Source organism: Bos indicus x Bos taurus, chromosome 28 (genome assembly GCF_003369695.1).
Source record: "Bos indicus x Bos taurus breed Angus x Brahman F1 hybrid chromosome 28, Bos_hybrid_MaternalHap_v2.0, whole genome shotgun sequence".
NCBI lineage: Eukaryota > Metazoa > Chordata > Mammalia > Artiodactyla > Bovidae > Bos > Bos indicus x Bos taurus.
In genome coordinates, this window is record NC_040103.1 from 32,293,006 (window position 1) to 32,437,184 (window position 144,179).

A 144,179-nucleotide genomic window follows, 5' to 3' on the forward strand; every position below is an offset into this window, starting at 1 on the left:
GTGAGTGGAAATTCTTTCCTTGGGTGTTTGGAGGTCCAGCAGAGCTCCCTTTTATGTATTATGGGAAAATGGGCTGGATGGGTTTCAAGAGCTGACTTGGTCCAAATCAAATTTTGATTAACTAACCGTTGGCTCTGTCTCCTACATCAGGCAGTGTGGTACCTGGCATCCTTATCTTCATAAGGGAAACATTCAGAAATGCTGAATCATCTATTTCACAAGCAAGGTGGAACTCTGGGATATCTGGCCCCTTGCCTTCATCTTACAAGTGGGAAAACCAGCCCAGTGAGGGAACATATGTGGGTATGTGTCCTCAGCTGTTAGGGGCCAAACTGGCTTTAAATACAGGTCTTTCCCCACCTCCCCTTACTAAATAGATGGTAAGACAAGGCCATATGGGATGTCAGCAAGTCCTGGGGTGTTTGCTGGCCTCTGCAAGGGTATCCAAAGCTGTCCTTTCCAGGACACTTAGAGTTTTCCTCAGTCCTATCTGACCATGGCCACACTGGTGCAGCCAAGAAAAGATGCTGAATCCCAACCCCCAGGCAGCCCCAAGGTCATAACCTAACCTGCATAATTAGAACACCCATCCCAGTGTGGGGGTGGGGGACATTTTAAAGATAAAGGACCTCTTTAAAATAGATTTCCCCTGACATATTGTTTCCAGAGCTAAAGTTTTAAGAGCTTACAGTGATGGCAGAGCTGGCTACTTAAGAAAAATCAGATTGTCCCATTTGGTAGGAGAAGATTCCCAAGGGGACAGGGCACTGTCAGGGCTCCCCAAAAGAAACCCCCATGCAGACTACACGTCAGCCTGATTCGCAGCGAGCCTGCTTCACTTATTATGGGCAAAGCCAGATATTTTAATTAAAAACACTGCATACACCATTAAATGTGTTGTTCCCCATCTAGTCCCAAGACATTTAGAGTTTGAAGAGATACAAACAAGTGAATGCATTGCAGATGTACACAGAGACCACCGCCTGCCGAGTCACCACCAGCGGGTTCCCGAATTCCAACCTCGGAGCGCCTCCCCATCAAAGCGTTCTTTCCAAGCAAACTGTTTCCTCCACAGTTTTCACAGTTTATGGCAGTTGCCATTGATGGAAAAGGAAGGCTGGGGGAGAACAAGAGAGAGGAAAACACACCGTCACCGTGTCCCTTCATTTATGAACAGATCCTATTAGGTCACAAATAACCTTCATGACAAATGAAGTCTTAGGGCTGGCTTCCCGCCCCCCGCTCCATGTTAATGCTATTTACTTATTTATTTATTAAGCATGAAAGTCCTCTTTGGGGGCAGGGTTATCCATTCCCAGCTGTGAGCTCAGGTCAGCGGAGGCTACCACTTGGTCAATTTAAGCAGTCGTTGGCGGTTCAAGTTCAGAAATCTCATCTGACTTTAACTGTCGCTAGCTGCACCACCTTTCTCCCCAGGGGAGCAGCAGCAGCTGGATTTCATTGTCGGGCTGCCAGGCTGTCCCTGCGCCTTCCTGGAGGAGCCCGCAGACTGAAGGCCTTCCTTTCCAGATTTTATTCAAGGTGACAGCTCCTCGCACCTTGGCGCTCTGACCACCTCAAGTAGCCAGGATATCAGGGGGTATGAGTGTGGTCCTCCTGCAGAGTCCAAATTTAGATTGACTGAGGTCATCCTCGGGCCTCATGACCCCAGTGCTCTAATGGAACAGGGCTGCTAGGAACTTGGCCGTGGTAGCAAGTTTCGTAATGATGTCTGGGGAGAAACGCTGTGCAGGAGCAGGCGAAGAAGACCCCAAGTGCTGGAGAGTGATGTCAGCTTTTGTTAGAGCAGCAGACAGTGTTAGAATATCCTTGGCATAATATGGCTCTGGTATCTCTGTCAGCATCTCTGTTTTCTGTCACCGCACACAATCCTGGGCCTGTCTCGAGCCCTGACAGTGTCTTTTCAGATCAGGTTATGCCAGCCCGGAGACTGGCTCTGCTCCCCACCACACAGCCCCTTTGTTTGAAGTCGGCCCTCTTGTCATTAATGCACTTGATGTCTATTTAAATCTGAGGGTGAGCGCGGTATCTGTTTTCCCGTCAAGAGATCATTGACAATATTAATACCTCATGTCCTTGCCTCATTTTCCAAGCTCTGACACTTTGCCACAGTCTCCTGCATTCATCAAACAGCCCTTTCTCACTGGGGTGTCTATAAACCTTCTCACTTTCAGGCCCACAGGAACAGGGCAGGCCTTAAAAAGGACTTTTATCAGTGCCGACCAGAATAGAAGGGCAGGGTTGCACATGCCTCAGAACACACTCCCTCCCTCCACATTACAGCCCACGTTCAGGAATATCCAGCCTGTTTCTAGAAGGGCAGTTGCTATCCAGGTTCTCTATAGGCAAGGTCTGCAGTTGAAGTTTGCCATGGAGAGAGTGCAGAGAGAAGAAATTCAATCCCCAATGTGCTGGAGAGTTTCCTGCAGTAAATGCACCCACTGATGGTGTGTGTGTGTGTGTGTGTGTGTGTTCACGTGTATATGTGTGTGTCTGTATCTGCCTTTCGTTCCTTCACTCAAGAGAAAGACTATGTTCTTTATAACATCTGACAGCCCTATTCATTTCTTTTTATAAAAATTCTTGCTGTCCTGGTGCTGTAGAGAGAAATTAACATCCTGTAGCCTCATCCTTCCACATTCTTGAGGATTCCTTGGAATCAGTTATGTTTAAGGAAGCCCCTTGTGGATTTTCAAAGACTTTTGAGACACTCCCAACCCAGGCCTGTAGTGGGTGCTGTTCCAGGACTGCAGCCTCAAGAGCTATATGCCCACAGACCTGTCCTGGCTCTGATGACCATGTTAGCACAATTCCAAGTGTTGTGTAATTCAGCACACTAAAGGGAACAGCTCAGTGTCAACAGCCGAAAGAATAATTTAGGCCCCAAGAAGGGTCTCAGGGAGGTTTCATCCAACCTCAGTGTTTCCAGGGACCAGACCAATACTGGAAAGCAGAACTTGGGGCCTGGGGGCCAAGGAGAAACAAAGCATGGCCAAGGTGAGGAGTGGTCCACAGTGGGCTTTCTCAGGGGACCCTGGCAGGAAACAGAGGTGATGACAGCCAGCCCAAGGCCCATTCTGAGGCCATGAAATGATGTCATCCTCTCTCGATTGCAAACTTGCAGAGATTCTGTGACCCCAGCAGTTCTCCATGTTATCCCAAGTCATCCAAACCAAGGAACATCTGCCTTGTCTTTAAAAGTTTCTAAGTCATTTTTAATCCATGTTGAAGAATACGGTCTATAGTTCTGTAGTGGAGAAATATCTCCTGTACAGTGACCCAAGTATTCACCACGTAGGACTTCTGATGTGAAGAACCTGCTTGATTTTCAAGTGCTAATTTATCCATGATGAATAGTAGATGGTGATTGTTAGTTTTACACTATCAAAATAATAGGGAAAAACATGTATATAGGTAACTGTTTTTACAGACAGATTTGTATTTCATGAATTTATGTGTTATGGACACATTTTTTTTTCTGGTTATGCACATTTCAGAGACTCAAGTACTATTAGTAATAAGATAACTCCATGAAACTGAGTTTTAATTTAGTTTTTCTAAAATTAGAAGGAAAGAAACCAAAGGTGGCAAAAATCAAATTGTTGTTATGAATACTTTCACACAAAAAACTTGTGTTTTCTTAATAATCCTTCAAAGCTTTCAAAAGAACTATGGCAAGTGATTTCTTATGGGTATTTAGGGTAAACGATGAGTTGATTGAAAGGTTTGACCTTATTCTAGGGGCATCATTTAAAGTCCTCTTATAATCTCTGTGAAAGACAGAAAAGCTGTATATGGAGCCAGAAAATTATTTAAAATAAAACTGAAGATGAAAATCAAGTGCATTCCAACCTGAGAGTATAGTTCAGGACCCCTGTAAGAAGAAACCATTTACTGGCAGAGACACTGTTACTTTCCATGGGGCGTTTGCGAATGCCATCCTTCCTTAATCATCCATTATGTACTTGATGTCTGCTGCGATTTGGAAGGTTCTGCCTGGATATTAACAAAATTGATTCATGATAAAGGATTTGAAATTCCACATTCTGGAAGGATTGTTTTATATCTTTTGTTTGGGCTGAGCCCATCTTTTAATTCTTAATTTTCCATTTTTAGAAAGTCTACTAAAGGAACTTGGAGAGAGAATGAGGGTTTTGCTTTGTTTTGAGAAGTAATTGGCCAAACTAGAAAATTCTTTAAAATGTGAGCGACAAATCATTCAGGAAAAATATTCTTCCTAGGAGCCTGTGCTCTGCTGACATTTCATTTGAATGTCAACTCTGAGGACGAGGAAGTAGGGTCCTTCCCTTTGGGGGCTTAATCCGTTTGCCACCGCCCATGGGCTTTGTGATTATATTTGTGCCACGCAGCACCAGTGTTTTCTTGCTATAATACTTGTGCCGCCAGGAATAATTGTGTATCTTTTAATTTGCAGGTGTCCTGGGGAAGTGCCGCTATGTTTACTACGGGAAAAACTCAGAGGGCAACAGGTTCATCCGTGACGACCAGCTCTGAAAGGCAAGTTCTCTGTGCCTTAGCCAGTGACATGAGAGTGAGAAAAAAAAAGGAAAAATAAAGGAAAAGCTAAATGAAAAGATAATGGCCTACAACCCTTCTCTGTAGGAAAGCTATGACTTCAGCTTTTGGTACCTTCTGCTGACTTGGCCAGGCCTGTCAGGATCATCCTTCTGCCTTAGACTGAGTGGTCACAGAGAGATTGACATGATTGCCCTTAAGCAGGTCTCATCCACTAGGGTGACAGACAGTGGTGGCGAAGCACCAGGGCTGACAGGATGAACACCATGATAGATTGCCTGGCCCCTCCACTACTCACAGGGGAGCAGAGGTCACACCTGGGGCCTCCCTGAGCATGCTCAGTGGTTGTCGTCAAGTGCGAGAGACTGTGTCTTCAGCTTGCCTATTGAGCAGAGATCCTTCTGATACCATTGTGCTGTGGGTTAATTTTTAGTGACAGAGTCAGTTTAGAGGAAGCCTCCTTTCTGTTATTTCCCTTAAATCTTAATCTTTGGTATTCTGCATAGTCCCCTCCCACCCCATCCTCATCATCCTTTAGCATATTTATCACGGGCAATTCATTTCAGTTTGCAGTTTTTTGGAGAACAGAAGAGGTGAGTTCTTAGCCATGTTGTATTTTTATGATGAGCTTTGTGCTCTTACAATTTGTTGTTTGGAGTAAATTGCTGTCACTAAACCTTGACTTTGAAAGCATGGATTTTACCATGTTTTGTTCATTTCTAAATCCTCTTCTTCCCCTGAATACTAGGCAGTGTCAGGCATCTTTCCCAACACTGGGTTCTATCCGGGGACTCTTATTTATTTATTTTTAACCACATACCCTCCCAGCTACGTCTATGGCCATATGTGTATTTGGAGCTGGCTTACTCCTTTGGGTGCTATATAAAGGTAGTGAAGTGATAAAAGATAGAGCAATAGGTCAGGAAGTTAAAAAGGAAAGTGGAGACTGTAGAAAACACTCACGAGACCAAACAGTTTAATAAAAGGCACAAACCCTTTGAATTTAATTTCTCAGAATCTCTCAGAAATGAAATCCCACAGCTTGTGAGATGGTCTTTGTATATCTTTGTTTATATTCCAGTCCTAATGTTACAAGGAAAATGAGCATGATCATGCTGGTTGGATGGCTGTAATTCCATGTAATATACTGGTACACCAGTAAAGGATGTTTGAAAGGCTATTTGCTCTTGACACAGTAGCATTTATGTTTATTTTGATTTAGACCAAGTGTTCATTGTCCAGGGTCTCCCAGTATTCGGTTAGTTTAAGGACAACAAAACATAAATAAGACTTATTCCTAGTTATGGATACCAAAAGACTAGAGAGCTGCTATGGTAAAAGTCTTTAAGTCTCAGAACCCCTGAGACACCCAAGAAGAGCCCGCTTTCTCTGTTCAAGTCCATTTCCATGGCCTCTGGCCTACTGAGTGAACACAGTCCCTGAATGACTTGCGCTGGGGTTGGCAGGAGTCCCTCTTGTAGATTACACACAACATTCGGTAATCAGTTATTGAGACAAATTTAGATCAAAATCCTTAGGGCCATTAATAATTAGAGAATATTAAATGTTTGGCTTTATCTTTCAAATCCATTAATAACCAGCGTCAAGTATCTTTACTCTTTTTGAAACAGCATTGAAATAATGCTTTAAGTGAGCTGTATTCAGCCCCACCCTGGTTCTTTGTTTAAAAGCACCAGCACGTGTTTCGTCCATGGCATATTACGGGCAGCCGGAGTCCTGTGCAAGGGCAGCTAGACTAGTCCAATGTCACATCCAATCTTGTGGCACATATATCCTTGTCTTTATAAAAGGCTTTAACCCTGCCTCAAACAATAAAAAAGCACTTGTGAACTGACCACAGAATTTTTCCATCTTTATTTTTCTTACTTGTTTACTTTTCTTAATGTCAGAACCATTTGTATCATGCGCAGGAATGTCTCCCTCAATGCGAGCTTTGGAGGCAAAAAATATTTTTGGAGCGAGTTATGGACCACATTGTTTCCCTCTCTTTGGGTTGTTTATTTTCTTCCAAAATGGTGTAATAACTTTCATTGAGATTAGCTTTAATTATAATTTACGTAAAGGCCTTAAAACAGTATATTCATCTTAATGATAGAATTATAGTGAGTTCTGTTTCTCTTAAAGAGGGATAATGATAACGAATTAGTGTTGGGTTGTTTACAGTTCCACTGTTTGTTAAGGAAGATTTGCTGTGCTTGAGCGAGATTTTGGTCTGAATTGGCAGAGAGGAGAGCGATGCGGCATGCTTAGCTTAAATCCCTAGGAATTTCCCAAACCTTGTTTTTCAAAGTAGAGAATTAGAAGGTAATAAATTTAGTCCAAGCTCAGACATACTTTATACCCCCTTTCGCCGCTTGGTCTTTCTACTTTTGACCCTGTTCCACTGAGTTTCTTCTTCGGGATTGTGGAGCCGGGTAGCCCTGTGTCCTTCCAGAACACCCATCTGACTTGAGAGTCCCTGCAGTAAAGGCCATCCTGGAGTCCTCTGTCGCCTCAGCAAAGGCAGGGCGGACTGTCTCTTTCCTAAGTAATGTAATTTTATAGAACAATTTGTTCCTTGGGGAATAATGTTTTTGATTGCAGGGAATCCTATTAAAAGTACAACTATTACAATCATTTGCTTTTACTTTTACCAGCCTTGCTCATAAACCCTCCATCTGTTCGTTGCTTTAAATAGAGGAACATTATAAGAGATTATCACTCGATCAAGCTGCACGTCTGAATGCTGTGCATTTTCACATATTCATGTGTGCTGAGGAATACAAGAAAGCAAACCACAGATTCGGGATAAAAGGATTTTCATTTTCTGTTTGTTTGTTTTGTGTGTGTGTGTGTGTTTTCCAGCAGGGATGTATCTTGCACATTTTCAAGGGAAAATGTCTTTCTTGTTGCTTCTAAGAAGTAACCTGGCTGTCTTTTCTTGTCTTTGTTAATAGGCAGATCAAAAGCAATCCACAGGGCTCTTTACATCAAAACAATGAGTGTTTGGTAGTTGTTCGTCATAAGAGCAGCCTAAGTCAGATGTGCATTGCTGTCTAATGCCCAGGGTGGACAACACAGAGTCCACTGAGACCCCTCTCTGCTGCCCATACAGCACAGCTGATCCAATGTGACATTCACCATCTGCTTTTCCTAATTCTCTTTCCAAGAAGAAGCCTTTGCTGCAGAAGGCTGTGAGTATGACTTGACTCTGGCCTCTATAACTTGTCTAAATACCATGCTGTAAACTACCATGGCTAAGACCTAGAAAGGGGAAGAACACTGGAGGGGCCCGAGACATGCTGGTTACTTGTTTGTGTGACGGACCATCAGCCTTTGATGAAGCAGTGTGTTATTTCTAGTACATCAGCAAATACTTAGAGGATCTGAAGAACATCCAAAGACAGTCACCTCTCTGAAATGATTATCTTGCTACAAATTTACCTGAAAATTTCTAGCAGTTGTAGTTCTCCTTTGGGTAATTATAATCCTGAATGTTAAGTTGCCACTTTATGAGTGAAGTAGGTAGTGTTATTTGTACATATTAATGTGTTAGCACATGCTGTTTTTTTCTAGAGTAGCATGGAATGTGGCAGTCTAGGACAAGGGAGTTTTCCTAAGAAAGAAGAGAAGATTCTAAGTTTGGAATATGTCTAGGGATGAGTGGCTAAAGTAAGAATGATGTAAGTGGTAATACATGGGATCATGCCAAAGGAGAGCTTGAAGCAGAGCCTGGTGCAGAATTAACGTGTGAACTCTTAGTGGATATGGATATAGGGTGCTGAGGGAATAAGGAAAAGAAAGGGAAAAGACAGTTGATGCCAATTAGAAAATTTGCTGATGTTCAGCACTAAAGTGGTGTTGAGCAGTTTTTTCTCATCAAAATGTAATCATCTTTGATCTGAGACATTTATATATGTTGGATCAGTTCAATTCAGTTCAGTTGCTCAGTCGTGTCTGACTCTTTGCTACCCCATGAACCGCAGCACGCCAGGCCTTCCTGTCCATCACCAACTCCCAGAGTTCACCCAAACTCATGTCCATTGAGTTGGTGATGCCATCCAACCATCTCATCCTCAGTCGTCCCCTTTTCCTCCTGCCCTCAATCTTTCCCAGCATCAAGGTCTTTTCAGATGAGTCAGCTCTTTGCATCAGGTGGCCAAAGTATTGGAGTTTCAGCTTCAACATCAGTCCTTCCAATGAACAACCAGGACTGATATCCTTTAGGATGGACTGGTTGGATCTCCTTGCAGTCCCAGGGACTCTCAAAAGTCTTCTCCAACACTGCAGTTCAAAAGCATCAATTCTTTGGCCTTCAGCTTTCTTTATAGTCCAACTCTCACATCCATACATGACTACTGGGAAAACATTGGATACTAATCCTTTATTGGTTATATCATTTGTAAATACATTCTTCCATTCAGTGTATTGTCTTTTCATTCTGTCAATGGTTTCCTCTGCTGTGCAAAAGCTTTTAAGTTTCATTAGGCCCTATTTGTTTATTTTTGCTTTTGTTTCCTCCACTTTAGGAGACAGATTCAAAAAATAGTTCTCTGATTTATGTCAAAGAATGTTCTGCCCAGGTTTTCCTCTAGGAGATTTATAGTATCTGGTCTTAGATTTTGAGTTTACTTTTGTGTATGGTATTAAAGAATGTTCTAATATAATTCTTTTCCATGCAGTTGTCTAGTTTTCTCAGCACTATTTATTAAACAGACTGTCTTTTCTCCATTGTGTGTTCTTGCCTCCTTTGCTGTAAATTAGTTGACCATAAATGCATGGGTTTATTTCTGGGCTGTCTATTTTGTTCCATTGATCTGTGTCTGTTTTTATGCCAGTACCATACTATTTTGATTCCTGTAGCCTTGTAGTATAGTCTGAAATCAGAGAGCATGATTCCTTCAGCTCCATTCTTCTTTCTCAAGGTTGTTTTGGCTATTTGAGATGTTTTGTGTTTCCATACAAATTTTAAAATTGTTCTAATTTTGTAAAAAAAAATTCATTTGGGATTTTGATAGGGATTGCATTAAATATGTAAATTGCCTTGGTAGTATGGTCATTTTAACAGTATTAATTCTTCTAGTTCATGAACGCAGCATATCTTTCCATCCGTTTGCATCATCTTCAATTTCTTTCATCAGTGTCTTAATATTTTTCCATACATAGGTCTATTACCTCTTTAGGTAGATTTATTCCTAGATATTTTATTCTTTAGATACAATTGTAAATGGGGTTGTTTCCTTAATTTCTCTTTCTGATGATTAATTCTTAGTGTGTAGAAATGCAACAGATTTCTATACATTAACTTTGTATCCTGCAACGTTACTGAATTCATTAATGAGCTCTAGTAGTTTTCTGGTGGTGGCATGTTCAGGGTTTTCTATCTATAGTATGATGTCATCTATGAACAATTGTAGTTTTACTTCCTCCTTTCCAACTTGGGTTCCTCTTCTTTCTTTTTAGTACTTTGATTTTTAATATTTCTGCTACTTCCCTGGTGACTCAGATGGTAAAGTATCTTCCTGCAATGCAGGAGACCCAGGTTCGATCCCTGGGTTGGGCAGATCCCCTGGAGAAGAAAATGGCAACTCACTCCAGTATTGTTGCCTGGAAAATTCTCTGACAGGAGCCTGGCATGGGGTTGTAGTCCATGGAGTTGCAAAGAGTCAGACACGACAGCAGCTAACACAACACAATACACTATTTAACTCAGTCTTTCATTAAAAAAAAAAAATGTACTCTAACTTTTACCCTATATTTAAAGTTTCTCAGACTATCTATTATAGCATAATTGCTAGAAAAAAATTGTCCTGGGCTTGCAATAACTTATTTAAAACAATAACAACATTTCTAAAATATTTTAACTAATTAATTGGCTTATCAAAAAGAGTTGTCAAAAGTCATCCTAAATAGCCTGTAAAGTGTGTATGTGTGAGAGAGAGAGAAAGAGAGAAAGAGACTTTAGAATCTGTGTAGAGAACTCCTATACTAACATTGTAAATAGCTTTCTCACTTGCCTGTGAGCTCCACCATAAGTCAGCTTTTACTCACATTACAGTGCTACATAGAAAAATGTATCTGTATCATACCTAATTAATTAATATCTACTTTGTGCCTTCTTTCTTTTCTTACAAAACAGTTACCTACTTTCTGTGACTTGCTTAGGCTGTGGTGTCACAGAATCATGATGTTTTTGGTTTTCCCCCATCTATAACCTTTGAGACCTAATTTGAACTAGCAAGATCGTTGTTTAAAGTATAAAGTATAGAGCAGTTTTGTTTCAATTAGGTGATACCATTTTTGCTAAGTGAAAAATAATACATGAGTTATTTCAGAAAGTTAATAGATAAAACTAAGTTTCACCAATAGACTATCCATATTTACCTGTTTACAAACTTTCATTCCCAACTTCCATATTTGCCTATTTGTATATAAAGACAGTCTTCCAAAAAACTCCATTATCTGCAGAGCCATAGTATATAATCCACTTTCTGTAGCCACATTAACTTTCTCTATGTTGCTCAAACATAATAAATGTAGGAGCATGCCTCCAAATGAAATACTCTCCTCTCCCTCCTTTAAAACTTTACTTGATATACCCAACTGAGAATGATACATTGTCAAAGAATTGCTACCCTGTGAAAGGTTTGCACTTAAATAGTCCATGCATTCCTTGAAGTTTAAAGAGGTTAGGATGGTGGTGGAGGTTACTATCATGAGAGTCAGTGTAGATATCTTCACAAATCAGGCTTAACTACTGCCTAACAAATTAAATGTAACTGAAAAACAAATTAGAATCTTGACACCAATTTATTAGCCAGGCTTATAGGTTTACACTACAAATATTTTATGTGTCATATAGGATATTGACTTATCATATATTAAAATGGATTTTGCAACCCTGTTTCGGCAGTTTGGTTAGTGGACCACTTAGTGGGCAATATTATATTCCTGGGTTCTTTCATACATGTTTTATTCATACACATGTGCATAAACACATATGCATATTATAAACATATAGATGTTTTTCCTAGAATTATTTTATGATATAACATTTAATCAAGCACAACACCTATTTTATTAAAGTACCGTAGTCAAGAAACTAGGCACACATATGGAGGACATTTGTGAGTGAAAACTGGGCTTAATTATTGAATTTAAAAACCCTAACATTTGCATGTACTTATTTCCTCCCACCCCTACTGGATCACTGATTTCTCTAGAAATATTTTCTGAGTTATTCCATAGTTCAGGTTGCCCTCTCTGGTTTTGAAACTGACTTCAAAACCTATGCTTATCCCTGTGGCGGATTCGTGTTGATATATGGCAGAACCAATACTATATTGTAAAGTTAAAAAACAAAATAAAATATTAAAAAATAAAAAATAAAACCTATGCTAATCCATATCCAGAAGGACACACTTGGGGATGCACTCACTCCAAAGATGTTTGTTGGGCACCTTCAAAATCCTAGAGATTAGAAATATAAAAGTAGTAAGAGTTTGGCTTGCTTCTGGATAACTTTTATCTGGAGGAGACTGATATCAGTTCAGTTCAGTCACTCAGTTGTGTCCAACTCTTTGTGACCCCATGGACTGCAGCACACCAGGCCTCCCTGTCCATCACCAACTCCTGGAGACTGATATACACATAAATAATCATGATATGCTCTGATGGGCACAAAGTTAAAGATTGCACCAAAGAACTACATGAATTAAGGCCCAGAAATGACAGTGAGAAATTAATTCCAAATGTAACCATATTCCAACCACGTCTACAGTTAACATCTTGATCCCAACTGCTGTCATTTCTTACCTGCATCATTCATCCCGACTCCACTGCTCACCAGTCTCCTAATTCCACTCTTGCCTTTCTACAATCTATTCTTAACAGAAAGTCAGTGCAATCCTTTAAAAAATGTGAAATCATAATCTGTATCTCCCCTACCCATGGTTTCCCATCTCATTTAGAGTAAGAGCCACAGTCCTTACAAGACCCTATATGGCCTGGTATGATCTGTTCTAGAGAAATCAATGTCCCAATAGCTTTGAGAATGAAGTAGAAATAAATGCAAATATCATTCCCTGTCACTCCCCATGCATTCTCTTTACTTCAACCGTGCTGGCCAGTACTGGACTTTGTACTTGCCATTCAGGTCTTTTCTCAAATGTCACCTCCTTAGAGAGGCCTTCTGAGACCACTCTATCTGAAGTAGCATTCCCGCCCCCATCTCACTCCACTTACCCTGCTTAGTTTTCCTCTGCTGCACTTGTCACCACTTGACATATTATATATTTATGGAAGCGGGTATTTTTCGTCCAAACAAAGGGAAGGACTTGTTTTGTTCTGGGCTAAAAGATACCTTGCATAATTGTTTTATGAATGAATGAAAGAATGCTTCCAATTCACAGAAGTCTGTTAGGCTGTGTTTACAGACATATTGTTGCAAATTAAACAGGATGAGTCTCTTTCATCAAAGAGATTTTCACTTGAAAAATCCACCCTCCCCCTTTCTTTATCCTGGATGAAGCAAACAAACTACTTCATTCTGTTTTAGAACAATGTAGATTGTGGAAACATGAAAAATGGGCAGTGGAAATGGGTTAACAAGCAAATGGGAAGGGAAGGTTCTTGTCAGGAAGCAGAGTGACAAGATGATGTGCAACTTGACCTTGGATGGATTTGAGAAGGTCTGCGTGATAGCGGCTTCTCTAGTTACACCTCAAGCAACCAGCAGGCTGTATGAATTTGGTTGTGGACACTGGCTGTCTCTATCAGAGGCTGTATACCTGGAGATAGAAAAACTTGTCATTCACTCAGCTAAAATTTTCAAACAGAATCTAATCTTTATTCTCAGTGTATAATTCTTATATATTTTTTTTTTTGTTATTCAGTCCCTAAGTCATGTCTGACTCTTTGCAACCCCATGGACTGCATGCAGCATGCCAGGCTTCCCTGTCCTTCACTCTCTCCCAGAGTTTGTTCAAACTCATGTCCATTGATTCAGTTCTGATATATACTCACATATGTATATATATATATGTGTGTGTGTGTATATATATATGTTCTTAAATATACGTATGCTGCTACAGTTAAGTCGCTTCAGTCATGTCTGACTCTGTGCGACCCCAGAGATGGCAGCCCACCAGGCTCCCCCGTCCCTGGGATTCTCCAGGCGAGAACACTGGAGTGGGTTGCCATTGCCTTCTCCAATTCATGAAAGTGAAAAGTGAAAGTGAAGTCGTGTCTGACTCTTAGCGACCCCATGGACTGCAGCTTACCAGGCTCCTCTGTCCGTGGGATTTGCCACGCAAGAGTACTGGAATGGGTTGCCATTGTGTATATATATATATGTTATATATACTTATATAATTCCTACATATTATATATACATATTATATTCTTAGTATATAGTTCTTATATATGAAATGAGATTTAAAGATAAATTCAAAGGGAGAGTAATATTATTTATAAAACAAACTCTTGTCAGACATAATTAAATTATTATTTATCCACCATGAATAGAACTAACTTACTTTAACTTTGTAGCTTTGCATCACAATCTTCTCAAAACTTCAGATAGGTGACTGTAAATTAATGAGGTATTTTTCCTGTCAGGAATGAAGTTTAGAATTTTATGAATCTAATTCAGTTCAGTTCAGTTCAGTTTAGTCGCTCAGTCGTGTCTGACTCTTTGCAACCCCATGAATCACAGCACACCAGGCCTCCCTGTCCATCACCAACTCCTGGAGTTCACTCAGACTCATGTCCATCGAGTCAGTGATGCCATCCAGCCATCTCATCCTCTGTCGTCCCCTTCTCCTCCTGCCCCCAATCCCTCCCAGCATCAGAGTCTTTTCCAATGAGTCAACTCTTCCCATGAGGTGGCCAAAGTACTGGAGTTTCAGCTGTAGCATCAATCCTTCCAAAGAACACCCAGGGCTGATCTCCTTTAGAATGGACTGGTTGGATCTCCTTGCAGTCCAAGGGACTCTCAAGAGTCTTCTCCAACACCACAGTTCAGAAGCATCAATTCTTCGGCGCTCAGCTTTCTTCACAGTCCAACTCTCACATCCATACATGACCACAGGAAAAACCATAGCCTTGACTAGACGAACCTTTGTTGGCAAGGTAATGTCTCTGCTTTTCAATATGCTATCTAGGTTGGTCATAACTTTCCTTCCAAGGAGGAAGCATCTTTTAATTTCATGGCTGCAGTCACCATCTGCAGTGATTTTGGAGCCCCCCAAAAATAAAGTCTGACACTGTTTCCACTGTTTCCCCATCTATTTCCCATGAAGTGATGGGACCAGATGCCATGATCTTCGTTTTCTGAATGTTGAGCTTTAAGCCAACTTTTTCACTCTAATTAGGTAATGATAATTATCACTTATGCAAATACTATAAAAACATTTTATAGCTATCAATTAATTTAATCATGCAACAACTCCATCAGGTCAGTGCTCTCATCCCCATTTTAAAAATAAGGAAAGTAAGGCCCTGAAAGGCTCAGTCACGAGACTGGGTCACACACAGGTGAAAGTAGTAGTCGCTCAGTCATAGCCCACTCTTTGCGACCCCATGGACTACATGTAGCCTACTAGGCTCCTTTATCCTTGGAATTCTCCAGGCAAGAATACTTGGAGTGGGTAGCCATTCCCTTCTTGCCTAGAGAATTCCATGGACAGAGGAGTCTGGCAGGCTACAGTCCATGGGGTCACAAAGAGTCAGACACAACTGAGTTACTAACAGTTTCACATACAGGTAGTAGCTGTGAATTCCATGATGTTAATTCAAGCTCTCTAGGCCCAAAGTCCATGCTCTTCTTCACTGCAATATCTCAGTGGAAGACATTCTCTTACTTTGTAAAATTCACATTTTTCTGATGATGGAGATGCTGCTCAAAACATGTTTGAAAGTCCTCTTTTGGAACAAATCTTAAAAGTCTCTTACAAATCATTCATAAAATGAGGCTTAGGGTGAGCAAAAAGAAAAAAAAATATAGCATTCCGTAACTCTGTGACCCAATTCATTCCCTGAAATAAGTTTTTAAAAAGTACACTATAAATAAACCCAAGATACCTTCAAATGAAAAACATTTTCTATGATTTAAGATTTTTTTGAAGCCCTTCTATGAACACTTAGCATAGTGACTTTAAAGAATTAATTGCCTGGAAAGCTCACATCCTGGTTTCTGCTTTCAGTCAGGAAATCATTAGTTATGTTGAAAATCTGGGAAAATTCCATCTTAGTGGATGGTTATGAATGGTGCCCCAGAACCTAGAGGCCAGCTTCTCCTTCTGTTCTGCTCCCTGCTTTGCTCCTTTGTCTGGCTTTCACTTCCCTGCCAGGTAGGGGAGGAAATGAAACTGTCCAAAGGCAGCTGAAGTGGATCACCACTGAAGGTAAAGGGGACTACAGCGTTTCTTCAGACGTGAAATTTAGTGACTTTGTGAGATACGATGCATATGAAAGTGCTTTGCAAAATACAGTGATACCTAAGTATAAATAACTATATGGTAAACTTAAAAACTCTGAAGGCATTTTCAAAAAGGAAGTCTTGGAAATGTTTTAGGTGATCGATTTCATTCCTGGAGTCAGAGCAGTCTCTCAAGTTGGATACTTTGAAACAGACCAAAGCACAATATCTGCATCATTCCTAGAGTGGGGACTCTAAAGTTGGTCACCTTTTTATAGCTGAGTCTGGTATACTCAGTTATCTACTGCTTGTTAGCTAGACCAATGTGTTTTTCTAGGTAATCACTCAGAAATCTGTCTTTCCCCTCTTGCTTCCAACATATTTCATCTGTTGTTATCTCTCTGACCCCTAGACTCCTTGTATGTCTGACATCAATGCCACTTCTAATTTTGATCGTTCATTCTCCTTTAGTTTTACTAATTTCCCAGACATTCCTTCTGGCTTGAGTCGTCTACCTTGGGCTTTGACACTTCTACCCAGACCTTTACTTTCTTTAAACCTTTGATGTCCCCAGTTACCTTGGGTAAGAAATTTCATTTTAGACTCCTGTAATCCCAACCCTGACTAGGTCATACCCCTTGGGGAAGATCGGAGGGAATTTGGACATCACTTATTTGATGTATATTTAAAAATCCTTAATCTTGTCAACACTCAATACTGGCTTACTTTACAACTAAAAATCCTAAACTGTGGCTTGAAGCTAGCCTCATTATTTCAGGCTAAGTTTTATCTCTGATGGTTTCTCTTATCTTTACATTTCCCCCATTTAGCTATTAAAGCAATTCCCAGTGGTTTTTAGTTCTCTCTAAAATTGTTTTCCTCTTCTACGCTGTTTGGCAGAAACTGGGAAAGACTATGGCCTTTTGTTCATCAGTGCCTGTATTTGCTTCTAATTATAAAGCGCTATTTCTCACCACCTAAGGAGGACTGAGAACTTGTGCTTGTATATATGTATGCACATACATGTGTATTTATATACTTAATCTCTTCTTTTTATACAAATAGTTTCACATGCAATGTCCTGCACTTTCTTTTTTTTTTTCACCTAACATCCCTAAAGAACAAAATGGGTGATAGTCAGTTTTATGTGACAACTCGACGGGCTGAAAGTGCCCATGTTAAATGCTATTTCTGGATGTCTCTTTGAGGGTGTTTCTGGATAAGATTAGCGTTTGAGTTGGTGGACTCTGAAAGTAGATTTCCCTTCCCAATGTGGGTGGGCATACTCCGATCTATTGAGAACCTAAATAACACAAAAGGCAGAAGGAGGAATTTGCCTCTTTTATTTCTGCCTCACTACTTAAGCTGGACATCACATCTTATCTTGTGCCCTTGGATTGAGCTTTACACCATTGGTTCTTCTAGTTCTGAGACCTTTGGATTTAGGCTGAATTACAGCACCTGCTTTTCTGGGTCTCCATGGCAAAGTTTGAACTTCTCTAGCTCCATAATCACATTAATCAATTCTTCATGATAAATATTTATCTATATCAACATCTTATTGATTCTGTGTCTCTGGAGAACCCTAATACAGATGGTATAGTATTGCTGAAAGACACATTAAATCAAGAAGATATGATCATGCATGCTTATATGTCTATCAGAATAGAGCCACATATTAAAAAAAACTGCTAGAACAATATGGAGGGGAGGAAAAATAAGCAATTTTGGTTGGAAACTTGTAGGCATACGTTCTTCAGTGTGTTTCAAGTCTTAGTAAAATTTTTAAGATTTAGTAACTCTGTAAGTTTAAGTGCTTCACAGTTACACAGACATCATTTGTCAGGATAACTATTTACATTGTTTCTCCACGTACGTGTTTTGTGGGTTTGAAAATTAAATTTTTAATTTTAACTCATTTGAGTGCAGTGGTTTGTGATGGCACTTTCTGAGACAGTGGCTCAGTGGAGGAAACCTCTTGCTTGGCCATTTAGGTCACCTGATCTGTCTCTACTGGATTTGTCCTCACAGGGTCGTGTTCAAACTGTCGTGTGCTCCTCCTTCTCTGGAGGACCTTGCAGCCAGAAATAAATGTAGTTCTTCCTATCACTGAGAAGCAGCTGAGGATTTTTTACAAAGTTTGAAAACCAACTAGAGTGATTGGTAGCACAAAGCAGTAGTTATGCTGAATTTTAAAAAGAAACGTCAATATGTTTAAATAGTTAACTTTTCAGATATTATCATTATAAGGTAGTAGCATGTGCAGATCTGAAATGATTGAAGCTTAACACTGCAGAAAGACTCTTGGGACTCCCTTAATATTCTAGATATAAACACTTTAATGTGTTTACAGATCATCTTTTGAGAGTCTTTGGCTTACCTTTTTCCTTTATTGTCTTTTGATGTGATCAAATTCCTTAGTGTTTATAAAATATATGTACTGGAGAGTGCCAGGCCTGTGATGTATTTGATGAAATTCTTCAATATCTTGAAATCATGAAGTTATCCTATATTTTCTGTAAAACCTATAAAATTTTGTCTTTCACATTTAGGTATTGTATCCATCCAGAATTTCCCACGTAATGGTGCAATTTGGGATAGAATTAAACTTTTTGACTACATGGCTAGCTTATTGTTCCACTTTAAATGTTCCTTCCTTTTCAGAACCATCTGTGGCATTACCAAATTTGTGTATATATGTGGAGTTATTTCTGGGCTCTGTTTTATTCAACATGGGTAATTACCTTCTCTTGTGCCAATATTACCGTATACTAATTTTCCACTTGCTATAGCTGTGTGATTTTTTTTCTCCTTCCTTTTCCTCCTCCCTCTTTCCTCCTTCCTTCCTTTCCTTCCTTCCTTCTCTCTATTCTTCTTTTCTTCCTTCCATCCAATGATCTTCCACCTTCCTTCCTTTCCTCAGTCTTATTGAGGTCTGATTTACATACAATAAACAATTCATGAGTTCATTTTAAGTTTAGAGTTCATTTAAAGTTTAGATGAATTGTGCCAAATTCATGAACCTGTATATTCACAATGCCAATCAAGATATAAAACATTCTCATTACCCCTAAAAGTTCCCTTATACTCCTTTACAGCCAGAACCCCCAACCCTACTCAATGACTCGTTTATTTTTGTCATTATAGATTAGTTTTGCTTTTTTCATGAACTTAATATAAATGGGGTCATGTAGTTCGCAAAAAGTTGGACATGACTGGGTGACTGAATAACAACAACAAATGTACTTATTTTGTGTCCGGGTTAATTTGCTTAGTATTATATTCCTGAAATGTACCTACACTGTCACTTTTCATTCCTGAATGGCATTCCAGTATATGAAGATACAACAATACCACAATTTGCATCTCCATTTTCCTTGGTGGATGTTTGCCTTTTACCAAGCTTGGGGGTATTTTTTCTTATTCTTGGATACAATATAAAATTCGCCATTTTAGCCATTTTTCAGTGTATAATTTAGTGGTATTAAGTACACTCACCATCTTGTGCAACCCTTGTCACTCCATTTACAGAACTGTTTTTTACCACGCTGAACAGAAATCCCAAAGCTATTAAACAATAACTCCCTATTTCTTCCTTCCCCAGCCTCCAGTAAATTCATTACACTTTCTGTCTCTGTGAATGCGCTTATTCTACATACATCAAGTGGAATCATTAGCGTATATATCTATCCTTTTTGTGTCTGGCTTATTTCACTTAGCATAATATTTTCAAGGGTCATCCATGTTTTAGCTGTATTAGAATTTTATTCCTTTCCTTTGTACAGATGAATAATATCTCATTGTATGTATATCTCACATTTAGTTTATTTGTTCATCTTGCTGGATATGTGCATCGCTGTGCCCTTTTGGCTGTTGAGCTTGATGCTGCTATGAACATGGATGTACACGTATCTGTTGAGGTCTCTGCTTTCGGTTCTGTTGGATATATAGCTGAAAGTGAGATGACCACACCGTAAGGTAGTTCTGTTGCTTAAGGTTTTGAGGATTTGCCACGCTGTTTTCAAAAGAGTTGCACCGTTTCCAACCACGATACATAAGGGTTCCAATCTCTGGTGTTTTGTTTGTTTGTTTGTTTTTTGGTTTATAATACCCGTTTAGTGGTATGAAGCGGTATCTCATTGTGATTTTGATTTGCATTTCCCTTATGACTTGGGACGCTAAGCACCTTTTCATGTGCTTGTTGGCCATTCACATATCTTCTTTGGAAAAATGTCTGTTCACGTCCTTTGCCAATATTTTATTGGGGTTTTATTTTCTCATTTATTTTGAGTTGTAGTATTTCTTTATATATTCTGGATCCTAATCCCTTACCAGATACATGATTTACAGACATTTTATCCCAGTCTGTAGGTTGCCTTATCACACCTTTGATAGTGTCCTTTGTTTCACAAAAGTGTTACATTTTGGTGAAGTCCAGTTTACCTGTTTTTGTTGTTGTTGCCTTTGGTGTCATATCCAGGAAATTATTGCCAAATTCAATATTTTAAAGATTCTCCTTAATGTTTTCTTCTAAGACTTCTATAATTTTAGCTCTTTCTTTACATCTTTGATATATTTTTTGTTAATTTTTGTATATAATAGTAAGGATCCAATTTCATTCTTTCACATATGAATATCCAGTTTTCCTATAGCCATTTTTTGAAGAAACTATTTAAAAGGAACTGTCACCCTTGTTGAGAATCAATTGACCACACATGTGAGGGTTTACTTCAGACCCTCTCTTCTGTTGCATTGCCGAATATGTCAGTTTTTGTGTCAGTACCACACTGGTTGATTATTATTACTTTTGGTAAACAACTGCATAATTGCTGGGTTATATGCTAAGAGTATGTTTCAGTTTGGTTAGGTTCAGTCGCTCAGTCACGTCCGACTCTTTGCAACCCTATGAAGCGCAGCATGCCAGGCCTCCCTGTCCATCACCATCTCTCGGAGTCCACTCAGACTCACATCCATCGAGTCGGTGATACCATCCAGCCATCTCATCCTCTGTCGTCCCCTTCTCCTCCTGCCCCCAATCCCTCCCAGCATCAGACTCTTTTCCAATGAGTCAGCTCTTCGCATGAGGTGGCCAAAGTACTGGAGTTTCAGCTTTAGCATCATTCCTTCCAAAGAACACCCAGGGCTGGTCTCCTTCAGAATGGACTGGTTGGATCTCCTTGCAGTCCAAGGGACTCTCAAGAGTCTTCTCCAACACCACAGTTCAAAAGCATCAATTCTTTGGCACTCAGCTTTCTTCACAGTCCAACTCTCACATCCGTACATGACCACTGGAAAAACCATAGCCTTGACTAGACGGACCTTTGTTGGCAAAGTAATGTCTCTGGTTTTCAATATGCTATCTAGGTTGGTCATAACTTTCCTTCCAAGGAGTAAGCATCTTTTAATTTCATGGCTGCAGTCACCATCTGCAGTGATTTTGGAGCCCAAAAAAACAAAGTTTGACACTGTTTCCATTGTTTCCCCATCTATTTCCCATGAAGTGATGGGACCAGATGCCATGATCTTCGTTTTCTGAATGTTGAGCTTTAAGCCAACTTTTTCACTCTCCACTTTCACCTTCATCAAGAGGCTTTTTAGTTCCTCTTCACTTTCTGCCATAAGGGTGGTGTCATCTGCATATCTGAGGTTATTGATATTTCTCCTGGCAATCTTGATTCCAGATTGTGCTTCTTCCAGCCCAGCGTTTCTCATGATGTACTCTGCATATAAGTTAAATAAGCAGGTAACAATATACAGCCTTGACGTACTCCTTTTCCTATTTGGAACCAGTCTGTTTTTCCATGTCCAGTTCTAACTGTTGTTTCCTGGCCTCCATATAGGTTTCTCAAGAGGTAGGTCAGGTGGTCTGGTATTCCCATCTCTTTCAGAATTTTCCACAGTTTATTGTGATCCACACAGTCAAAGGCTTTGGCATAGTCAGTAAAGCAGAAATAGATGTTTTTCTGGAACTCTCTTGCTTTTTCAATGATGCAGCGGATGTTGGCAATTTGATCTCTGGTTCCTCTGCCTTTTCTAAAACCTTTAGCTTCGTTTAAAACTTCTAAATAATTTCCAAAGAAGTTGTATCATTTCATACTCTCAGCAGCAATGTATGAAAGTTCAGTTATTATATATATAAGCAAACATTTAGTATTAACGGTCTTTTAAAATTTTAGCCATTATATTTCAAATGTAGTGTTAGAGTATTGTGATTTTATTTGCATTTCCCTGATGATAAGTAATTTTCAGCATGTTTTCATGTACTTGTTGGACATTCATAACTCTTCTTTCATGAAATATCTGTTCAAATCTTTTAATTGGCTGTGTGTCTTGTTATGATAAAGTTGTAAGAATTCTCTATATATTCTTGATACAAGTCTTAGTCAGGTGTGTGTATTGCAAATATTTTCTCCCAATCAGTTGTGCCTTTTTGATTTCTTAACAGCATCTTTCAAACAACTTTAATTTTTTTTCTCATTTTAGAAATAATTTCATACCTACAAAAATTTGCCCAAAAATAACACAAAGTATTCCATTATTACTTTGTTATTTTCTCCCTTTCAGTTACTTTGAGTGACTTTTTCTTTCCTAGTTTGATAATACGGGAATTTTTATCATTGACTTCTAAGCTGTCTTCTAAATAAAAGCATTTAAAGCAACACATTTCTTCCTAATTACTGTTTTAGCTTCATCCTCACATTTCAACATGTAATGATTTTAGGTCATTCCTTTAAAAATATTTATAATAGTAATTATAATTATCCAAGAAAAAAACCAGGAGTATATCTGTGTAAAAGGCCTAAAAAAGGAGGAAGTTATTTTAAGAATAAAATGAAAGCAACTGGAAACTCCAGGGAAAATGTAAAACATTTAGAAAATGGCATTCCTTTGTTCTATATTGAACCATAGTTACGTAATCAAAATTATTTAAACAATAATAAAGGTCCTTACAAGTGAAGCTTTCTTCCATTATTTACTTCTGCTGCTGCTGCTAGGAAACTTTTTTTTACTAAGGTAATTACTAACGTCATTAAGGTTCTTCAGGATGCAATTAAATGCTGATCTCTCTTCATGAATGTACCTTCTATGTGGTGAATCCTTTGTAAGTCCACTCTTAAAAAATATGTATTTATTTATTTGGCTGGGTCTTAGTTGTGGCACTCAGATCTTTGATTTTTTGTGTGTGGTGTTTGGAATGTTTAGTTGCAGCATATGAGATCTTCTTTTTTTTTTTTCTAGTTGCAGGATACTTAGCTATGGCATATGGGATCTAGTTCCCTGATCAGAGATTGAACCCAGGCTCCCTGCATTGGGATTGCAGAGTCTTAGCCATTGGACCACCAGGGGAGTCCCTGTAGGTCCATTCTTGTTCAGCTTGAGAACATACTTTTTTTGTTATACATAGATTATTATATATATTCCACTGATTCTGATAATTTCTTCGGGATTGTCAATTATAGCATCTTACAAACCAATAATTTAACTCAATAATACCTTAACTCAATAATTGTACTTTTCACCTTTTTAGTTTACTTGTCCAGCTACTGTCTTTTCCACGATCCTGTAACTCATTCGTTGTATAAACAGTATGATTCAGTTCTGGATTTCCAAAACTTAGCCCACCATCAGGCACATTGTAACTGCTCATGCTTACTAAATGAATTAATCTGAAGAAACTTGATCTGGTTATTATGAGAACATGTTACTTTTTGGCTGTTTCCTCAAGAAAGGAGAAAAAAGAAAAGAGTGAGAGAAGATGTGATTGAAGAGGAAAGGAGAATACTGAACACATTTAATAGATGTCCCCTCTCTAAAGCACTTAAGCAGCAGCAAGCATACCCTTGGAGCATGTCTGATGATATTTCAGAGCCTCTCTTCACAGATCACCTTGCAATCCCAGGTCACAAGGTGGGAGCTGCCAGCAGTCCTGGTATTAAACCACTGCACTGGCTTCCAGTCCTCCTTTAAGTGAGGTGGCTTGTGGTGGACTAGCCTAGGGTAACTATGCCAACTTACAGCTGTCCTGTCCCTGTCTCCCTGCCAAACAGACTTAGATTTCAAGTGAGTAGTTTCACAAGCCTGCAAGGAATGGATATTTATAAAGACAAGTTATGTCGTGGTCATATTCACATAGCATCACCATCAGCTCAGCATCCAGGCAAACCAGTTATTTCCTGTGAACAGTTGGCTTTATGGGCTGCAGGGAGCTGGGAAGATAGACTCATGGGGAAAATACAGGACAAAGGGGTCTGACCAACTTAGCTATAGGGAAGCATACAACCTTTCTTCTTTTCATTAGGGCTTTTTTCAGAGGCATTTGACCTACAGTGGAAGGAGCATACATCTGAGAATTAATGGATCTTGTTTTGGGTTCAGGGACTGCTACTTACTTGCTTAGTGTCCTTGAGTAAGTCCCTGCCTATCTTCCTATCTCTGGGTCTGATTTCCTTATTTGAACAATGTAAACTTCATAAAGGTATTTTGAGGATTATAAAGAAATAATGGATGTGAGCATTCTTTGATTTCCTTATTTGAACAATGTAAACTTCATAAAGGTATTTTGAGGATTATAAAGAAATAATGGATGTGAGCATTCTTTGAAAAATATAAATTATACTGTGCTTTTTCTTACTGGGATATGCCTCAAGGCCATTCAGCATACTGTGTTCAGCTCTTACGTATAAAATATTAAAGGGAAATGTTACCAAACCAGGAAAAATTGCTTGTGTTAATTACCAGTATGACAGGGAGAAGCTTCCCTAATACTTAATTTTCTTGTTTATTAACCTACTAGTCAAACATTATTGAACATATCATGAAGATCATAAAAAAGATTTGAGTGTGTATTATTCAGTTATCCAGACATTTATCACGTGCTCAGGTGAAAGGCACTAGGTTAGCTCCCATGAGTGAACTAGTAAGGAAAAGGAAGAGAATCCACATTCAGAATTAGGTAGTTATAATATGTCAAGGCTGCATTAGATAAGTGTTATATTTCTAGTAGTTTTAGAATCACAACACATCGGACATGTATACCTATATAATATCTCACTTCCTTCAACTATTACGTAAGGTATGAATTCTGTCGACACTGTACTTTGATAACTAAAAAATATCATACTGCAGGGAATATTCTAAATATTTCAAGTAGATATGATTGTAAGAAAACTCTTCCTTATATTCACCATCTGGTCCTGTCTTATAGCCACGCAGCTTGCTGCCTCTTATACATAATGGTCACCACTTGGACATTTAAAGATGCCCATCATGCTTCTTCTATGCCTACTTTTTGGCCCCCGGTCCCTTCCCTCTTAATTCTGCTTTGTGTCTTAGGAACCTGTTCAGTTCTTCCTGTGTCCTACTCAGCATGTCACATTCCACCTGGCCTCAGAATTCTAAGAGTGGTTCTACCAAGGCGGAATAGGATGTGACTGTAATCTCCATGTTGAAAGTCCTCACGGACATTTATAGTCATAGAGATACTGGCAAACCCTAAATTTGTTTTCATGTTGTGTATCTCATTTTCCATGTAAGTATATTCCCTCGTTCTGTGTTTTTGAAGTTTATTTTTCAGAACAACATTCACAACTTCACAGTTGTATTTACTAAATTGTATTTTTAGATGTTGGCATAAGCTGCCTCTAACACAAGTCATCTCCATTATAGTACAGTCCCCACTAGGATCAGAGGGAGAATGATTCAAAGGTTGATGCACAGTTTATAACTCATGCTTTGCCCCAGAGAGTTTGTCTGGGATTCACTTTTAATCACTTCCCACAGTTCTATTTATGATGTCAGCGTTCTTATACATCCTACAGAAGTTCCCAGGACCCATATGATTTATACCACCAAGACTCTCCCATTAAAATTGTGAATAACCCTTTCCTCCAGGAGTCAAAAAACAATTAAAACTTGACATAGGAGTCAGATAGGGACAAAAATAGCAGCTTTATCATTGATATAATTAAATGCAAGTATGTGGAATGGCCCTGGCCAAGACTGTACAGCCCTTTTGCCAGTTGGCTGGTGGGGGTGCTCTGTGCTCCTTTAAGCTTCCCTATCTCCTAGCAACCAGAACTAAATAGGAAATCAGAATCTTGTAGGCAGGCAGGTGGACAGCACAGAAAGAGTGCTCAGAGGGGCAGAGCTGCACACACTAGGCTGGAGCCCAGTTTCCCACCGCACATTAATTCCTCTCTTGAGGTGGGGAGAGGCACTTCTTCTGAAGAGTGACTGTCTGCATATTTCAGCCGAAGAGGAATACTGAGCGAGGGAGAGAAGGCTTCCCTCACATCTCCTTACACTCACACATAGGCGCTGAGTCCCTTTCGCGTCGTCAACTGCAGGATGATGGGGCTGGCTTGTATGGGTGCAGGGACCTCTTCCAAGGCGACCTACTTGTCCACACTCAGGCCCAGTGGCCACTCCCCTTTGTCCATGGCCTGTGAGATTTTGTCTGCGGGGCTGACAGCCCTGATGTCAGCCTGGAAACTGCACACATCTGACCCAGCACATCATTTCATCTCTGTGGAATGTCACACTCTGTGAAGGCCAGTGTTGCTTGATGTTGGACACCTAGATGTGGAGGGAAACATTCAGCTCTGCAGCTTTGCTTCTCTCTCCATGAAGTCCCTGTCCTCCCTGTGCCACCCTGGGTGTGAGCCTGGAGTGGAAAGACCTCTGACTGAGATGGGGAATGTTGCAATAGACAGGCCCTCCATCTGCTCCTTGGGGTCCTTTTAGACTTGCCTGTTTATATTCCTCTCCCTTCCAGATTTCCCTTTTATCCTGGAGACGAAGCCCAAAGAGGCTCCTCCACTTTCACTATCACTTGTTATGAGTCCTCTTCTCTCTCCTAGGATCTAATAGTTCTATCTTGTGCAAGTTACCTGGAAGCTTTTGCAATCTCCTGTTCCACTCATGAATTACTAAAGTAGGTAGAATGTCCTTTCAGTCTCCCTACTTGAGCTGTGTGTTTCTACTTCTGCTTCACCTTCCAGAAGCTATCGCCCCATCATACAGATGTGGCTCCTGGGTCCATTTGCTTCTTAGGTGTGATGATTGAAGAAAAGCCTGGTTGTAGAACTCCATTTGCAATATTTAGAAGATCTGTTTGTATTAATTATCCAAACTTTCCCTATATACCCACCCACCACCTCTTTTTATTTTTTTTACTAGTAATACCTTTATTCTTTTCAAAATAATTCCATAACCAGTATCTCATTTGGACCTCAAAAGGATCTCATGAGTGAGCTAAATCATGATTCTATCTTTCCATTCTATATCCCAGGACAGAAGCACAAAAAGGTGAAGTCATGAACCCAAGATTTAGGAAAGAACGGTGGCAAAATCGGGACCAGACACCACATCTGACCCTGAAGCAAGCACACCTTCTACTGAATCTGTGTATACAGACCTCACAGGGTCTTAGCAGTCACTAGGGCTCCATGATTGACAAGATCCCCACGAGAAGCCAGTCCCATCAGCCCCTAGTTGAATGTCCTGCTTTGAGAAGGCACATCCCCTGAGTAAATGGAAAGAATTATTTATTGTGGGGGAATAAAACGAAACTAAGCCAAATGAAGCATATAAGGTTTGGGTGACATTTAGGTGGCAAGAGCCAGAGTTTAAGTGAACTGGAAACTGATGGGAGATGAGGCAGTGGAATGACACAGTTTAACTCTTTGAAACCTGTTTAGTGTTTTAATAGCTCAGATGGACTAAAGGAAAAACAGAACACTCATTTAGTCATTAAAGAACCCTGGTACTCTGTTAAATCCATTGGGAAAAAGTTTGGATGGACCAGAAGCAGCAGTTTCTTTATGTTAATGAGAGAGTGAATTATAGACACACATCCACACAGAGCTTGCAACATTGTGAAGCTTTGACTTTAATTAAGGCCTGTGTTTTTGCCCCTCCATCCTTTATTAAAATGAAAGCATCATTAAAGAGAAGAAAAACAATAGACAGCTAAAACCTCCCACCAAGAAAACCTCTGCTATTTTGGATAGCTCATATGCCAAATTATTCCACTTTAGTGGAAAGAAAAAACTAATGCAAAGGAATCCATGTGTACAGATGACTGGAGTGCATCCACCCATCTCCCAAAGCAGCACATTTCCAAAGGGCACAGATAGCCTCCTGCGATGCCTCTTTTGTTAGTTTAATTTCCTCACGATGCATCATCCTCTAAGGAGATGGGCCCAAGTTCTCCCTCTCTTTCACATTGTTTTCAAACCCAGTTACCACTGCATGCATTTCCAAATGACAGAGTGACTGGGTCTAAACCTTGATATGTCGAGAGAAAACCCAAACTGACAGTTGGAAGGGGCAGAAAGAGGAAGGCGCTGCCCATTCCTCCCTCATCCCAAATGTCATCCCTTCCTTGTCCAGGCTGCCCAGGCAACCCTGATGAAGAAACGAGCAGACACTTGAAAGTTTCTGACAGGTGTCACGGGTGCAGGCACTGAGAAACCGGGAGAGATGGAGCTTGACGTGACAGTGGCAGAGCTACTGAGGCTGGCTCCAGGACATGCAGAGTTTGGTGTCTGTCAGTTCCAATCCTTGTCACGCTCCTTCTCCATAATGGTAACTGCAAACAGACAGTGCCAGCGGGAAGTGTTCAGAAAACTTAAAAACATCTTTTCCTGACCAAGTGCCAAGCTGCAGTAATGTAGGATCAGCCACCCAAAGTGGGTGCACTCCAGCTAAGCGCGTCAGAAGCGGGTGACAGGGCTGATCACGCTGGTGGGGTGCACAAGTTGCTTGCTGTCTTTCTTTGTACTCTGCCTTGCCCTCCAAGACTAGAGTTGCAGTCTCCCATTCCTTTCCACATTTATGCATGTGATTTTTGTTCTGCCAGCATCTTCCTCCACCAGTAACTTCTGATGACTCTTAATTCCTTGCATGTAATGATCTCTGCAACAGATCCTGCTTGATCTGAATGTTTGGCAATCCTGCTCTTCTGACCTGGCTGGAGGGTGATCTATAATGAGAGAAGAAGGCCAGCTTCTTGGTAACACCATGCAAATAGTTTCATAAATATTGCTCCATTGCATTACTTTGAAATATTACTTCTTTTAACGGTCTGCCAAAGTCAAATAATTCTGCTAAATAACAATCCATGGCTAGGCCTCTCACCCAACCAAAGTAACAGGTGGTAACCTGGTGGGAGAAGCCAACTTGATTAACTCCAGCCCAGAAGTGATGGCTAACTGGCATTAAGGCAGGATGGATGATAGCAGGTGCGTGTATAATCTTTTACCTGGCCTTCCAGCTTTCTAAGAGGGGATGTATTTATTTAATAGTTCTTAACCCAATTCATTGGCTTGCGGTTAAGCATTTTCAAATAACATAAGGACTTTATAAGTGCATTTATTTAAATAAAATCCAACCAATAATTATTTGACAAAAAGTCAGTGGCGCATGTAGTCTCTGAGTCTGGTTTCTACCGAAAATTCCACGGGGCCTCAGGCAGAGTGATAAATCACCCAGGGTGCGACTGTCTCCCTCTCCAAATGCCAAGAGTCAGTGCTGAAGTGGAAAGAGTTCTGGTGTCACAGTGACCCAAGTGAGCCTGAAATTTGAGAATGGCAGGGGACCAGCCTAGATATTTGTGTTACAAACTGCACTGTGAAGTGTCAAGATAAGTTTAGGCCACAGGTGCTGTTGTATCTTAGCTTCAGCCAATTTCTGCTCTGGTTTTGTGCTCAGTGACTGGAGGTGATCTTTTTAATAGAATATCTCCTTTCCAGGGGGCCTGCATGAGAACAGTGATGGTGTCAGCTGTGTCAGGACCCACACGTTCTCCCCATGTACACACTGCTCTTAAAATCTCCTCCTTTTCCATCTCTCCAGCTCATGTGTCAGCAATGTTGACTCCTACATATGTTTTTCTAACCAGTTTTATCTTCCAGCCTCAAATTTTGCATCTCTGTACAGACAATAACCCCTGAAACACATGTATACTAGGCTGAAGGAACATGCTGCTCCCATCAGCCACGTGCTCTGCTGGATTTCCTACTCTGTTTGGGGCCCTGCCTCCAAACCTTTGAAATCACCTCTTCCTTTGCTCCCTAAAGTCAAGCAGTTATGCAGGCCTGTCAGTTTTTTCATATAAAACCTACATCTGCCCCCCATATTTAGTTTTGAAAGAATGTTTTTATAATTTGTTTTATAAAATTACACATGTTCATCATGAACTTTTCAAACAATATGTCAAAGCATAAAGAAGAAAGACAAGTAAAACCAATTTTTTAAATTAAAAATAATATCCAAAATCATATTGTCCATAAATAGCTCATAAAATTAGATAACATTCTTCTATATTGCTTTTGTGCACATAGATGAATAGACGGATGGATGGATGGAAAGAAAGCTTACTAAAACTGTATTATGATGCCCATGTTATTTTGACAAAAACATTAAATGTAATTTTATTTGATTTTGACAGGAAAAAAAGTAAAACAATGAAAATGAAGGCAATTGTTTAACTTTATTTCTTTATGTAAGAGATAAATGCCTAAATTATCTGAAGATGAAAGAAATGAGCTTACAACTTTAAGAGATTGTGGAAGTATTATTCTTAAAATTCCACTTCAATTTTCATCAGTAGGGATCAAATTCACCCTAAGGGAAGTAAAAAGGTCACCCTCTTATACTTCCTGTTGGCTGCTCATCCTCCACCTCCCAAATTTACTTACCAAGATGCGTAGCATTTGTATTCTGTGATCAAACTGTCCAGAGTTTAATGTCTCGGTTCTTCATTTGAATTACTTTATTGCTCACACTCACCACCAGTCATTTCTCTGAAGCTTCTCCATTTCTGTGTGTGTGTTTTTATTCTCTCTGCTTAGTGAGATTTGATTGTGGAGTACTTTTATCTAGAAAGAGTTTCAGTGCTGCTGACATTGTGTTCTTCACTTGCTGAAGTCATACTTTCATTCTTTAGCAATATGCAGACGTTGTACTGTTGGTTTCTGAATTTTGAATACTCCATGCTCATCAGGCTACATCATCACCGTTTTCATTAGCCTGGATTTCATCATTGTGTGATTTTATTCCTAACCCTACCCCTCCCTTTCCCCGCAAAAAGAAAAAGGACTAAAGGTGGTTATATGCTGAAGTTCTGTCACATTTGAAAATATCTTCAGTTTGTTCCTGTACTCGAATAACAACTTGACTCCTTACTACATTCTTAAATCTTGGGGCTTGATGTCAATATTTATTGACATCATTCCATTGCCTATTGTAGAAATATGAGATATCTTTTTCTTTTTATCCATTCTCAATCATTATTTATTTATTTGTATGTTTCTATCCCAAAGTGAATTTAAAGAATAGAGAAAAACATGTAACAAGTTTGATGTAATAACCAACATCATTTTCAGCAAGTTTTAGCATGATGATTTATCTACTTAAAATATCTTTACCCTATAAAATAAAACATACAAACTTATGTTGTTGTTGTTGGTCACTAAGGCATGTCTGATTCTTTGAGACCCCGTGGATTGCAGCACGCTAGGCTTCCCTGCGGAGAAGGCAATGGCACCCCACTCCAGTACTCTTGCCTGGAAAATCCCATGGATGGAGGAGCCTGGTGGGCTGCAGTCCACGGGCTCGCAAAGAGTTGGACATGACTGAGTGACTTCACTTTCACTTTTCACTTTCATGCATTGGAGAAGGAAATGGCAACCCACTCCAGTGTTCTTGCCTGGAGAATCCCAGGGACGGGGGAGCCTGGTGGGCTGCCGTCTATGGGGTCACACAGAGTCGGACACGACTAAAGCGACTTAGCAGCAGCAGCAGCAGCAGCAGGCTTCCCTGTCCTTCACTATATCCCTGAGTTTGCACAAACTCATGTCCATTGGGTCAGTGATGCCATCCAACCATCTCATCCTCTCTTGTGCCCTTTTCCTCCTGCCCTCAATCTTTTCCAGCATGAGAGTCTTTTCCAATGAGTTGGCTTTTCGTATCAGGTGGCCAAAGTACTAGAGCTTCATGTACTTCATCTAAGTGTTCCTTGCTCACTTTATTTACCAGTACTCGTCCACAGAGGAATCTCCTGTCCTTAATTTGGTGTTTTGCAAGTTCTATACATGTTTTTCCTGGCTTCCCTGGTGGCTCAGACGGTAACGTGTCTGCCTGAAATGCAGAGACCCAGGTTCGACCCCTGGGTTGAGAAGATCCCCTGGGGAAGGGAATGGCAACCCGCTCCAGTATTCTGGCCTGGAGAATTCCATGGACAGAGGAGCCTGTTAGGCTACAGTCCATGTGGTTGCAAAGAGTCGGATACGACTGAGCAATTTCAGAGATACATGTTTTTATAGCATTCTTACATATGTACGTAGCTAAGAATTATGGATATATAGTATAATATTTTACAGACTGTTTCAGATTTATTTAAATGATATCATACAGAATTTATAGTTCACACCTTGCTTTTCTCCTCCAGCATTACTTTTGCAAGATTTCTCAATGTCAGTACAAATAGTTTAATAATTTTCATATTTTTCCTATTGATGGATATTTAGATTGTTTCCAGTTTCACTATGAAAAGTATTGCTGTAGCAAATAAAACCTGTTCATTTGTGGCCTTGACATGTGTGAGAATTTCTTTAAGCATTCAGAGGTGAATTTGGGGCCATGAGTGGACTGTGTGTGTCTTTAACTTGACATTTCTAAATAACTAGATAAATTTTATATCACAATCAGGGCTGTATTATACTTCCCAGTAATTTGCATACTCACCGCCACTTAAATTGTCATACCTTTTTTTCATATATTCCCATGTAATAGATTTTAAATGGTATCTTAATATTAGTCTCTTTTACTTCTCTGATGGTCCACTGGTTAAGACACTATGCTTCCAGTGCAGGGGGTATAGGTTTGATCCCTGGTCAGGAAACTCATATCCCACATGCCATGTGGTGTGGCAAAAAATAAAAAAAAATGAATTTGAGAAGTTTTCATCCCTTTTACAATTTTTGAGTACTGACTGCCAATGAGATTGAGCATATTTTCAAATGTTTAATGGTCTTCTTATTTCTTCCTTTATGGTTCAATTTAGTTCAATTCAGTCACTCAGTCGTGTCTGACTCTTTGTGACCCCATGGATTGCAGCATGCCAGGCTTACCTGTCCATCACCAACTCCCGGAGCTTACTTAAACTTATGTCCATCGAGTTGGTGATGCCATCCAACCATCTCATGAAAGAGGACAGTGAAAAAGTAGGCTTAAAACTCAACATTCAGAAAACAAAGATCATGGCATCCCGTCCCATCACTTCATAGCACATAGATGGGGAAACAATGGAAGCAGGGAGAGACTTTATTTTTCTGGGCTCCAAAATCACTGCAGATGGTGACTGCAGCCATGAAATTAAAAGACGCTTGCTCCTTGGAAGAAAAGTTAAGACCAACCTAGACAGCATATTAAAAAGCAGAGACATTACTTTGCCAAAAGAGGTCCGTATGGTATAGCTGTTCATATCCTTTGCCAATTTTTCTACTGGCTTGATTTTTCTCTTATTGATCTTTAAGGGTACTTTATATAAGCTATTTCCAATTCATTAGCAGTTTTATGTGCTGCACATATCTTTCCTAATTCCACGTCTATTTGCTTAACATTTTGTGTGGTGTCTTCTGTAGTAAGAAACATTTTAATATATTAATAGTTGAATTTATTTTTTTCTTTGTGATCTGTGGTTTTTGTAGGAGAAGGCAATGGCAACCTACTCCAGTACTCTTGCCTGGAAAATCCCATGGACGGAGGAGCCTGGTAGGCTGCAGTCCATGGGGTCCCGAAGAGTCAAACACGACTGATCAACTTCACTTTCACTTTTCACTTTCGTGCATTGGAGAAGGAAGTGGCAACCCACTCCAGTGTTCTTGCCTGGAGAATCCCAGGGACGGTGGAGCCTGGTGGGCTGCCGTCTATGGGGTTGCACAGAGTCAGACACGACTGAAGCAACTTAGCAGCAGCAGCAGCGTGGTTTTTGTATCTTTCTTTAAAATCTTTTTGAGTCATGAGACTGTAAGGATAATCTTGTACATTCTTCTAAAATTTTAAAATTATGCTTTTTTGATAATCACAGCCAACATACTGAATTAATTTATTTTATATACAAATGTGGAACCATATTCTAAATAATTTAATATTCTGATCTTGTGAGAATTTTCTCTTGATTCCAAAAGTTTTCTTCTTTCTTTTTATTGAACTATAGTTGATTTATAATATTGTGTTAGTTCAGATGTACAATAAGGCGATTCATATATTGTTATTCACTCACTCAGTCTTGTTCATCTCTTTGTGACCCCATGGACTCCAGCATACCAGGCTTCCCTATCCTTCACCATCTCCCTGAGTTTGCTCAAACTCATGTCCATTGAGTTGATGGTGTCATCCAACCATCTCATCTTCTCTTGCCCCCTTCTCCTCATGCCCTCAATCTTTCCCAGCATCAGGGTCTTTTCCACTGAGTCAGCTCTTCATATCAGATAGCCAAAATATTGGAGCTTTATAGCTTCAGCATCTGTCCATTCAATGAATGTCCAGAATTGATTTCCTTTAAGATTGACTGGTTTGATCTCCTTGCTGTCCAAGGGACTCTCAAGAGTCTTCTCCAGCACCACAGTTCAAAAGCATATGTATTTATATTCTTTTCAGGTTCTTTTCCATTTTAGGTTATTACAAGATATTGAATATAGTTTCCTGTCGTTGTTTGTCTATTTTATATACAGTGGTATATATCTGTTAATTCCATATTCTTAATTTATCTCCCTGTTACCCCTTTGGTAACCATAAGTTTGTTTTCCATGTCTGTGAGTCTGTTTCTGCTTTGTAAATCAGTTCATTTGCGTTATTTTTTAGGTTCCACATATAAGTGATATCACATAATATTTATCTTTCTCTGTCTGACTTACTTCACTTAGTATAATAATCTCTACATCCATTTATGTTACTGCAAATGTTAAGTACATCATTCTTTTTATGGCTAAGTAATATTCCATTGTATATATGTACCACATCTTCTTTATCCACTCTTCTGTTGAGAAACATTTAGGTTGCTTCCATGTCTGTAAATAGTGCTGCTGTGAGCATTGGGGTGCATGCATCTTTTCAGAGTTTCCATCTTTTCTTGTCATATGTCCAGGAGTGGAGTTGCTGTAGTGTATGGTAACTTTATTTTTAGTTTTTTAAGTAGCCTCCATACTGTTCTCCATAGGGACTGCACCAATTTACATTCCAATCAATAGTGTATGAGGATTTGCTTTTCTACACACCCTCTCCAGCATTTATTATGTGTAGACATTTTGACGATGGTCATTCTGACTAGTGTGAGGTTATATACATCATTGTAGTTTTCAATTGTGTTTCACTAATAGTTAGCGATGTTGAGCATCTTTTCATGTACCTATCGGCCATTTGTATGTCTTCTTGGAAGAAATGTCTCTTTAGGACTTCTGCCCAGGTTTTATTGGATGTTTGTTATTTGATATAGAGTTGTATAAGCTGTTTACATGTTTTGGATATTAAGCCCTTGTCAATTGCATCATTTGCAAATATTTTCTCCCAATCTGTAGGTTGTCTTTTCATTTTGTTTATGGTTTCCTTTGCTGTACAAAAGCTTGTGAATTTGATTAGGTTCCATTTGCTTACTTGTGGTTTTGTTTCTTTGGCCTTGGGAGACTCACTATTAGTTTTTTATTGCTGAAATGACAACTTAAAGGGAGCACAGTCACTTAATTAATATTTCAATCATCATTGCAATATAGTAACAAAGATAATGGAATTGTGAAGGTATCTTCTTGTCAGACATTTGCCACATTTTTCTCTGATTGGAATTAAGAGTTAAGAGCTGCATATCATCTTATATACCTCTCCTGGTTAATATAACATAGCTAGTTGTTCCTCTTCAACTGGGATTTTTCTCTGACATGTTATTTTACTCCCTGAATGTTGTTTAAAGTTTGGGCTGAGGTATGGTAGGCCACTTCTGCCATTAATTGTCTAGTATTAAAACAGGAGAATTTTAGGCCATGGTAATTCCAGATCATATGTGCATACATACATGTGTATGTGTTGCTTTTTTTCTTTTGACTTGGGAGCCTGATCTAAAAAAATATTGTTTTTTTAAAATTTTATTTTATTTTTAAACTTTACAATATTGTATTGGTTTTGCCAAATATCGAAATGAATCCGCCACAGGTATACATGTGTTCCCCATCCTGAACCCTCCTCCCTCCTCCCTCCCCATACCATCCCTCTGGGTCGTCCCAGTGCACCAGCCCCAAGCATCCAGTATCGTGCATCGAACCTGGACTGGCGACTCATTTCATATATGATATTATACATGTTTCAATGCCATTCTCCCAAATCATCCCACCCTCTCCCTCTCCCTCAGAGTCCAAAAGACTGTTCTATACATCAGTGTCTCTTTTGCTGTCTCGTATACAGGGTTATTGTTACCATCTTTCTAAATTCCATATATATGCATTAGTATACTGTATTGGTGTTTTTCTTTCTGGCTTATTTCACTCTGTATAATAGGCTCCAGTTTCATCCACCTCATTAGAACTGATTCAAATGTATTATTTTTAATGGCTGAGTAATACTCCATTATTTATATGTACCACAGATTTCTTATCCATTAATCTGCTGATGGACATCTAGGTTGTTTCCATGTCCTGGTTATTATAAACAGTGCTGCGATGAACATTGGGGTACATGTGTCTCTTTCAATTCTGGTTTCTTCAGTGTGTATGCCCAGCAGTGGGATTGCTGGATCATAAGGCAGTTCTATTAATTCACGTCAGAGAATGTTTTGCCTACATTCTCTTCCAGGAGTTTTATGAGGGCATGTCTGTAAACTGCTTTGGGTAGCATGGCTATTTTAACAATATTAATTCTTCCAATCCAAGAGCACGGGATATCTTTCCATTTTTTTGAATCATCTAAAGTTGGAAGACTATGATTTTTATGCTCATATCTTTAACCAACTGAAAAAGTAAGACTAGGCAGATTGGCAGGAGATAAGAATCAGGGTTTTTTTTTTAATATGGAAAAACAGTGGGAAACATTTTTCTTCCCCCACTAATTCTAGACTCTATTCTGTTCCATTTGTTGATTTACCTATTCATGGGCTAGTTGTTTGAATTACTGTAGATTTATTATTTTCATAAAAAATGGGGTAAAACTTGAACCTGTTTTTCAGTAACCTGCTAACTGTTATTTACTCTGACTTTTGTTGGCTTTATATGGTACAAATGTCTTTTCCCACACTGCTGCTCCTGCTGCTGCTAAGTCGCTTCAGTCGTGTCCGACTCTGTACGACCCCATAGATGGCAGCCCACCAGGCTCCCCCATCCCTGGGATTCTCCAGGCAAGAACACTGGAGTGGGGTGCCATTGCCTTCTCCGTTCCCACACTGGGACTTGTCTTTTTATCCTTTTACGTGTGTCTTTGGATGAGTGAATATATTTTTATGAACCCTAATTTTCTAATCCTCTTTCATGGTTACTCTTGTCTTTTCCCATTACAACATCTTTGCTGCATCAACATCACAAATATATGTTGATATATATTATCTTCTAGACACTTTACTGTTTCACTTTTTATATTTAGATCTTTATTCCACCTTGCAAATCAACTATTTGTATTGTGGAAGGTACTGAGAAGATTTGTTTTAATGCATGAATATCCAGTGACCAACATCACTGATTAGAAAGACCATTCTGTGATATCATCTTTGCCACAAAGTGTCTCCATATGTGTAGGCCTGTTTCTGGACTCACTGTTGTGTTCCACCAATCTATTTGTCTTTCCTTGAATAAGACCACATTGTCTCAACGAATGCAATTATATAAAAAATCCATATCCATTAGAAAAGTTTTGTACTTCTGTTTTTTTCTTTAACATTATCTTCACTATTCTTGGTCCTTGGAGATTCCATCTAAACTTTAAAATCCACTTAAAATTTTGGCAAAAAGCAACCTGCCAAAATTTGGATTAGGATTATACTGAATCTATATATCTTTTTAGGAAGAAATTATAATCTTTGCCATATTAAGTCCTCAGATCCCTAATGATCATTTATCCCTCAATTTATTTTCTTTCTTTATTTCTAAAGATCTGCACTTTTCTTTGTAAATGTCTTCCATTTCTTTTGCTAGATTTATTTCTATATATTTGATATTTTTATTAAATCATAAATTTAAGTTCTACATTTAGCGATACATTCCTATTTTACTGAAAGTTTTAAACTACAGAAATTGATGTTTAATGACTAAATGCATTTTTCAGCATCTGTGGAAAGAATCCTAAAATTTATTTCTGTAAGTCCATTAATACATTAAGTTATATTTGTTGTTCAGTTGCTGAGTCATGTCCGACTCTTTGTGACCTCATGGACTGCAACACTCTAGGCTTCCCTATAGCAAACTTCCATCTCATCCTCTGGCACCCCCTTCTTCTCCTGTCCTCAATCTTTCCCACCATCAGGGTCTTTTCCAATGAGCATCAAGGTGGCCAAAGTACTGGAGCTTCAGCTTCAGCATCAGTCCTTCCAGTGAATATTCAGGATTGATTTCCTTTAGGATTGACTGGTTTGGTCTCCTTGCTGTCCAAGGGACTCTTAAGAGTCTCTACCACCACAGTTCAGAAGCATCAATTCTTTGGCACTCAGCCTTCTTTATGATCCAACTCTCACATCCACACATGACTACTGGAAAAACCATAGCTTTGACTATATTTCTATATTTAAAATATTGAACCATCTTTGCATTTCTAGAATAAATTCCACATTTTTATACTGTCATTCTTGTAATATACTTATAAATTGAGTCTGAAACTAATTTTAGAATTATCAGTTGATACACATGAGTGAGTTTTTATATGGTTTTCTCTTATTGCACTTTCTTCATTGGATTATGATACCAATATTATGCTCACTTCATAAGATCAATTTGGACTTTCCCCTTTATTAATAATTTTAAATGGTTTATAGGGATTTTAAATTTTTTCTTAAAGGTTTTCCTATGAAACTTTCCTTTATGAAATCATCTAGAACTGGAAGTTTTTAACAGTGGTGTAGAGGTAAAAGTTAATTAAAAACAAAATGGTAGATATTGAGCCCAAGCTTTGCATATTTACTCAAATAGATGTACTTTCCATCTGTATTTTTCCATTTGTATTTCTACCATGTAAATGGATAGGATTTGATCTTTAGAGTTTTCAATTCATTATCTTCTAAATATTCTGTGATTTTAGTTTGAATTTTATATTTGGCAAAAGAGCCGTTTATAGGACTTTACTATATTATTGTTTTGTTATTAGTATTTTGTAATGCTAATTACTGGTGCTGTATGATTGTGAGCATAGAACATTTTTGATATTATTTAGAAATTTATTGGAAGCTTCAAAATAACCTTGTATATGGGCAAGCTTTCCAAATATTATATTGCTTGAAAAAAGGGTATATTCTTTATTTTCAGTGTTGAAGCTAAAAAGATGTCAATTAATATACCTTCTAAGGAAAGGTGAATTAAGATCTTAGACTAGTATGTTTCTGTTTATCCATGTAGTTTCACAGCTGTGATTTGTGCTTCTGAATGCATGTAATCATAGTACTGTATTGTACTTAGCCTGATAAAGTGACTTTGTCTTTTTTTTTTTTTTTAAAGAATTCAACATTGTGTATTGAGGTTGGCCAATCTACTCTCTTTTTATTTTATCTTTCTTGTTTATATTTGCCCTTCTTTTTTTTTTTTTTTTTCAAATTTTGTGTCACATGTACTATATATGGAACAAAGACTGGTGTTTTGCTTTTATTTTTCCCTATCAATGTTGATGTACAAATGTGTCATTATGAAAATTTTCTAATGATCAGCAAAGTTGAAAGACTTTTACAGTGAATGGCCTACAAGTTTTGCTTTTTAATCCAACCCAAAATTATGTCTTAAGAGACAGATTTAGTTCATGTGAAAATATTGATATGTAAGTGCTTTTGGTTTATATTATTCTATAGTTCACTTATTTGTTCATTCACTTAAATTATTTCAATATATATTCTTTTCTCTCCTTTTTGATTTTGTGATTATCTTGATATTTAGGAAGTCTTGTACTTTTGCTAGAGATTACTTTCATATATGTAACTATATGTGAAAGTGAAAGTCGCTCAGTCATGTCCAACTCTTTGCAACCCATGGACTATACAGTCCATGGAATTCTCCAGGCCAGAATACTGGAGTGGGTAGCCTATCCCTTCTCCAGGGGATCTTCCAGACCCAGGAATCGAATTGGGGTCTCCTGCATTGCAGGTGGATTCTTTACCAACTGAGCTATTAGGGAAGCTTTAACTGTATATTATATCCTTAATCATCTTTTTTTTTTTTTGAAATTATCTATTATTTTCTGTGATTGTCAGATTTGTGTGTCAACTTGTCTAGGCTATAGTACCCAGTTATTTAATCAAGCAGTAGTTTAGGTACTGCATTAAAGGTATTCAGCAGTCCAGGTTCGATGCATGATACTGGATGCTTGGGGCTGGTGCACTGGGACGACCCAGAGGGATGGTATGGGGAGGGAGGTGGGAGGAGGGTTCAGGATGGGATACACGTGTATACCTGTGGCAGATTCATTTCGATATTTGGCAAAACCAATACAATATTGTAAAGTTAAAAAATTAAATTAAATTAAAAAAATAAAGGTATTCAGCAGATGTGATTATCATCTGTTAATCAGTTAACTTTAAGTAAAGGATTATCCTTAATAATGTGGGTGGGCCTAATCTAATCAATTGAAAGGTCTTGAGAGAGGAAACCTGACATTTTCCTGAGGAAGAAGAAAGTCCCGTTGTAGACTACAGTCTTGTCCCTATCCAAGAGTTTGTAGCTTGCCTTTGCTGTGGAGTACTCTGTGTATTACAGCTTGCCTACCCAATTGTACAATTAAAGAAACTAGTTCTCTGCTCTGTGTGTATGTACATATATATTTTTTCACTGGTTCTGTTTCTTTGGTGGAAATACAGTGTCTAAAGTGGGCAATAAATAAGTTAGCTTTAAATTTTTTCTCCTCTTCCTCTGCTATCTGACTTTATTCAGTCATGTATTCTTATCGTTAGTGTTTTAATATTTTAATTTTATTAGAGTATAGTTAATTTACAATTTTGTGTTAGTTTCTGGTGTACAGAAAAGTGATTCAGTTATACATATATTCATTCTTTTTTATATTCTTTTCTTATGTAGATTATCACACAATACTGAGTAGTGCTTCCTTGAATATCGAGTAGGTCCTTGTTGGTTATCTATCCTATATATGGTATTGTATGTGTGTTCATCCCGAGTTCCTGATTTATCCTCCCTACCACATTTCCCTTTTGTTAACTGTAGGTTTGTTTCTAAAAAGTTTAAGTCTGTTTCTGTTTTGTAGATAAGTTCATTTGTATCTTTTTAAAAATCAGATTCCACATACGGGTGATATCATATGAAATTTGTCTTTGACTTATTTCACTTAGTAAGGTAATCTCTAGGTCATCCATGTTGCTCTCAATGGTATTATTTCGTTATTTTTTACGGCTGAGTACTATTCTGTTGTATATACGTACCGCATCTTCTTACTCCATTCTCTGTCAGTAATCATTTAGGTTGCTTCCATGTTTTGGGTATTGGAAATAGTGCTACCATGAACATTGGGTTGCAAGTTTTCCTTTAGGGTTATGGATTTCTCTAGATATATACCCCTTGAATGGGATTGCTAGATCATACAGCAGTTTTTTAAGGACCCTCCATACTGTTCTCCATAGTGGTTGTACCAATTTACACTTCTACCAACAGTGTAGGAGGCTTCTCTTTTCTCCACACCCTCTCCAGCATTTGTTGTTTGTAGATCGATGATGGCCATTCTGAGGTGACACCCCATTGTAGTTTTGATTTGCATTTTTCTGATAATTAGTGATGTTGAGCATCTTTTCACGTGCTTCTTGGCCATCTGTTATTAAATTTTCATGTTTGTGTGTTATTAAGGTTTGGTGTTTGTGTGCATACTTAAGAAAGCTCTCTCCTAAATATAGCATGCTTTGGGGAAAATAGAGTTAGGATCAGACCGTTCAAAATCTAAACCCTTGCCCAATAATCAGGCAGTCAACGAATGATGTTAAGTTTTTAATAAATAGAGGAATGAACAATAAATACAGTATTTAAAGAAAAACAAAAATGCAAGTAGTTTGAGCGGAGGAGGTATGAGCAGGTGTTGCATCTGTTGATTTCTGGAAGCAAGGGCAGCAGTCACAGTGGCTGGGCAGTAATGTGCAGCAAGCCATCAGAGGTAGCACACATGGAAAAGGAGAGCCAAGAAGGGCAATAAGAAGTCGCTGGGCTTTAGGTTCAGTTTTGTACTCCTCTGGAACTTGCCGCCATTCCCTTATGGTTTGAAATTTAACACTCTGATAAATATCTTTCATGGATAAATGCGACTTCCTCAGTATGCCAGCATCATCGCTACCAACTTCAAATCAGGTACATATGATCTAATTCATGTAGCAGAAATAGGCCCTGGGAAGAACAGACCATACTTGATTTATGTGCTTTAAATGATACCCTTTGATTTCTAGCTTTTAAAGATCAGCAGACTTTTCTATCTCCCATTTCCCCCCCTCTCATTGCTCAATTGTCATTTGCATAATTTCTGTACTGTTGTAGCCTGTATCATTTGTATTCTCTACTGTTATAATTGCCTATCTTATTTGTTTTCTTTCAGTCCTTATTTTATAGTTTAACCTTTGTTATAGAATCAATGCCTAGCTATTAGATGAAAGACTGAATGTCTTTTGTCCCTCTGTGCCTGTCGTGGGCTAAACATTTGTGTCCCTTAAAATTCATATGTTGAGGTCCTAACTTCCATTGTGATGGGATTTAGAGATGGGGCCTTTGAGAGGTAGTTAGGTTTATATGAGGTCATGAGGGTAAGGCTGCCGTGGTGGGATTAGTGTCCTTATAAGAAGAGGGAGAGAGACCAGGACTCTAGTTCACTCTATGATGTGAGAATACAGTGGAAGGCAGCCATCTGCAAACCAGGAAGAAAGTTATCACCAAGGGTTGAATCTGCCAGCACCTTGATTTTGGACTCCCCAGCCTCCAGAATTGTGAAAAATAACTGTCTATTGTTTGTGCCACTCAATCTATGTTATGCTGTGGTAGCATCTCAACTTGATTAAGATAGTTCCCCTCCCCATTTAATAAAAAATCTACAATAGCCAAGAGAAGGTACTCACCCCAAGCCCACATACACATATCTACGCCATGTTCTGATCAAACACTCTAGAGTTGTCTGCCCAAACTACCCTGAACTCACTTCCAGGACTTCAAAAGAGCCAATATAAAGATGCATTACCTTTAAAAGAAACAAGAATATAACAGACCGCTGAGGTCCCAAGAGAAACTATAGCAGCTTACGAACAACAGAATGATATATTTGAGGTGCTAAAAAAACAAACAAACAAAAACTACCACCATGTAATCACACCATCATTGTTGTTCATTTGCTAAGTCATGTCCAACTCCGCAACCCCATGAACTGCACCACGCCAGGCTTCTGTCTTCCACTGTGTCCTGGAGTTTGCTGAAATTTATGTTCATTGAATTGGTGATGCTATCTAACCATCTCATCCTCTGCCACCACCTTCTTTTTTTGCCTTCAATCTTTCCCAGCATCAGGGTCTGGGAAAGCATCAGCTCCCTCCAACGAGTCAGCTCTTCACATCAGATGGCCAAAGTATTGGAGCTTCAGCTTCAACAACAGTCCTTCCAATGAATATTCAGGGTTAATTTCCTTTAGGATTGACTGGTTTGATCTTCTTGCAGTCCAAGCAATTCTCAAGAATCTTCTCCAGCACCACAGTTCAGAAGCATCGGTTCTTCAGTGCTCAGCCTTCCTTATGGTCCAACTTTCATATCCATACATGACTATTAAAAAAACCATAGCTTTGACTAGACGGACCTATGTCCACAAAGTGATGTCTCTGCTTTTTAATACACTGTGTAATTCCAAATGTAACAGAAATATCTTTCATAAGTGAAGAAAAAAATAAAGATACTTTCTAGATATACAAAGACTGAGTGAATTTGCTGTCTGCAATTCTATGTTAAATAAATACTAAAGAGAGCTCTGATAGAAGGGAAATAATCTGATGCTGTGTGGTGAACCACACTGTGTCCGTACGGTCAGCTTCATCTTAGCCTGGCTGTCCTGCACCCTCTCCTTTCCCTGTGACTGAGCAGTACCTAGCTCACAAGGAATGTGCCTATGCCAGATGAGTTCCCCATCAGCTTCTACCTTTGGAATCTGGAAGAATGCCTTTTTCTGTTTCAAATGGTTAAATGGTCATGAGACCCTCAGGGAGAGGAAAAAATCCTTGGTTCCCATCTTGCAGACATGCTTCTCAGTTGGTAGCCCAATTCTATTTTTAGCTTTAGCCTGTTGTACCCCTTCCAGCTCCTCCAAGCACAGCTGCAAATGCCTTTGGATCATTGTCCCCACATCCTGCCCATGTGTAAGTTTCCCACAATAAACTTCATAATTATACTTTATGGAGTCGCCTGCTTCATTTTTCAGTCTCAGTGTTTCTTCTCAGTTCAGAGGGTATTATTCAATACCTCCACCTCCCAGCAGATGGAATCAGGATATGTAAGAAGGAATGAAGGACACAAAGGAAAAGGTAAATAATTGGATAAACCAACTGTACCAAAAAAATGTCTTGTGAGGTTACAAATATATATACAAAATGAAAATGTATGATGGCAATACAAAAAAACACCAAAGATACCAGGGAACAAATGGAGGTTAAGTATTCTAACCTCAAAATTATCCAAGAAGAGGTACAACTACTAACTTATGTTGGACTCTAAATAATGCATTATGTAATATCTAGGATAATCACTAAAAGAATAGAAGAAAACTTCACTTGTAGTAAGCATGAAAATGAAGAGGAAAAATAATAAAAAATATTTGATTAATCAAAAATGTCTAAAGCAAGGAGAGAAAAAGGAATCAAAAGTAGATGATGCATGCAAAATATCATTAAAAGATGATAGATGTAAATGTAAATACATTAGTAACAATATTACATGTAAATTGCGTGTTGTTGTTCAGTTGCTAAGTTGTGTCTGACTCTTTGCAACCCCATGGGCTGCAGCACACCAGGCTTCCCTGTCCTTCGCTGTTTTCCAGTTTGCTCAAACTTGTGGCCATTGAGTTGGTGATGCCATTCAACCATCTCATCCTCTGTTGCCCCCTTCTACTTCTGCCCTCAATCTTTCTCAGCACGAGTCTTTTCAAATAAGTCAGCCCTTCGCATCTGGTGGCCAAATGTTGGAGCTTCAGCATCAGTCCTTCCAATGAATATTCAAGATTGATTTCCTTTAGGATTGACTGGTTTGATATTCTTGCAGTCCAAGGGACTCTTAAGAATTACATGAATATTTCAATTAAAAGGCAAATACTATTTGACTGGATAAAACTCCAAACCTAATGATATTATGCTTAAAAGGAACAGGACAATTTATAGAGAAGTAGAAAATCAAAAGGATGGGAAAAAAGATATGGAAACATTAGCCCTAAGAAACCTCATATCATATAATGCATGAAGCATTACTAGGGGGAATTTTATAATGACAAAAACTTGACTGCCTGGAAGATAGAAAAACATTACATTTTTATGAACCTAAAACCACTTTAAAATATATAAAGCAATAATTGAAAAACTAGAAAAGAGAAAGAAAGAAATCCGTAAGTAATATGGGAGATTTAACATACCTCTCTTCATAACTGATAGCACCAGCAGACAAAAAATTAATAAGAATACAGACTCCATTAAAAACATAATTAACAAACATGAATGTAATGGAGGAATGAATCAGACAGTGAAAGGAATCACATTCCTTTCTAGTAAGTGTGAAACATTTACCAAAATTTGTGAGAAGCTCAATTTTGAGGTTAGTGTCAACATTTCAGAGTTTCTCATCCTGGACACTGTTAACATCTTGGACTAATTCTTTGTTGTGAGGGGCTCTCCTAGGTACGCATTATAGGATGCTTAGCAGTAGTCCTGTCCTTGTTTCCACTGGGTGCTAGAATCAGCTCCCCTCCAATAATGTTGTCAAAAACAAATGTCTCCAGATATTACCAAATGTGCTCTGGGATGAGGGAAAAGTCAAGACTGATTTAGAATTTTCTCTTTTAAAATGCTTTAATGAAGCCAGTAATCAATAATAAAAGATTTCTATAATGTGCAGTTAAACAATACAGGCAGGTAATCAAAATGGAAATTATGAAGTATTTTAATATGAATTATAATGAAATAAGACATATCAAAAAGTATTCAATGCAACTTAAGCTGTTCTTAGAAGAAACTGTGTAGAATTAAATGTGAATATTAAATAGAAGAAAGTTTGAAAGTCAAGAATGTGAAGGTCAAGACTCCTGACTCTGGCCAAATGAGATCAGCAAGTCCTGTCCTCAGAAAACTGAAAGAAATGAACAAAACTGAGCATGTCATCACTCTGGAATTGTACCAAAGTCATATGACAATCTTTGATAAGCTGCTGAAGTTCGGGCAACAACAGTGGGAGTCTGGCATTCAGGCTTGCTGCTAGAACTACTCTCACTAACCTCTCCTCTAACAGGTGATGTGGGTGTTGTGCCCAGGAGAGGCAGACCATGAGGACTAACACAGGGGAAGGGGGACTCCTTCCATCTGGGGCAGTGGTAACGCTCATGTTAAATGGAAATGATTTCTCTGAGACAAACAAGAAGAAAGGCCAATGGCTTCATTCTGGTACTCCAAGATTACAGGTACCATGTAACCTTTAGTCCGTTCACTTCAGCTCAGTTGCTCAGTCGTGTCTGACTCTTTGAGACCCCTTAGACTGCAGCACGCCAAGCTTCCATCACAAACTCCCGGAGTTTCCTCAGACTCATGTCCATTGAGTCTGTAATGCCATCCAACCATCTCATCCTCTGTCGTCCCCTTCTCCACCCACCTCCAATCTTCCCCAGCAGCAGTATCTTTTCAAATGAGTTAGTTCTTCACGTCAGGTGGCCAAAGTATTGGAGTTTCAGCTTCAGCATCAGTCCTTACAGTGAATATTCAGAACTGATCTCCTTTAGGATGGACTGGTTGGATCTCCTTGCAGTCCAAGGGATTCTCAAGAGTCTTCTCCAACACCACAGTTCAAAAGCATCAGTTCTTCAGTACTCAGCTTTCTTTATGGTCCAACTCTCACATCCATACATGACTACTGGAAAAACCATAGCTTTGACTAGAAGGACCTTTGTTGACAAACTAAAGTCTCTGCTTTTCAGTAAGCTGTCTAGATTGGTCATAACTTTTCTTCCAAGGAGCAAGCATCTTTTAATTTCATGGCTGCAGTCACCATCTGCAGTGATTTTGGAGCCCCCCAAAATAAAGTCTTTCACTATTTCTATAGTTTCCCCATCTATTTGCCATGAAGCAATGAGACCAAATGCCATGATCTTAGTTTTCCCAGATGCGGCAAACATATTCTTGGCCTAATCTGTGTATGTGCTCAGTGGAGACACAAAATCTGCAAGCTATTTTTACACTCCTTCCTTACTCTGAGGCTGCATACATGAACCATGAGACTCAAAAGCGACTATAAGACAATAAAACCCAAGGCAGACTGAAAACATCCTGGATTTTTAATGCCTCCTATTTAACATATTTAAATCATCCCTATAACTTAATAATAAGACAAAAATGCAATTAAAATGTAAAGTATTTGAATAGTCATTTTATCAAAGAATTTGTAAAAATGGCTAATTAGTACAAAAAAGTACTTACTATTATTGTTAGAGAAATGTAAATTAAAATCACAATGAGATATCACTATACACCCACTGAAATGGCTGTAGCCAAAACAAAATGTAGTAACCAAGTATTGGTGAGAACGTAGAAAAAAATGGAAACTTTGTGCATTGCTAATGATAATGTAAAATAATACAGAAACCTTGGATAATAGTTTGGCAATTTCTTCAAAATGTAAAGGTAAATTTACTATATGATCACTATGTCTATTCCTGTTAATCTATTCAAGATAAATAGAAAAAATGTACTTTAATATTCAGAGCTGCATTAGTCATTAATTCCTGATACTTCTCATTTATGCCTTCCTGCCTTTTTCTCAATAAGCCCCTAAGAAGGTTGATCAAGAAAAAAAAGGCACAAATTGCAAATATCAGTAATGAATAAGGGGATGAAAATCCAGATCCTATAAACACAGAAGGAGTAGATCATGAGCACCTTGTGCCAACAAATTTGAAAATCTTTATGAAACATTCAAAAATTTTTTAAAGCAATTGACTAAAACTGACACGAGAAGAAATAGAAAATATGGTTATTCATATAGGTGATAAAGAAATTGAATTTTTAATTAAAATTTCTCCCAAGAGAAATCTTCAAGCCCAAGTGGCTTCAATGGTGAATTCTTTCTGTACTATATGGAAACTAGAATCAATAATAATCTTACATAAACTTTTCAAGAGATAATAAAAAGCTGGTATTCTCATTTTTTTTGCAGCAAACATTCTTGACATAAAACATGACAAAGACATTACAAGAAAGGAAAATTATATGTCAATCTCATAAGAAAGATGCAAACTATAACCAAACCATTAGCAAATGAAATCTAAAGATATAAAGAGGCAAAATATACTACAATCAAGTTGGGTTTTTAAGTTTGTTTCAACATTCAGAAATCAACCCAATAATGGAAGGGAATTTCCTAAACAAAAGTATCTGATAAAAATGTACAGCTAACACAATTTTCATGTATGGTCAACTGTTGAAAGCTTCTCTACTGAGATCAACAACAGAAAGATGCCACCTACCCCTACTCCTATTTGGCACAGTAGGTAAAGTTCTAGACAGTTCAAAAAAGGAGGTAAGTGAGAAGATACAAGGAATGAAAAGTTTGGAAATTAAAAAATAAAACTATATTATTTGCAGATTATATTTTGTGGAAAATTCAAGAAATATCCACAGTAAGAACAAACTTTAGTATTAATAAGTGAATTTTGAAAGAATGCAAAAAACAAAGTTGATATAAATAATTATAGTACTGTATACCAGCAACAAGCATTTAGAAAATGAAATTTTAAAAACACCATTTAAAACAACATAAAACTTCACATTCTAAAGGAGAAGTCTAATGAAAGATGTACAAGTTCTCTATACTGAAAAGTACAAAGAAATATTGAGAGAAATTTAAATAGGTATAAATAAAGATAGGGATGGATATGCCCATGGATATATGGGATGGATATATCCATATATTGAAAGATGTAGTGTTGTAATAATGTCAGTTCTCTTCAAATTAATCTCTCAGTTTAATAGTGCCAAACAAATATAGACTATATCTTTGACCTATAGACTTGTTTTTTGTCATTAAAATTGAAAACCTTCTTCCAGAATTTATATGGAATGGTAAATGGCAAGAAGAGCCAAAACTCTCTGGAACAAGAAAAACAAAGCTTTATGGTAAAGTTTCGTGTGAGGTTTAGGTAATTAAAGCATACTGTACTTGTGCAAGGGTAAAATATAGGGTGACTTATAGGAATAGTACTATAAAGGAGGGAGCAATTACTCTCACAGGTAACAGTCAAAACAGCTGGACCAAATTATCTGAAGGCACAAGAAATTGACCAGTGACATAATAAACGCTGAGAGGCGTTGACTCTTGCTAAACTGCAGCTGCATCAGGTGAGCCCAGGTCCTCTCGCCTTGGAGTGTCCCCTACCACCATCTTGTCCTTAGGTCTGGTGGTGGGAATCCACAGCCTTACGGACTTGAAATGAGGTGGCAGAGTTCACAGCGGCAGAGCAGGTAGACATTGAAGCAGTAAGTTAGGAAATGGAAACCCACACAAGGGCTGAGATCCACCATCTTACCAGAAAGATACAACATCCTAATTAGGTATGCAACTAACTACAGAGCTTCAAAAATGACCCTTATAGGTTTAACTGCATCCCTCCAAAAGATGTGCATGAGCCCCAATCCAGTATTAATGCTGTCCTTGTAAGACAAGGTAAAGAGACACGATGGGATAGATCTTTTAACAGTTGTTGCCTTTGGAGGGGCAATGACTGGGAAGGGCCATGAGGGATTTTTGGTGGTACCAGTCCAGTTCTGTTTCTCAATCTGGGTTGTGGTCATATGGCATGGCAGTTTCCACGTTTTGGAAAACCCACTAAGCTCTACTCTTGTGTTTTGTGTAGTGTTCTGCATGTATATCATATTCCTATAAAATTTTTACTCCAGATATCTAACAATAAATAATATGCCTGTTGTCACCATACCTATACAGTCCTACACCATACAGTCCTAGAACTAATTTTGACTTCTAATACTGTGCTCCAAACCAGTAAAAGACTGATAGGTGAAAGATGATAGTTACATACATACATAGGTGATAGATAAGTGATAGACGATAGATAGAGTGATAATGAGAGATAAATAGACAAATGATAGATAAATGAATAGTTGGATGGATAGACAGGCAGAAAGGCAGATACCCAGGGCTGCTTGGAGAGCACTCATTACTGCATGTTTGGGCCAGGAGAGAATACTTTTGATGTTGACATAAAGCAAAAATATCTTTAGCAGTTCCTGGGAAGAGTGTTAAAAAAATAACAGAGCAGTCAGCCTGAAGAGAAGGATGCCTAGTTGCCCTATGACAATTGGAGGTTTTATAACATAAAAAAGCAATTCTTACAAGTACTAAAATTTGTTAATCCATGAAACATCATAAAGTGGATAGATATGTTCACAAAATGATAACATAACTGACTCATTTGCTTGATATCTAGTTTCTCCTCATTGCGTAGTTCAAGTGATAGTTGTATATAACTCTTAATTTTTTCAAAAAAGATATTTTAGAAAAACAAGACAAAACAACATAAAAACACAGCAAAAACCACAAACAAATTTTTTTTTAATGTGCTGAAATGATCCTATGAGAGTACTGACTCTCAGATCAGAGGGTACACTTCAAGAATGACCATTATGCATGCCTGAAGCATGGGCCTGCTTCTAGCAGTTCCCTAGATGTGGACAATTAACCATTTATTTTTGTGGTTAATGCAGCACATTTATGCAGCAGAGAGAAATGTGCTGGAATGCATAGCATTCATCACTTGCATCTGATAAGCAAGCAAGACCACAGTCAGAGACTTTGTATCAGGCAGGTAAAGGTTAGGGAAGAGGAAGACAGGAAGCTATTTTTAAGAAGAGCAGAGTGGCAAAAGCAGGCTTCTTGCAGCTGGCTGAACCCTCATTCCATGAGGCATTGTTCACCATAGCTGTTTGCTCTGTGAGGGACTTGGGAATGAAGAAGCCCTTCCCTGTATCTGGTATCTGGGGTCAAGCTCTCGTCTTACGCTTTGTCAGAACGTCATTTCCCATCCTTGACCTCTAGAAAAAGCCATATTCTCTAACCATGTTTGTTGATGTCTTCCACTCAGTATTATCATCCCTCTGGTCTACCATGCATGCAGATACAAGTTAAACCTTGCAGGTTAATAAAACCCTATTGCCGTACTGAGAATGTTGCTCTCAATTTTAAGAGGAGTCTGCTGAAAGTTTTGTCTTGGACTAAAATGATTTATGTTTTGCAATGAGTACTCTGTCTCTCACGTGGCATCAGATTGCAGGTTCTGTTAACAAATGTGGGATTCGTCAGGGGAAGCTCTTTCAGATGTCCAGTAAGAGATGGTTTAGCCTAGGATAGAGGTCAGCAAGCCTTTTCTGTAAAAGATCAGGTAATAAGTAGCTTATGCTTTGCCAGCCCTGTGATCTCTAGCAAAAGGACTCCACTCAAAATAGCTATAGACAATATGCTAGTGAGTGGGGATGGCTGTGGTCCAATAACCCATGATTCACAAAAGCAGGGGGTAGACTGGATTTGGCTTGCAATCTGAGGCTTGCTGACCTCTGGACTAGAATGCTGGTAGGGAGATAGAAGATTTTAAGAGATGGTTAAGAATTAATCAGGTCTTTCTCAGGGATTGGATGTGAAGAGAGAGAGGGGTGGTCACTGACTCACAGATACAAGTCAGCTTCCTAGAGTGATCCTGCTGCTGCTAAGTCGCTTCAGTCGTAGAGGCCCTTAAAGCTGTGTCTCCAGCTCCCCTGTCCATATCTTGTACTCATTAACTATTGTTTTGGCTGTTTTTCACATTTGAACACTTTTCCCAAGCTTCCAATTTTCCCACCTGTGAGTCCACAGTACCCTGCAGCAGATGCCAGAAACTTGATTTGGCAGTTTCTCTTGCAGGGCTGGGATGTGACCTATTCTCCACTGACCCAATGCCCCTGCTTGAGGCTCTGATTCAGAAGCAAGGGACTCAGTACAGCAGACACTGCTCTGAGGGGATGCAGAGAGAGATGTTCTGAGGGCAGCAGTGACTGACGTTCTAGTGACATGTCCTGACTCAGCATAAGGGTGACTGTGAGCTGCAGGGTCTGAGCCAAGTGATGCTTTCACTGATGTAGCCTGAGATAGAGGTTGTAAGGTTTTCGGGTTTGGAGGTTCTCTGGTTCTCTCCCAGATAACTCTGCAAGTGACATAATGTCTTCCAGGAAATGTCTTTCCTTCTTGAACTTGCCACACTGTCCTGCTGTGCATAACCAAGAACCCTCATTGGTACCTTCCTTCATCTCTCTCTCTCTCTTTCAGTCCTTTAATCCAAGCAGAAGAGGATTCTGTAGAAATGCCCAAATAATCCCTTCCATGAGACATCTTTTGGCTGCATCGAGCCTTAAGGATTACCCAAGAAAATTGTTTTTCAAAACCTAAATGTACAAAGCAGAATCACTACGAATTAAGCACTGTATTGTACAAATTGAGAGGAGAAAATAAGCTTGAAATCAAGTTTTCGAGAATAAAATAAGGATGGCAATTGACAAGAGAAGAGAAGGGTGCTATAGGCTGGAAAGCCCATACAGAGCCTCAGAAGCAGCAGGGAGATTGGTTTACATTTGTGTGGGGAGGTGGATCAGGAGAGGTGTGGATGAGCAGGGCCAGGGCATGCTACCAAGGCCTGGGATGTCAGTGTGAGAGGCGGGATCCTCTCTCGTAACAGACCAATGTCTACAATCCAGTGCTTCTCTTTCTAGGCCTTTGCAACTGCTGTCCTCCCTGCCTAGAGACACTTCTCCTTATTCTTTATGCTGGGATGATCCTTCCTCATGGGATGGGTTATGTTATAGGTCAGGTATTCAGGGAACCAGGTTCCGAGACCAAGATTTGCATGCAGGTCTCCTGGGAAGTGTCCTCAGGAGCTAGTCCTTATAAGGAAGTGAGAGGAGCAGGACTGGGCAGAGAAAGTAGCTAAACTGGATGGAGCTGCACCCAATCCCATCAGCCGCTCTGGAGCTGGGACCTGCTTCAGAGTTGTCCTGCCTTGAGGCAAGGAACTCAGGCCTTGTATCCCCTTGTGGGCCCATCATTGGCTGTAAGTGCTCCAGAAAAAGTATGTTTTCTTAGGTTGGGGATTCTTCAGCTTAGGGCGATTCCAAGGATGGAGAAGGGGAGGATTAGTTCCTTGGCCCTGAAGTAAGGATTCTACAGACTGACTCCCACCCACCCTTCTCAAGTAGGTCCCGTGTTATTCTTTTTTATAGCATGCTATTATTTTCCCTCCTAGCACTTATTATGATTTATAATTGCATATTTATTTTTATATACTTGGTTACTGTCTATCTCTTCCACTAAGCTCTAACAGTCATAAATGTAAGGACCGTATTAATCATAAGTGAAAGTGAAAGTCACTCAGTCGTGTTCGACTCTTTGCAACCACATGGACCATACAGACCAGGGAATTCTCCAAGCCAGAATACTGAAGTGGGTAGCCTTTCCCTTCTCCAGGGGATCTTCCTAACCCAGGGACTGAACCCAAGTCTCCTGCATTGCAGGCAGATTCTTTACCAGCTGAGCCACAAGGGAAGCCCAAGAATACTGGAGTGGGTAGCCTATCTCTTCTCCAGTGGATATTCCTGACCCAGGAATCAAAGTGGGGTCTCCTGCATTGCAGGCAGATTCTTTACCAACTGAGCTATCAGGAAATGTCCCTAAGCCTCACTGTATCCCTAGCATCTAGCAGAGTGCCTGCACATAGAAGATGCTGAACCAGTATTTGTTAAATGCATGAGTGAATATAAAAATAAAGACGTAAAGCCATAAAGCAGACATAGTTGGCATTGGTGGTTGGATCAGAGCAGCAGGTGGGCATGCAGCCTAGACCAGGGAATGAGGGGCTGGTATTATGGGTCACCTGAAGCCCCCAGGAATACAGATGTAGAGACCACGGTGAATGAGGTAGCAGAAGAGAGTGTGAGTCCAAGACATATGTGACTGCCTTTGCTTTATGGAAGACCAGCCACCTTCGACTTTGCTGGAAATACCGAGGAGCTCACACTAACAGGGTGTGAAGCATGAACCCTGGACCGGAAGGACAATCATGAGATGCCTCACAGAGGCTGTTTCATCAGCAACAAATCTCTATGGGAATTCAGAGTGGTTGCTAAGTCACTTCAGTCGTGTCCGACTCTGTGCAACCCCATAGACGGCAGCCCACCAGGCTCCCCCATCCCTGGGATTCTCCAGGCAAGAACATTGGAGTGGGTTGCCATTTCCTTCTCCAATGTATGAAGGTGAAAAGTGAAAGTGAAGTCGCTCAGTCCTGTCTGACTCTTAACAACCCCATGGACTGCAGCCTACCAGGCGCCTCCATCCATGGGATTTTCCAGACAACAGTACTGGAGTGGGGTGCCATTGCCTTCTCCAGAATTCAGAGTACTTCCTGTCAAAAGATGGCTCGTCTCTCATATCATGGGGCTGACTAGTGGTAAAATTAAATGTCAGCCAAATAACTTCCTGTGTGGGTGAGTGGTTTCTCAATCCATTATGCATGTTCACACAGCAATAGATTAAGGGTGAGGTCTGACATCAAGGCTAAGACACCAGATAATTAATCAAAACCCTAATTCATTCCCACAAACCTCTGAGCAATGCATTGAGCTGCACGTTGTGGTTGATACAGGACTTTTATTCTAATGGGAGAGACTATACAGCTTAAGACAATGTGAGCTGGGAATGTGGAAGTCATGTCATTTAGGGGGAAGCACCTTAAAGACTGAGGCCACAGGCCTCACACCCCATTTCACACAAGCTTGTGCTGTAAATCACAGATTCAGCCTCCTACTTAGGGACATGTTTAAACAAAATGTTTCAATAAAAAAATTTAGCCAAGCTTATAGACAGTGTAAATTCATAGCTACTATCAGCTTGGATGTAAGACAAAGAATGGAAAAGGGGCTTTTCCTTAAGCTCACAGCTCAAGCGCTGGAGAGCAACTCTGGGTACCTAATTGAGGCCTTTTGATTGGAGGCAGTCTGAGCAGAAGTTCATCATATATAGCCAGCACACACACCATGGGTTGTAGAGGGTTTGTGCTCATAATTCTTCAGGGCAGTGTCTGTGATTCACAGAACCACCATCTTGGTGTCAGAAGAATAGGTGCCCAAAATGGTAGTAGTCCTAAAAAATGTACTTTTCTGTACATGTTGACTTCCTAAGCGTACCTTTCTAATGAGAGCAACACAGGCTGTGAACATCATGAAGTCTGGGAAAGAAACTGAATGTCGATGAAAAAATCAAAACGGCTTGATGTAAACTGCAGAAAGGGCTTTCCTGGTGGCTCAGTGGTAAAGAATCCATCTGCAATGCAGAAGATACAGGTTCAGTCTCTGAGTCTGAAAGATTCCCCTGGAGAAGGAAATGGCAACTCACTCCAGTATTTTCGCCTGGGAAATCCCATAGACAGAGGAGCCTGGCAGGCTACAGTCCATGGAGCAGCAAAGAGTCAGATACGACTTAGCGACTAAACTACAGAACAAACTGCAGCAATACTACTGAAGGGTTCTGCATGGGGTTCACGTAGCACAGTGGCAGAAGCACAGGTGTTGAGATCAGACCTGCTTAAGTGCAAATGCCGTATGACCGTGGCTGTATTACTTGACATCTCAGAATCAGTTTCTTCATCAATATGATAGGGTGTTAAGTCCAATCTCAAAAGGACATGGGTGATGCCACACACTTATTTCATAAGAATGATAGATACTATTATTTTTAGTTTTACTGTTGTTACTATTTCTACCATCTTGCCTAAAATAGAGCTATAGAACTGGGACTCGCCACTCAGCAGGTACCCCAGAAAATGGGACTGATCCAGAACCCCTAGCCTTTTTGCTGTCAGGCTCACATGTGGTATCCTAGCCTTACAGCTGAGAGGTCCATTTCCACACCAAAGCTACCCTTGACAGAATTCTGCTTTGAACCAAGTTTGCACTTGTCCCTGGAGACACGTAAAGGAGTGAGAACCACGGGGCTGATAATCACTGAGGGAAGAGACAGGAAACAGGCCTCTCCCTATGACATGTAGTGGAGAAGGGGTTGCAAGTGCAGCCAGGGCGTCAGGGGGAAGCCTGAGGAGGTCAGTGAATGCTTTCTGGAAGAGGAGAAGTCAGAAGGGTCTGCCTGCCTAAAGGTTGGCACCAGCTCCATTGTGTTTTGGTGCCCCAGCAGGTTCCTGTGGGCAGCCCCTTTCTCGCCTTAGTAAGGTCTTCAGATCCCAGGTGACCCAAAATTCATCATTCCTTCAAGAGTCTTGCTCACAGGATACTTGCAAATTTGATGAAAACTTGGATGATTTAGACTTAAGTCATCCTAGCCAAGAGCAGTGGTGAGGCAGGACTTGAGTGACGTGACAGAGCTTTGTAGGAAGCGCGGGACCGTCACTTGTCTTGCAGGCTTCCTGGTCTGCCACGCTGTTCCCTGGGTGCCTTGCCAGTTGCTGGAAGGTGCGCCATACATTTGGTACCCTGATTCTGGGTCAGGAGGAGGTAATAGGTCGCCTCAAAGAGAAAGTTCTCCACTCCCATGGTGCTCTTGACTTGGTGGGTTTTGCTGGAAGAATGTTTCCCATGACTAGGGCAGGTGCCTCCTATGCGAATCCTACAGCAAATCCCCCAGAAGTTGATTCCCCTCTCAGCTAGATCTTAGACATCTCTTCATGATGTTCCCAGAGAGGGACCTCACTTCCCTCTTCCTTCTTCCATTCCTTCCACGCCTCAGTGGGAGCTCAGGGTCTCAGGATAGCCAGGGCCTCTCCCAATGCACCCACACTGCTATGGCTGTGGCCACCCCCTCTTTATCCAGGGTCCCTGCTTCTCCTACATTCCTCACATCCTAGGATTTTGGCATCCTTCACGGTGAGTGAGTGGTCTGATGCCAGCCAGAGTCTGGGAAATGAGGCGTCCACCCCAGTTTGGGGTGTGGGAGGGAGTGGACAGGGATGGGGATGCAGCAGCAATCCCATTACTGGTTCCACAGGCAGCAATCGCCCCCTCTCCACATTCTCAGCATAGTCACACTGGTCAAATATTATAAAATGATAGAGTACAACATGCCTAAATACATCACTGATTTGCCAATAATTGGTATCGGTGTAGAAGTCTAACTGGCAGAGCAGCCACCCGAGGGATTGATTTTACTGTCTAATGGTTGAAAGAGATGTTATCGTGATTAATTAGGAGTCAAAAACAAATGCGTCTTCTATTAGATCTCCTGTGGCATTCACCGGAAAAAAATTCTACATGTGTCTCAAAAATGTTGGAACCCTAAAAGGACAGGGTGAGGAGGGAGCAGCCCATCCCTTCCACAGCCTGTCCTGCAGGAAGATAACGTTGTGAGCACTGGGCAAGCTGCTGGGAGTTTATCGACCAACAGGCAAGGGGGTGCCCATCTTTCTCTTCTTTCTAACTGCAGCCTTAAATTCAGAAATTAAAAAGAGAAGGCCACCACTGAATACAGAGCTTCCGCTGGAGTCGGTAGGGCAGCCTTCCTGATCTTGGCTGAATGTAAGTGTTCCACTTACCTTGCTATCCCCAAAACTGGTGAGCAGTCAGGTACAGGATTACAAAGGCACTCAGAAGCACCTACAGGATAATTTCCAGAAGTCATAGACAGAGTGCTGAATAGTGTTATCCTTAAAGATGAAAGACATGCATATCATCTGTATGATGGCTGAATTGTGGTCGAAGAATACTTGTACAGAAAATCCCAAGGAATTTAAAAATAGAAATATTACTTGAGCATTTTTAGTGAACTTTAATGGAGAAGGCGATGGCACCCCACTCCAGTACTCTTGCCTGGAAAATCCCATGGATGGAGGAGCCCGGTAGGCTGCAGTCCATGGGGTCGCTCAGAGTCGGACAGGACTGAGCGACTTCACTTTCACTTTTCACCTTCATGCACTGGAAAAGGAAATGGCAACCCACTCCAGTATTCTTGCCTGGAGAATCCCAGGGACGGGGAGCCTGGTGGGCTGCTGTCTATGGGGTCGCACAGAGTCGGACACGACCGAAGCGACTTAGCAGCAGCAGTAGCAGCAGTGAACTTTAAAAAAACATTCATTGACTTTAAAATACCTATTCATCCAAGATGATAAGCCATCATATGAAACAAAGCTATAATGAGGGTCTATTTTCTTTTGGATTTGTGAGCTAATTTCTAACAAGCAATCTACATTAGGTTGTTGGGTTTGTTTTTTTTTTTTAAATTTTATTTATGATCTGAAATTTTCTCTGCTCTTAACTTGAGCACTATCTGAGTTAGTGAAGCTGAAAGTGAATCTACCTGCCATGTAGGTATCACAAAAGGCTGAATTATGAGCACACTGGAAAACATTGTGAGCTCCCTGTGCCAAAATGTAAGTGCTCTGCCATTCAGGAGCTGTTTGCCATTAGAGAAGGTATGTGACATCTCTAAACCTCTGCATTCTATTTGCTGTCACTGGGGTTACTCAACAAATATCTATTAACAAATATTTGTCAAACTTAGAGACTATAGTGAGATTCAAAAGTGCCTGGTCCCTGCCCTTATTGGAGCTTAGTGGTAGCTGGGTGATTTTAAATGGGATAGTGTATGTAAGAGGATTCTGAAGTCTGTGATCTGCTTACTAACTGTAATATAGTGTGTGTATATGTGTGTGTGTGTGTGTGTGTGTGTGTGTGTGTGTGTGTGTATAGGTGTATAGTAATCACTAGATGATTTCTGTGTTCATCGGGCCTGAGTTGAAGCCATCCCATCATCCCATGAGATGTTTATTCAAAAGTCTACACTACAGGTTCAAAAGACTGTCTGCCAAGTTAATTTCCTGAATTTACTTTTTTTTTTTTTTTAAGGACATTTTTCCCACTAGGAGAATAGTGTTCACCTGCAGAACTCAGATTAGAGAACAAGACCTATGTCAAGGTCACCTTGATGAAGGCATCCCTCCCCTACAACTAAACAGAAAGTTTTTTTTTCTTTTTTTGCTAAGTGTCAGGACACTAGACTTACCTTAAATGCTTCCCCAGTCTCCTTGCCATTCTTCAATTTCCACATTAGGCAGATCAGATCAAACCAAATCTTGACCTGAAGTTAACTTTTCTCATCATCTGACAGTGCCTGGATGCCCACTTTGGGCTGGGTTCTGTACCATGGGGCAGGGACACAGTGGACTCTTCGGCCCTTGTGGAGCTCACTGGTTTATCAAAAGGCCCTCAGAGAAGTCCCCACTTTCTCCTTTTTAGGCAATTTTGAGGAAGAGGCACAGAAGCGAACCCTCAGCTGCTTGAGGATGAGGTGGGAACTTGTATAATCATCTTTCCCTGCTCCACCTGTTTCAGCCGCTCTGCACACTCAGTGAAAAGAATGGCCCAAGAAAGCTGCCCTCAGCACCACACAATTTATAGGCAGAGAGTGGTTTAAAGGAGCCAATTTTAAAAGCTTCATGTTAAATTTATGTGGGTTTTTCCAACGAGTTTACCAGGAGAAAAAATATATATATAGTGTAAAATGTCCACAGTTTAGCTATTCAATTATCCCCTTCTTCCTCATGGGGAAGGGACTCCACAATAGGAAACCCCTTTTCTCTGACCCACTGAAATCATTCACTGAAAATAAGAATCTCGAGTTCCTCCCCAAAATGCTGACACATTTATCAGACCTGCTCCTGGGCAGGCCAAACTGACACCCCCTCATCTATTCAAGTCTTACATCTTGGTCCATTCAGTGAATGGGCAGTGCCTGTGACAGCCATGGAAACTCACACTTTTCCTCCGATTATTATGGGATGTGTGTGTGTGACCATAGTTAATAGCAAGTGGCTTTTGATTCCAATGTGTTCCTCTTTTTGAGCAGAGTCAAGCCTAGCAACATAATTCCTCCACAGAGATCATTCATTTAAACATCTTTATTTCATGGAAGAGGAAATTGAGGCCTGGTGATGAAAAGACTTTTCCCAAAGTCAGCAAACAAGTAGAAGGGCCCTTAATAGGCCTGATTTCTGTGTCCACTGAAACCTCACCCATTCTTTAAGACCCATTTCAAATCCCACTTCTTCTAAGATACATTCTCTGGGCCTTTTTTGCCCCTATGTGGGCTATGCTTTCTCCTGTTTGTTGTCTGGCTGGCTCCTTCTCATCCTTTAGGACTCATTCTCAATGACCTTCCATCAAAGAAGTCCTCTGTTGTTACCCAATAAGGATTAGATTACAACCCCCCCCACACACCTGCCCCCCAGCTGTACCAGCTGGACAGTGAGTAATCCTGAAGTTTAATAATGATAGTAATGCTGGTATATAATGTGCTTAGGCGCTCAGTCATATCCAACTCTTTGCGAGCCCATGGACTGAAGCCCACCAGGTTCCTCTGTCCATGAGATTCTCCAGGCAAGAATACTGGAGTGGGTTGGGATTCCCTTCTCCAGAGGATCTTCTCAACCCAGGGATTGAACCCAGGTCTCCTGCATTGCAAGCAGATTCTTTGTCATATGAGCTCCAGGGAAGTTCCTGGTATATTATATATATATATATATATATATATATATATCAGATCAGATTAGTTGCTCAGTCGTGTCCGACTCTTTGCGACCCCAGGAATCACAACACGCCAGGCCTCCCTGTCTATCACCAACTCCCGGAGTTCACTCAGACTCACGTCCATCGAGTCAGTGATGCCATCCAGCCATCTCATCCTCTGTCGTCCCCTTCTCCTCCTGCCCCCAATCCCTCCCAGCATCAGAGTCTTTTCCAATGAGTCAACTCTTCGCATGAGGTGGCCAAAGTACTGGAGTTTCAGCTTTAGCATCATTCCTTCCAAAGAAATCCCAGGGCTGATCTCCTTCAGAATGGACTGGTTGGATCTCCTTGCAGTCCAAGGGACTCTCAAGAGTCTTCTCCAACACCACAGTTCAAAAGCATCAATTCTTCGGCGCTCAGCCTTCTTCACACTCCAACCCTCACATCCATACATGACCACAGGAAAAACCATAGCCTTGACTAGACGGACCTTTGTTGGCAAAGTAATGTCTCTGCTTTTGAATATGCTATCTAGGTTGGTCATAACTTTCCTTCCAAGGAGTAAACATCTTTTAATATGTGTGTATATATATATATGTCAATTATATTAATACTAGTATGCATGTCATACAAGTGTGGGGGGTTAAAGTCCATGGCAGAGAGCCAACAAAGACAGATTTGACTTGCAGAAATCAAGGACAGGCTGGAACCTACAGACTGAACTGGAATAAGGAGGACAGCCGGGAGCCCATGTTGGTCTCTTACCTCTGACAGACTCTAGCTTTGAGGAGCAGTGGGCTTTAGGAGAAGCTAGCCCCATTTGTCAAGCTGGCGCTTCTTCCAGGCAATAGGAAAGCTGAAGTAGAAGACCCAGCAGGAGTTTGGGATGCTTTGAGCCCGGCCTCTGTCCCAGACCACTCAGAGGAGCCGACAGATAAATGACAATGCGTGGCCTCCACTGCCCTCCCAAGAGGAACGGAGCACATGCGCACCTCCACTGCCCTCTTCTAAATCTCAGACGGAATGTCTTGTGTGGCCCACATTAGCCTGAATCTGTGAAGGGGAAGGAATTCTGGGAAATGTTTCAGTGTGACTGAGTCCATACAATTGAAATTCACTGCAGTGTCCCCTCCCCCCGCCTTATTGAATTGGCGTCCATCAACAGCCTTTTCAGCTGTAAATAAAGACAATAGCAAATTACGGGAAGGTCCCAACGTACCTAAAATTGCCCTAAGAATTCCACAGTCTCAAAGGCCTTCTAAGATCTTTCTTGAAATAAGCCATGTCCAGTGACTTTCCTGCTCCAAAACTCTTATTTCACCCTTGTTCTCATCACTCTACTTTATATCTATAGGACAGAGTTCTTCTTTACTCAGTTTTTTTATAATAGTTCTCAATTTCTTCCAACCAAACTTTGTCTGGGAGGCAGGTTGGGGTTATGTAGCAGATTTGGATTTTGAGAGCTTAGTCTTGCCCAGGGCCGAAGTGGAGGGCCTTGAACTCTAGCCTCCTGACTTTCCTCCTGACTGGGTAACAACGCACAGACGAGCCTTTCTTTTCTGAAGTGCCTTTATCGTTTAAAAGGAGAATTCATTCTGTCGCCTTATTTTGGAGAGCACAAAACAGAGCAAAAGTCCCCGTGGCAGAAAATAAACTCAGTGGTAATTCCAAAGGGGAGTTGCCCTTTGTAACACCTTCCATCTTGGAAATATGTGACTTTCGTGTATACCTAATGCTTTGAGAAAAGACTCTACATGCCTGTTTATTGCATGTCATATCTTCCAAATTAGCAGGCGTGCTCCTAAAGCAAGAGAATCCCATTGCTGCTGGTGCCTCCTCCACATGTGTCACACACCAGGGTGCCTGCTTTTCAAAGCAACGCCTGATGGAGAGGGAATAAGGTGTCATGCCTCCAAAACAGTTTACTAAAATTGCATGCAGGAGAAACTTTAAACACAAGGATAATTCACACAATTAAACACAAAAGAGCTTTTGGATAAGAGGTGGCCAGGGAAATGATCCACCTTGCCTTTGAGTATCCCCCAAGTGACCCCCCAGAGCAGCTGTACAAAGCACAAAAGACATTCCCCCAGCTTCTGTATCATCACCTGAGCTGCACGCGGTTGATGGTTAAGAAGAGCTTGGCTAATTCAGTCAGCTTGGTTCTCTCTGCCCTGCTCTGACTGACAGGCCAGGCCCCTGCTCATCCCTGAAAACTAGCATCAGGGAATGACATACAGTTTGATAACATAAGATGCTTAGGTTTTTTGGCTCAAGTGAGATGTTCAGAGCTAATAGCCCTGTGAGCTGAGTTTTAGCTGCGATCTGCACCTTGAGATATCCGTTATGTCTGGCTCAGGAAAAAGGGGAAAGAATGAGAGCTTATTTCTAGAAAGGTTTCCGATGAGCAGCATTTGTCATTGAAGGGGAAGATGGGTATAATTAGCTTGTCAGTCTAGTTTGGGCTGAGCAGGCTGTCTCTGCTAAGAAAGATGGACTAACTGCCAGAGCCACTGACAGGCAGTCGATAGCGCAGCAATTAATGTCATAAATAATTCCAGAACCAATTACATCAAAATGGACTCGGAGCTTTAAAAAGGTACAGAATTCTCTTATTCTTCCTGCTAACAGCAAGAAACAGCTTTCATTTTTCTCTGTAATTACTTTTCATTGTATATAGCAATACAGCTGAGCTTTTTCTGTCCATATTTAAGCCTTGTCTTTCTCCCAGCCTCTTCCCCCACCGCCAGCCTCCCTCCTTCACCCCACAGGACAAGGCTGTTAAAGTCGATCTTCCCTGCTAGAGCAGTGGGGTGAATGTATAATCTTTTAACTTGGCTGTTGCTGGAGAACTCCAGCTACACCTAAATGATTAAGAGCCGAGTTTTCGAAAATGTCATGGACAATGACAGCCGAGTGCCCCAAACAATGGCATTTGGAAATGAAGACATTTGTGAAATAAATGGATTTGTCTTATTATTTTAAAGGTTGCTGTGACTTTGCTTACACTGAATTTATTGATTTCTTTTCCCCTTCTCCTCTTCTTCTTCTTCTTCTTCCCCTCCTCCTCTGTGTAGTTGCAAGCATAGAAGCCAGGCCAAACTATTCCCTCTGCTCTGCAAGCGCAATTCAATACCGCCCATGTGTGCTAATGGGCATTTTTTTTTTTTAAGACGGACGATCAGTCTCTTTAGCATAGCATTTTGCTTAAAAGCTATTCTCTTGAGCTGTCTCAACTCTTCGTCTCGTTCTCTGTGCGTTACAGCACATATGTAGATAACACAAAGGCTATTATAGCCATAATCGCAACGACATACCAGATACCACTGGTGCTAATGGCCTTTTTTTTTTTTTTTTTTTTTGCTCTAGCCCCATCAGTTGCTTCTCTGGCTGGTTTAGAGAAAGGAGGGGATTGTGGGAAAGCAAATTACTGTAGTATTCATTCACAGCTTTGTTCCTGGCCTGACAAACATTTCCAACTTTTCAACCATGGTGGCATTTGCTCCTGAGGGACCAGAGAAAATGGCTTATGAAGCTCCCACAGCTTTGAAACCGGAAACAGCTGCTGGTGTCGCTGGCAGTTTGCTGAGTGTGCTCTGGCTTTGAGCTCCTGCAGCTGACGGCTCTCCCTTTAGCAGGAGGTGTCACTGCGGTGAGTGGTAATTACAGCGCAAGATTTTAGAGGACACGGGATAATTAGGCAAGCCCGCGCAGGCATAAACACTGACATTTACCATATTAAAAACTGGCGATGTTGGCATTTTCCTCCCTCCTAAGACCACAACAATAGCAACCTCACCAACAAAGACACATTTTCAAGAGAACAAAGGGTCTTTGCATCTGGGGGATTTGGGACACCCAGTGTTCAGCAGTTGGTATGGGAGGGATTCTGCTGACCTCTTCTGAGAGGGTCTGGCTGAGGTTATGTGGCTCATATCCTACCCTCATAATCCTTGCCCCTGGATACACAATGCCGTATCCTAGGTTTGGATGATGGAGGGAGAGGTATATGTCATAAGTGCTACCATCCAGAGAGAACCTCTTGTCTTCCACTTCAGGTGGGGTATTGGTAGACTTTCCCCTTCACCTGGGTGGTTCTATGGCAATGACATTAGGTATATTTCCTGGCTCTTTGGCAAATGACAGGCAGGAGGAAGGTAGGAGACTTCCAACAATAGTCCTGTAAAACCAAACCACCTCTCCATGGGCTCAAGCTGCAGGGATGCTCCTCACTCTCCATCCCAAGTAGAAACAGAAGAAATGCCACCCTCCCAAAATTCAGTACTCCCTTGGGTCCAGCTGAAACCACAGGAGGGGTCCAGCCTGCTTCCACTTCTGAAGGATACCAGTCTGCTTTTAGTGTGATGCTGTAGAGCCAGGACCCATGTTTGAATCCTGGCCTGGCCATTTTCCTATTAAAGGACCCTGGGTAACTCCAATCTGCAGTTTTCCCCTTTATAAAATAACAAAATAGAACTATCTAGCCCATTGGGCTGTTGTAAGGATAAAAAAATATAGCTGTATATTTACAGCATTGTGCATACTGAGTTTAGTAAAATAATAGGAAGAATTTGGTGAAATGATTTATGGTTGTAGAAGTTCATTTGCCCAAAGTAGGGAACTGTGTTTGAGCTTGATTTTCCCAAGAAGAAAAACAGCTCAATCAAGTCAAGTGTCCTATGCTTGGGAGACGGAAGTGGTTAAGTGAGGAGCCCTGGATACTCTCTGGATGCAAGAATGGGAGAAATGTTTGGTTGGTGATGAAGTGGTGTGAATCTGATGTCACATCGGCTCCCTCACTGACCCTACAGATGTAGGGGAGGCCTTTCTTCAGGCTGAGACCAGATTCCAGCTTTTTGGATGAGAACTTCTCAACATGGTCTCTATTTTAAAACATACTCCTGACCATGGAGGCCTTCATGATATATCAGAACATTGGCTTTTTCTCTGGTGAGGGCTCAGGACCTGTATCCCCTAAAGTAAGTTGTTGGGAATGGGGTCATGGAGGCATGTGATCTGGAGGGAAAGGCACTGCGGATCTGTGGAAAGAACTGGAAGCCTTGATTTAGGTGACTGTGTGCTAACTGTATCACTCTGGACAAATTACTTCAACTCTCTGAACTTGAATTTCCTAACTTATCAATAGGAGAAAATAGCTTGCCTCCACTCACCAGTGCTGTGGGAAGAATACATGAGCCATCCCAAGTGAAACACCTGCCTATTAGATACTAAATCCTTTGCATATTCCCCTTCTCATCTGTCAGACACCTGGCCCATCGCTCAAGGAGTTTGTGAGGATCCGGTGTCAAATGTACGTAAATATGAAGTAATTTCTTGTTGTTATTATTCATGGTACCCTGAGGAGCTTTCTCTACGTGGCTCTTGCCTCTTCAGGATGTCTGACTCTGTGTTCCTTGTCCTGATGCTGGCAACAATGCAACCCTTCTGGGATAGCAGCAGCAACAGATGCTAGCAAGCTGAACTGGAGATGGGTCCTGCTCAATTAGCTGTATTTTCCAAATTCAAAATAAGCCCAGTAAATGTATTTCAGCTATTTTTAGATATAAAAGTTAGGCCTTAAGAGTGTTTTAGAAACATAAACATCAGAATTTCCAGAATCTTTTAATGACTTGTGAAAGTCACTTGTAAAAGGATCACATATTTTAAGTGGTAGCTCTCTTAGACGGTTTGGTCCCACTGAAGATGAGCATCTCCGCAGGAACTGAGCAGATGGTTCAGCACCCATCTGTACCAAGCAAGAGTTTGCTTGCACAGGGAAGGTCAAGGCAAGATTTGTGGTTAAGCCAATGAGAGAGTATGACCTATGAGCAGCTTTCAGCACTACGGTGGTCTCTCTGGATTTTGTCTAATATGGTCTCAAAGCTGTGCTCCCTGTGGGCTTCCTTGCCTTACTAATAGTTTTTGCTGGTGTTTGGTATCTTGGGCATCCATTCTTCTTCCCCTTTTTTCCTTGGCCTTAAAGAAGCTGAATTCTTATCTACCTTGTAGGTAGTGTGGGTTATTGGACAAGCACATAGGTTTTTGAATCAAACAAACTTGAGTTTAAATAATAAACCCGATGCTTTCTTAATCAACATTGTTGGACAAATTAGCCAATAGTTCTTAGTCTTGCTATTTCTTTCCTTTTCATTTCTTTCTTGTTTTCTCCTCTTGGTATAATGGGTAGAGTAATACCTGCTTCATAAGGTTTTAGGGTGGGTTACATAACATCCAACAAGCTAGTCATGAGAGTAGTAGCAAAATTAATATTTGTAAAGTCTTAGGCCAACCTTGCTCCAGCCAGCCTGCTCCAGGTGTCCGGAGGAGGCCACCCTTTCTGCTGGACAATGAAAGGCCTGCAGTCCGGGCTACAGCACAGCCTCGGGGTCATGGCAGCCCCCACCCCTTGGCTCCCCAGCCCCAGCCCCAGCCGCCTGCCTGGCCACCAGCCTCTAAACTTCACAGACCTGGGCTCTGACCCCAAGGGCCAGGTCCAGGCAGTGATAATAATACTAGTAGAAGATACTATGATTTACACTCTTACTCAAGTCACAGATAAAAATGATTGTAGCTAAAATCCCAATTCATTTTCTGATTTGAAATTCCTTTTTGCAATCACTGTAAAATATGCACAAAGCACCAGGCACACAGTAATCTGTGATTATTGGTTTCCTTATTGTTTGAACTAGAAGGTAGTCCTTAGGTCCTCACATTGAATTTTGGATTCACTTGAGACATCTGGATTCTATGTTGCACTCTCTTCCTCCCAAGGCACTTCCAGGGGGACAGATGACGTCTCAACACCGCTATTGCCAATGCCACTCTTGTGAATTGGGAAACAGGTTTGGTGGAGATGCTGGCTGTGATGTTCCCAAAGAAGCATAGAAGTGGGTGGAAAACTCTAGCCCAGGGTCAAAGATACTATAGAGTATTAGACATTTCCTAAACTCTTGTTTATTAGATATTCAGTAAGCTCTTGTTTGTTTTATTTTCTGTATAATTCAGAAAGTACTCAGAGCCTACTTCTGCCCCCACCCCCAGCCAGTATCTCTCTCATTTTTCTCATCATCCAAGTCTGTCCCTTCTTAATTCTGATAAAAGTTTGTCCTTCTTGGTATGTTCCAAAGTTATCAGTTCTTCTTTCCTCTGGATTGTTAAGACTGAGAAGCATAGGAAACTTTACATTTGTGTCTATTGATATATTTCTGCCTCTTGGAATAGTGAATGGAACTCAGTGAACAGAACTCAGTAAATATTTGTTGAATGAATGAATGAATGAATGGCTTTAACTAGAGCCCTTTAAAATTTGATATGCTCAGAGAGCTTCTTTTCTAAAAATGAGGAAAACCAAGTTTTCTAAGAAAAAACATAACCCAACCTCTGAAATTTCAGGTTAGATTTCATTCTCTCAAATGACCACGCTCTTTTCTTATCAGAAATGATTCAAGTGCCTCTACCTGGTAGGCTTTCTATAATCTTACACAGCTGGTGGCTGACTTAAACCACATTGTATGTCACATATATTCCTAATTCTGAAGACTAATAGAAAAGGCATTGTAGATATCTCTTTGAATATAGATTCCTTCAACAAAGCTTGTGTCATCTATAGATTTGATAAGCATGACTTTGTTGTCATTATCCAAGTCTTTGTACAAGAAAAATATCAATACAAAAATTTTGAAAAGTTATCTTTTTGTGTCACCTAAGATATAATACTTATACATATAAGTATGCTAAGTATAAATATTACTTAATATGACTACTACCTACATAAATTTTCTGTGCTTCTTGACTAGGCAAAGGTTCACTTCTGTGGGGTTATTATTATTTTTTTAAGATGACAACTAACCCCTTCTTACCATCACCACCCATAAATAATCTCATAATAGTCCATCATAAATACATTTCTTTCTCTTCTAATAGAACCACCTCTCTGAATGGACACCCTCGAGTGACACTTGAGTTTATTAACCAATGAAAATATCACCACGAGCAGCACCCAAGAACAGGAGCTAGGGTATTATTGAGTAATGCGTCTGAAGAATGTAGGCATGGTAGTAAAGAGAGACAGCCTTTTTTGAGCCTATCATTAATAAACAGAATGCAGAGATGAATTCTGGGCTTTCAAACAGTCTATCTCCCACTTCTTATTTGACCTGACTGTGCTGCTGCTCTTGGATTTCAACCTGATTTGAACACATACATTCAAGACTTAAGAGACATCTTAAAAACCAAACTTAGAAATTTTGTATTTCTTATACTGAAAAAAGACTGTGTCCAAGTTTGAAGAGTAAAGAAGATGCATTTAGTTGGAAGCTCTATTAAAAAGAGTAATAGATTCAGGGAAGTACAGAATGTTCACTCCTCTGGTCTTGCAGGGAGCAAACATTTTAGGCTTCTTATGACATAAGAGCCCTTAACCCAGAAGTATATAAAGCCAGCCATATGATCTTATAGATTGACTTGAACTGAATTTCTGTCTCTTATAGCTGAAAAAGGCCTAACACAGTATCAAATGGTTCCTTTTTCCGTTTAACTTACATTATCTTTCTTACTTCTATTCTCTTTCCTTGTTCAACTCATAGGAATATCTCATCCTTTACACCTTTAGGGAATTTGCCATCTCATTTGTCACCATTTCATATTTTATATTATTGATTTTTATGTAGTTGTCTGGTTTTTATCAATAAATTGCAAGTTCATAGAAAGTAAGATCCTAAACTTCTTTGAATTACACCTAGTATAACTTCTTTCCACACAATAGATGTTCAGTTAGTATTTGGAAATGAGAATGAATGGCAGACATGGAGAAATTCACATGCCATAGGGTTAATGAAGTTGCCACTCATTAATTCATTCATCAAATACTTATTAGATATTTACTGTATATATGGGAATGAACTTAGTCTGAAGATACATGTATTCTTCAGAAATGTTACAGATTCCCAGCATGTTGATCATTCAGGAGAAGATTTTGGAAGAACCACATCTAAGTTATCATTTCACATTCAAATACAGAATACAGCTCAGCCTACTGGACAGAATATAGATGCAAATTCCCTGTGTTTAATATCTGTCATTAAAATGACAGCAATAAAGCCTAAAACCCAAAAAGGGAAAATCAGCTGGGTCCTTATAGATTGTTGCAGCCAAGAGCAATAAAAACTAAATCAATCACAAATTGTGGCAATAGATAATTTAGCTGGGACTGGAAATTAAATGGAAGGACATTTCCAGCATTCAGCCCCATTTGTGGGAGGATGAACATGCCCTCAGAATTCAGATGGACTTCAGTGAACAGTCAAGGGTGACTATAGGAGAAAGAAGAGAAAATTATTTAAATAAGATTTAAATTGCTTTGTTTCTTTATTCCTCCAAAGGTTGCCTTTGTTACTACACTGCAATATTTAGCTATCAAGATTTCTGACACACTGTGGGTTCCTTGGCATTTTAACCCTTGTTCAAGGAGAAGAAAGGCAGCTCTCCTGATAGTGGGCCTATAGTCTGGGCAGCTGGAGCCCAATCATCAGCTTCTTGATAGGGCTGGTTCTGGAGAAGGGATTTTTGGTACAGAAGCAAACATGGAGAGAGGTGAGGAGTACTCTTAGGAGCCAGGAGATCTCTGTTCCAGACCTGTTTCTGCCACGGTCAAGCACAGGTAGACAAATCTGGGCTTCTAAATTCTCACTGGCAAAGGGAAAAGATCTAACTCAGTGGCCTCTTAATGGTTAGATTTTGTAATTCCATTATTAACGATCAGTAGAAGTCCCAGTATCATGGCCTTGACCTTGAGAAGTTTGGCTACTAGACTGAGTGAATGCCTTGAGTTTAGGAACTCCTCCTCCCCACCACCCCAGAAAACATTACATCTAGAATTAATGGATGAATGAATGACCAATGGGCAGTCTACCGTTATTTGTGAATTGGCTCTCTAGTTCACCGCAGTATTCCCAGTGAAGGATCATTTTTTTTTTTCTTATTCCAAATACAGTATCACTTTTTCCTTTGGGCTGATGCAAGAATTTCTGCATTCATTTCCAATGTTTGCTGTCTCTGAAGGGGATTTCCATTGGATGTTAAGCCATCTTTTCTGATCCATCCAATATGGGCTATTGGCTTTGTATTACAACATGCAGGAAAGAGAGTCCAAGCCCTTTCAGGAGAAATGGATGGGGCTCAAGGGTATTCCAGCTACCTTTGAAGACCCTGAAGGCAATATTTTAAGGAACAAAATGCCTGCCCCCCTGCCATTGGCATGAAGAGTTGATGTAGGCCAGTCACGTAAATACAGATGAATGAACTTAGATGAACGTGTTACCTGTAAGGTGGGGCGTCCAAGTGACAGTGGACAGTGTCAAGAACAAGGAATGAAAAGGACGGAGTAGAGAGTGACTAGGAAGACTCTTTGGAAAGTGTCAGCTGATCAGTGGATTTTATAACCATGTTCAAGGCCATTCTAAAGGCCTCAAGAAATTTCTTTGGATATGAAAGTTAATATTTAGCGAACTATTGATAAAGGGACATGGATAGCTTCTTTGAACTTTAGGAGGGAAACCCAGTTTGGAAACAGAAAACAAGTTAAGCTCTTAAACATTCTGACTTTCATTTCTAGCATCAGGATTGTTACCTGTTTCTGGAACCCAGCAGGCTTTCTGTTCTTCCAGGACCCTGTTCTCTCTACCAACCTCCATACTCCTTTTATCCTTTTAAACTTCCATTTCAAGTTCTTTCTAAAGCAGAAAGATCTGCCAGATGTTCTCAGCCATCTCTTCACCACCTACTCACAGAATTTACAATAATGACAAATATTTGGGGAGCATAGCAGACTGAGTTAGGCACATTACGTGTATTACCTTAATTGACCCTATCAAGAGGAAAGTATACGTATTATCCTCATTTAAAAATAGGAAAGCTGAGGCTTAAAGAGCTGAAGCCAATTTTCCCAGTGGAGCTGGGAGTCAAAGTCATGCATCCTAAATCCGGGCCCACATGTTGAACCCACTACAGTACCGCATGACCTCTACTGTAATGATTAGAACTGGCCCTTCCGAAATAATCATTCACTGTTTGCTTTAGATATGGTTTTTATTTCTGTATCCCTGGAATGCTGTTTAGATCTCTTCTGCCAACCTGGCCCTAAGGTCTGTAGACCCATGCTCATGCCCCTGCCCTTCTTGCCACTGCCTCCTCTGTCCCCTCCGTTCTACAGTGAGAGCACAGTGACACCAGCATGGCAGGTCTCTCCAAGCCCGCTGTCTCCTTGGGGCCCTAATTAATTGCTTATTCAAGACCAATTTCCTACAGGATTGTCCTTTTGTCCACCTCCGTCTCTCTGCTAAGCTGTAAGAAGCCCAGGAGGCAATGTAAAATGATTAGTCCCCCTGTGTACACACAGCCTCAGCGCAGCTGGGCTGCAAAGCCAGTTTATTATCTTAAGAAGAGGATCTGGTTTAGCCTGAGTTTACATCTCATCTGCCTCCCATTCATTAGATGAGCTCTGGGGCTCGGCTTACATTGCATAAACTCAGCTGGTATGTATACAATGCCAGCAATATGGAGGAGGCTAACATGTGTTGAATACATCTACTGCATCTCAGGTCTCTGAAGGTCACTCACTAAAGTAATATATGGTGCTAGTGTTGGTGGCTGAAGGTCAAGTCATCTTGCTTTTCATAATGCATAAACCTGAAACTCACTCAGACACCAATCATATGACCTAAACCTTGGAACAAATATTTTACTAAGTAAATCAGTGAGCATGCTGGCATTTCTATTAACCTTCAATGCACTGCTGACAGAAAATGAATAATGATAAATAATAACTCAAGCCTGTAAATCATGCTTAGCATCAGAAGCAAGAAAAAATGCTCATGTGTGCTACCATCTGTTAGGAGGAGAGCAGCAGGGACTGGAGGAGAGGGGTGGGAGAAGAGAGAGCGGGCTGCTAGTGGCTGGGGTAAGCACCTTTTGGATTCAATAAACTGACCCAGGAAGGGTAAGCCACTCAGAGCAGGATTGATGGCTTAAGAAAAAATCCCTTTTCCTCCCGTCTTCTGTTTGATGGACATCAGTTCTTGACTTTGATCTGCCACCCTTGGGTCTTTCCTCTTTTCCCCATCTTCTGCCTCATTAAATCCATTTCCACTTTACCCACTAGGTTTCGGGCCATTTATAAAGGAGCCCTCTAATTAAGCAAAACCCTCTTGGTGACACTCCTCTCTTCCCCTCCCTGCATCTCAGTTATAGCAATTGGTTTTCCTTGCCCCATGGGCAGGAGTAGAAGCTGAACCGTTGCCCCCAGGTTGTCGCCCTTCCTTATAAACACCTTTGCAGAAGGAGGTCCCAGGCAGAAGGGCCTCCAGCCTCCCAGCCCAAAATGGTTTACTGTGATTCCAAACAATTTGACAAAACCCTAACCTGACCCCTAGGTCTTTACATGTGAAATGGTAAAGGCTCCATGAAACATTCCCCCTGTAGGGAAACCCTCAGTTCATTTGGATGGGGAAGTTCTAGAAGCTGATGCGTGGCACCGAGGGAACCTCTTCCTGGGGCTTCATTTGCTCTTCTCTTTCTTTCAGTGGAGCCAACATTTGCCAATTTATCATTGCCTTCAAATGCATTCTGACCAAGAAACACACAAAAGCATGGTCTATGTTCAAATGTCTTGGAATAAAAATCCCCCCTTATCATTTTCTGTGGGCCCTGACCCTGGATTCACTGAGAAGCCTGTCTCGAGATCACACTGACCCCTTCTCTTTGCCTTATGACCCCAGCCTGCCCAGACAACAGGCTGCTAGAGAGGAAACCAGGACTTTCAACAGACTTTCCATCTCAGACCCCATGTTTTGTTCTCCAAGAGAGATGGGGAGCAGCCATGCCCGCAAGGGTGCCAGCTCATTGGGTTGAAAAGGATATTACTGAGCATAATGTGTGGCCCTGGAGCTCTGTCCATGCTGACTGCTTTGTGAGTTAAGTGTGTTCTTCTTCTTGGGAATTGTATAATCAAAGAGAGAATGCTTTCCTTTTACTGTCTGAAACATGAGTCTTCTCTGAATGCCAGTAATTTGAAGTCTTTCTGTACCCCTCATCAGAATTATGCTAAGTGATAATAACCCAGAGAGTGTAAATGGAAGAGAAGTAGTGCTAGTTGCTCATATCTGCCTTGGCCTTTCCTTTACTAGCTGTTGGATCTGTTTCCCCATTTGGATTTGGGGCCTCAACAGCGAATCGGCAGAGAAATGCGGCCAAAGAGCACTCAGTGTTCAGTGGGAACTGCGCTGTGAACTCCCCTCCACACTGAGTAACTGTGGGCCTCACCCTCTGGGCCTCAGTTTCCCTTTCCATTAAATTGTGAATTTGTGTTGTAGGTTCTCTTATCACTGTCTTTTTGCCCTCCCTTTCTTTTTATTTCCTTACTGTCCCCATTTTTTTAATTAGAGGGGAAAACATGAAAGAAAAAAATGAAAGGAAAAGCAGAAAATTAGCATTTTCTTGGCTTCACATTTCGGTTATTAATATTGCAATTTGGAGTAATGAAATTCACAAAATGCAAGAGGTTTAAGGTTTTCCTGGAGGGGTGAACTCCATCTCATAGTATATGGCTGGAATTTCAAGGTAAGGTTCATTATGCAGAATGCACAATGTGGGCAAGCTAACAATGCCATAAACCCTTCACTTTTGCATTTCTTGACTTTAATGTTGCATTACTGTAGGTTTTGAGTTTTAATATGTTGTATAAATACAGAATACCTATTTGTAAGTATAGGCACCACGCAAGGGAGGATTTTTCTGTTTTAAATCTCAGGCTTTGAAAGCCCAACTGTGTTTGCTCTCTGCTTGACTTTGTTAGAAAGCAGGTGGGAGAAAGTAGGGCAGGGTGAGTTACCTAGGAACAATCCTCATTTATGTCCAAATCCATTATGAAAGGCAGAGCCTTGTTTTTTACCCTCACTGGAGTTTGCAGAAGATTTAGTAATGGAGACTGGAGGCTCGTGGGAGGGGAAGCATCAGGATAAAGGAGAGATTCTGCTTGGCTCATCCCTGGCACCTGCCCAGGCCAGCCCTTCCTTTGGCTCTGCTGATCATCAGTGCCAGCTCCCTCTCTTGTCGTCTCTCCGATTAATGATGTTGTTCCCACTGAGCAGTGGGTGGAAGTCTCTGGGCAACAGAGAAGATGAGAGTAGTTGCACAGTTTATCTCTAGCAGAGGACATGGTAAATTCCCTGTACTTTACATGGCCCATCAGTGAATGGGGGATGGATGTTCTCCAGGGGATAATGTTGGGTTCCCACTGTCAAGGACCTCCCAGGCCCTCAGCCAGTCTGACTAGGTGCTCTCCACCATCAGAGTCACCAAAGGGACTACTCTTTTCTCTGTTAGGGGACATAGTCAGTCTCAGCACTCATGGTTGTCTGATGGGAGGCCCTGTGACCCATGGCTGGGCTCCTATTGATCTTATTGGGCATGGACTGAGCTGGGAAATAGATTGATATTATAGGAGAGACTAATATTGTGGAGAGGCAGGATTGGGAAAGAAAGCAGAAGTCAACTTTCAGAACTCAAAAATCAAATGATTTATACCCCAGGACTTCATTTATGAGCCCTTCTGCAGGACTCACCAATCTGCCCGGAGCACCATTCTGATGCACGCCATGCCCCTAAGGTGACAGCATCTCAGCATTGTACGTGCTTGAAGCCAAGGGAGGCCCTCAGGGTAACATAGCTCTTCTCAGATCTTTTCTCCTCTAAACTGCCACAACCTTAAGGCCTGTGCCCCTTCTAAGATGCTTGACACCTTTTACTCTGCCTTGACCATTGGTTTACTCTGTCTCCTCTACTTTCCTTTGAGGTAAGATTTTCTCATGTCATAATCAGTCGACTCAGCGTTTATGGCATCTACCATATGCCAGATGCACTAATGGGAATGAACCCATCTGCCAATGCAGGAGACACAAGAGACTCAGGTTCAATGCCTTGAAGTAGGAAAAGGCAACCCACTCCAGTGTTCTTGCCTGGAAAATTCCATGGAGAGAGGAGCCTGGCAGGCTACAGTCCATGAGGCCAAAAAGAGTCAGACACCACTGAGTGATTGAACACACACACACACACACACACATACATCATGTTCCAAGCCCTTGGTATCTATTATATCCATTTAATAATACATAAGACTATGGTCCTTGCCTTCAAGAAAGGATATTACATGAGTAAGCGTGCTCACTCTTTGGGATGGTGCTGTGATAAATAAGCACACACAAAGGGAGAAGAAATTCTCTCTGCCTCAGGCAGTGGAAGCTTGGAAGAGTGAAAGTACATTCAGGGAATGCCAAGCAATTTACTATGATTGTTACTTAGGACTAAAGGGCGGTCCCAGTGAAATTGAGATTGAAAAGTAGGTTGAGGCCTGGAGGTCAAGGGCATGTCTATGTCCTTGCCTGCTACTGCTACTGCTAAGTCACTTCAGTCGTGTCCGACTCTGTGCGACCCCATAGATGGCAGCCCACCAGGCTCCCCCGTCCCTGGGATTCTCCAAGCAAGAACACTGGAGTGGGTTGCCATTTCCTTCTCCAATGCATGAAAGTGAAAAATGAAAGTGAAGTCGTTCAGTCGTGTCCGACCCTCAGCGACCCCATGGACTGCAGCCTTCCAGGCTCCTCCATCCATGGGATTTTCCAGGCAAGCGTACTGGAGTGGGGTGCCATTGCCTTCTCCGTGTCCTTGCCTAGAATTGCACATTAAAGAAAAGAAAGAAAGAAAGTGAAGTCGCTCAGTCCTGTCTGACTCTTTGCAACCCCGTGGACTGTAGCCCATCAGGCTCCTCCATCCATGGGATTCTCCAGGCAAGAATACTGGAGTGGGTTGCCATTTCCTTCTCCAGGGGATCTTCCCGACCCAGGGATAGAACCCAGGTCTCCCGCATTGTGGGCAGACACTTTAACCTCTGAGCCACCAGAATTGCACATTAACACTTGATTACTGCAGGACTGGAACTAGAGGCCTGGGGGAGTCTACATCTGGAGAGTCTTCATGAGACCAAGCCTGGGTCTTCTAGCATCTGCAGCCAAGCCAGGGCTACTGCAGTTAGCAGACTTATATGGGTGCTCTGAGGTCTACCTGCCACATTTTGAAGAGCATGCAAAATCTCCCCTTTCCTGAAATACTTTTCTATCTCAAAACTCAACATCGTTGGTATTATTCATGTGGGTTCAAGTATGGTGTTCTGAAGGCATAGGTTAAGCTCCAAATATTTCACCTGGTGAAGACAACATGTTTTGATGTTACTTGTCATGAAAACCTGGGACCATTTCAGAATCACAAACCTAGCAGGCATCTCAGAACATCTGGAACTAGAAGATACTAAGTCCATGATAGAAGCCCTCTTGAAGGGAGTAGAAAAGTGGTTCTAGAAGCAAAGGTTACTCTTGTCCCGACCTAGAACAACCTAGATTCTCTCAGAGCTCTTCTTTCCTAAGTCAGAACTGAGGACTTCCACTAACCCACCTTGAGGTATGTAAGTCAGGATTGAGGACTTTCACTAAACCATGTCAGGACATGTGCTCTTGTATATTTGTGCTAAAAGGAAGAAAATTACCCTCTCTGTGCTAGGATACAGTGGTGCCAGCTGATACATTAGCATCCTGATCTGACATGGCTGTCAGAAAAATTATCCATGACCCAGAAAGGCCACACTAAAGGTCATTTATCCCCTTACTTGGCTTTGGCTGAGCTCTCCCCAGAGAAGGCCACACCAATTAGGCAAAAAATAAGGCAAATTGTGTGTGTTGTAATGCCTGGTGTTGACTGCTAGCTACCCCAGAGAGGCTTACAAATTAATTTCCTCATCGTATCCTTGTTCTGAAACCAGTTCCAAAATGGAAACCTCAGCACTTTATCTTCTTAATCTCTTATTCCCTTCTCATCCACTTTTTTTCAAAACAAAATTAAATCATTTAGCAACGATTTTAATAAGCACTAAAAAGTGTAATGAACCAGATAATGAAGAAGAACTCATATTATTTTCTTTATCTACTTTGTAGTTAATTTATTTTGTATGTTTCCTTTGCATGCCTCTTCCCTGAGAGGCTTTTCAACATTAGGGTTGTATTGTAGGTAAATGTTTCATTTAGTTGCACTGAAACCTCATAAAAGAAAAAAAAGAAAAAAATCCAGATTTGAAAGCTGGATGGACTCCTGTCCAGATCACCCAGGACAGGATTTCAAAGCTTATGCCCGGGACATAGTGCCCCCTTTTGGGACTTGGTGTCACTCAGGCCCCAGTGAATTCCCTCTCAAGATCAATCCAAATATTGGTCCCTCCTGAGACTAAGGAAGCCATGCTAATTTCTACTTTGAGTGTGAAGTACAGTTGGAATAAGAGGTATGGCCCATGCTGGACTGGACTTCTCCTAGTCTAGAGTTATGATCCTTGGTTGAGAGGGTCCAGACTAGGATGTAACTGAAGCTACAGGATCCAAAGTCCAGGCACTCCTGTCTCCTAGGAGTTCTTCCACATGGCTGAGCATCATTTGCCCATTCTCTGTAAGATGCTCATTACTATTCCATAACCCATTAAGCATGTAGATTAGGTAGGGAAATTAGGTGGGTATTCCTTTCAGTGGCTCCTCATAGGAATGGTCCAGGTGATGGGACAAGCAGAGTGGACCACCTAAAGACTACTTCTCTGACACTGCATCCACCTTGCTTACAGCCCCCAGAGTGAAGTAGACCAGCCAACCTGGGGATATTAGACAGAATGGATAGTACAGAATATACACAAAAGCCATCTTCCCCCACCCCAAGTACAGAGTATTTCCGTTTAAGTGAAAAGAAAATACAAGTGTATTTGTTAAACCCAATCCCCAGGTTTGAAAGCGTGTAAAGGAAGGTGGGAAGGGGGGAAAAATAAGAAAAGAGGGAAAAAGAAAGAAGGAAATTCACTTATTTAGTTGCACATCAGGACATTTTAGAAGGAAAAATACATCTATTAAATGGCAACAAGCATGATCCAGATGGCTCAGTGGGTAAAGAATGCACCTGCAGTGCAGGAGACACGGGTTCAAATCCTGGGTTGGGAGGACAGCATGGCAACCAACTCCAGCGTTCTCGCCTGAAGAATACCATGGGCAGAAGAGCCTGGTAGGTCACAAAGAATTGGACATGACTGAAGCAACTGAGCGCATGACCCTAATTGGTTTAACCTTGAAGATGAGATTGAGGATGAGGTTCCTGGAGACTGTTTAGAGTTTAGGATTACTAGCCTCTGGGAAAAAAAATACAGAAGGAAAAGGGATCAATGGTGAGAGATATTTGCCTCCCAGAGAGGCAATCTGGGGGTATGTGTGAGGAAGGAAATTCCTTCCTACACAGAAGGTATCTGTGTAGGAGGAGGACCCTTAAGCTTCTGGACTCTAGGGAGAAGTATGGACTGAATTATAGATAAGTATTACTCAGCTCTCTCCGAGTCCTTCATGGAAGCCCAGGGTGGAGCAGAATGAGTTGTACAACCTGGCTGTGAACCCTGACTTTCCCATTACTGGCATGGTATTTCTCAGGGCCTCAGTTTCCTCATCTTCACAGTTGATATGAAGATTGGGCCTATCACATGGGTAGCTCACCGGTACCACTTGGAATAAAACTCATGACCCAGGACTGTGAATGCCGGCAGGTCCTCACAACCCCTGGGGCTTCTGTAGATGCTTCCTGTGGCTCTGAGCCCGTTCCTCTCACCCACCCCTCTTGCTTTGCTCAAGCTCTCCTCCTCCCCTGCAAACTCCTGATGTCCTCGGCTCTGTGCTAACAAGGGGTTTTCGGGATCGGGGATTGATTAAAATGTAGTGGCATACCCTCATTTTGCGTCACCGCGTGTGTGACTAATAGCCATGGAATTCATGCCACAGATAAATAATTGGCCCTTCAGCCATCTTCCATGTCTTCAGAGACGCGCAGCCATGATCTATCACAGCCACAGACATCTCAATGAGCATCATCTCTAGATCATAATAGATCATGTTACATTTGTATATGCTCAGGAACATAATTTACTATTAAACAGGGCCAAGATCAGCTCCAAAGAAATTATCCTTCCGCAGAAGCGGACTCTTCGACTGCATTATATGCACGGTACGCTTTTTAAAATATTAATTATATTGTAAACTAAAGGTTTACTTTACCTATCATAAATCTGAGTGTCTCTTCTTTCTGTGTGCCCAATAAATATACTTCTCATCAACTTTTAATTATGTTGTTTGCATTATCCTGTCCTGAGGATGAGAGGGCATGCTAAATCATGGCCTTCTAATGTGGACCGCAGCATAAGTTTAGTTAATTAAACCATATATTTTATTAGTTCTTGCACCTTCATCTTGTAAAACTATGCATTATTATGCTGAAGGGGGGGCATAAAATAACACAGCAAGGGTGTTTTTATGATTGTTGTTGTTATTATTATTAGTATATCTGGAGAGTCAGATAATTTAGGAAAAGTTGAATTGTATTATGTCTTTATGGTCCTGCTGCCCTCTGGACTCTCGCCATACTTTCTTTCTGAAAGGTGGACATATTATCAAAAGGCCAGGACGCAGTTTTGAGATCAATTCCAGACCTGAGGATGAAACTTGAGCTTGTGGGATACAAACAAGGCAAAGAGCAGCTCCCCAGATAGACTCATCCAACCCAACTCTTCTCTTCCTTTATTTTGTGCCTTTGGGCAAATGACCTTTGATATGTAGGAGCATTTCTCTCTTTAATTCACACAGAAAAATCATAGGGACTTAGAAATATTAACAGTTCTCGTTCCAGATTTTAGAGAGGTTAGCCATGGCTTCTAGCATGGATGTCTGAGGCATCCCTAAAGGTAGGAAGCTTGAGAAGGAGATGAAGCGATAGAGATCCAAAGCCCGATTGGGTGATATTGAAGGTATGCCTCTGTACTATAGGTCAGGAGTTGCTGATAAGTAGAAGCTTAGGAGCCAAAAAAAATTGAGTTGAAATCTTGCTTTGCCATTTACCAGCCAAGTGACCAAGAAAATAGACATCTGACTCCAGACTCAGTTTCCTCATCTGCAAATGGGGTGCATAAAACTACCCCTTAAAATTATTGTGATGAGTAAGGGAGCTATGTCAAGGGTTTGACATAGTGCTGAAACATGTGTAATAATTGGGTTACCTGTTGCTGCTACTGCTGCTTCTACTCTTATTGTTGATATTCCCGGAATCTGTTAGGTCTGATGAGTGGCTGCACAGCCTTGACCTGAGTTGCAGGCCCAGGGGACCAAATCTGCAGCGTCAGTCAATGGCTGTACCATAACACAGCTTGACCCAAGCCGCTCTTGAATGAAGATGGCTGGCGCTGATAGCTAAAACTCTTGTTTCTGGCAAATTCTCTATGTCCTCTCTTAAGCCCATGTTGACCACTGATTTGCATTGTCCTGTAAGGTTCCAATTGCTCTGTCAACCATCCCTTGGCTGCAGACCACTGTCTGTAGTCATTCTCCTGACTTTCCCATGGAGACATGCATCGCCATCCTCTTCTCTGCAGGAGTAGAGGCAGACCTGCTCAGAGATGCAGGGGGCTGCCACCCCATTCAACAGAGAAGGTCCCTTTCCATGCCTGCTCCTTTATAACCAACTCCAAGGAATGTGTTGCCTTTATCAGCTACCACATTCTCCTCCCCTCTCTCCTACCACCAAAAAAGTAAATAAAGAGCAGAAGCAAGATCTGTTTTATTTCAACTTTTAAAAGCCTTTGAAGGCACAGCTATTTGAGAACATTTTAAAAAGTGTTTCGTTACTTAACTGCTGCTCAGGTGGTGAAGCCCCCCTCATTCTTCCCACAGGGAAGGGAAGAAAGGGAGGTTGTGTTTTATGGTTGGCTCAGGCTTTTCTCCTACCCACCCCCCCCAACCCCCAGCTGGAGGGCCCTCCATTTGCGCTGCCCTCCAGGCCAGAGTCCTCAGCAGAATGTGCAATAAACAAAGGCAGTGAGTCACAGCAAAATGGCCAGGGTTGACTGGAAGAGCCTTTGCTTGAAGCTCCCTCCCCTGCAGGAGTGTGGGTGGGGACCAGGGCAAGGAATTCCCAGAGGAAGACTTCTCGCCTATAATGGATCCCATATGCCCAGGGCTGAGTTCTGATATTCTCCAGTCCTGAAGCACCTAGGCTTTGATTTTTATTTTATTTTTGGATGGATGGAGGGATAGAATCACTATGCTTGGGCCTCAGATCTCAAGTCGACTGTTCGGCATTAAATAAAGCATTAAACACAAAGGTGCATTTTTTCCCCCCAGTGTGCCTGTGTGTGGTCTCACCTCCTCCTGCTGCCCTGAGTGGCTCTCAACTCCCTTCCCTTAAGACTATCTTTATCTACCTGTTTTAAAAATTGCAGAGAGGTTCGTGCTCTTAACTATGAAAATGTCACTTGCATTTCCCTCATCTAAGGACCCTCAAGGGCAGTTGACACTTTCCTCAATGTATCTTCCTGTGGATGGGATAGAGCTGTGAAGAGCAGAGGAAAAAGTGGAAGGGAAGGGATTTCAAAGGAGGTCTCATATCTAAGAGTCAATGATTCTAGTCTAGTCAAGTAGCTGAGAGAATGAAAATTAGAGAATTTTTTGTGCCTTGAACTAAATATTACATAAGCTTATCCCCTTTTTGTTGCTATTTTGTAGAAAGGAAAGCAAAGAAAGTTAGAGCAAGATCTCCCCTGTTGACAAAAAGAAATTTTCAACTATGTTCTAAAAATCTGTAATGTAAAAGGCCAAGCAAGGGCTCCCCAACTCTATTTTTTTAAATCTAATGTCAAGTTCACACTCCTTGATGGGTATAAGGAATTTCAGTAATCAGTGGCTACAGGCAGGGAACTTCTGAGAAGACATAAGCTTGAATCATCATAGACTGAATCCATTGACAAATCCAAGAGGATCCGGATGGAGCACAGACCTGGAGCAATTTGTGTTTGATCTGATGGACTCCTTATCTCCGTCAGGACAGGAGGCTTTGCAGGAAAGCAGAAGCCAAACTAAATTCCAGATGGAGAGGAAATCCAAGTGTCACTCTGGGATGCCGATGATCTGGTTTAGTCATTAAGAATGCCACAGCTAACAGAAAGCTTCAATCTGAGCCGTTAAGAATTTACTAGTTTTGTCTCTCAACCCCTACCGCGGGAGACCCCTGAACCTTTATTTTCCTTCGAGGCTGTCCTGGGTTTTCTTCTTTAACATTGTCCCTGATTTATGGTATGTCCACATTTCCCTGGATAGTACCATCTTTTGAGTTATACATCATCAGGGTGACTCATTGTGATGATGTATGGCCCCAATACATCATCAGAGCTCCTTGCTCTGCCGTTGCACTAATGATATGTTAGTGTAATACATCTCCGGGCTGAGCTGCAGCTGTGATGGATGGTGCTGAGGGTGATGGGAGCCCATGGAGAGGGGACTGAGGAGCAGGCTCTGGGTAGGAACAGGAGGAAAATCAGTCAATCCCAAGTCTGCCTTCTTTCCTGGTACCAGTGCCCATATTGAATTTGTACTGTGATATGCATCCTGCAACCTTAAAGAAACACAGAAGCATGTATTATCTGCAAAAGGAGTGTTGGCTCAGAGCTCATGCACCCTAGAGGTACCTTAGAGGTTTTATCTATATACACCACCTAATGAAGAGGTAGGTGTTGTTGAATTGAGGTGTCTGTTGAATTGAACTAGGCAAAGAGGAGCAAAACTGAAGGTGAGCTCTGCAATAAGAACTTTTTTCCAGCAGGAGGGAAGTGAGTCCTTACAGAAGAATGCAGCATCAGAAAGCTGCTACCCTTACTCGTAACTCCCCAGTGGAGTTTGGATGGGACTGCTCTGTGGTTTCTCAGCTGCTTTTCTCTCTGCCTTGTTGTCAGTGCTTATTCCTGCCCGGAGCTTCTGACTAAGCTGTAAACTGTTTGCTTTAAGGGAACTTTGAAGCATGAGTGTTTGTTGGTGGACGGACCCAAGTGCTGGACTGAACCCATGTCATCCATTAAATAGCTGGGACTCAGTTTCCTTATCTGTAAATAAGATTAATAATATAACTCCCTAATGAGTAAAATAAAAATAACACAACCTCTTTTTGAGAGTTGTTGTGAGGGCTGTGGGGTGAATAGCTCTAAAGTGCTAGAACAGAGTATGGAATACATATTCACTAATGTTAGCTGTTACTACAACTACTGCTGAATTCCATGTCCCACCTGCTACAATCCTGTGTATTCTCTTACTTGGAAGATGTCAGTGTACATTAACTTATTAAAAGAGCTGGGGGATTCTGCAGTTAAGAAAATGAAATGCTACTCTAATTCTGATGGGCTGAGTACTCTGACAAATCCCCCTGCTAAAATACACCTAGAATAGGGAAAATTACAACTAATACATATTTTTTGAGCTGAAATTCACATAACAGAAAATTAGCTATTATATAGTACAATTCAGTGGCATTTAGTGTATTTCTAGTGTTATATACCACCACCGCTATCTAGTTCCCAATTTTCATCATCCCAAAAGAAAAAGTCTGGATTCATTAAGTAGTCACTCTCCAATTCTCCTCTTTCCCATTCCCTGGCAACTACCAATCTCCCTTCTGTCCCTATGGACTCAACTATTCTGGATTTTTCCTATAAATGAGTCATATGATAGGTAACCTTGTGTGTCTGACTTCTTTCATGCAGCATAATACTTTTGAGGTTTATCCCCTTTGTAGCACGTAATGGTACTTGTTTTCAAAAAATTGAAATTTAGTTGATTTACAATGTTGTGTTAGTTTCAGATATATAACAAAGTGATTCAGTTGCACAGATATATATACATACATATGTTTATATTGTATATGTATATATATATTCTTTTAAAAATTCTTTTCCGTCTTAGGTAATTGAATATAATTCCCTATGCTATACAGTAGGACCTTGTTGTTTATTTACTTTATATATACTGGTGTGTATCTGTTAACCCCAAACTCCCAATTTATTCCTCTCTCCCACTTCCATTTTGGTAACCCCAAGATTGTTTTCTTTGTCTCTGAGTCTGTTTGGGTTTTGTAAATAAGTTCATTTGTATCATTTTTTTAGAGTAAACATGTAAGTGATATCATGCGATATTTGTCTTTGTCTGACTAGGTGATAATTTCTAGGTCTACCCATGGTGCTGCAAATGGCATTCTTTTTTATGGCTGAGCAATATCCCATTGTGTATACATATCTTTACCCATTCATCTGTCATTGGGCATCTAGGTTGCTTCCATGTCTTGGCTATTGTAAATAGTGCTCCTTTGAACATTGTCATGCATGTTTCAAATTAGAGTTTTCATGTTTTCTGGATATATGCCCAGAGTGGGATTGCTGGATCATATGGTAACTGTCATTTTAGTTATCTAAGGAGCATCCATAGTGGCTGCACCAATTTGCATTCTAACCAACAAGGATCTACTATATTGCATATGGAACTCTGCCCAATGTTATATAGTGGACTGGATGGGAGGGGAGTTTGGGAGAGAATGGATGCATATATATGTATGGCTGAATCCCTTTGTTTTTCACCCGAAACTATCACAACACCATTAATCGGCTATATCCCAATACAAAATAAAAAGTTTTTATAAAATATGGTATATATGTCAATGCTGGGGCTTCCCAGGTAGCACTAGTGGTAAAGAACCCGCCTGCCAAATCCAGGGAACATAAAAGTCACGGGTCCAATCCCTGGGTCAGGAAGATCCCCTGGAGGAGGGCATGGTAACCCACTCCAGTATTCTTGCCTAGAGAATCCCATGGTCAGAGGAGCCTGGCGGGCTATAGTCCACAGGGTCCCAAAGAGCTGGGCACGACTGAAGCAGCTTAGCGTGTATGTATGCGTGTCAACCCCAGTCCCCAGTTATCAGCCTCCCCTCTTGCTGCCCATGTGCTTGTTCTCCAGTCTGTGTCTTTATTTCTGCTTTGCAAATGAGATCATCTATACCATTTTTCTAGATTCCACATATATGCATTAATACATGATATTAGGTTTTCCTCTTTCTGACTTCTCTCTGTATGACAGTTTCTAGGTTCATCCACATCTCTACAGATGACCCAGTTTTGTTCCTTTTGTGGCTGAGTAATATTCCATTCTGTATATTATTCTTTATCCATTACACTATTGATGGACATTTAGGTTGCTTTCATGTCCTGGCTATTCTGAATAGTGCTGCAATGAACATTGGATTGCTTGTGTTTTTTGAAACTATAGTTTTCTCTGAGTACATGCCCACTAATGGGGTTGCTGGGTAATGTGGTAGTTCTATTTTTAGATTTTTATGGAAGCTCCATATATTCTCCATAGTGACTGTCCCAGTTACATTCTCACCAACAGTGCAAGAGGATTCCCTTTTCCTTATACCCTCTCCAGCATTTATTGTTTGTAGATTTTTTTTTAATAATGGCGATGGTGACTGCAGCCATGAAATTAAAAGACACTTACTCCTTGGAAGGAAAGTTATAACCAACCTAGATAGCATATTCAAAAGCAGAGACATTACTTTGCCAACAAAGGTCCGTCTAGTCAAGGCTATGGTTTTTCCAGTGGTCATGTATGGATGTGAGAGTTGGACTGTGAAGAAGGCTGAGCGCCGAAGAATTGATGCTTTTGAACTGTGGTATTGGAGAAGACTCTTGAGAGTCCCTTGGACTGCAAGGAGATCCAACCAGTCCATTCTGAAGATCAGCCCTGGGATTTCTTTGGAAGGAAAGATGCTAAAGCTGAAACTCCAGTACTTTGGCCACCTCATGTGAAGAGTTGACTCTGATGCTGGGAGGGATTGGGGGCAAGAGGAGAAGGGGAGGACAGAGGATGAGATGGCTGAATGGCATCACTGACTCAATGGACGTGAGTCTCAGTGAACTTCGGGAGTTGGTGATGGACAGGGAGGCCTGGCGTGCTGCGATTCATGGGGTTGCAAAGAGTCGGACATGACTGAGCAACAGATCGGATCTGATCTGATTCTGATTGGTGTGAGGTGATGCTTGCTCGTAGTTTTGGTTTGCATTTCTCTAACCATTACTGATGTTGAGCATCTTTTCATGTGTTTGCTGGCTGTCTATATGTCTTCTTTGGTGAAATGTCTATGTAGGTCTTCCACCCATTTTTTGATTGAGGCTTTTGGTTTTTTGATATTGAGCTGCATGAGCTGTTTGTATATTTTGGACATTTATCCTTTGTCAGTTGTTTCATTTGCAAATATTTTCTTCCATTCTGAGGGTTGTTATTATCCATCATTTTTGGCTTGAATTATCAGTACTACTTTTATCTCATATCACTTTTAAGTGTCTGATTTTTCTCTTTCACTCTTTTTAAGATCTTTTGCCTTTAGTATGGGTACAGATTTTATTGTTATATGTCTAATGTAAAGTTCCTACAATTTAGTAGCATATATTATGTCCTATATCTCTGAATTACATTAAAGAAGATTAAACACAATTATTACAGAAAATGCCATGATGATATCAATAGTTACAGAAAAATCATTTGCTAAAATTAAGCAACTATTAACAAAAGGAAATAAAATGAGTCTTATGAGTCTTAAAAACAAAAAGTCTTATGAATAGAAGTGTTCCTCCTTAACTTTACCAAAAAAATCTAACAACTACAGAAAATAGCATTATAAATAGTGAAGTTAGAGTTATTCCCTGAAAAGGGGGAATAAGGAATTCGCAATATCATCACTCCTATTTAATAGTACACTTCTATTTAATAACTGGTGTGGTGGGAAAAGGTTATAAGGATGGAAATGAGGGAATAATATTGACAATAACATGTTGTCTAATCAGTTTACTGGAAACTCAAAAGAATCTAAAGATAAATTATAAAAATTAGTGAGAACTTTCAATGGTGGCTAGATATAAGATCCATATAAAAATTAATGGCATCTTCTATATCAAAAATAAACATTTAGAAGATGGAAAAAAATAAAAGTACACTATTTGTAATCACAATAATATACCTAGAAATAAATTTAACAAAATAGCTGTAATTCCTTGATGCAAAAACATTAAAAGTAAATACTGTAAGACATTAAAGAAAGTTAAGCAAGTTGAGAGTATTCTTTGCTTATGAGTTGAAAGACTCAAAATTGTAAAGATGTCAGTTCTCCTAAGTTGACATTGTAGAATCAATGCAATTCGGATAAAAATTCCAATTGAGGTTTGTTGAGAAACTTGATAAGCTATTTCTAAAACGTATATAAAAGAACAAATGTGCTCAAATAGCCAAAACACTAACTAAGGAAGATGAATAGGATGAGGGGACATTCTCTATTAGATATCAGGACTCATTTTCAACCAAATAATTAAGGTATGTCACTACTTTGAAGAGAAAGTTAATTTGGAAGAAAATACAGTCTAGACAGAATTCCATGCATAAATAAACACTTGATAAATGCCAGAGGAAACATCCCATCACTGAAGAATCAGTAAATAATTGGTTCAGGGACAGATGGCTTTAGTTAGGGGAAAATGAACTAAAATTATCTACTTACCTCATCCCACACAATCAATTCCAGATGAATCAGATGCTTAAATATAGATATTAAACAATTAAAATTTAGAAGGATATATAAGAAAATATCTTCTTAAAATTGAGTTAGGCAATGATTTCTTAAACACAGCTCAAAAAGGGCTAGTCAAAAGAGCTAAATCCAATGACATTAAACTAATAATTTTGTTCCTCCAAGGACATCATAAAGAGAATGAAAGACAAGCCATAATACTGGGAAATGTGTTTGTGCTGCATGTAACCAAGATTAGTATCTGAAAAAAAAAATGAACTAATCAAAATGTTTTTTAAAAAGACACATTTTTAAAAAGAAAATAGTTGAAACAAACAAACTCTAATGATCCCCCTCTCCACAGAAAGATTGTTAGAACTAAGAAATGACTGCAACAAAGGCGCAGGATACAAAATCAGCATACGAAACCACTCGCATTTACATACGCTAGCAATTATGCAGCCAGAAAAGGAGATGAAAAAAATTCTGTCTATAAGAGGGTCAAAAAGAATAAAATGCTTAGGGATAAACTTAGTAAAGAAGATAAAAAACTTGTACAGTGAAAACTACAAAATGTTGCTGAAAGAAATGAAAACAACACAAATAACTGGGAAAATATCCATGTTCATGGATTGGAAGATTCAATATGTTATGCCAATACTACCCAAAGTGACAGATTTAAGACAATTCCTACAAAGTCCCATTAGCATTTTTTTTTCAGAAATATCTATTCAAGTTCTAGAAGAAAACATAAAGGAAAGCTTTATGATATTGAATTTGGCAATGATTTTTTGACTATGACACCTAAAGCATAGGCAACAAAATTAAAAATAGTTAAACTTGGCTACATCAAAACGTATGTGTATCAAGGGACACAATCAACAGAGTGAAAAAAGCAACCTACAGAATGAGGGGAAGTATTTGCACATCATATATATAGTGAGAGGCTAATATCCTGAATGCATGAAGAATTCCTACAGCTCATAACAATAACAGCAATAAAATAACTGGGTTAAAAAATGGACAAAGGACTTGAACAGACATTTCAAAGAAGATACACAAATAATCAACAAGCATATAAAAAGATGCTCAATATCACTAATCTTTGGGATAATGCAAAACCACAGTAAGAAGATACATAAATAGTCAACAAGAATATAAAAAGATGCTCAATATCAATAATCTTTGGGATAATGCAAAGCCACAATAAGCTATCACCTTACATCTATTAGTATGGAAATTGTTTTTTAAAGTTGGCAAGAATTTTAAAAATTTAAACTCTTGTACACTGTTGGAAGAAATGTAAAATGCTGTAATCACTGTGGAAAATAGTATCATGGTTCCTCAAAAAATGAAAAATAGATTACTATATGATCCAGCAACTTTACTTTGGGTATACATCGAAAGAATCAAAAGCAAGATCTTGAGGAGATATTTGCACACTCGTTTGTCGCAGCATTATTCACAGTAGTTAAAATGTGGAAGCTGAAACTCAAGTGTCCACTGATGGAGAAATCAAATTTGGTATATAGACAATAGAATATTATTCAGACTCAAAAAGGAAATTCTGACACGTGCTATAATGTGGATGAACATTAAAGACATTATGTTGAGAGAAAAAGACATTATTATGAGAGAAAAAAAAAGAGACATTATGTTAATTGAAATTAGTCACAAAAAGACAAATACTATCTGACTCCATTTATATGAGCTATCTAGAATAGTTGAATTCTGTTAACAAAAATAGACTTGTAGCTGCCAGGGGCTAGGGAAAGGGGAAAATGGGGAATTGTTTTTTAATGGGTATAGAGTGTCAGTTTTGCAAGATGAAAAAGTTTTGGAGATTCGTTGTACAATCAAGTATATAAATATACTTGATACTACTGAACTGTACAGTTAAAAAATGTTTAAGATGGTAAATATTGTGAGTATTTTACCACAATTTAATGAGTGGTTAAAGGACTTAGAAAAACATTTCAGAGAAAAAGTGTTATAGTGAAAAGTAAAAATAGGAAAAATGATCAAATTAGTAATCAGGGATATGCAAATTACCACCACAATGAGAGCCCATCTCATACCCACTAGGTTGCAAAAATTAAGACATTTGACAGTGCTAAGTGGTGATGGGATTGTGGAATTGGAAAACTCTTCCTCCTAAAGTGAGTGAGCTTCTAAGCAAATATATTTTTCAGAGACTGTGTCTATATGAACAATTAGAATCGCCCAAAGCAGCTCATCACCTCTCTGCTAGCAGCCCAATCTCACTCAATCCTGCAGAAGAAATACAGCCTCAGGCAGCAGAAGCAATGTGCTGACCAGGCCAAACCCTGGAACAGACACCCCACCTCTGGGCCACAGGACGACCCCACAGATGAAAGCCTGCAAACGCCTCATGGTGGATGGGGCAGGCGGGTTGAGGTGAAGTGCTAGAGGGACAGAGAGAACCCTAAAGAAACGAAACAAGCCCTAGAGTGCCCTGCCCAGTCACTGCTCCTGCGTGGGACCAGTCTTAGTCACACAAGGGAAATAGAAACTTTTCAGAAGGGCAGTTGGAAGCGCACCAAACTTTGTGGTACAGAACTGCCTGGGCAAAGACTTCTTGCTGGGTTTAAAATCAGTACTGTTCTTAGAGAGCGCAGCAACATAAGCACTTTAGGAAGCAATGAGCTTCTATCTTGTCAAGTTAAACATGCACATTACTTATGATGCAGGAATTCTCATAGGTGTACATACTAAACAGCTTCTTGCATATTTTCACAGATGTCTTTTATGAGGCTATTCATTGTATCATTACTCACACTAGCTAAAAACTAGAAACAACTAAATTGTCCATCCCAGTAGTATGGATAAATAAACAGTAATATTTTTACATCATGGGACATTAGGCATTTCATGATCGATAGTTACATACAATGACATGGATATATCTTAAATGTATAATGATGAATGAAAAAAAAAGCAAGTTGTTCAAAGCTATGAACGGTATAATTCGATTTTAATAAAATTACACTAAAAGCAAAATTAAATGTCTAATACACACACCTATGTGTGTATTGTATGTAGGTAACATATGTACGGAGGGAAATTGAGGGAAACAGGGAGGAATTCACAAGTAGGTTTAGAGACATTGGCATTGTTTTCGTTCTTAAGTTGATGGAAGTTCATGAGTATTTATTTTACCATTAAGTTTCATAGTTTATATACGCCATATATTCTTTTAATGCATCAAATATCACATTTATTCACCTACTTTTTAAAAAGGAAATCAATTTAGAAAACCCTTTAAGAATTTCCCAAACACAGCTGAGGACAGAACATTCTTTCTAGGGGACTTCATCAGCATGGCGAACCAGTGCCCTTGGAATGCTCTAAGTGCCTGGTTTGAGAGTAAGCTGAGCTTTGTTAATGTGGTTTCCCAAGACAGCAGGCGGAGATGATGTGTGGTTTTGTGTCTCCTCATTTCAACAGCAATGCCACCCAGGAGGGGACCATGTTCAAACTTGCAGCTCTCCAAAAATGAGAGAGGAAACTATCTGAGACAATGACAGATAATTCAAACCTGATTGTCCTCGGTGCTTGACTTCTTTATTTTACCTTCCTTGCGAGTCTAAATTATTTGCTATTTAGAGAAACATTAGTTCACTCTGAAACAATAAGCATTTTCCATGGCTGTCCGCCTGAATCCAATCCATCATGTCCTTACCCACAGCCTATCTCTTCTTTCAAAACCTAAACTGTGAATGAGAAATTATGTGTAAATTGCCCATCACACCTTCATGATGAGTAGCCCTGGTGTTTGAAGAACCAGTGATGTCAGCCTAGTGCTGGATAATAAGGTGTTTTGACTCTTTGATCAACATATAGCTAAAGAAATTAGTTAGGCACAATCATCCTTCTCCTCTTCATGAGAGCAAGAGACCTCCGGGGAACGTGGAAGTCATGTTCTCTTGGCTGAACAGTCTTAGAAATTTGGTTCTTGGCCTTGTAACCAATGCTTACTCATTCCCAGCTGAAGTCAACAAATATCTATTGAGATTTATTGAGTGTTGGTTACAATTCTTGGACTGTGTGACTAAAAGAAGAAAAATAGGAATTCGAAATTATCCCCTGTCCTCAAGGAAGTTAAATGAGAGTCAATGGTGAAAAGGAAAAAGATTCTCATCTCTGCTGTGAACTTGCTGGGTGGGCCCAGGCCACTCATTTCATTTGTCTGAGCTGCTTTTTCTTTCATAAATTAAAGTGTTGAGAGTGGATAATTTTGAATATTCCTTCCAAGTTAAAAATTGATGTTTTTGTGAATCTTATTGAATAGATTAGACGAATCAGAGAAATCTATGATTACAAGCCATAAAAGTCATGTAGCGAACCAGTTCCTTAGGTTTCCAAACATTGAAAGATGTTTCTGACTCATTCATGGTCACATAGCTACAGTGTAGGAAGATGGTGATCAGGGAGGAGGTGTGACTGGGTGTTCCGGAGGCATTGAAATCTTTGTTTAGGTTGTAATGTAATCTGTGGGCTGTTTCAGAAGATCAGTGGACAATGGGAAGTTGAGCTGACCCTCGTCCCTCACATTTCTGCTTTAGAAGGGTAGAAAAAATTGACCACATAGATGGAATTACATGATGAACTGTGTCCAAAGGGCCATGTTGCCAGAGAGAGTTTGCATTTAGTATAATGAAACATCCTACAGAGAATTAAAACGGCAAATGAAAAGGTCTCAAAGAATTGCTCTCCTCCTAACCACAGCCAGTGCGCTGGCTCCTCTTTTTGGCCTTGGCAGCTCAAGAGCACTTATGTTCTATTATCATCTCACTTCCATTCTGCTAATGTCCTCTCCTGAAATTAACCTGAGTGAACAGAAATCTCCCATTTCCCATTAATCCTGCCTACGATCATTGATGAGTAATGCTCACAGGACGTGAGACAAAGTGGGTGAGGAGAGCTCACTACAGAACACTTATAGAACAGTTCTAGAGGAAGAACTTGTGGCCTTATCCCCAAGCCTTGTGTGGGGACAACAGAGAAAAGTTGTCAAAGATTGCACTTGAGACCATATCAACATTGGTAAGAGTATCAGATCCCAAATGATCTTTCCAGAGGTTTACTCTCCTTAAGTATTGAGTGGTGACTCAGTTAGCTACTGCTGAGTAACAAACTTTCCCAAACTCAGTGATTTAAAACAACAATCATTTATTATTATAGTTTGCATATCTGTAGGTCAACTGGGTGTTCCTACTGAAGACTAGGTTTGCTTCATCTCAGCTGGGCTTGCCCAAGTGTCTGAAGGTTGTCTGAGGGCTTTGCCCTGAGGTGGGCCTTGTTGAGGCACCTTGGTTATAGTACCTTAGGACTCTTCATCCTCCTTGTGGGATCAGCAGGCTGGCCTAGGCATATCTATCCTGTAGTGATGACAGAAGCCAACGAGACCAAGCAGAAACACACTTTATCTTCTGATGCCTAAGCTTGGAACTGACACACTAAATTCCTCATTCCATGGATGAAAGCAAGTCATGGGTCTGAGCCCAGATTCAGGGAGTATGAACATAGACTTCACTTCTTTAGCAGCAGGAATTGCACAGTCCCATGAACAAAATGTACACAGAGAGAAAGGTGAAGAATTTGAGTCGTTAATGAAATCTACCACAGGAGCCTGGAAAGGGCAATGGTTTTTATTTTCATTTCTTTATATATTTATCATTTGTTTATTGAAGTATAGTTTGCTTGCAATATTATATTGGTTGCAACTGTATAAGATATTCATTTGATACTTTTATAGATTTTTCACCATGTAAAGTTAATACAGTATCATTTACTGTATTCCATACTCTGTATATTATATGACTGACTTATTTATTATACAATTTGTAGTCTGTACCTCTAATTCCCTTCATTTATTTAGCCCATCTTCCACCCCCATCCCTTCTGTCAACCACTAGTTCGTTCTCTGTGTCTGTTTCTATTTCATTATATTTGTTCATTTGTTTTGTTCTTTGATTATACATATGCATGAAAACATACAGTGTTTGTCTTTCTCTGTCTGACTTAGACTTATTTCACTTAGCATAATACCCTCCAGGTTCAACTATGTTCTCACAAATAGCAAGATTTCACTCTTTTTAATGGTGGAGTAATATTCTATTGTGTGTGTGTGTGTGTGTGTGTGTAATTATATAGATAACACATCTTCTGTATCCAACTCATCTGTTGGGTCCTAATTATCCATTTATAGGTTGGGTCTGTATTCTCTGTTGAGTCCTTCCTATCCATTCACAGGCTGGGTCCATATCTTGACTATTGTAAATATGATGCAATGAAAATTGGGGTGCTATATCTTTCCAAATTAGTGTTTTAATTTTCTTTGGCTAAATAGCCAAAACAATCTTAAGAAAGAAGAACAAGGCTGGAAATATCATGATCTCAGACTTCAAACTATTCTACAAAGCTATAGTAATCAAAACACCATGTTGTTAGCACACACCTAAAAACAGATATATAGATCAATGGAAGAGAATAGAATTCCCAAAAATAAACCCTTCCCATATGGTCAATTAATCTGCAACAAAGGAGGCAGGAATATACAATCAGGAAAGATAACTTCTTTATAAGCACAGATTCTTGCAGGTGGATTCTTTACCAGCTGAGCCACAAGGGAAGCCCAAGAATACTGGAGTGGGTAGCTTATCCCTTTCTCACCAGATCTTCCTGATCCAGGGATTGAACCAGGGTCTTCTGCATTGCAGGCAGATTGTTTACCAACTTAGCTATCAGAGAAGCCCTTTATAAGCAGAGTACTTTTTAAAACATGATTGAAAATGGATAGATAATTTTGAGGGTAAAATGAAAAAGAATTCCTCCTCTCCAAGACAGATCTGTGGTATGTAAAATGTACTTGTGTCTCTGGGGTTTATTAATCCTTTGAGTCTATCCGTGGACCTCAAATTAAAATTCCGGGCCCAGAAGGTCAACATGGCTAACTAAGGGGTGACTCTGTATTTCTATTATGGAGAGAAGGACACTGCCGCCCAAGTGAGTCCAGGTGGCTCTCCAAGTTTGAGATATGCTAATCTACTAAGAACAGGGGTTTTTCTATCAAAGGGTTAAAAGTTTTGAGATCAACAAGTGTAAGACTCAATGCCAAAGTATGTAGAGAAGAAAGAGCTCTGTGTGGGTGGCTATTCTAGAATGTAGCATATTGACACTCTATCTTGGCAGTGTTTTCATTAAATACAGTACTTTATGAATTCTAGCTTTATTGCTCCATTAGCATAGTGACAGGAAGTTATATTTCACTTTTCAAAATAAGATTATTTGTCTCTCCTTAATAGCCTACTGCTTTTGGAGAGGATGTAAGCAGTGAAAGGCAGTTAGGCCTGCAGAGTAGATGCCAGACCTGGTTCTTGAGAAGCACGGCTCTTTCCAACGCTCATCAGGTTTGCAGTTCTGATTTCGTGCCTGCATCCTTCCCTGAATGGGGAGCACCATAGAGGGTTGAACCTGCACCTGCTTTTTATTCCATGTGGTATTTCTAGCATCTACACAGTGTCGAGCACACAGTGAGAACTCAACAGATTTGTCAAGTGATCAAAAAGAGTATTTCCAAAGCGCTGGGAGCAGTTCTTTCCACACAGTAGGCACCTTATTGCATATTAGCCATTTAAGACAGAAGTGAACCTATATTTATAACTGAGATCACTGTCCTTGGGTTTGGTTGTAACTTCAGGATTCCTTGGGGAGGAATGGTAATTTGAAAATGTGGTATTATAATAGTATAATTTGGAGTCAAAAATTTTATAATGGAGCTAAATTCAACCAATGATTAAAATGCAAAATTTGAAAGCTGTTTTCCCACAGCGGCTTTATATGATGAAAATATTTTTAAGGAACTTTTTTCTTTTGATTCTATTTAATCAGGAAATTTTAACATGTTCTGTTTTACATAAAGAGTTGAACATATTATTAACAATAGGAATATTAATTGATAGTCACTGTGAACTATAACACTGTCTAGCCTTTGGGATGAACAGTTAATTATTATCACTTTTTGTTTTTATTTTAATTAAGCACTTATGCAGCACTTTACATATTTGATGTATTTTATAACCATTAATTACAGAATTAATGCACAAACATAAATTATACATGTTCAGAAAAAAAGAATCATCTTTAAATTACGAATAAAGGAGCTGTTAAGTTTGCACAGTATTTCTCTTTGGGGAGAAAACTCTCCCATACATAATTAGGAGGTTCAAAAAGCATTTTCCAATAAAGCATGACTGGACTAGTAAATGTTAACTAATTGTTTTTAAGAAGGACTTGTGGCAGATACTAAAATATAAGTGATTTAACTTTTTAAAAATATCTGCTGTTTTCACAAGTGCATGTTTTTAAGAGCTTAGTGCTTTCTAAGTGTGCCTGTTACCCTTGTGGAACTGAGTGATTAGAGGAGGAGTATTTGTTCATTTTTCCTCCTCAGCAGAGGACCTGGGGAAGACAATGGCAGATATAAGACGGAGGGTAACGTGCGTTGTTCTTTAGAAGCAGGGAGAAACATGGCTTTTGGATGCAGAGATTGGCTTTGTGAGGATTTTGAGTATGAAGCACAGAGAAGCAGGGGCTGAGGGCTGCTGAGCTGAGGAGTATCTATCATGAGCCTGACAGCCTACTCAGTGGACCCAGGAAGGAAAAGGAAGCTTCTCGGAAGGAACTGTGCTGAGAAGGGATTGGCCTTGGCTGGTAGAAAACAGACTTTGGAACTACCTTTCCTGAGATAATAAAAAAAGATACTGTAAGAGGTAAAGTGTGATCTCTGGAACAAGACTGTTGACATTTGGTTATCCAAATGACTTTGAGCAAGTTTTTCCACCTCTCAGAACCTCAGTTTCCTCATCTGTGAATTGGGAACAGTATCTCCTAGGTTTGGTGTGAAGATGAAATTAGTTAAGTCATGTGAAGTGCTTTGAACAGTAGCTGATATATAGTAAATTCTCAATATTAGTCATTTCTGTTTGTTATTCTTTGTTGTAAAACTAGGCAACTGTTTGAAAATGATGTACCAGAGTCCCTGTCATAAGAGAGCTTCTTTGAGAAAGCTTTCCTTTGAAGGAACAGGGGGCATTTTGATTAAAGAACAAACTTAGCAGGTTCAGATAACTGAAGGAAATAGATTTGTTGTATAACCCCAAGCAGCATATCTGGCAGGTCTGTATTTATAGAAACATACAGGTCAGTACTTAAAACAAAGAACTCAATACGTTTATTCAATGGAGGAATGGATGAATGAGAAAGTGAATTTGTATGAGAAAGAACTTAAAATTACCACTTAAAAAGAATGAGCCCCTTTCACTGGACATGGGCAAAAATGGCATAGGCGAGAACATGACTAGAGACACTTTGGAGTCGGGCTCAGTTTAAAATTCGGCCAATGCCATGTAACATCCATGTGGCCCTGGGGATTTTACCTAACTCTTCTCAACTCTTGCTCCTTTATCTGTAAAATGTATATATCGGCTGTACCCATCTCGTAGGGTTGTTGGGAAGCTTAAATGAGATAATGCATGCATTACAGGAATTCAATAAGTCACAGTCATAACGGCAATGAGAGTAGTTATTATTGTGGTCAGGCTGGGAAAATACAGGTCAAAGATATTGTAGGTGGACTTGGAGGATCAGACTGGAGATGAGAATGACTTCTTGCTTTACTTTCAAATTATAGATCCCCTGCTTCTATTTTCAGTAACTCATACTCTTCTACTGAAACTTTTGAGAGTTTCGGTAGTAGACAAAGTAGAAAGTATGAGTCTGCATGTTAAAGAGAGGGAGAAATCTGTCTGGTAATAAAGAGTGCAGCTTGTGGTCAGGGAAAAGAATAACAATACTACGTATATCTGAGGAGGGATTACCTATATGACCATTGTTTTGTTGGTGCTGTGCTCTATGTACTAAGGCAATCAACCATAGAACTAGCCACAAGAGATCAGAGGTCAAAAGAAAAGAACGAAGAATGATTTCCCAACAACTATGAGCTGACAAGCTCTGGGTCCCTCTGATTAGGACCATTCTCCATGGTCCTCCATTTTCAGCACAGGGTCAACTAGAAATGCCTTCATTCTCTTATTAGTTTGATGCCTCAGTTCTCTTTGACACTAGACTCCAAGCTGAAACTTCTACTGCTGGAAGCATAAGACTGATACAACTTGTTATAGGTGGTCCTAGACTGCAGAACCCAGGTCCAGGATGTGAGGACCTAGCAAAGTTGGGTAAGGAAGAAATTTCTCATAGCCATTTCAAGGCCACCACATTGCATAATTCCAGGAAGTCTCATTAATATTGTGATTCTGTACTGCAGCCTCCTGGACCAACATGGCAGTCTCCAAAATTACAATGTACCCTGTCACCAGAGATGATCAAGGGGAGGCTAGGAGACCAGAGTTCTGATGGAGAGACTGTTGGCTCTCGTCAAACCAGAACCTTTGGCTGTTAAACCATATTAAGACATAACTCTTTCTCTACTTTGGAGAGCTTATATCCTCTCTAAGGAAAGGAATCAGTTAAGGTACAGTCCATTATCATCTATGATTGAATACAATCACAGTTGCACAGGTAGTATTCTGTGTATTATCTCATTTGAAATAAAATGTTATTTTCATAATCTGGCAAGGGAAGAAATAGAGACTTTACCAATGATACTGCAGGGTTCTATTTTTTTTTTTGTTTGTTTTTTTTGAGGGAAAGATGCTTATTAACAAAGTCATATTCTCAAAGAGAAAGAGAGATGATCTTTTCACACTTAAATATTTGTGTTTTAAAAATACAGATTTATAAGACTTGAGCAAGTGCAATCTGGCACAGGCAACCTCTGGATCAGAATCTAAGATATTGAGTGAAAAAATAAAGGAAAAAAAAAAGACAAAATGAATTTGCTCATTTTGGCATATGTTAACCTGAAGAGCCGGATTTGGGAATGGAGCTCCAACATACAAACAAGAAGGAAGGACTTCCAATACGTGGAAGTTATCTGGGGGGCCTTTTGAGGAATTCAGTAAACTATGGATTATTATTCTCAGAAAAAAAGGCATATATATGTGTGTGTGTTTCTGTGCCTGTAAATATCTCACACATACATATGCACATAAATGCTCTTACATACAGAATCTCCTTTGTGGACTTTGAAATTCCTGGATTCCACATAAGGAACTCATGTGTAGAGTGACCATCATTCCTTGGCAGTTATGCTCCTGCTCTTTCTAGGGTGAAGATTTTACTTCTGCATTTTGTCTGGAATCTCCCCAAGAGTAAGAACTTCATTTTCCTTTCTAGTACCTTGGTACCTAGTGAAATGCCAAATGTAAGGGTAAGTGTTTAATAACTTCAAGTCAAATGAGTCAATGTTGAAAAAGACTGATTCCAAAGTTAGACCCAGAACTAGCATTTTCTCCAGCTGCCCCAAGACTAAAGAAACAAAATTGTGGTTTTGGTATGCTTTTCTCCTCTCATAGAAGGTAATCAGTGGAAAAACAAGACCTTTCAACAGTTCTGCTTGAAGGACCACAGAGATTTCTTCTCTCTGAAAAGAATCTAAAACCTGATCCCCAAAAAGAGTTTTCAAAGCAGGAGAAACAGCCCCAAGCATGCAAACAAACATCACAAAATGTCAAAATAAAACGACATTAAAGAGTGACTGTGCCAGGAATGCCAAGGAGCTTAAGAAAGCTGTTTCAGGCGGGTGAGGATGGGGCTGGTTCTCAGGGGGGTCTTCCACCCAGGTCCCTGCAGTGCCCTGGTCACACGGGCTGGATTTTGGAACTGTGTCTGCCTCCTTGTTCTTGGCCAACTATGCCCTCAGCCAAAACCAACTGGGACACAAGGAATGTGTTCTGAGGGAGTGTGAATGTTACAACTGGCCCCTTTATGAGCCTTCCTGGAAGCCCAGTGGTGCTGCAGCCCCACGGCTGGGACAGTCCTTTGACATGAACCTGGAGGCCCTTCCAGGCCATGCCTCAGCCCCTGGAAAGTGAAAAATGCCACCGAAACCATTGGGAGCAGTTCAGAGAAGACAGGGTGAGAATGCTGCCGTGGGTCAGGCCCCTTCTGTGCAAGGACCAGCACAGGGTCACTAATTTGGCATGAAATAAGAGAAAAGATGCCTACTGGCGGGTTTCAGTGAACAACAACGGGCCTTTTGTGGGCAGAGAGACACAAGGAGGGAATTCAACATCCCAGCTGCCCAGATCTGCCCTTTTGGGTCCTGGCTGGGTAAGACTTCAGTCGCCTAGGGCCAAGATGCTGACTTATTCATTGGTATTTCTCCCAACACTGGGCTCTGGACCAACCCTTGCAAGGCATATTTGTGATTATTTGAGTTCTCAGAATCTGAAACACCAAAGTTTTGTGGTCCATATTAAGCCTTGGGGAAATAATCCACTTAGTTACATGGTTTATTCCCCATTTATGAATTCAGTCAACATTAATTTAACATTGGCTTTGAACAGAAATGAGCAAAACTCAGTGCTTTTCTTCTGTACAGGCATGTGCAGTGTGGATAGGGGAGATGGATATGGCCCCAAGCAATTGCAGTGGCAGAACATGGTGATGTGCAAAGCCAATGGGACACAGAGCAAAGGGTGCAAATGTCAATGATAAAAATCAAGAAAGCTTCAGGGAGGAGGAGGCGTTTGAACTGAAGTGCAAATCGGATGGTATGAGAGGAAAATAGCACATTCTCCGCCCAACCTTCAAAAGTTCTAAGAGTAAACTTAATATATACGTGATTATGTAGTTACAGAACTGAGATTTCCCTGGAAGAAAACACTGAAGACCTTGGTCTCGGATAATCATTTAACGTAACGATGACATACTGTTGGTCTGATACATCTCGATAATGTTGCATTAGCCCATCGTGAGGAGCCAGCTGAGGTCTGACAAATACAACATCATCCCTGAGAAGAGAAGACACGAAGGCAAGAGTTAAAAAGTGGCCACACTGACTTTCAGACAGAAAGTGTCCACAGTGTTAGGTCAAGTGAACATCTTCAGGATCTTCAAGACAGAGTTTTATAGCGGGATGGTCAGACTCACCCGAGGACAAATCCTGATCCTGCCAATGCTATGCACGTGATCTAGGGCAGACCGCAGATCAGACTCTCTGAACCTGAATTTCCCCAACTGGACAACGAGTGCAGTTTTACTCACCACACAGGGCTCTTATAAAGAGTGATGCTTCAACAAAAGCAGTGATGCTTGAAAAGCACCTATCAGGCCCTCAGTGGAGGTTAATATCCCTCCCAACATGTCATAGAGTTATGCCTTGATAGGCCTGATTCAAGGTACCCATCCATGATCCCTGAACTATAGTGATAATTCTCTTACTTCTTACTCCAGCTTCCACTGGTATAAAGTAAAAACCAAGCTTCTTGGACCTGCGTACATTTCATTGTACCTGGACTTGCAGCTAATTGAACTAAAGATGGCCACAGGGAGGCTCCCGTCAGTGACACCGTTAGGCGCCCTGCTCCCCTTACGCTGTCCCCTGTTCATTTCCCAGTAGTCTCTTACCTAGATATTTTCTCAAACAAGGGCTTTAAATTTGTCAATTTGATACATTTTTACCACCTTTATAGCCAGAATTTGAAAGTAAAGATATCCAGAGGCTTTTGATTTTCATAGGCTTAAAGCAAGCTGTGGAAAAGACCAGAATTTTGTATGGTATTAGAGGAGTCTATTCTCAGAGTGTTGATTCCTTGTTGACTGCATCTGTCCACATCACCCCGTCAATAAATTTTTTAGTGCAGACACTGCTGCCAAGGATAAGGGACCTGCTGGAGAGGACTAGACAAGCAGCAGCCTTGATTCTTACAGTGTGGACCCTGGACTGCTTTTGTCGAACATGAAGAAACCCTTGTGCTACTTGATTCGTGTACAAGCAAAGTCATGGGACTCAGCGCAGACCTAATGGTTGGGTGGTGAATTGCATGCTTGACGTCTCATGCCCACTATAGTTTGGTATTTACCATCCAGATGAGGATGCCATGGCTTTCCACCAGCCTGTTGATGATGGCCATCAACAGGCCTCAAATTCATGGAAGGATGCTATGGCTGGAATTGAGGAAGCCTGGAGGGGCTGGTGAGGTTGTGTTTGGTATAGTGGTATAGAAAAACAAGACCAGTGGTCAGCGTCATGATGAGGAGACATAGGATAGGAAATGAAGGGTCAGAGCAAGCAATAGTTAAACAGGGAGGGGGCCAAGAGTAAGAAAAACATACTGCCATTTCCAGAGAGCTGTGGATTCTGTGAGGATTCTCCAAGGTGCTTGCCTGGGCTCTTTGAGGAGAAAAAAAGCAAGATATCAGGTGTCTAATCAGAGAGGAATAAGAACATCTTTGGCTTTTGTTTACAAAATTCTCCAAACAATCCTGAATCCCAGTGTCCAGCTCTAGTCTGTCATTTAGCTCCAATCATGGGGCATTAAACACCAGCCATGGGCCACGTCGGTGCAAGAAGCAGAGCCATACATCAGACAGTGTCCTGAACATTTTGGATATTAATCCTGACAGAAAAATCTTTAGCATTGTATGGATTAGTCAATGTAAATTCATTAACTACTTGTCATGACTGTAATATAATCTGACCTGACCGTAAAGACTCGACAGCACGGTGTTAATCAAATCTACGCAGAAAACAACGCATTTCTGTTTAGACTCAACCCCTGCTCCTCTTGCCAGATCACAGGCTGGTGTTTTAAGGGGAAGAAAGGGGTGATCCTTTGCACTTCCCCAGGGGGGGCCTTCCTACCTGCCCGTGAGCATCACAAGCCATGACAATTTGAAGGCACCTCCCGTTTTCCAGCAAACCTCACAACCTCCATGTAATAGAAGGCCGTCAATCTCCAGTCCCCATCAGTGAGAAGTTCACAGATAATAAAGCAGAATGTATTCTGCAGGGTTGAACATTTTCTCCCAGGATGAGTCATTACCAGGGTTTAATCATGCTCATTAGCCAGCCATTAGAGTCCTGTCCAGCTTTTCACTGCCAGAAATGAGAGCAGCGAGGGATTGTGGTTGGGGGCTGCACCCTACCTGGTGAAATACTCACCATCTGTTCCCAGTTGTAACTCCCTGTATGAAGCATCTTGGTTTATGGCTACAGCAGTCTTAGATCTCCTTATTTCTCCGGATCGAGCCAGGCCTGAGCCTGCCAGAACTTGAAACAGTAAGAATCGGACATTCACTGAAATCAAGGGCAGGCCAGCACCAACTTATCAATCCGGAGGTTTCCTTTTCAGCAGAAACACGCATTTTAATTTCTATAACTTGATACATTAAAGATCCCGTAGGAATGTGGCTTTGAAACAAATGAGCACAACTAGATTGAACAATGTGCCTGTTTCTTTTCTGTTCTGGAAACAACTGCCACTGGATAAACCAACACACACCTTATAAATGCAGAGAGAGTGAAGTTTTAAAATTTCTAATGTCTTACTATTTGTACACAATTCTCTGTTGTACTTTGTCTCTGGACTGTTCTGTGTTATACAAATCTGTGTTTTATTTGAGTAGAAAACCTGAAAGATGGCTTCGTATACTGTAGGTGTTTTATAAAGTTTTGTTGAACGATAGAATATATTACATCTGTATTTTCTTACCTATAAATTATGAATACAAGGTGATTTCATCTACTTCTAGCATGAGTGTTTTTCTTTTTGTGCTTAGGTCTAATGCCCCAAAATATTCTGCCTGAATGTTAACCTTACCTATTACCTTACCTTAGCCTTTTCAGTTATAACCTGCTAGTTTAGAATTTTGTCTGTACCGTAGACTAGCAAAATTAGTTAATTAAGGTTTTCGCTTTCCTTCCTGGTTGCAGCAGCTATCAAATCTCTTCTTCCCACTTTTGCCTCTTCCTTAGACTCAGATTCTAGTCCACATTAATTTCAGCGGTGAGTTTTCCTGCCTTTCCTCCATGCTCCTCATTTAAGCTCCTGTAGTGCTCAGTGCAGTAAAACGGGGCAAGTGTGTAAGCCCTTGACCTCTAGCTTGATGGCCTCTCCTTCCAGTGTTAGAAGTCCAGGCAGGTGGTAAAGCAGAGTATCTCAAACAGGGATGCTCCAGGGAAGAATTTATATATTGCTGCAAGTGAATGAACGGGTAGAGTTTGCTAATGGGAAGGAAGGGAAAAGTCAAAGAATGAATCGGTAAATTAGCCCCCCTGAGTGGAGAGCAGCCACAAGAACCTGAGCTCTACCTCCAGGGGTAGGATACCTCAGCAAAGCTGGAACATAGCTGCAGTTCCAAAAGAATGTGGTATTAAAGCACAATTTGGTTGTTAGAACCAGGCATTTGGCCTCTGAAACGAGGTAACCGGAAGCAAACTCCATGCCCAGAGCCGTGTTTTCTCTGAACATCGAGTTTGAGCTCTTAGTTACCTTCCGACCTAGGACAGAAGTCAAGAGCTCAAGTAGGTGGTGGACAACTGGTCCTATTAGGCGACAGAACCTAGCTGTGAAGACTCCAAAATTAGTTTTCTTTCTTTGAGGACAAGCTGCATTCCAAGAGATAAATGTTGCAGAAGGAGCCATACTGAAACTCCATCCATATGGCTGTGATTGCTGCGAGTTTACTGGGGTCATTGACACAGAAGTACCCCCATTTCTACTTTTGGCCAAGAATTGCCTCTCTCAATATTAAAATATGTTCTTACCAAGAATCAGTTTTTTCCATATCTACTTTTTTTCCAGTGCCTAAGGATTGGTAGATATTATGATTGACACCAAGTTTTTATTTTAAGGACAGTGCTATAAGTAATTTTCTAGAGAAAACTTTAAGTTCTTCATTAAGAAGAAAGAATTTTTTAAGCACGAGAAGGGAAAGTCAAAGCCCTCATCCCTACAACTTTTACTCCACAGCAGACTCAGCATCCCAGTAGGACTAGGGGATGCAAGAGGTTGGGATGGTGACTGAGACATGATGGACAAGGTGTATAATGAGGCAGGTATGCTGGCAGCTACAGGTTGTGCCTTTACACTTCTGATGTGGGTAGCTCTGAAATCAGACAGTGGTGGAATCCTATCACTGCTCTCACTAAAGGGTTAGCAAATGAATGGAGGTAATAATGCATGCAGAACAAGACCAGACCACTTTTCACACCTGCAGTTGTTGCTGGTCAGCACGTTCGTGATGATTATTGTGATTCTTGTTATTCTTCATGGTTCCTTTGTTTGGCAGGAAGGTGTTGTGGATGTGGCACCAGGGAAGGAGAGAAGCCTTTTTGGTAGTAGATCTTCTGGAATTAGCAGGACTTTCCGCAGAATCTTGAATTATTTTGAAAGCGGTTGAGGGAATTGGGAAATGCTCCTGTTTAGGTATTGAATTCTGCAAGTGATATATTTTTTTTAATTAACCGAAGCTTCATTCATATTAGTAATAGAGTCACAGTGTTATGGAATGTTGAAATTCTTCCTTCTGCTCATAAGGAAACCAAGGCACGGAGGCAAAGGACCTTCTTGGTGGTTTGTTGTGTTTTCTAACACTTTCTTAAAAACTTCTAACTTCTCAGTCTGCGCATCCATTCTCCTCTTGAGCTCTTTGATCATCTTTATGATCATTACCCTGAACTCTGTCTCGGGTAGATTGCCTATCTCCACTTCACTTTGTTCTGGGATTTTATCTTGTTACTTCTTCTGCCACCTCTACTTGTCCGAGTTGCTATTTGTATTTTTATGTATGTGGTAGGTTAGTTATGTTTCTTGACCTTGGAGAAGTGACCTCTGTAGGAGGCATCTTATGCATCATAACTCTGCACTCCCCTCTCATCACTCAAGCTGTATGCTCTAGGGCAGGGGTCCTCAACCTCTGGGCAGTGGATTGGTACCTCCTGTCAGATCAGCAGTAGCATTAGATTAGAATTAAAGTGTATAATAAATGGCAGATGCCGTGGTTAGTACCAGACTACTGGCAGGCAGAGCTGGTTCCTGGGGTCTGGCTGCAGGGCCCAGGGATCCCAAAGTCATGTCAGATTTTGGTGGGAGTGCCAGTCCTTGACACAGTTACATGCAGGATTCATGGTGTGAAGTCGTGTTGGCCTGTTAGTGGGTAGGGCAGGGCCCAGGCGGTTCCCAGGATAGGTCTAGCCCACATTGCCAGTCTTACTTTTCTTGCTTCCTGGCCTGCCTCCTGGTGGTTGAGGCTGGCCTAGAGACTTCTGTAGGCTTCCTGGCAGGTGGGGCCAGTGTCTGTCCATTGGTGGGTGGAGCTGGGTTTTGGCTCACTGGTGGGCTGGACCCATGTATATGCGCACACCTAGCGGCAGGTGTGGGCTCTTTAGTGTTTAGCCTGTTGGCTGATGGGTGGGGCTGAGTCCTCACTCACTTAATTGTTCAGACTGCAGTGACCCAGCACTGACACCTGATGGCTGGTGGTGCCAGGCCTTGGTGCTAAGGAGCCAAAATGTTAGTTTCCAGTGGCAGCAGTGTTCACGCAGCTGAGTGTCAGCCCCCAACATGCCTGACACCAGCGTGCACGTCCACAGCCACCCTGCCTCTCCAGGAGACTCTCCGCGACCCGCAGGTAGGTCTGGCCCAGGTTCCTATCAGATTACTGCTCTTGCCCTTGTCCCCTTGCCTGTGAGAGTTTGCATGTGTTATTTAAGAGTGAAGACCATTTCCTCTAGTCTTGGGAGCTCCCAAAATTAAGCCCCACTGGCTTTCAAAGCCAGAGGCTCTGGGGGCTCATGGAAAGTGCCTTCTTGTCCTTGCTGTCCCCAAAACTAGAGCCCAGGTCTTCTGGCTCCTGCTCTGAGCACTTTTCTCAGTTGTTTGGTAAGGTGTGGGCGGGCCCTGGGTGCCAGTTTTTCTGCAGAGCCCAGCACAGCCCTGGATAAACAAAAATGCTGCGTTGGACCCTGTCACTTGATCAGGTGTTTGATGAGGGCCTCTGCAAAGATGGCTTCTCACTTTCCTTCCACGCCCCAACTGCTTAAGACGCCTGATCGTTTCAGTGTGGCTTCCCTGCAGCTCAGTCCTTGCGTCTGGAAAACCTGTTCTCCCTTTCTGAGACTGCCTTCCTACGAGCTTGTCATTCACCTTCACTTTGTTTCTGGTGCCTGAGCAGTATCTGGTGGTGGCGAAGGGCTTGGACTTTAGAATCAAGCCAGCCTACGCTCAGCGCTCACAGTTTAGCTCTGAGACTTCTGGCAGGTTATCTGACTGCGCTCAGTCTTGATCCTTTCATCTGTAAAATGTGGGTAGCAATGTCTATGTGTTTGCATGGGGAGGGGTAGTGAGAATGACAGAAGATGATGTTTTAAATTGAATTAAGTTAGATGAAGTATGAGGAATGTCAGGCTCACGTGAAGTGCTCAAAATCTGACAGCGGTTAATTATAATGTGCACCCATATCATATGAGTGGTGGGGACAGTAGGTGACAGAATTCAGTGCCCAAAAGCTATATATTTAAAGATGTCTCATTCTTTTTTTTAAATCCTGTTTCCTGATATCTAGTATTCCATGTTGCCAATCATTTTTTCTCATATCATCTTGAGCTCAGAGTCAGGAATTCGGTACTATCCGTCATTTTTCCACAGTGACCAAGCACCTGCTCTAGCAATCAAAGTGAAAGCCAATGGACCCCACTGCCTCAGCCTGCTTTCTTTGCAAAGTTGTGTTTGCTGGATGAAGGGTAGTTCACAGATTCTGTGATCTGAGGGTTCTAGTAATGAGATACGACATTTGTGGGAGGGAGTTTGTCTGAAGGTCTCCCCTGAAGGCACCACAACAGGTTCCCTTGTCTCCCTCTGGAGGGAATCACAGTCCAAACAGCAATGTACTTATGCCTCCATAGATATGGAGTTCCCATGCTTAGAGCAAGAGTGGGGCAGTGGGGGCTTTTCAGTGGCAAAAAGAGGAAAGCCCTTGTTTTGCTGACCCTGCATTTCCATGACAACACCCCCTCCTTCCATGGGTCATCTATGGACTAACCACTTGAGAGTCATTCCTGTTCTCTAGTCAGACCTTGGGGCCAGGACTCCACTGGCTGCAGAGCCCAGGTGTCATGACAGCCCTAATTGGAATAGCAAAGAAATATCACTTAGAAGACATCACCAAACACAGGAAATAAGCTGTTCTAGTAAATAGTGACCTTTACCTTTTTATGTAATTTGGTATTTCCACTTGAATGATGTGAGCTCCATGAAAACAAGGATCCCCCCTGCCTTGCGCTGATTTTACATCCACAGTACCAGGTATAGTAGGCATTCACAAAATATTTGTTGAGCAAATGATTTTCAGGTGTCCAGAGGTGGCCTTCCAACACTGAAGAGTTTATCATATGCTCAATACTGCTTTGTACACCTTACACAAAGTAACATCTTCATGCCTCAGTCCCTCATCAGTAAAATGGGTATAATATTAGGAATGAGAGTTACTGTCACATGTTATGAATTAAGTAACTTGTTCTGGGTCACATGGCTAACAAATGATGAATCCAGGCAATCCAGATCTTGAGGCTAGGGGCTGAGCTGACAAGGTCATAGAGTTACCTTCTTGGAGAAGTCTGTCTGGGCCTGCTACCCTCATAGGTGCTTATGTTTCCTCACCCTTACACAATGGGCTCTGATAAAATTACATTTAAATGGCTTGGTAGAGTGGGAATGGGTACCAGATTACAAGCTTGAGGGAGAAGTTAATGCCAGCCTTGCCATGTGGCAGTCCCATGGAGGGAAACTCTGGACGTTAACTAGTCCAGGGCTTGTCCCTCTTCTCCAAAGCACACTTCTCTCATCCATCTCAGACACAAGTTCTGAGCTAGACTAAGCTCTGCCAGGACAAGGGCTAAGTCTGTCTCATCCATCCTATAGCTTCCTTGCCCAGAAGAGTACCTGACCATACCTGTGGCTATAAACAAGTTTGTGGAATGAATGAATGATGAGATTACTATGTGATGGGTGAGGATTTTTTTTAAAACAAAGAGCATCGAGTGTAACTGTCCAGGGTTCAGGGAGAAAAAAAAAAAAAGCCAGTAGATACAGTTTTCTTTTTTGGGGATTCAAGTTTTGAATCGGATCCCAGAACTCAGATTCCAGAAGAGATGACAAAAATAATTATCTTTCAAACTCACATTGTATACTGTGACTTTTCCTTGGAAATATTCATTGCACAATTTTGAGGATGCCAGTTGGGAGGGAGGATTTTTTTTCCCCAATAAAACAGTACAGACCACTTCAATTATCCTGGGAAAAGAGACGTTTGTTCTTCCCTCTGCCTGTATCTGACTGGTCTCTGCCTTCCTCCTGAGGAACTGTGGGAAAGAACAGGATGTGTCTGCTTCTTTCCTTTCCTCTAATAAAGTTTGTCATTTACTGAGAACTAAAGTGCTGTCCTCTTCCCTGCATGATCCGTGCCCAGCCAGCCTCTCCAAGTTGGACCTCTGAGCCACCGGTGAGGAATGGAGCCCCATAGCCTCCCCTCTGCCTGGAGCCTTCTCCGTGTTTGTGTCAGCGCAGGCCAACAAGCTTAGCCGAAAGGGAAAGACCTCTGTTTCGTGGCCCCTTAACCAGGCCCTCCTGGTGGTTTTCTGGCTCTCTGCAGATGGCAACAGCTGAGATCAAAGTTGCCCTTTGTCTTCTTTGGGGACTCTAGGGAAATACAGAACACGCCACAGCTAGCTGTCTTGGATGAGTGGGACGAGGGGGCCATCCCAGCATAGAGATAGCTGTTCAGTCTTGCTGAAGCAAAGGTGGCATCCGTGATGTGCTCACAGCACGTAAGTGCCAGAGGGACAGGGGTCCTTATCTCTTGAGTTTACTGATGTATTCTCAGTCCCTACAAGTGTGCCTGGTGCTCAGCAAATACGTTTTGAAAGGATGAATAACTCTGGATAGTTTTTAGAAAAACATATCATCTTTCCTCTCCTGGACTACCTTTCCTGCCTTGACGATCCCTCTCTCCCCTACCCTTCCTAAGGCAAAATCCCATTTCTATTTCACAGGTAGCTGTCCCAGGTGCCAGTATTACTGCCTCTCCCTAGAGATCAAATGTATCATTTCACTTTTCTTAGGGGAATGGGCACATGAAGTTGCCATTATGTTGTTACATGTTTTTGTCTTCCTCTAGTAACAAGGTTTCTCCAATGTGACACCCCGTTTGTTCATTTCTGTTTCTAGCATCCACTAAAGCTATCACCAGCCACTCTGGCACAGTGGCTAAAATGCTGCCGCTGGAGCCAGGAGAGCTTGGTTGGAATTCCAGTTCTGCTATTTGCTAACCATACAGACTTGGCCAAGTTCTAACATCATGTTTTTTTTTTTCCTTTTTTTTTGTAAAGTGATAATATTAACAGTATTTACTTCATAGAAGTTGTGAGGCTTTTAATGAATTAATACATGTAAAGCACTTAGATGGGCTTCATAGATGGCACCAGTGGTCAAGAACCTGCCTGCCAATGCAGGAGACATAAGAAACACGGGTTCAATCCCTGGGATGGGAAGGTCCCCTGGAGGTGGGCATGGCAGCCCACTCCAGTATTCTTGCCTGGAGAATCCCATGAACAGAGGAGCCTGGCTGGCTATAGTCCACGGGGTTGCACAGAGTTGGGCATGACTGAAGCAGCTTAGCATGTATGCACAAAGCACTTAGAATGCCTTTCACATGCTTTGTGAAAAGGAAGCACTCCATAGATACTCACTTTTATTTTTTAATTAAGAGTGGTGCTTGTAGTAGAATCTATTTTTAATTTCTTTTTAAAAATGTACTTGTTTTTTGGTTTCCTATTCCAGCAGTCTTTTACCAATAGTAACCTTTGCTTTTTTCTTTGGGAGCTCATCTCACCCTAAATTCTAGGTCTCGGTGCTTCTAGTTTTTCCGGAGCTCCATCCAGCCTTTCCTTCCCCAGTGCAGTGGGCTTATGAATCAGGTCTGCTCAGTAATTTCTCTGGTTCCATGATTGGGTCAGAGATGGATACCTGACATTACTTTAGACAGAAAAGGAGTTTGAAGCTTTTGTTGGGATTTCTGGGGCAAAGGAGGAGACCTTTTCTATACCAGACTGATCTGCAAAGATTTGACTCGCTCCAATTGTCTCACCTCCAGAAAGGTGGAGAGTGTTGAAAGCATCAGCAAAGAAGAGCTGGACCAAGAGATAGAGAGGGGAAAGCTGTGGCCTTGATGACATTGTTTGAGTCCTGATCAACCTATGCCAGGAGCCAGCAACATTCCTGGACGTTTCCTTTTATGGAGCCCTGTTCACATGGCGGTGGCTGCATAACAATTGCTCCTGAGTGTAATAGTTTAGCCAGTAGAAGACTGTATTTTGCTCATGAATCTGCAATTTGGGGAGGGTTCAGCAGAGGTACCTCAGATCTCCTCCACTAGGTGTCAAAGGTGGTGGCCCTTTGGGCTGGGGGCCAGGGCATCTGAGGGCATTATGATTGATGCTGGCTATCAGCAGTGGGCTGGGAAATCAGCTCCTCTCTCTATGGTTCCCTTCCTGTGTTTTTCCCTCATGAGTTAGTCTGGGCTCCCATCATCAGGTTCAGTTCAGTTCAGTCATTCAGTCATGTCCAAACTCTTTGTGACCCCACGGACTGTAGAACGCCAGGCCTCCCTGTCCATCACCAACTCCAGGAGCTTGCTCAAACTCATGTCCATCGAGTCGGTGATGCCATCCAACCATCTCATCCTCTGTCGTCCTCTTTTCCTCCTGCCTTCAACCTTCCCCAGCATCGAGGTCTTTTCAAATAAGTCAGTTCTTTACATCAGGTGGCCAAAGTACTGGACTTTCAACTTCAACATCAGTCCTTGCGATGAATATTCAGAACTGATTTCCCATCATGGTGACAGCTTTTCCCCAAGTGAGCATCCTACTCTTACAGCCGGTGAAAGAGAGAACCAGGCAAAAACTGCCTCTTTTAATGGAAAGTCACTTAGCACCAATTCTGTCATCTTTATTTTTTGGAACACTCACAAAGCGACTTAGATTCAAGAGGAGGGGAAGGGCAATGTTCTGGAAGAGCACGTGGGACGGGAAATATATAACTGGCCATTTCTGGAAAATATTTGTGTCATAAGTCCTTCTGGATAAAGTTTGTCATTTTCCCCTTTAATCAAACCACAATGTTTATCATCTTCTGCTCCACATTTTGTTTAGGAAGAAAAGAAATCTTGGGTTGTAGGAAAACCCAACAAGAGTGGCATCTAAATAGATTTATTCAACTTTTCCAGTCAAGGCAGGCTTACTCTGCAAGCCTTACAGCATGGCACCCAGGACATATTTGTGCAGACATTCTAAGCCTCTCAAAACATTTCTATACCCATGAAATAGCTTGGCCCATCCAATAAGGCTTCTGCTGCTGCTAAGTTGCTTCAGTCGTGTCCAACTCTGTGCGACCCCAGAGACGGCAGCCCACCAGGCTCCGCCATCCCTGGGATTCTCCAGGCAAGAACACTGGAGTGGGTTGCCATTTCCTTCTCCAATGCATAAAAGTGAAAAGTGAAAGTGAAGTTGCTCAGTCGTGTCTGACTCTTCACGACCCCATGGACTGCAGCCTACCAGGCTCTTCCATCCATGGGATTTTCCAGGCAAGAGTACTGGATTGGGGTGCCATTACCTTCTCCGATCCAATAAGGAGGTGAAGGTATAGTTGACTTTGAGTCACCCAGTTTAAAGATGAATAGAATTTGATAGCTAAAGAGAAAATCATAATACTGTATAGCAGACTGTAATGAGTTTAATAGAAGCCTACATAAAATTGCTAAAGACTCATAGATATTTGGGGAAAGTTAGGATGAAACACAATGAAAGAAGGGTGTCTTTTTCATTTTCAGTCTAAGACTTTCAAAGTCCTTAACATGTCATTCACCGCCAGGGACTAAAGCACAGACTATTCTGAGCTAATTGGACCCTGGAATGTTTTCTTCTAAGACCCTCTTGCTCAATTCTGATGTTCCTAGGAACATAATTTGAGAAATGATGGCATTGCTAAAATCTTGGAGGCAACTACAAACCTTTTGAATTATTTTTCCTACTTGCTTTTTTTAAAAAAAATAAGAATTTTTATTATTATTTCTCCAGCCTATTAAATTTCATAGATTTTGTATAAACTCTCCACAAATGGTGTCCATATGAGAATGACAGCTTCTGATTTATTTGAGGGAGTTCCTGCTATCTTCCTGGGTGGGATAATGTCTTTCATCTGTAGAATGTGAGACTCTCTGGTGTGTGGTAACACTGACATGCCATTGAGCAAGATAAGTCTTTCTGCCACCAAGAGAAGTGCCTTTTCCCAATTCGGAGGGGCTCTAATTCTTTTTGACAGCCTCATGGGTGCCCTGTGTCTGGTATATATTTCCCGACTCTGGAAACTGGATCTCATCCTTCAAACTGGGACTTCTTTTTAAAGACAACACTATGAGCCAACCAACAAATAGTGGATATTCGCTTGTCTTTCATAGCAGTGTTGCTTTCCTAATACACATTTGTTGTTGTTCTCTACTTTTTGTTTGCTTGGAACTTGGCCTTGTTGTGATTGGTTCTTCTAAGCAGAAAGGATGATAAAACAATTTCTAGACATGTTGGCTTCCTTTCAACTCTCTTCATTTCTAGTGAAGTTCCCTGGTACTTGCTGCCCCGTGAGCATTCTTATCAGGAAACTCCTCTATGGTTTCATGTGGTATTCAGTACCTATTGTTGTCAAATATTTACAGACTGCCAGCACTCAATGCGTGACATGGAACGGATCCCAACTAGATCAGTCTAGTGAGCATCTACCCAGCTATTTACAATTCTTTTGTTGTGGGTTTCTGGTGGAGAGAATATTACAAACAGCAGGAGGAAATCTTATCCACCAGCTGACACTGAAGTGTTACATTGTTCCAGATCTCTCTCTCTTTAAGAAAAAAACTCCCCCCAATAATACAGAGGTCTTTAGAAAAGAGACTATGGTTCTTAATTAGATCTCCTGGGTGATGATAAGAGAAAAGGACAAGGAAGTAAACAATGAGCAGAGAGGGTTGATGTTTGAGTCCAGCATTGCTCAAAGTATTTTCCAATTAGCATCCATTCTTCAGAATATTAATAGTCATTAGTTGAAAAAGAAAGAGGTTGTTTTAGTCAGATGAATTCTTAAAAACTGGCATTAAGAACTCTTTTTAGTATCAGATCAGATCAGATCGATCGCTCAGTCATGTCCGACTCTTTGCGACCCCATGAATCGCAGCACGCCAGGCCTCCCTGTCCAACACCAACTCCTGGAGTTCACTGAGACTCACGTCCATCGAGTCAGTGATGCCATCCAGCCATCTCATCCTCTGTCGTCCACTTCTCCTCCTAACCCCAATCCCTCCCAGCATCAGAGTCTTTTCCAATGAGTCAACTCTTCACATGAGGTGGCCAAAGTACTGGAGTTTCAGCTTTAGCATCATTCCTTCCAAAGAAATCCCAGGGCTGATCTCCTTCAGAATGGACTGGTTGGATCTCCTTGCAGTCCAAGGGACTCTCAAGAGTCTTCTCCAACACCACAGTTCAAAAGCATTAATTCTTCGGTGCTCAGCCTTCTTCACAGTCCAACTCTCACATCCATACATGACCACAGGAAAAACCATAGCCTTGACTAGACGAACCTTTGTTGGCAAGGTAATGTCTCTGCTTTTGAATATGCTATCTAGGTTTGTCATAACTTTCCTTCCAAGGAGTAAACGTCTTTTAATTTCATGGCTGCAGTCACCATCTGTAGTGATTTTGGAGCCCAGAAAAATAAAGTCTGACACCGTTTCCACTGTTTCCCCATCTATGTCCCATGAAGTGATCGGACCGGATACCATGATCTTCGTTTTCTGAATGTTGAGCTTTAAGCCAACTTTTTCACTCTCCACTTTCACCTTCATCAAGAGGCTTTTTAGTTCCTCTTCACTTTCTGCCATAAGGGTGGTGTCATCTGCATATCTGAGGTTATTGATATTTCTCCCAGCAATCTTGATTCCAGCTTATGCTTCTTCCAGTCAGGACTCAGCAAAACCCTTAACAGTGGTCCCCAATCTTTTTGACACCAAGGACTTCTTTCCTGGAAGACAGTTTTCTCATGCATTGGGGATGAGGGTATTTTGGGGATGATTCAAGCACATTACATTTCTTATGCCCTTTACTTCTATTATTATTACATCAGCTCCACCTCAGATCATCAGGAATTAGGTCCTGGAGGTTGGTGACCCCTGTCTTGATACATTAGTGTGTTTATGCATCTCCAAAAGGAGATAGGCCAAAAGGACAGTGTTCTAGACAGTTCACATGAATTTATTTTAATCTTCACAATTCCATGAAATAGGTAATATTACTATAACTCACTTTACAAATGGGAAAGGCAGGGCACAAAGATAGGACAATTCTTGCCCAGAATCACTCAGCAAATGGGTCGTGGAATTAGAAGTTAAACCCAGGCCATCTCACTCCAGAGCTGTTGCTTTGACCCACGATGTGCTGTGTGTGTTCAGTCACTCAGCCATGTCAGACTCCTTGTGACCCCATGGGCTGCAGCCCACCAGGCTCCTCTGTCCATGAAATTTCCTAGGCAAGAATACTGGAGTGGGTTGCCATTTCCTCCTCCAACGGATCTTTCCCACGTGTCTCCTGTGTCAGCAAGTGAATTCTTTACCACTGAGCCACTTGGGAAGCCCCTGACCCACTATACCATACTGATTTTATAAATATTGAAGAGTGTGAATGCACCATGAGAGTTATTTCAAGGAAATGAAAGAGCATTGCCCTTAAAATGGTTCTGCAGCATGTGTCAAGGAAAGAATCAGATGGAAAAATATCTATACTTTTTCATGTGATAATCATTTTCCTGACTCTTTCTAGTGATACCAGCTTCTCCCACTTACATCATGTCCTTAAGTGTGCAGTGAGTGGCTCATGAGAGCACATGTGAATCCTGGCTCTGTATCAGGTGGCTCCTTCCTGACCTTGGAAAAAGGTCCTGTTGCTTAAGATGTTCTTAAATTATATTCCAAAGTTTCATGTGCTTTTTAAAAGATAACAGACTTTGTTAAAGCTGACTTAGGTTTTCAGAAAAATTAAGCACAAAGTATTTACAATTCCCATGCACCCCCTTCTTCCCACTCCCATAACCAGTTTTTCCCATTATTAACATTGATGTCATACATTTAGAATTGATGAACCAATATTGATATATTATTATTAATTAAAGGCCATAATTTACGTTACGGCTCACCTTTTGTGTTCTGTAGGTTTTGACAAATGAACAATGTCATGTATCCACCTTTATAATATTATACAGAATAGTTTCACTGCCCTAAAAATCCCTTGCTTCAATTATTAACCCTTCTCTCCTTAGATCCAAGCCCCTGGTACTATCTTTGCCAGAATGGCATATAGTTGGAATCATATAGTATGTAGCCTTTGTAGATTGTATATAAATTTAAGATTTCTTCAAGGCTTTCACAGAATGGTAGTTCATTTCTTTTTATTACTGAATGACATTCCATTATATGGGTATACCATAGTTTCTTGATCCGTTGACCTTTTGAAGGGCATCTTGGTGCTTCCAAGTTTTGTCCATTTGAGTATAGCTGCCATACACATCCATGCACAGGTTTTTCAACTCCTTTGGGTAAATAACTAAAAGTATGATGATAAAATCATATAGGAAGAGTGTCTTTAGCTTTGTAAGAAATTGCCAGGCTTCCAAATCACCTTCCAAAGTGATTGTGCTATTTTGCATTTCCATCAGGAATGAATGAAAGGTCCAGTTGCTCCACACCCTTGGCTGTATTTGATGTTGTCAGTGCCTTAGATTTCAATTCGTCAAATAGGTGTGTTGTAAAAGACTGTGATGCTGGGAAAGATTGAGGGCAGGAGGAGAAGGGGATGACAGAGGGTGAGATGGTTGGATGGCATCACAGACTCGATGGACATGGGTTTCGGTAGACTCCAGCAGTTGGTGATGGACAAGGAGGCCTGGCATGCTGCAGTTCATGGGATCGCAGAGTCAGACACAACTGAGCAACTGAACTGAACTGAACATCTCATTGTTTTAATATGCAGTTCCCCAGATGCTGAACATCTTTCATATGCTTGTTTGTTATCTGCGTATCTTTACTGAGGTCTTTTCAGATCGTTTTCCCCATTTTTTAATTGGGCTGCTTCCTTACTGAGTTTTAAGAGTTTTTTGTGTGTATTGGTTATGAGTCCTTTATCAGACTTGTGTTTTGAAAGTATTTTCTTCAAGTCTGTTGCTTGACTTTTCATTTTGTTAATAGTTTCCTTCACGGAGAAGATTTTTTTAAGTTTTAATGAAGTCCAGCTTGTCAGTTTTTCTTTCATGGATCATGGATTTGATTTTTTTTTAAAGTAATTGACAAACCCAAGATTTGTTGGTTGTGTTAGTTTTATGTACGTAGCTGTAATGGTATTTTGTTATGGCTTAAATTTGCATTTCCTTTGTGAATAATGATGCTGAACACCATTTTTGTGAGCTCAGCCATCTCAGTCATTTTTTGTGATGACTTTTTCAAGGTACTGTTCAAATAATTTTCTAATTTTAAATTGAGTTGTTTTATTTTGAGTTGTATAAGTTTTTCACACACTTTGGATATGTGTATAGTTGTATATTCTATAAATATTTTCTCATCTGTGATTCGCCTGTCCTTTTCTTAATGTTGTCTTTTGACAAGCAGATTTACAAATTTGGTGAAATCTAAAAGAAAAAAAGTAATTGACAAACCCAATGTGTCACCTAATTTCTCCTACATTAGTTTACAGGAGTCTCATATTTTTGCATTTTGCATTTAGTCTGTGATATATTTTAGTTAATTTTTGTGAAAGATGTAACATCTGTGTCTGAAGTCATCTATTTTCCATGTGAATATCCATTTGTTCCAGCACCATTTGTTAAAAAGACTATACTTTTGCATTGAATTGCCTTTGCTTCTTTGTCAATGATCAGTTGACTATATTTATATGGATCTCTTCCTGGGCTCTCTATTCTGTTGCATTGATCTGCTCATTATTTCATCAATAACATACTGTTTGATAACTGCAGCTTTATAGCAAGTCTTAAAATTGGGTGGTAGGAGTGTTTCCAATATCCTCTCCTTCTTTAATATTGTGTAGGCTATTCTGGTCCCTTGCCCTTTCCATATCAATTTTAGAATCAATTTGTAGCTATCCATGAAGTAACTCGTGGGAATTTTGATTCATATGGCCTTGAATCTAATATCAAGTTGGAAACCCTGACAGCTCTACAATATTGAGAGTTCTTATCCATGAACATAAAATATCTCTCCATTCATGTTGAGATTTTTTATTTCTTTCATTAGTGTTTCATCATTTTTCTCACATATTTTATATATATATTAGATATTTGTGTGTGTGTGTATGTAGTATATATTTTTTTTAGATTTATACCTAAGTATCAATATTTCTCTTTCTTTCATGGCATTGTAAATGATGTGTTTATAAATTAAAATTTTAATTCTAATTGCTCTTTGTTGGTATATAGGAAAGTAATTGGCTTTTTTATATGAATGTTATATTTTGTAACCTTGCTATAATCACTTGTTAGTTCCATCCAGGAGTTTTTTTGTAAATTCTTTGCAATTTTCTACATAAAACACAATGTCAGTTGCAAGAAGCAAAGTTTTATTTCTTCCTTCTCAGTTTTATACCTTTTATTTTCTTTCCTTGTCTCATTGCATTAGCTAGGAATTCCAGGATAATGTTGAATAGAGTTGGTTAGAGGGGCATCCTGCCTTGTTCTGATATTAGGAGGGAAACTTCTAGTTTCTCATTATTAAATATGATATTAGCTGTAGGTTCTCTGTGATGTGTAGTTGTGGAATTTCTCCTCCATTTCTATTTAGCTGGGAGATTTTATCAAGAATGGGTGTTGAATTTTGTCAAAACTTTTCTGCATCTATTGATATAATCATCTGATTTCTTTACTCTGTCATTGTAATGGATTATAATAATTGATTTTTGAATGTTGAACTGACTGCTTACCTGACATAAATCTCATTTGGTTGTGTTGTATAATTCTTTTTGTATATTGTTGGTTTTAATTTGCTAATATTCAGTGAGGATTTTTGCATCTGTGTTTTATCATATATATTTTGTCTATAGCTTTTTTTTTTTTTTTTTAATAATGTCTTTGCCTGGTTTGGGTGTTAGGGAAATGCTGGCCTCATAAAAAGCAATAGGAGGCATTACCTCAAAATTTTTATTTCTGTATAAGGTTGAAGATAAATGGCACAATTTCGTCCTTAAATGTCTGGTAGAATTCACCCAGTAAAACTATTTGGACTTCACCAGTGAAATCATTTTGGTGTCAGGAGTAAAGCCATTTGGGCCAGGTGCCTTTTGTTTTAGAAGTTTATTTATATTTATTTTACACCACCACCTATTTCACCCTTCCTGTGGCAATCACTAGTCTTTTCTTCCTATCTATGAGTGCAGTTTTTTGTTTTGTTTTCTAGATTCCACATATAAGTGAAATCATACCATATTTGTCTCTCTTTCTTACTAATTTCACTTAGCATAATGCTCTCAGAGTCCATCTATATTGTAAAGGCAAGCTCTCCTTTGTATAGCTAAGTATATATATCGCCACACAATATGATGTGGATATATATGAATATATATCACTTTTCCTTTATGTGTTCATATATATGTATTTCCTTTATTCACTTATATATAATATATATGAATATTTATCACAGTTCCATTAAACATTTCATCTGTGTATAAACCCTTAGGTTGTTTAGCTTGCTTTGGTATCTTGGCTATTATAAATAATACTGCAATAAACTTGAGGCACAGATATATTTTTGAGAGAAGGATTTCATTTCCTTCAGATAATATACAGAAGTGGAATTATTGGATCATATGGTAATTCTATTTTTAGTATTTTGAGGAAACCCACAATGTTTTCCATAGTGTCTATACCAATTTATCTTCCTACCAGCAGTGTACAAGGGTTTCTTTTTATCCACCTCCTTGCCAACATCTGTTACTTCTTGGTGCTCTTACAGATTTGAGATGATATCTCTTTGTGTTTTTAATTCACATTTCTGTGTGTTTCCCATTATTCGTTATTTTAATTTCTTTGAATAAGTCTATTTGAGTTGTCTATTCCTGTTGGTGTGAGTTTTGGTATCTTTTATAATTCAAGGAATTAGTCCATTTCATCTCAAGTGTCAAATTGGTGGGCACAGAGGTGTCAATAATACTCTTATTATCTTCTTAATGTCCATGGAATTAGTAGTAATGACTCCTCTTTTGTTTCTAATATTAATACTTTGGGTCTTCTCTTGTCTCTTCTTGGTTAGTGTGACTAAATGTTGTCAATTTTATTGACATAATGAACAAACTTAAAATAATGTATTTCTTATTTTGGCAGCGTCAGGCCTTAGTTATCGCACGTGGGATCTTCGTTGCAGCGTGTAGGATCTCTCTTTGCAGTGCACAGACCCTCTAGCTGTGGCACACGTGCTCCAGAGCATGAGAGCCCAGTAGCTGCAGGTCCCAGGCTCAGGTGCTCTGTGGCATGTGGGAATCTTAGTTTCCTGACCAGAAATTGAGCCTGTGTCCCCTGCATTGCAAGGTGTATTCTTAACCACTGGACCACCAGGGAAGTCCCAGTGAACCAACTTTTGTTTTCACTGATTTTACCTACTGATTTCCTTGCTTCAATTTCATTGATTTCTGTTCTGACTGTTATTTATTCTTCCCTTCTTATTTGGAGCTAATTTACTCTTCTTTTTCTAGTTTCTGAAGGCGGAAGCTTCAGATACTGATTTTGGTCTTTCTTCTTCTCTAATCTGTGCATTCAGTGCTATGAGTTTCCCTCCAAGCGCTGCTTTTGCTGCATCCCACACATTTTAATAAATTGCATTTTCTCTCTACCTTCAGTTTGGAAGATTTCTGTGGATATATCTTCTAGTTCACTGATTCTTCCTTCAGAATGTCCAGTCTACAGATGAATCCTTCAAAGACATTCTTAATTTTTATGACAATGTTTTTGAATTCTTACATTCCTCTTAATTTTTTCTTAGGGTTTCCATATTTCTGTTTATATTATCCATTTGCTCTGTCGTCCACCTATTCCATTAGAACTGTAGTATGTTAATCAAAAGTATTTTAAATTCCTGGTCTGAGAATTCTAAATTTCTGCCATAGTTGAATCTGGCTCCAATGCCTGCTTTGTCTCTTAAAGCTGTGTTTTTGCCTCTTCACATGCCTTGTAATTTTTTGTTTATAATTAGATGTGATATATTGGGTTAAAGAAAGTGAGGTAAATATGCCTTTGCTGTGAGTTTCTGTGTTTATCTGGCTAGAATTTAGGCTGTATTTGCTGCTTGTTGTAGCTGTAGGTATTAGAGACTAATTTATTCTCTTTTATTCTTATTTTTGCCTTCTCTAGTTCCTCTGGGTTCCCCTCAGTCAGTAAGTCAGTTTAGTCACTCAGTCGCATCCAATTCTTTGCCACCCCATGGACTGCAGCACGCCAGGCCTCAAGGTCTATCACCAACTCCCGGAGTTTACTCAAACTCATGTCCATTGAGTTGGTGATGCCATCCAACCATCTCATCCTCTGTCGTCCCCTTCTCCTCTTGCCTTTGATCTTTCCCAGCATCATGGTCTTTTCAAATGATTCAGCTCTTCACATCAGGTCACCAAAGTATTGGAGTTTCAGCTTCAATATCAGTCCTTCCAGTGAATATTCAGGACTGATCTCCTTTAGGATGGACTGGTTGGATCTCTTTGCAGTCCAAGGGACTCTCAAGAGTCTTCTCTAATACCACAGTTCAAAAGCATCAATTCCTCAGCGCTCAGCTTTCTTTATAGTCCAACTCTCAAATCCATACGTGACTACAAGAAAAACCATAGCCTTGACTAGATGGGCTTTTGTTGGCAAAGTAATGTCTCTGCTTTTTAATAAGCTGTCTAGGTTGGTCATAGCTTTTCTTCTAAGGAGCAAGCGTCTTTTAATTTCATGGCTGCAATCACCATCTGCAGTGATTTTGGAGCCCAAGAAAATAAAGTCTGCCACTGTTTCCACTGTTTCTCCATCTATTTGTCATGAAGTGATGGAACCAGATGCCATGATCTTCGTTTTCTGAATGTTGAGCTTTAAGCCAACTTTTTCACTCTCCTCTTTCATTTTCATCAAGAGGCTTTTTAGTTCTTCTTCGCTTTCTGCCACAAGGGTGGTGCCATCTGCATATCTGGGGTTATTGATATTTCTCCCGGCAATCTTGATTCCAGCTTGTGCTTCATCCAGCCCAGCATTCCACATGATGTACTCTGCATATAAGTTAAATAAGCAGAGTGACAATATACAACCTTGGCGTATTCCTTTCCCTATTTGGAACCAGTCTGTTCCATGTTCAGTTCTAACTGTTGCTTCCTGACCTGCATACAGATTTCTCAAGAAGCAGGTCAGGTTGGTCTGGTATTCCCATCTCTTTCAGAATTTTCCACAGTTTATTGTGATCCACACAGTCAAAGGCTTTGGCATAGTCAATATAGCAGAAATAGATCAAATTGCCAACATCTGCTGAATCATCAAAAAAGCAAGCAAGTTCCAGAATAACATCTATTTCTGCTTTATTGACTATACCAAACCTTTTGACTGTGGATCACAATATATGTGTTAAAATATGGTGTTTATTTTTGCCTTGTATGAGAGTCTCAGGTTCCATCTGTGGTCTCTACATATGAACCAATTTTGTTCCTTTTTATGGCTGAGTGATATTCCATTGTATATATGTACCACATCTTGTTTATGCATCCTTCTGTTGATGGGCATTTAGGTTGCTTCCATGTCCTGGCTGGGCTTCTCTGGTGGTGCTAGCAGTAAAGAACCTACCCACCTGCTAATGCAGGAGATGTAAGAGACAAGGGTTCAATCCCTGGATTGGGAAGATCCCCTGGGGGAGGGCATGGCAATTCACTCCAGTATTCTTGCCTGGAGAATCCCTATGGAAGAGGAGCCTGGCAGGCTATAGTCCATAGGGTTGCAAAGAGTCAGATGTGACTGAAGTGATTTAGCACAGCACACAGCACATGTCCTGGATATTGTAAATAGTGCTGCAATGAACACTGGGGTTCATGTTTCTTTTGAATTATGTTTTTTTCTGGGTATATGCCCAGTAGTGGGATTGTTGGGACATGTGGTAGTTCTATTTTTAGTTTTTTAAGGAACCCCCATACTGTTCTCCATAGAGGCTGTATCAATTTACATTCCCATCAACAGTGCAAGAGGGTTCCCTTTGCTCCACAACCTCTCCAGCATTTATTGTTTCCATATTTCATGATGATGGCCATTGTGATCAGTATGAAGTGATACCTCATTGTAGTTTTGATTTGCATTTCTCTAGTGAATTAGTGATATTGTGCATCTTTTCATGTGTTTGTTGGCCAATCTTTTGTCATCTTTGGAGAAATATCTGTTTAGGTCTTTTGCCCATATTTTGATTAGGTTTTTGTTTTTTTGATATTGAATTGCATGAGCTGTTTGTATATTTTGGAAATTAACTCTTTGTCTGTTGCTTCATTTCCTAATATCTTCTCCCATTCTGAGGATGAACGCCCTTATTAGGTTGAACAGAATAAGCAGAACAAAATATTCTGGGAGTATTTCAAAATGGTTATTTCTTTACTCCTCATACCCACTCACTCCCATCAGAAACACAAGAGAATGTTTCTCCAATGTACATCCTGAGAACCTAGTGGAGGTCCTGGAGATAAAAGTCAACAGAAGTACATGGTCATTCCCCTCCCCACTTAAGACTTTGTCTCTCATACTAATCTACACTGAATTTATAGAAATTTTTGAGTTACACTCTAAGTATTCCTACCATAACTGGGTTCATTGGCAATTTCTATTCCTGGACTTCTGCTCTAAGTGAACTTTGATTCTATGTATCTACCTCTCTCTCCAGTTTTCAGGGCAATGATTTATTCTATGACTTCAATTCTCTGATGACTCAAGAAGTGTTGATTTTTCACTTTAGTAGCTTTTTTCTTGTTGAGAGGTTGAGTGGGGTAACTTCCAAATTCTTTACATGTCATACCAGAAGCTAGAAGTCAATTTCATATGCTTTAGAGGAGAAATATTTCCCACATTCCATATGCTGTCTCTTCGGATTATTTTTCCTGCTTCTGCACCTTCTCTTGTATGGAAATTCTCTTACCGCCTGTAAATAATGATAAACATTTAGTGCTCATTCAAGGTCCAGGTCAGTTGATTCTCCACCAATGCACAGTAGATTTTCTTCACAGAGAACATTTGTAGTACTTATTCTCTATACCTTTTCATACTGTTCAAGGGGTTCTCAAGGCAAGAATACTGAAGTGGTCTGCCATTCCCTTCTCCAGTGGACCACGTTTTGTCAGAACTCTCCACCATGACCCATCTGTCTTGGGTGTCCCTTACAGGTCATGGCTTATGGTTTCATTGAGTTAGACAAGGCTGTGGTCCATGTGATCAGTTTGATTAGTTTTCTGTGATTGTGGATTTCATTCTATTTGCCGTCTGCTAGATAAGGATAAGAGGCATATGGAAATTACCCGATGGGAGAGACTGATTAAGGGGAAAACTGGGTCTTGCTCTGATGGGCGGGGCTGTGCACAGTAAATCTTTAATCCAATTTTCCATTGAAGAGCTGTGTTCCCTCCCTGTTGTTTGACCTGAGGCCAACCTATGGTGGAGGTAATGAAGACAATGGTGACCTCCTTCGGAAGTTTCCATGCCACACTCAGTGCCGCAGACCCTGCAGCAGGCCACCACCAACTCACCCTCCTCAGAGACTCCTGGATACTCACAGGCAAGTCTGAGTCAGTCTACTGTGTGGTCACTGCTCCTTTCTCCTATACAAAAAAGAATTATGAAAGAACTACACAAAAAAGATCTTCATGACCCAGATAACCATGATGGTGTGATCACTCACCTAGAGCCAGACATCCTGGAATGTGAAGTCAAGTGGGCCTTAGGAAGCATCACTACGACAAAGCTAGTGCAGGTGATGGAATTCCAGTTGAGCTATTCCAAATCCTAAAAGATGATGCTGTGAAAGTGCTGCACTCAATATGCCAGCAAATTTGGAAAACTCAGAAGTGGCCACAGGACTGGAAAAGGTCAGTTTTCATTCCAATCCTGAAGAAAGGCAATGCCAAAGAATGTTCAAACTACCAGACAATTACACTCATTTCACACACTAGCAAAGTAATGCTCAAAATCCTCCAAGCCAGGCTTCAATAGTATGTGAACCATGAACTTCCAGATGTTCAAGCTGGATTTAGAAAAGGCAGAGGAACAAGAGATCAAATTGCCAACATCCATTGGATCATTGAAAAATCAAGAGAGTTCCTGAAAAACATCTACTTCTGCTTTATTGACTATGCCAAAGCCTTTGACTGTATGGATCCTAACAAATTGTGGGAAATTCTTAAAGAGATGGAAATACCAGGCCACCTTACTTGCCTCCTGAGAAATCCATATGCAGATCAAGAAGCAACAGTTAGAACTGAACATGGAACAACAGACTGGTTCCAAATATGGAAAGGAATATGCCAAGGTTGTATATTGTCACCCCGCTATTTAAAGTATATGCAGTATATATAGCATGTGAAATGCTGGGCCGGATGAAGCACAAGCTGGAATCAAGATTGCTGGGAGAAATATCAATAACCTCAGATATGCAGATGATACCACCCTTGTGGCAGAAAGCAAAAAAGAACTAAAGAGCCTCTTGATGTGAGTGAAAGGGGATAGTGGAAAAGTTGGCTTAAAACTCAACATTCAGAAAACTAAGATCATAGCATCTGGTCTCATTACTTCATGGCAAATAGATGGGGAAACAATGGAAACAGTGTCAGACTTTATTTTCTTGGGCTCCAAAATCACTGCAGATGGAGACTGCAGCCATGAAATTAAAAGATGCTTGCTCCTTGGAAGAAAAGCTATGACCAACCTAGACAGCATATTAAAAAGCAGAGACACTACTTTGCCAACACAAGTCTATCTAGTCAAAACTATGGTTTTCCCAGTAGTCATGTATGTCTGAGAGTTAGACTGTAAAGAAAGCTGAGCACCGAAGAATTGATGCTTTTGAACTGTGCTGTTGAAGAAGACTCTTGAGAGTCCCTTGGACTGCAAGGAGATCAAACCAGTCAATCCTAAAGGTAATCAATCCTGCATATTCATTGAAAGGACTGATGCTGAAGCTGAAACTTTCATACTTTGGCCACTTGATGTGAAGAACTGACTCATTGGAAAAGATCCTGATGCTGGGGAAGATTGAAGGCAGGAGGAGAAGCGGGTGACGGAGCATGAGGTGGTTGGATTGCATCACCGACTCAATGGACATGAGTTTGAGTAAGCTCCAGGAGTTGGTGATGGACAGGGAAGCCTGGCGTGCTGCAGTCCATGGGGTCACAAAAAGTCAGACATGACTGAGTGACTGAAATGAACTGAACTGAACTGATTCTCTATACCAACCATCTGACCCAAACTTCTCTTTTGCTTTGACTTTTTCTCATTATTTTGTGACCTGATGTTTCAAGAGAGACATGTAAAATCCCTCAGGTGAAATAGGGCCTCACTTTTTGGGTTGGCCAAAAAGTCCATTTGGGTTTTTCCATAATGTCTTAAACCCAAACTTTTTTTGCCAACCCAATAAAACAACCTGAGAACTGATGTCATTCCTTTTACCCTAAGGGTCTCCTGAGACCTTGCTGGATGAATTCAGAGACAGGAGAATTCATGAATTCTGACCATAAAGGACGTGTTCTCCCTACCTCTCAATCTCAAGCTTCCGATCACCCATAGGGTGATTTTGTAAGAATAAAAAAAGACATGCTTCCCTTAAGAGGTCTACTTCTAGCACTCGCTCATTAGCATAGTAATTTGTGAGAGCAAGGTGCTTTACTCCCATCTGCAAGGAAATGTTGTAATACATGCACGCCTATGATGCTTACCCTGTGAATGGAGCCTTCTTGGATATGCATGCACAATCTGCACATCCAAACTGGGAGGCCCTGCCTCTGGTTGCTTAAGACATTTAAAAGTCAGTTTATGGTTCTCAGTTAGAACCATAAAAAAGCAGACCTCCGAATCCCTCTTAGTCAATTTAAAAGCCAACAACATTTTGCTTCTTTAAATGTTCTTTTTATGCTCAATTAAATCTCTTCTCTGTTCATTTGACTATTATATGTTCTTCAAAATCCAGCCTAAGTTCTACCTTCTCTAAGACAATTTCAGTAACTCCTGCAAACCTCATTGTTCTCCCAAATCTCTTAAAATCTAAACCACTGATCAGCCCCACAGAGTTCATTATATATTGTCATGTCTTGTTCACTATTATGTTAGAAATGTTAGCTTTTAGACTTAAGCTGGTTGGGGTGGCCTGAGCACAGAAACAGAACTTTTTACTTTGTCTTATATCCCCCATTGACTTTATTTGGAGGCATTAAGTGGTCTTTTTGTAAACACATTCTTGTTGGATGATAATATCATTAGGAGACAAATGAACTGTCTCCTAAACTTTTGTTTCTATGGCCTTTCACAGTCCACCCCTTGCATCTCAGCTATAATTAATCCTCTCCATTTTTTGCAACTTTATACCTGGATAAAGACATAAACTACGAACAACCCACACTACCCTAGATTGAGAGTGTGAATGAAATTACCACAAAAATATAAAATAAGCCAAGGGTGGTTCATATACATTTTTAGTGAATTTGGGGGCCTTCTTTTTTTGTTTGCTTTTTACATTTTTATTGGAGTATGGTTGATTTACAATGTTAGTTTCTGCTATAGAGTTATACAGATTTCCACTTTTTAAGATTCTTCTCCCATATAGGTTATTGCAGAGAATTCAGTAGAGTTCCCTGAGCTAGAGTAATAGGTCCTTATTAATTATCTATTTTATATATAGTAACATGTATATGTCAGTCCCAATATCCCAATTTATCCTTTCCCCCAGTAACCGTAAGTTTGTGTTCTACCCCTATGACTCTATTTCCGTTTGGTATTAAATAAATTCATTTGTACCATTTTTTTTTTTAGATTCAACATGTAAGTCACATGATACTTGTGTTTCTCTGTCTGACTTACTTCATTCAGTACAATTTCTAGGTCCATCCATGTTGCTGCAAATGACATTATTTAGTTCTTTTTTATTGCTGAATAGTATGCCATTGTCTGTATGTACCACGTTTTTATTCATTCCTCTGTCGGTGAACACTTAGGTTGCTTCCATGTCCTGGCTTTTGTAAATAGTGCTTCAAGTGAACAGTGAAGTGCATGTATTTTTACAAATTATGGTTTTCTCTGAGCACATACCCAGGAATAGGACTGCAGGATCATATGGTAGCTCTGTTTTTAAGGAACCTCCGTATTGTTCTCCATAGTGGCTATACCAAATTACATTCCCACCAACAGTGTAGGAGGATTCCCTTTTCTCCACTCTCTCTCCAGCATTTATTTGTAGACTTTCTGATGATAGCCATTCTGACTGGTGTGAGGTGACACCTCATTGTAGTTTTGATTTGCATTTCTCTAATGTTGAGTATCTTTTCCCATCTGTATGTCTTCCTTAGAGAAATGTCTATTTAGATCTCTGCCCATTTTTCTTATTGTTGTTTTTTTTTAATTGAGCTGCTTGAACTGTTTGTGTATTTTGAAGATTAATCCCTTGTCAGTTAGTTCATTTGTAATATTTTCTCCCATTCTGTGGGTTGTCTTTTTGTTTTGTTTATGATTTCTTTGCTGTGCAAAAGCTTTTGAATTTCATTAGGTTTCATTTTTTTGCTTTTATTTTTATTACTGTAGGAAGTAGGTAAAAAAAAACTTTATGTCACAAAGTGTTCTGCCTGTATTTTCCTCTGTTTATTTTTGTGTATGGTGTTAGGGAGTATTCCAATTTCATTCTTTCACATGTAGCTCTCTAGTTTTCCCAACACCACTTATTGAAGAAACTGTCTTTTCTCCGTTGTATATTCTTTCTTTGTCACAAATCAATTGACCATAGGTGCATGGGTTTATCTCTGGATTTATATCCTGTTCCACTGATTTCTATTTCTGTTTTTGTGCCAGTGGCGTGCTGTTCAGATGACTATAGTTTTGTATATATTCAGGGAGCCTGATTCCTTCAGCTCTGCTTTTCTTTCTCAAAATTGCTTTGGCTATTCAGGGTCATCTGTGTTTTCATACAAACTGTAAAATTTTTTCTTCTAATTCTGTGAAAAATGCCTTTGATACTGTGAGAGGGATTACACTGAATCTGTAGATTGCTCCTTCCTGTTATCCCCCATCCCATTCATCTAGGCCACAGAGCACCAAGCTGAGCTCCCTGTGCTATACAGTAGGTTTCCATCTAGATAATTATTTTGCAAAGATTATATGGTTTTTATTCTTCAGTGTGTTCATGTGGTGTATCACATTGATTTACATATATCAAAGAATGCTTTCATCCCTGGGATAAATCAAAATTGATCATGGTGTATGATCTTTTTAATGTGTTGCTGAATTTAGTTTGCTAGTATTTTGTGGAGGATTTTTGCATATATATTCATCGGTGATACTGTGATTTGCTTTTTTGTGGTATCTTTGCTTTTAATGTTGGGGTGATAGTGGTGAATGTTGGGTGATAATGTTGGGGGGTGTTCCTTCTTGTGCAATTTTTTTTTTAGTTTCAGAAGGATAGTGTTAACTCTCCTCTAACTGGTAGATAGATTTCACCTGTAAAGTCATCTGGTCCTGGACTTTCGTTTGTTGAAAGTTTTTAAATCACAGTTTCAATTTCATTACTTGTGATTGATTTGTCCATATTTTCTATTTCTTCCTGGTCCAATCTTCCTGTACCTTTCACAGATTTTGTCTCTTTCTTCCAGGTTGTCCATTTTATTGGTGTATAGTTACTTGTATTAGTCTCTTATTATCCCTTGTATTTCTGTGGTATTCGTTGTAATTACTTTATCATTTCTAATTTTATTGATTTGAGCTTTGCCCTCTTTTTTATCTGATGAGTCTGGCTAAACATGTCAGAGAACGTTTTAGTTTCATTCATCTTTTCTGTTGCTTTCTTCATCCCTATTTATCTCTGCTTTGATCTTTATGATTTCCTTCCTTCTAAGGGTTTTGTTTGTTCTTCTTTCCCTAGTTGCCTTAGGTGTAAGATAAGGCTGTCTACTTGATATTTTCTTGTTTCCTGAAGTAATCTTGTATTTCTGTACATTTCCCTCTTAGAACTTCTTTTGCTTCGTCTATAGGTTTAGGATCATTTTGTGTCTCCACTTGTTATTTGTTTCTACCTATTTTTTATTTCCTCTTTGATTTCTTCAGAGATCCATTGGTGTTTAGTAACATTCTGTTTATCCTCCACCTGTGGAACTGTGTTCCTGTCTTGCTGGGTTTCGGCCTGAGGCTTTCCAGCACTGGAACCCGCAAGCTGTTGGGTGCGGCCAGGTCTTGGGGCCAAAATGGGGACCTTCAGGAGAACTTATACCAATCAGAAGCGTGCTGGCTGCGAGGGACCACGCCAGAGCGCGGCTAAGAGGAGCTACCCCTCACCCAAGGTCAGGGACGGCGACCGAGAGTGCCAGGCTGCGACGGCGCAGGAGTGGCCTAGAGGAGCTACCCCACGTCCAAGGTCAGGGTCAGCGGCTGAGAGGAGCTACTCCATGCCCGAGGTCAGGGGAGGTGGCCGAGAGGAGCAACCCCACATCCAAGGAACCGTGGCTGCGCGGGTGCAGGAGGGCTGAGAGGAGCTACTCCTCGTTACGGTCAGGAGGGGCGGCCTGAGGAGATACCCCTTGTCCAAGGTAAGAGAAACCAAAGTAAGACGGTAGGTGTTGCAAGAGGGCATCAGAGGGTAGACACACTGAAATCATAATCACAGAAAACTAGCCAATCTGATCACATGGACCACAGCCTTGTCTAACTCAATGAAACTAAGCCATGCCGTGTGGGGCCACCCAAGACAGACGGGTCATGGTGGAGAGGTCTGACAGAATGTGGTCCACTGGAGAAGGGAATGGCAAACCACTTCAGTATTCTTGCCTTGGGAACCCCATGAACAGTATGAAAAGGCAAAATGATAGGATACTGAAAGAGGAACCCCCCAGGTTGGTAGGTGCCCAATATGCTACTGGAGATCAGTGGAGAAATATAACTCAAGAAAGAATGAAGGAATAGAGCCAAAGCAACAACACCACCCACTTGTGGATGTGACTGGTGATAGAAGCAAGGTCCGATGCTGTAAAGAGCAATATTGCATAGGAACCTGGAATGTCAGGTCCATGAATCAGGGCAAATCGGAAGTGGTCAAACATCAGATGGCAAGAGTGAATGTCGACGTTCTAGGAATCAGCGAACTAAAATGGACTGGAATGGGTGAATTTAAGTCAGATAACCATTATATCTACTACTGTGGGCAGGAATCCCATAGAAGAAATGGAGTAGCCATCATGGTCAACAAAAGAGTCCAAAATGCAGTACTTGGATGCAATCTCAAAAACGACAGAATGATCTCTGTTCGTTTCCAAGGCTAACCATTCAGTATCACAGTAATCCAAGCCTATGCCCTGACCAGTAATGCTGAAGAAGCTGAAGTTGAACAGTTCTATGAAGACCTCCAAGACCTTTTAGAACTAACACCCAAAAAAGATGTCCTTTTCATTATAGGGCACTGGAATGCAAAAGTAGGAAGTCGAGAAACACCTGGAGTAACAGGCAAATTTGGCCTTGGAGTATGGAATGAAGCAGGGCAAAGGCTAATAGAGTTTTGCCAAGAGAACACACTGGTCATAGCAAACACCCTTTCCAACAACACAAGAAAAGACTCTACACATGGACATCGCCAGATGGTCAACACCAAAATCAGATTGATTATATTCTTTGCAGCCAAAGATGGAGAAGCTATATACAAAAACAAGTCAGCAAAAACAAGACCAGGAGCTGACTGTGGCTCAGATCATGAACTCCTTATTGCCAAATTCAGACTAAAATTGAAGTAGGGAAAACCACTAGACCATTCAGGTATGACCTAAATCAAATCCCTTATGATTATACAGTGAAAGTGAGAAATAGATTTAAGGGACTAGATCTGATAGACAGAGTGCCTGATGAACTATGGACAGAGGTTTGTGACATTGTACAGGAGACAGGGAACAAGACCATCCTCATGGAAAAGAAATGCAAAATGGCTGTCTGAGGAGGCCTTTACAAATAGCTGTGAAAAGAAGACAAGTGAAAAGCAAAGGAGAAAAGGAAAGATATAAGCATCTGAATGCAGAGTTCCAAAGAATAGCAAGAAGAGATAAGAAAGCCTTCCTCAGCAATCAATGCAAAGAACTAAAGGAAAACAACAGAATGGGAAAGACCAGAGATCTCTTCAAGAAAATTAGAGATACCGAGGAAACATTTCATGCAAAGATGGGCTCGATAAAGGACAGAAATGGTATGGACCTAACAGAAGCAGAAGATATTAAGAAGAGGTGGCAAGAATACACAGAAGAACTGTACAAAAAAGAGCTTCATGACCCAGATAATCAGGAGGGTGTGATCACTCACCTACAGCCAGACATCCTGGAGTGTGAAATCAAGTGAGCCTTAGAAAGTATTACTACAAACAAAGCTAGTGGAGGTGATAGAATTCCAGTTGAGCTATTTCAAATCCTGAAAGATGATGCTGTGAAAGTGCTGCACTCAATATGCCAGCAAATTTGGAAAACTCAGCAGTGGCCACAGGACTGGAAAAGGTCAGTTTTCATTCCAATCCCAAAAAAAGGCAATGCCAAAGAATGCTCAAACTACTACACAATCACACTCATCTCACACGCTAGTAAAGTAATGCTCAAAATTCTCCAAGCCAGGCTTCAGCAATACGTGAACTGTGAACTTCCTGATGTTCAAGCTGGTTTTAGAAAAGGCAGAGGAACCACAAATCAAATTGCCAAAATCTGCTAGATCATCAAAAAAGCAAGAGAGTTCCAGAAAAACATCTATATCTGCTTTATTGACTATGCCAAAGCCTTTGACTGTGTGGATCACAATAAACTGTGGAAGATTCTGAAAGAGATGGGAATACCAGACCACCTGACCTGCCTCTTGAGAAACCTGTATGCAGGTCAGGAAGCAACAGTTAGAACTGGACATGAAATAACAGACTGGCTCCTAATAGGAAAAGGAGTACGTCAAGGCTGTATATTGTCACCCTGCTTATTTAACTTATATGCAAACTACATCATGAGAAACGCTGGGCTGGAAGAAGCACAAACTGGAATCAAGATTGCTGGGAGAAATGTCAATAACCTCAGATATGCAGATGACACCACCATTATGGCAGAAAGTGAAGAGGAACTGAAAAGCCTCTTGATGAAAGTGAAAGAGGAGAGTGAAAAAGTTGGCTTAAAGCTCAACATTCAGAAAACTAAAATCATGGCATCTGATCCCATCACTTCATGGCAAGTAGATGGGGAAACAATGGAAACAGTGGCTGACTTTATCTTTTTTGGCTCCAAAATCACCACCGATGGTGATTGCAGCCATGAAATTAAAAGACGCCTACTCCTTGGAAGGAAAATTATGACCAACCTAGATAGCATATTAAAATGCAGAGACATTACTTTGCCAACAAGGGTCCCTCTAGTCAAGGCTATGGTTTTTCCAGTGGTCATGTAATGATGTGAGAGTTGGACTGTGAAGAAAGCTGAGCACCGAAGAATTGACGCTTTTGAACTGTGGTGTTGGAGAAGACTCTTGAGAGTCCCTTGGACTGCAAGGAGTTCCAACCAGTCCATCCTAAAGGAGATCAGTCCTGGGTGTTCATTGGAAGGCTAATGCTAAAGCTGAAACTCCAGTACTCTGGCCACCTCATGCCAAGAGTTGACTCATTGGAAAAGACCCTGATGCTGGGAGGGATTGAGGGCAGGAGGAGAAGGGGATGACAGAGGATGAGATGGCTGGATGGCATCACAACTCGATAGACATGAGTTTTTGTGAACTCCAGGAGTTGGTGATGGACAGGGAGGCCTGGCGTGCTGCAGTTCATGGGGTCGCAAAGAGTCAGACGTAACTTAGCAACTGAACTGAACTGATAGCAATCAGTATTACCTGGGGCCTCTGTTCTTGCCTCATAGCAGGCTACAGCCAACCCCTGCCCCCCAACCCGGGAAACCTCTAAGGCCCCTAGGTAGGTCTAGCCCTGGTTCCCTTAGAGGTATTGCATTGTGCTTGATCCCAGTGCACATGAGACCTTGTGGGCACCCTCCAGGAGTGGAGTCTCTTTTTCCCGCCATCCTTATGGCAGAAAGTGAAGAGGAACTAAAAAGCCTCTTGATGAAAGTGAAAGTGGAGAGTGAAAAAGTTGGCTTAAAGCTCAACATTCAGAAAACGAAGATCATGGCATCCGGTCCCATCACTTCATGGGAAATAGATGGGGAAACAGTGGAAATAGTGTCAGACTTTATTTTTCTGGGCTCCAAAATCACTACAGATGGTGACTGCAGCCATGAAATTAAAAGACGCTTACTCCTTGGAAGGAAAGTTATGACCAACCTAGATAGCATATTCAAAAGCAGAGACATTACCTTGCCCACAAAGGTCCATCTAGTCAAGGCTATGGTTTTTCCTGTGGTCATGTATGGATGTGAGAGTTGGACTGTGAAGAAGGCTGAGCACCGAAGAATTGATGCTTTTGGACTGTGGTGTTGGAGAAGACTCTTGAGAGTCCCTTGGACTGCAAGGAGATCCAACCAGTCCATTCTGAAGGAGATCAGCCCTGGGATTTCTTTGGAAGGAATAATGCTAAAGCTGAAATTCCAGTACTTTGGCCACCTCATGTGAAGAGTTGACTCATTGGAAAAGACCCTGATGCTGGGAGGGATTGGGGGCAAGAGGAGAAGGGGACGACAGAGGATGAGATGGCTGGATGGCATCACTGACTCGATGGACGTGAGTCTGGGTGAACTCCAGGAGTTGGTGATGGACTGGGAGGCCTGGCGTGCTGCGATTCATGGGGTCGCAAAGAGTCGGACGCAACTGAGCAACTGATCTGATCTGATCTGATCTATGGAGCTTCTGCACTCAAGCCAAATTTTAATGGTTTTCTTGTCAAGGCTGCCTCTCACAGTGTCTGCCAGTATTCATATACACAGACACTCATGCAAACACACCCACACTGCACTGGGTCCTGAGAGAGGTTATTTGCAAGAGCTGAAAATGGATTCAATGCAGTGTATGCCCTCAAGGAGGCTCTGAGTCTTGCTGGTGCAAAAAACAAACTCGTAGAGTACAGTGAGTGCAGGAGAGTAAATGTGGCTTAAGTGGTGTGCAAGAGCTCATAGGAGGGAGAGAAGGTGAGCTAGAAATCAGAGGGAAAGGGGCTTTGACCTGGATAATGAACTCAGAAGTTTATTTGGAGAAAATAACAAAAGAAAGTGTTAATGATGGGCATGGAAAAGACAGCAGAAGCAAAGACATAGAGAAGGGAGGTGGAGAGATGTGCTGGCTTCCACTAGAAACTACATTTATAGTAGCACTGTGAAGATAAAGGAGATGTGGGAAGAGGTCAAATTTTTAGAAAGTTGATTCAGTAAGTTGTATCTTAGAATCCTTTTTATTTGAACATTCTGCAATCCCAACTCCAACTTGCTTAAGTTAAAAAAAGAAAAAAGAAAGGGAAAGATGGAAGATGGAAGGAAAGGAGAGAAAAAAATTTATTAGTGTACGTATCTTTCAGCTCAGTTGAGTTCAGTCACTCAGTCGTGTCCAGCTCTTTGAGACCCCATGGACTGCAGCACGCCAGGCCTCCGTGTCCATCACCAACTCCTGGAATTTACTCAGACTCATGTCCATTGAGTCAGTGATGCCATCCAAGCATCTCATCCTCTGTCATCCGCTTCTCCTCCCACCTTCAATCTTCCCCAGCATCAGGGTCTTCTCAAATGAGTCAGTTCTTCATATCAGGTGGCCAAAGTATTGGAGTTTCAGCTTCAGCTTCAGCTTTCAGTCCTTCCAATGAATATTCAGGACAGATTTCCTTTAGGATGGACTGATTGGATCTCCTTGCAGTCCAAGGGACTCTCAAGAGTCTTCTCCACACCACAGTTCAAAAGAATCAACTCTTCAGTGCTCAACTTTCTTTATAGTCCAACTCTCACATGACTACTGGAAAAACCATAGCTTTGACTAGATAGACCTTTGTTGACAAAGTAATGTCTCTGCTTTATAATATACTGTCTAAGTTGGTCATAACTTTTCTTCTAAGGAGCACATGTCTTTTAATTTCATGGCAGCAGTCACCATCTGCAGTGATTTTGGAGCCCAAGAAAATAGTCTTTTTCTCTTTCCACTGTTTCCCCATCTATTTGACATCAAGTGATGGGACCAGATGCCATGATCTTTGTTTTCTGAATGTTGAGCTTTAAGCCAACTATTTCACTCTCCTCTTTCACTTTCATCAAGAGGCTCTTTAGTTCTTCACTTTCTGCCACAAGGGTGGTGCCATCTGCATATCTGAGGTTATTGATGTTTCTCCCAGCGATCTTGATTCCAGCTTGTGATTTATCCAGCCCAGCGTTTCTCATGATGTACTCTGCATATAAGTTAAATAAGCAGGGTGACAATATACAGCCTTGATGTACTCCTTTCCCTATTTGGAACCAGTCTGTTGTTCCATGTCCAGTTCTAACTGTTGCTTCCTGACCTGCATACAGGTTTCTCAAGAGGCAGGTCAGGTGGTCTGGTATTCCCACCTGTTTAAGAATTTTCCCCAGTTTGTTGTGATAATATCTTTAGGTGTACATATCTTTAGGTGTTACCTGGATCCAGGTGTTTTAAGGTAGCATCAAGAATGTCCTTCTCCAATTTTATTGCATCCTCTTCTCTCATGGTGATTAATGACCACCAACACTTCATATTTCCATTCTGTTAATTCGCAATCCCAATGGAAAGGGAGCTTCACTTTTATAATGACCCCAGCAAGTGATTCCATGATTGTCTCATTGGATAGGTTTATTCCATGTGTCAATCTCTGCACCAGTTACTGAGGTCAGAGGGACAAAATGCTTTGCTTGGCTCACAGTGTGCAATCCTAGAGTCCCAGGATAGAGTCAATTGTACCCAATCCACTGAATCTTGTGTTGGGGAAGAGAAGAGACAGCTTTCCAAAGAAAACTAGAAAGCTATTTCCTGAAGGGAAATGCATGCAGGGCAGAAAACAATGAGACAAACCAGATACAAAGGCCTTAGAAAACTAGGCAGAGGGCAGCTTATGAAGTAGACATCAGTGAATAATAGCTAGGAGTCAGAGGGAGCAATTTAAAGATACCTTGGAGGAGCACAAACTAGACAGAACCCTTCAGGAGAGTGTGTAGCTTGGAGTCAGGCAGGCCTCATAGCAATGCAGCCCCAACACCAGTACTCTGAGAGTATGATGATATTCAATAGACTTTGCTTTTATTGTGGTCTCTTATCTTCACTGTCTATTACAGTAGTCACTAGCCATATGTGGCTATTTATATTTACATTATTTAAAATTAAATTAATTAATTAAAATAAAAATTCAGCTCCTCACCTTCACTATGCACATTTCAAGTGCCCAGTAACAACATGTGGCTGATAGCTACCACATTACATAACACAGAACAGAACAATGCAGAGCAGAACATTTTCAGCGTTGCAAAATGTTCTAATAGGTAGCATTGGATTAAACTATTGCTTCCATCACTTCGGTTAATTTACCCAAGAAACATATGTGCTCAGACATCACAGTTTTCTTTTGTTTGCTGGCCAATTTAAAATAATGGGAAAAGGAGTAGAATTATTCTGCTTGGGATAGACCCAATATAGAATCTCCGATGAAAGGCTTAAGTTCAAACCTGAAATTCAATTAAAAATGTTGATTATCTATGCATTGCTACACTTACCCCCCTGTGTGCTCTCTTTTTCTCTTCCTCTAAGCATGTCCTGTCAAGTTGGAAAATAAATTGTGATTATTGGAAGCCAGTCAGGCTGATTAACAGACACCAATTAAGTATCTATCGAAAGGAACAAACATGAGGCTGGTTAATTCTGGCTTTGGGACTCCGTGGCCTTCTATTGGTATCATGCAGGCCTCCAGCAGGGTTTAGGATAAGGTCTCCAGTTCCTCTGTCAGCCAGCCTCCAGGCACTCTGGATGCTCCTGATAACGTCAGGGGAAGCCTGGTGTTCCGGGACTGAATCTTGTAGTTGATGAAAATTATTTACAACCACTACATCCTGAAACTGTAGCATATGTTTCTTATCTTAAAGGAAATCTTATGGCACATATAAGACGTCTTTTTGGTTTTATGAATGAATTGGGAGTGTTTTGAAGCGTCACTTTACAGGGAAAAGGGAATGGGATGGTACCATCATAACCAGACTCTATGCCAGGGATCTGACAACAAAGAACCCTGTCCTGTAGGAATTACACCCATTGTTACTGATGAGGAAGCTGAGGCTTAGTGAAGCCAAACAAGTTTACAGGTATTTCAAATGCTGCCATTAAGTGGCAGAGATGGGACACAAACCTATCATTGTCTGACACCTCCTTATACGCCAGCGGTGTTTGTGCTGTACAGATAAGAAAGCACAGCCTTCGACTGGGACCACCTCCTCCACATTATCAGAAGTCCACACAGGCTCCATCTGTAAAGCCTTAGGAATTTGAGCAGTGTTAAAGTTGGAAGTTTCTACTTTTGTCATGGGCATGTATGTTTGGATCTTGGCCCATTTCTTATATGCATGTATTCATTGAATCATTCTTCCAGCAAACAGTTATTAAGAATCTGATTGTGCGTCTATATGTTGGGGATATAGAGATGAGTAAATAAGGCCTTTCTGCCTTCTAAAGCTCAAAGTATCCTATATGATATAGATACATCAATAAACTATTATAAAGCAGGGTGACAGATGTAAGGGAAAAAGGAAACAGGGTGTTCTGCAGTGCATTCCACAGGTAAGATGGGAGGAACAGCCAGTGAGGGGATGCATTGTGGGGAAATTAAAGATAATAACAAAAGTAACTAAAAGTTAGATTTCTTTTTTTAATATCTCCATGTGATAATAAATTCTAGGCAATGTCAGCAATAAAATTCTCCTCCTTTCCAAAATAATTTCTTGGTGTAAATTCTAAGAAATTGCTGATATTACGGTCTAGTTTAAATAATATATACATAAACAAGAAATTGGCACATTTTTGATGCTTTTCCTTTAGGAAATATTTCACTCTGTCTGTAAGTTAATTCAGAGAACTCTCAGTTATACTGTCAACTCACCACCCCCAACTCCTCCATCCCCTAACACACACCTGACTGCACTCACTGGTTCCCACGGTCAGTTCATAACAGTATAGGTGCCTTCTCCCCTGATGTTGTCTCCACCCTCTGTAATACAATGTATTCCTGAATTTAATCAATAGATTCCAAATAAGCACAATGGTTGGGAGGATGACAGGACAAGTTATTTCCTGCCAAGTGACCTCTTATTTGATTCAAAATTGAAAACAAAAACAGTAAGAGTTTTATTACAGGTAAGAAGAGATTTTAATTTCTACATGAAATCTTTAAAGATTGTGTACAAACCTTTGAAATTGGCATCTGGTCTTTTAAAATTGTGCATTGTTTTTAAACCAGTGAACACATTAGGAAAATAACAATTATAATATTATGAATTCTTATGCAATTTCAACTGAAAAATAATTTCATCATTTAGGAGAGGTGTTAAAAAGTATGCTGTGTATATCTGATACACTAGGTCTTGTGGGTTCAGAGAAGGAGGCTCCTGAACCTCCATAGACTTGAGGGAGCTCCGTGCATTTGAAGAGTTGGAGATGGTGGAAATCTAGGATAGGTGTTGTGAAGAACAAGAGCTAAGTTTGATGAGGCCATCAGGGACCAGGTAAGGAAGGCCAGAGGCTCAGAAGGTTTTGAACAAGGAGGGAAGTGGTTACATTTGTGCATTGAAAAGTCCATTGAGAAGTATGAGCACTGGCAGCAGCCTAGTATTTTGTCACTTATTAATTTTTTTACTTAAAAAATTTTAACAACTTATTTAATTTATTTATTAAATATAACTTTATTTATTTTAATTGGAGGTTAATTACTTTACAATATTGTATTGGTTTTTAATTTTAGGCTTACAGTAAAGTTGCAAAACGACTTTTCAAATATTCTTTGCCCAGAATCCCCAACAGTTATATTTTAGTAGGACTGATACAATACTACACATATACTACTGTTATCTAATCTATAGACCTTATTTGAATATCATCAATTTCCCACTAATACCATTTCTTTTGGTCTAATATTCCATACAAGGTATCACACTGGATTTAGTTATTATGCTTTTGCTTAGTATCTCCTGGAATTTGGGACAGTTCCATAATCTTGCTTTGTTTTTCATGACCTCAGCACGTTTGAGAAGCACTGGCTGTTTATTTCATAGCCTGATCCTCAGTGGAAGTTTGTCTGCTGTCTCTACATGATTTCTTTCTGATTTTAATTTTTTGCAGAAATACTGAAAAATTGATATTTTGTTCTTTTTAAAACATATCAAGAAACACTTGTTGATTTGTGACATTACTGATAATGTTAACATCACTTTAAGGGGACATATGCTTGGTTTCTTCACTGTACTTATTATTTTTTTCCAGTTGTAAGTATATTGTGTGGTGATATTTTGAGATAATATAAATATCCTGTTTCCCATCATACTTCCACCCACTAATTTTAGCATTCACTAATCAATTTTGCCTGAAACAATTTTTACTGTGATGTGTCTCAAATGATGACTTTCTATTTCCACAATTTCTTCTACATGACTTAGTTGGAATTATGCTATAAAGAAAAGCTGTCTTATTTATTTGTTCATATCAGCATATAAATGTATAAATGTATATTTATATAAATATCAGTATATATCAGTATAAAGCCACAGAGTCTTATTTCAATCTATGGGTTATAACTGATTACTGTCATCATTTTGTTCCCTAAAATTTCCTAGATTTGGCCATTGGAAGCCACTTTATGTTGACTTCTGAGTCTTTGCAACATTTCCTAATGTTTTTATTTTAATTGATTTATCTTTTCAATATATATATTTATTTATTTACTTTAATTGGAGGCTAATTACTTTACAACATTGTATTGGTTTTGCCATACATCAACATGAATGCTCCACAGGTGTACGTGTGTTCACCATCCTGAACCTCCCCCCACCCCCCTCCCCATTTTATTGCTCAAACAGCATGTATATATTGTGAAGGTTTTTTAGGAAAAACAAAAAACCAGAATTTGGATATATTAGGTCTCTTTTTCCTGTTACTGACATGACTTGATATTGTCTCACAACTCTAGGATACTCTGTTTTGTGTTTCTGCACTTCCATTCTTTTTCCTGCTTATGTTTCCGTTGGGTCATTGCTGATGACTTATCCTCCACCTTAACTGATTATTTCCTCAGCTGTGCCGGTCTGCCAGTGAGTCCAACAAGCGTGCTCTTCAAGAGTGCTATTACCAATTTTTCTTTCTAGGACTCATCTAGGAATGAATATTTCCTATAGCTTATTTCTTCCAAAATGACCCATGCTTTTATTTTTTATGAATGCTGCTTACCAATTTACTGGAGCCATTAGCATGTTAATTATATTTATGTTTGATTCCCTCTCTGATGTTTCCAACATCTGGTTTACCTTTGAGCATTATTCTGCTGATTGCCTTCTCTCTTAGCAGTGGGTGCATTTTCTGCTTTTTAGCATCTTGTCATTTTTGATTGAATGGCAGACATTGTGTATAGATCAGTTGAGGCTGATGTAAATAATATTTTTGCCTAGAAATGAGCATATATTTCTTCTGGCAAGCCATTGAGGGGTTTAGTCAATCCATTTAGGTCTTGAACTGAGTTTAGGGTTTATTGTTATATATAATGTACTCCATCTGTAAATTTTTTAGCATTCCCTTGTGTTTAGGTTGGAGTCTCTGCCATGGGATAGCATGCTTCAACTGTCAGCCTTTCTCATGCACCTGTGCAAGAGTGGTTTCTCTCTGTGCTTTGCCATTCTGTACTTTAGTAACTTCTGTTTATATCTGTGTTATTTTCTCTTGTGCTTTCTTGTAGTCTGGTTTCTTATACATTGTTTATATTTTTGTTGAGCTGAATATTTAAGTTTTTAACTTTCATTGTTTCATTTTTATTTATGAGAGTATTTTTGGCTATTCACTTTCTGAAAATCATTGCTTTAAGTGTATCCGTAGATTCTTATAATCAGTGTTTCTGTTATCATTAAGTTTTTAGATTCTGCATTTTCAATGTGTACTTTCCTTTTACATGAGGTAGTTTTCAATTACAGGTGGAAGGGAGTTTGGAATTTTTTATTTTCTCGGTGATATTTAAGTGCTCAAGGGTTTTTTGCATAGTAATCAGACAGTAAGTTATATTTCTATTTTATGAAGCATATTACTATTTTCTTTGTAACTTAATATGAGATCAGTTTTTTGATGACCCACAAGTAGTGTAGAAGAAGGTATAATATACTCTTTGTTATCAGTGTGTGATATGAGATCAGTTTTTTGATGACCCACAAGTAGTGTAGAAGAAGGTATAATATACTCTTTGTTATCAGTGTGTGAAGTGTGTCTGTATTATCAGTGTAAGACGTGTGTGTATTCTTGAAACCATAAGGATTTTTCTTTTATCTTTGAAGTATAATAGTTTTATATTACCATCTCAGTGTTGATCATCCATGTTTACTTTCCCAATAATTTTATGGGTCCTTTCAATATGTAGATTTAAGTTTTCCTTTGTTTCTGGAAATAGTATTGAATTACAGTTTTAAAATATTAGATACACTAAATTACTTTGGTTTTCTTGCTCTGGCCATCCAATTATATGTATGTTCTTTCTTCTTTGCCTGTTTCCCATTACTAACAGTTTTTTTCTGTCTTTCTCCCTTCTTGATGTATCTCATTTACATTATCTTGGATATTTCCTACCTTTATTCCATACCATTTATTAAATTTTCATTTGAGTCTATTTTTCCCTGAGAATCTTGCAATTTAGTCTTAATTTCTGAAATAATTTTGCTTATTTTAATCATTTTATTTCATTGGTTTGATGAACTGTCCTTTCTTTTTTTTCTTATATTTTTGTTTCTGCCTTTTGAATTTCTGATTCAAGGTGATTTTTCATATTTCCAAAGGCTTGCTCATTTATATGTAATTAAGTCTGCAGTGATTTCTTGTAAGTTATTTCTACTTTATGATTATTTTTGGGGGGAGAATTTACATCAGCTTAATTGAGTTGACTCTTCCTTTCTGATCCATATTATAATTTTTAATAGATTCTTGTTTCCCATGGATTTTTTTAAAGATTTGATAATATTTAGATTTCTAATTCAATGCTGCCCTCTTCTGCCAATTCTAAAGTCCATTTCTTTAGTGGAGTGTGTGTGTGTGTGTGTGTGTGTGTATGTGAGAGAGAGAGAGAAAGAGAATGGGAGGGAGGAAGAGAGGTGAGGAATATGGCCCATGTCTTTTATTTTTTGTTAAGTCTTTTTGTTTTGCTTGTTCTCTTCCAAAACTCTAAACTTTTCCAATTTGTTTCTTTTCTCCTTTTCTATTTGTCAAGGGAGTCATCTCCCTTTCCTTTTGTTGTTCCTCTCCCTGA

The 144,179-nt window shown here is 40.3% G+C and overlaps 1 protein-coding gene across 2 annotated transcripts in view; it reads left to right on the top strand.

Moving 5' to 3' along the window:
* Positions 1-8,526, top strand: part of LRMDA (leucine rich melanocyte differentiation associated) — a 1,159,904-nt gene extending 1,151,378 nt beyond the window's left edge. Inside the window, exon 6 of one of the 2 annotated variants that reach the window (XM_027530746.1) lies at positions 4,457-8,526. In XM_027530746.1, coding sequence (XP_027386547.1) covers positions 4,457-4,597 — 141 coding nt within the window. In that variant the 3' untranslated portion in view covers positions 4,598-8,526. The remainder of the gene's footprint in view (positions 1-4,456) is intronic. The other variant, XM_027530745.1, reaches the window with a different exon arrangement.
* Positions 8,527-144,179: the final 135,653 nt, after the last annotated feature.